General features: G+C 44.9%; 2 protein-coding genes and 1 pseudogene across 5 annotated transcripts; 1 reads left to right on the top strand and 2 right to left on the bottom strand.

Moving 5' to 3' along the window:
• Positions 1–43,595: 43,595 nt before the first annotated feature.
• MFSD6 (major facilitator superfamily domain containing 6) lies at positions 43,596–81,766 on the top strand. 2 transcript variants are annotated; one of them, XM_069983518.1, is made up of 7 exons: positions 43,596–43,825; positions 53,650–55,230; positions 60,675–60,772; positions 69,471–69,632; positions 70,864–70,962; positions 74,813–75,093; positions 79,219–81,766. In XM_069983518.1, exons 2-7 carry the CDS (start codon positions 53,696–53,698, stop codon positions 79,408–79,410), a joined length of 2,367 nt encoding a protein of 788 aa, XP_069839619.1. In that variant the 5' UTR covers positions 43,596–43,825; positions 53,650–53,695; the 3' UTR covers positions 79,411–81,766. The 2 variants fall into 2 exon arrangements, with proteins under 2 accessions (XP_069839619.1, XP_069839620.1); XM_069983519.1 differs by lacking the exon at positions 79,219–81,766 and adding an exon at positions 75,839–77,336.
• LOC138802249 (U2 spliceosomal RNA) lies at positions 72,889–73,055 on the bottom strand (annotated as a pseudogene).
• A 5,262-nt stretch (positions 81,767–87,028) lies between the features above and the next one.
• Positions 87,029–124,182, bottom strand: NEMP2 (nuclear envelope integral membrane protein 2). Of its 3 annotated transcripts, none has more exons than XM_069983517.1 (9): positions 124,090–124,182; positions 108,192–108,301; positions 104,615–104,834; positions 103,771–103,840; positions 100,052–100,145; positions 99,066–99,180; positions 96,508–96,733; positions 94,998–95,162; positions 87,029–87,672 (listed from the first exon to the last, which is right to left on the bottom strand). In XM_069983517.1, exons 1-9 carry the CDS (start codon positions 124,115–124,117, stop codon positions 87,474–87,476), a joined length of 1,227 nt encoding a protein of 408 aa, XP_069839618.1. In that variant the 5' UTR covers positions 124,118–124,182; the 3' UTR covers positions 87,029–87,473. The 3 variants fall into 3 exon arrangements, with proteins under 3 accessions (XP_069839618.1, XP_069839616.1, XP_069839617.1); XM_069983515.1 differs by lacking the exon at positions 124,090–124,182 and adding an exon at positions 110,098–110,399; XM_069983516.1 differs by lacking the exon at positions 124,090–124,182 and adding an exon at positions 110,116–110,398.
• Positions 124,183–133,294: the final 9,112 nt, after the last annotated feature.

The raw sequence follows: 133,294 nt of genomic DNA, 5'->3' as shown, positions 1-133,294 counted from the left end.
TTTCTGTTATAGGATAGCCGGGACAGCCACCACCTAGGTGAACTGTTAAGAATATATTTGTTACATAATACATGCACATACTACAAAACAACCCTATTTAGATGTATGAATATAGGACTATAATTAGAGAGAATAAAGATTTTCTTTTCATCTCTTTAGCTTTTGGACATCTTATAAGTTTTTAATTACATGTTCTGTTATTTTGGTTTGTAAACTGTAATACTTTATCTTACAATGCTTTAGTTTTATATTAGACTGTCAGGGAGTCACCCATAAATGACTTCACATTTCCATGTGTTTGTACTTTTTGTGGGCAGGCTATACCATCCTCTCATATTATGTCTACATCTCATTAACTGAAATTATTGTATTGTCTGTATTGTTTTACCTTATATTTTTCCTTCCGAACAATATATCATTGCCGTCAATGATATATGTATAGACGAAATAATGTTTGTTTAGATCTATAAATAAACTATAACATTTTTAAAATAATTCTTTTTATTTAAGTTTTCTTTTATATTGGGACTACTTAGGTATTTGAACATCGTCATTTTGGGAGTTATTTTGGCAAAGGTATTTAGAACAACATGCATAATATCATGTAATGTATAAGCTACATCCAACTTCTCAAATGGTGTGGGAAAAGTGGTACAGTCTGTCTCAAACTTCGAGTGCCCTATTTGGCTTATGCACCCAGAAAATGATAGATTATACGTATATAGTGGGCTCCACTTAGATACCACTTAGTGAATATAAATGTTTTATATACTCTTTTTTTTAACCAATCAGGCCAACATATTAAAAACGTTATCAAAATTTGAAATAGGGATAAAAACAAAGTAAAATATATAAACAAATGTATATAAAATGTAATATAGAGCCGATCTTAGCTATAGATGCAGATAATATTGGTTATGTATACACAGTAATACCTCAGTTTTCAAACTGCTTGGAACTCTAAACAGTATTTTCAAGGAAAGTTTGCTTTGGTTTTCAAACTCTTGCTCAGTTCTTAAACACTTTTCAGACACCCAGTCTTGAAGTACAGTAACCCCATGGTATTTGAACAAAAATTTACCTGGAATTAATGTTTAGAATTCAAACTTTGCTCGGTATCTGAACATTTTTGTGGAGTGTGGATGATGGGTTGTACCTGGTGAGTTTAGCACTGGTGAGGCTTCACATACAGTACAGTACTATATAAGACTGCTGGAGTGCATATACAGTACAGTAGTAGTACAGTCAGTGCACCACCATCTCCCATACTTTACAGTGCTGGGATGGGGCACACTATACAGTAAAAGATGAGTGAAGAGTTGGTGACTACTGTACTATTAACTGCTGGTTTTGTTGAATGTTTCTTGTTAAAAATGTATTGTACAGTATAGTACTGTTCTGTACTGTACTGAAATTGAGTTGTGCCAACCTTCTATCCAGTCAAACTGCTGGGAGAAAGGGTTGATGAAAAGAGATGTCAATGGCCCTGATCTATGGTAAAGGTCCGATGAGGGTAGTAGTAAATTCCAGAAAAATAGAAACTGTCGGGTTAAGAATGGGAGAATTTGGTTGTTTGTGGTGTGTTGCTTATCAGTCTTCAGCAGACAATAAAGCGTTGTCCCAGGTGGATATTTATATCATAGATGATTGTTATCCCCACTTATTATATAGAGGCAGAACAGTATTACATAGGAGTAGAATAAGTGGTGGACTCAACACTGGAAGTTGCAGTGTAACAAAGATATTTATTTGGTGAAGGGTAGTGTTTCATATATACAGTGAAATTTAGTATACAAATAAACACATGATTAGCAAGGTGGGTATAAGTCTAGATAGGCTATTTCACCCTACCTTACTCTTAGGGAACCGCTTGGATTGAGCGTCCGCGGTACCAAGCGGTGGACTTTCCCTACCACTTGATAGGAGAGACAGTCAAGTGAAGTAAGTATTGCTGTCACTCTGAAGATGTGGGGAATGTCACATAGTATATGCTTGGTTGTTAGTGAACAGGTGTCTGCAAGGTTATGCAGTGAGTACTCTTCTATTGACCGGTAGATAGGCTGTTGTTTAAAACAAAGTTATGGTGATTTGTCACGGCCGCGGCGGCGTCCCGTGCTCCGGGCCGCCGCCGCGACCTCCCTCCATCTCATGCAGCTGCCGGGGTCCCTTTGCAGGGACCCGGCGCTGCTACACGTTCGGCCCCGGGGGGCGCCTCACCTCTCCACGCTCCTGTCTCTCGCTGTGCCGGCCGGCGCGCGCGTCCCCGCCGCCTAGGGCGCGCGCGCGCCGGCTGTCTCAGATTTAAAGGGGCAGTGCGCTCCTAATTGGTAGTTGCACCAATCACTCCCCTATAAATCCCAGCATGCCCTGTCCCCTGTGTTGGAGCCTCTACATGCTTCCCATAGCGTTTGGCCCAGCTCCCTGTTGTTCCTGATTCCTGTCCGCTACCTGGTCCCCAGTCCTTGTTCCTGATTCCTGCCCGCTACCTGGTCCCTAGTCCTTGTCCCTGGTTCCTGCTCCCCGTTACTCTATTGCTCCTGTCTTCAGCCTGTCTCCTGCGGTCACGACTACAGACCTCTGCCACTACCATCTCCTGCCTACTGCTCCTGCCACGCCTCGCCTGCCATCACCAGCAACCAAGCCAGGGGTAGCGACCTGGGGGTCGCCTGCCGCAGCAAGTCCATCCCGCCTTGCGGCGGGCTCTGGTGAAAACCAGCGGCCCCTTAGACTCCGCTCCCTGGTGAGGTTAGTGCCATCGCTGGTGACGGTCCAGTGGATCCACTACTCCAGGCGTTACAGTAGGCTCCAACCATGGATCCCGGCGAGGTGCCTGATATCCGTGAGGTAGCCCGAGTGGTCGCCCTACAGGCTCAACAGATCCAGCAGCAGTCACAGCTGATCCAACAACTGACTGCAGCCGTACAGCAGCATACCACAGCTCAGCAGTCATCACCCCCGGCAACCTCTTCAAAACTACGACTGGCTCTCCCAAGTAAATATGGAGGTGACCCCAAGTTGTGCAGAGGATTCCTGACCCAGTGCACTATGTATATCGAACTTTTAAGCAGTCAGTTTGCCACCGAGCGCTCTAAAGTGGCTTTCATTATCAGCCTATTGGAAGGTCGAGCTCTGGCCTGGGCCACACCACTATGGGACCGTAATGATCCGGTTGCTGCCAATTTCCGAATCTTCTTGGACGAGTTCCGCTCTGTCTTTGAGGAACCTGCCCGTGCGTCTTCAGCTGAGACTGCTCTTCTCAATCTATCCCAAGGTACTTCCTCCGTTGGTGACTACGCCATCCAGTTCCGCACCCTGGCTGCGGAGCTAGACTGGAATGAGGCCGCTCTGATTGCCACCTTTAAAAAGGGCCTGTCCAGTCAAGTGAAGGATGTGCTCGCTGCCCGGGACCTGCCTACCTCCCTGAACGAACTTATCCTACTGGCTACCAGAGTCTACACCAGGTTCGCCGAGAGAGAGGAGGAGGTCCGGCAGGGACAGCGTCTGACTCTGCCCCGTCGCCATCCCCGGCTGGCACCGGTGTTCCAGAATCCCGTGGCTCCCATGTCCCAGTCGCCTCCAGAGGTTCCTATGCAGGTGGAACGTGCTCGCCTGACGACTGATGAGAGGAACCGTCGACTGGCCCAAAATCTCTGCCTCTATTGCGGTCGCGCGGATCACTATCGGCAGAGATGTCCCCAACGCCCTCAGCGTCCGGGAAACGCTCGCACCTAGGTCCGGTGGGAGAGGCCTCCCTAGGTGTGAATGCCACCTCTCCAAGGTTGACTATGCCCGTCTCCATCCAGACACCCTCAGGGCAAGTTTTTCAGTCTACTGCCCTCATCGACTCTGGCTCTGCTGGCAGTTTCATCTCTGCTTCGTTGGTCCAAAGATGGCGGCTACCCGTTATCCAGCTTGCCCAACCCCGGTCTATCTCTTCGGTTACGGGGGAGATTCTTTCCGAAGCTGTGTACAGCCAGACGGCACCCCTAGTCCTCCAGGTGGGCGCCTTACATCAGGAGAAGATCTCCTTCTATGTCTTGCGCCATTCCTCTTCCAACCTCCTGCTGGGTCTTCCTTGGCTGCAATTCCATACCCCTAAGCTGGACTGGAGAACTGGGGAGGTTCTCAGCTGGGGTCAGGACTGTCATAACCGGTGTCTGAGATCTCCTCAACCCAAGTGCTCTACAAGGTCACCTCCTTATGTCAAGCCTCTATCCGGGCTACCGGAGGACTACCAAGACTTTGTCGATGTTTTCTCGGCCAAGGAGGCGGACTCACTACCACCCCATCGGGCCTATGATTGCCCTATAGACCTCCTTCCAGGGGCTTCTCCTCCACGTGGTCGAGTATACCCTCTCTCTGTGCCCGAGACTGAAGCCATGTCCTCCTACATCCAGGAGAACTTACAAAAGGGCTTCATCCGTAAATCCACGTCTCCAGCTGGCGCCGGATTTTTCTTTGTTCAGAAGAAGGACGGTTCCCTCCGCCCATGCATAGACTATCGGGGCTTAAATAAGGTGACTGTTAAGAACCGCTATCCCCTTCCGCTTATTCCGGAACTATTCGACCGTCTTCGTGGAGCTAAGATCTTCTCCAAGCTGGATCTCAGGGGAGCGTATAACTTGGTCCGAATTCGTAAAGGAGACGAATGGAAGACCGCTTTCAACACCAGGGATGGGCACTACGAATATTTGGTCATGCCATTCGGCCTATGCAATGCCCCAGCGGTCTTCCAGGAATTCGTGAACGATATCTTCCGAGACCTCCTCTATGTCTGCGTCATTGTCTATTTGGATGACATTTTGGTCTTCTCCCCGGACCAGCAGACTCATGTGGCACAAGTGCGTCAGGTTCTACGAAGACTACGGGCCAATCATCTATACGCCAAGCTTGAGAAGTGTGTTTTCCATCAGCGCAGTCTTCCATTTCTTGGCTATATCGTCTCCGATCAGGGCCTACAAATGGATCCAGCCAAGCTCGCAGCTGTCCTTCAATGGCCACGCCCTGTGGGACTTAGAGCTATCCAACGTTTCCTGGGCTTCGCCAACTATTACCGGCAATTCATCCCTCACTTCTCTACCCTGGTCGCACCCATTGTGGCTCTCACTAAAAAGAAGGCGGACCCCAGACGTTGGCCTCCAGAGGCCGAACAAGCCTTCAATAGCCTCAAGTCTGCCTTTGCCTCTGCTCCTGCTCTAGTCCGCCCGGATGTCTCCAGGCCGTTTTCTCTCGAGGTCGATGCTTCTTCTGTGGGCGCAGGAGCCATTCTCTCGCAAAGGGACACATCAGGCAAGACCAGAACCTGCGGGTTCTTTTCCAAGACTTTCTCCCCTGCCGAGAGGAACTATACCATTGGGGACCGCGAACTCCTGGCCATTAAGTTGGCACTGGAGGAGTGGCGTCATCTACTAGAGGGGGCTAAACACCCTGTTAACATTTACACGGACCACAAGAACCTCCTCTACCTCCAATCGGCTCAACGCCTCAATCCCAGGCAGGCTCGGTGGTCCCTCTTCTTTTCTCGGTTCAACTATACCATCCACTTCCGTCCAGCCGAGAAGAACCTAAAGGCCGATGCATTATCCCGAGCATCCGATGTCATGGGGCAAGAGGAATCTCCTCGTCACATAATACCTCCCGACCGCCTAGTACCAGTTGCCACTTCTGCTCTGCAGAGACTGCCTCCCGGGAAGACTTATGTGCGCCCCGCACTCCGTAAACGCAACTTGAGGTGGGGGCATTCCTCCTTGGTAGCCGGGCATCCAGGAACCCAAAAGACCGGGCAATTGATCTCCCGTCACTACTGGTGGCCCAATCTCCTCCAGGATGTCAAGGATTTTGTGGCTTCCTGTGCAGTTTGTGCCAGGAATAAGTCTCCCCGTCAAAGACCTGCCGGCCTACTTTTGCCCTTGCCAGTCACGGACCATCCCTGGCACCACATTGGGATGGATTTTATCACAGACCTACCTCCATCTGCGGGCAATACAGTCATTTGGGTGGTGACGGACCGCTTCTCCAAAATGGCTCACTTCGTGGCCCTTCCTGGTCTGCCCTCTGCTCCTCGTCTGGCTCAGTTGTTCTTCCGACACATCTTCCGCCTGCATGGACTTCCTCTTCACATTGTGTCCGACCGAGGCTCTCAATTTGTCTCTAAGTTTTGGCGTGCCCTCTGCTCGCAACTCCAAGTGAAGCTGGACTTCTCATCGGCCTATCATCCTCAGACTAACGGGCAAGTGGAGAGAGTCAATCAGATTCTGGGTAACTACCTACGCCATTTTGTTTCCAGCCGCCAAGACAACTGGGCCGATCTACTCCCATGGGCAGAATTCTCATATAACCATCTGGACTCGACTTCCACAGGCAAGTCTCCTTTCTATGTGGTCTACGGGCATCATCCTCGTCCTCCTCTGCCTCTCTCTCCATCCTCCGAAGTCCCAGCCGTGGAGGAGTTGTTATCTGACCTGCAATCGATCTGGGAACAAACTCGACAGTCATTACTCAAAGCCTCTAAACGCATGAAGGATCAGGCTGATAAGAGGAGGAGACCTGCCACAAATTTTCTCCCAGGTGACAAAGTCTGGCTCTCGGCCAAATATGTCCGACTCAAGATTCCCAGCTACAAGTTGGGTCCTCGATTCCTCGGTCCTTTCTCGGTGCTAAGACGCATCAACCCTGTCACCTACAAGCTCCGCCTACCCCCCACTATGCGGATTCCGAACTCCTTCCATGTTTCCCTCTTAAAACCAGTGGTTCTGAACCGGTTCTCAGATAAGTCTTCGTTCTCTGCTCCTCAACCCGTCTCTGACGACGTCTACGCTGTTAAAGACATTCTGGCCATGAAGACTGTCAGAGGGAGAAGGTTCTTCCTGGTGGATTGGAAAGGATTTGGTCCTGAGGAGAGGTCCTGGGAACCCGAGGCTAACATCCTGGACCAAGATCTCATCAAGAGGTTCCTGCAGGTTAGAAAGAGGGGGAGGCCAAAGGGGGGGGGGTACTGTCACGGCCGCGGCGGCGTCCCGTGCTCCGGGCCGCCGCCGCGACCTCCCTCCATCTCATGCAGCTGCCGGGGTCCCTGTGCAGGGACCCGGCGCTGCTACACGTTCGGCCCCGGGGGGCGCCTCACCTCTCCACGCTCCTGTCTCTCGCTGTGCCGGCCGGCGCGCGCGTCCCCGCCTCCTAGGGCGCGCGCGCGCCGGCTGTCTCAGATTTAAAGGGGCAGTGCGCTCCTAATTGGTAGTTGCACCAATCACTCCCCTATAAATCCCAGCATGCCCTGTCCCCTGTGTTGGAGCCTCTACATGCTTCCCATAGCGTTTGGCCCAGCTCCCTGTTGTTCCTGATTCCTGTCCGCTACCTGGTCCCCAGTCCTTGTTCCTGATTCCTGCCCGCTACCTGGTCCCTAGTCCTTGTCCCTGGTTCCTGCTCCCCGTTACTCTATTGCTCCTGTCTTCAGCCTGTCTCCTGCGGTCACGACTACAGACCTCTGCCACTACCATCTCCTGCCTACTGCTCCTGCCACGCCTCGCCTGCCATCACCAGCAACCAAGCCAGGGGTAGCGACCTGGGGGTCGCCTGCCGCAGCAAGTCCATCCCGCCTTGCGGCGGGCTCTGGTGAAAACCAGCGGCCCCTTAGACTCCGCTCCCTGGTGAGGTTAGTGCCATCGCTGGTGACGGTCCAGTGGATCCACTACTCCAGGCGTTACATGATTCCACTAGTCATCCGGCACGTTTCTCCCTTCTTCCTGGTAAAGATATCTGGGTTCATCAGTGATGCGTGTGGTTTTTTAGCCAAGAAGTTATACGTCATAAGAGTCTCTCAGATAGATCTGGCTGGTGTGGTTAGAACTTCATGGAGTTAGATAGATGTGTTAACTGTAATACCGGTGTGCACTGATAGATAGTAGTCTCCGGAAGATGCCTGGGAGCATAGAGTCTCTAGCCTGGATTATGGTCCCTTATGAATCCCTGGTGGTGGAGATTTCAAAAAAAGGAAAGCAGGCTATTCATAATTGCAGGAAAAGTGATGCAGGCTAGATGTCAGACCCCTTACATGATGAAAGGGGATGGTGTCCGGTGGATCGGTCCAGACCGCGGATGTGCCTGAGTATAATTATGTCACCTGTGAAACACTAATGGTGCGTTTACACAGAAATATTTATCTGACAGATTTTTGAAGCCAAAGCCAGGAATGGATTTGAAAAGGAGAGATTTCAGTTTTCCTTTATGACCTTGTTCTGTGCTTATAGTCCATTCCTGTCTTTGGCTTTTAAGATCTGTCAGATAAATTTGTCTGTGTAAACGCACCATAAGGAAATCCTCAAAACATGACCTGTTGGTGAGGCCCGAGGGCTGGAACTGAGAAGCACTGCTTTAGACCATTAAAATGCATAGAGCAAGGTTGCCGAGTACTGAAGTTCATAGTCTACCCTTTGTTGCATCACTCAGTTCTGAATTTCAGAATGCCTTTGTAGGTAAGATCAGCACATGATGCACTGCTCCTCTTCCTTGTTTCTTTTCCTTTTTCCTCTTTCGTGTGGGCCTTGGCCTTTTCTGGTTTATTGCACATTATGACATTACCTGTTGCACCCATTATGGGTTGTTTTTGTTGTTGTTTGAAGAGTGAGTCATACCAAGCACTTCCCTATAAATGTCTGCCCCTATCCGGCCCCCTGTTGAAGTCTCTGCATGCTAACCCTTAGCTTGTGGTCCGATCCCTCCTACCTGTGATTCCTGCCCATGGTTCCTGCTCTCTGTGGTTCCAACCCGTGACTTCTGCCCGGGTTCCGGGCCCGGGTCCTACTGTGTTTCTGCCTACGTGTCTCGAGCTGCACCTCTCCCACATCCACTAGCAAGCAAAGCCAGAGGTAGTGACCTGAGGGTCACCTGCAGCAGCAAATCCAACCTACCTTGCTGCAGGCTTTGGTGAAGACCAGCGGCCCCTTAGACTCCGCTCCATGGTGCAGCTTACGCCATTATCACTAGCGGGGTTTAAGTGGATTCACCACTACATTTATTACAACTAATATACCATTACTGAAATCCAGTATACCAAGACCAATTTAACTTTTATATTAGAAACATATTATCACCACCCCTTCACCACCACCATTACCACCACAACACAAACAAATCACGGTAACCATTCAACCATTCAAGTTTTGGGTAAATTTCCACTGCAAGAAAGCAATAAATACTGCATGACACGCTACATTTTCAATAAAGTTTCCGCCCATCTGACTATTCAGTGGGAAATACAGATCATCAACCAAATAGTAAAATCCTATGTTTTGGAAATGAGGGTGCACAGAAAGAAAATAAAAAACACAGATGGAATTTTATTGGCTGATACTTGTTTGGTTTATATCTTTATGGTTAGGGCTGCCACCACTGGTATATTGCACACACATAATATGTCTTATCTGTATAAAAAATTCAGTTTGTGTCATATATTTACTTTTTTTTTTTTAAGGCTCTGTTCACACATGGTACGTATTTTACTCAGCATTATGCTCAGTAAAACCAGGAGTGTCAGTTCCAGGAGTGGAGCTGACAGGGCAAAAAAGTTCCAGGAGTGGAACTGCCAGGGCAAAATTATTATAGAAAGATTTGCACAGTTTCTGTGTTTTCAACACACTCCTGTTCTTTTAAATTTTTTATAGATTGACCTCAAGTAATACATTTCATTAATGCAAAACACCAAAATGTCTGTGAAACATCTAAAAGGTAAGATTACAAAATCCTTTTAGGAGTTCTCTTTCCTTTTTTTTTTATAAAATTTTATTTTAAATTTTCATAGAAAAGAACAAAAAAATTACATACAGTGATACCACAACTGCAGCAGTCAGTTACCACATAATGTTCCAAAGTGCCCTTTTTTGTACATACCAAATTAATATATACCTCCCCCTTCCCTGGATCGAGCAGGAGAGGGGAAAAAAAGCAGCGGAGAAGGGGAGACTATTCTTTAGTCCATTGAGTACAGATTCTATTATACTTTATCATACCACTCTTACTCTTTCCATAATAAATCTTCTCAATCCCCCACACTCCTGGTTTTGGCTGAAAAGAGGCATTTACAAACATTGCCAAAATAATAATTATAATAATAAGTAGTAGTAGTTGTTGTTGTAGTAGCAGCAGCATCAACAATTATCATTCTTCTTCCTCTTATATTCTTATAATAAAACCTGATGTAAATATTATATAGTTTTGTGTTGTTGCATTTCCTTTAACAGGAAAGAAATCGATTGCGCAAAATGTAAAAGTGCTAACATGACAAAGCAAACAGTATTCTTACATTCAATTCAGAACACAGCATAGGGTTAAAAGTCTGAGAGGTTGGGATGTAGACAGTACATTGTTATTGAGCTACAGAGATGACGCAGGATGGTAACAAAACCAGACATTCATTGTCTGTACTGAGCAGCCTATGAGGTCTGTCTAGGTTCTTTCTTTGCCATGGAGATTTAGAAGAACTTGGATTGTTTCCCAGATGAGCAGAACGTCAATGAAATATTAATAATTTAGGATAGCCATGATCTGTGGACTCTAAAAAAGGGTCAGTTTTCTAAGCACCTTAGGCTTACACCACATTAAAGCGACTCTGTACCCACAATCATTCCCCCTAAACCATGTACCGCCGGATAGCTGCTTTTCATCCAAGAACTGTCCTGGGGTCCTTTATGCAGGTGATGCAGGTATTGTCCTAAAAAAACAACTTTTAAACTTGCAGCCCTTTGTCAAATTGGCATGGCCTAGAGTGTCTGTGCCCCAGGCTTACGACGCCCCTCCGTCCCTCCTCTTTGCCCTCTTCATCATTAGGAATGCCCCAGGCAGGATTTCTGCTATTCATCACTTGTCTGAACACTGCACATGTGCTGGATCGATAAGGCTCATGTACAGTGTTCAGACAAGTGGGATTAGGAGAAGTCCTGCCTGGGGCATTCCTAATGATGAAGAGGCTGGCGTCGCAAGCCTAGAATACAGACACTATAGGCCACGCCAATTTGACATAGGGCTTGGCCTAGCATGGCATTGTTTTAAAATGAACATAATTATTTGCCATTAGGCTACGTTCACACGTAACAAAAGTGGTGGAATTCTTCAGCGGCATTCCGCCAGCCTCCCTGTCATAAAGACAGTCTATGGGAGGCTCGCGCGGCTCCTGTCTCCACATGAACAGGTTCATTCTTCAGTGCCGAGAGAGGAGGGGCGCGAGCCTCCCATAGGCTGTTATTATGACAGGGAGGCTGGTGGAATTCCGCCACTTTTGCTACGTGTGTAGCAAAAATAGTGTCCACAGAGAACCTGTCATTTCACACATTTCACACTTCATTGTGTGCAGCATCCGAATTCAGCAGAAGTGAAGATCATCCAGTTGGTACTGCAGTACCGGCCAGGATGATCTTCAGAAACACCGGCGGTTCTGTGACCTGGCCTGTAAACATGGCCTAAAGATGCACTGGATGTATTAGCCAGTGATAACGTGATAACGTTGGCAAATTCTTAGATTGTCTAGTCTAAGTTTACTTAAAGGGGTAGTGCGGCGGTAAACAATATTTCACAGAATAACACACATTACAAAGTTATACAACTTTGGGCTATGTTCACACTACGTATGTTTCAGTCAGTATATTTTAGTCAGTATTGCAACCAAAACCAGGAGTGGATTAAAAACACAGAAAGGATCTGTTCACACAATGTTGAAATTGAGTGGATGGCCGCCATATAACAGTAAATAACGACCATTATTTCAATATAACAGCCGTTGTTCTAAAATAACAGCAAATATTTGCCATTAAATGGCAGCCATCCACTCAATTTCAACATTGTGTGAACAGATCCTTTCTGTGTTTTTAATCCACTCCTGGTTTTGGTTGCAATACTGACTGAAATATACTGACTGAAATATACATATACTGACTGAAATATACGTAGTGTGAACCCAGCCTTGTAATGTATGTTATCTCTGTGAATTGCCCCCTTCCCCGTGTCCCCCCACCCCCACCCGTGTACCCGGAAGTGTGGTGCGCTATACATACCTGTCATGTGCCGACTTGTTTCCGATCTTCAGTCAGCGATGTCGTCTTCGGCCGAATCCCTCCGTCCGTCCTGAGTGCCGGCCGCCCTCTGCCGCGTCATCGGCTGCTCAGCCGCGATTGGCTGAGCCAAACTGTGCTCAGCCAATCGCGGCTGAGCATCTGATGACGCTGAAGAGGGCGGCCGGCACTCAGGACGCTCGGAGGGATTCGGCCCGGCCGTCCGAAGACGACATCGCTGACTGAAGATCGGAGACGAGTCGGCACGTGACAGGTATGTATAGCGCACCACACTTCCGGGTATACGGGTGGGGGGGGGGTGGGACATGTGGAAGGGGGCCATTCACAGACATAACATACATTACAAAGTTGTATAACTTTGTAATGTGTGTTATTCTGTGAATAATTGTTTACCGCCGCACTACCCCTTTAAGAATTTGATTTTAAGGTCAGCTTAAAAGATGCGATCAATGACACTCGAACGATTTTTTGATCGTTTCCTGCAATCACACAGAACAATTATCATTGAAATTCAAACAAAATAATTTTTCGTGTGATAATTCTCCTGTGTAATAAAAGGGTGCTTACTCTTGTCGACAACAAGCACAAAGCTCTCCATGGCCTTTTGGAGTAGGAACTAGGGATGGTCCGAACCTGCCGAGGTTCGGGTTCGTACGAACCTGAACTCTCGGCAATGATTCCCGCTGTCTTCCACCTCCGTGGAGAGGATGGATACAGCCTATGGCTATATCCCAGTTTTCCAGGCGGTCCTCTGGCTTTATCCACCCGCTGCACGGAGCGGGCAGACAGCGGGAATCATTGCCGAGAGTTCAGGTTCGTACGAACCCGAACCTCGGCAGGTTCGGACCATCCCTAGTAGGAACCCTTTCACACAGGCTGATTTGCAGCAAGAAAGGAATGCTCAATGGCAATAATTGTCCGGTTTAAGTCTGGGTTCACACTATGTTTTTGCAGTTCGTTTAACATATCCATAATCTAACATATCCATACTTTTAACATACACAAAAAGGTGGAAAACCATGTTTTTGCGTATGCTAAAACAAAGAAAAAAAAGGATAGGTTTTGATCTGTTTTTTTTTTTTTTTTGTAGAAGTTATCAGAAAAACAGATCCAAACTGATTGCACACAATTGCATCCATTTTTTTTATTTCATACAGTAAAGTGTATACATTAAACGGACTGCAAAAACACAGTGTGAACCGAGCCTAAAAAGGCCCAGCAATTAGCCAATGAATGAGAAATCTCTTATTTGCCAGCTCCGTTTGTGCGGGTGGTTAAATTAATTTTTAGAATCATCGGCCCCACACGTGTAAATGGAAATGTGCAGCTGACTATGATGAGGTTAATCGGCCACATGATTGATTAAGCCTAATAAAAGCTCTGCAAATTTTGCTGATTGGCACTTGTTTGTGGAGTTGCATCAAGCCATCTAAAAGGGCCCTAAGTGATGGGGAAACGGGCTGATGGTTCTTTGTGCCATGACTCACAGCTAGTAACTGTATGTTTATCTTAAAACCATGCATCAAAGTAAAAGCAACAGTAAAAAATGCAGGGCACCCAGGCCAACAGTCAACAGGGGACAATTGGCTTCTTTAAGGAAGTATATCCATTTTTAGGAGCAAACATATGTTTCGTATAAACTTGAAGAGACTCTAATATGGAGGTTAAAGAAGAAGTCCAGTGAAAATTTTTATGAACGTATTGTATTGCCCCCCAAAAATTATACAAATTAACAATATACACTTTTTACAGCAAAATACTTATAAAGTGCTTTTTTTCCCCTGCACTTACTACTGCATCAAGCCTTTACTTCCTGGATAACATGGTGATGTCACGACCTGACTCCCAGAGCTGTGCGGGCTGTGGCTGCTGGAGAGGATGATGGCAGGGGGACACTGAGGGACACAGGGCACTGGAGGGACACTGAGCATCCCTCTGCCATCATCCTCTCCAGCAGCCGCAGCCCGCTAATAGCCGCGGTCCCGGGCTACGAGCGGCACCCAGGACCGCGGCAGTTCAGAGCGCGGCCCCCGCTCTGGACACATAGAGGCGGCCCTGGTTGTACGGGTACGTCCAGTGTCGCCTAAGGGTTAAGGCTACAAACACACTCAGGTTATTTTGGGAAAACTGCCACTGCAGTTTTTGTACCAAAACCAGAAGTGGATTTAAATGGGATGGACAATATAAAGGGAGGACTTGTACTTTCTTTTTATGTTGGATCCTCTTCTGGTTTTGGCAAAAAAACTGCAGTGGTTGTTTTCCCAGAATAAGCTGTGTGTTTGCAGCCTAAAAAATGTTTGGCGTATTCAGCCCAAGATATATTGTTATGAGCATTTTTTTTAAATAACTTTTAGGTTTAATTATCACCAGGTGTTTTTGACCATTGTAGTGCAGATGTTTTGGTTCATCAGGTCTGTGTGTTTAGACCCCCATTAATCATTATATAACAATATAACAAAGTGTTTTAGTATAAGCATGTATATAAGTGCTTTAAAATCTTTTTCTTTCAAATCAACTGGTTTCAGAAAGTTATATTGATTTGTAATTTACTTCTATTTAAATATCTCAAGTTTTCCCATACTTATTAGCTGCTGTATGTCTTGCAGAAAATGTTGTTTTCTTTTCACTCTGGCTAATGCTCTCTGCCGACATCTCTGATCGAGACAGGAACTGTCCAGAGCAGCAGCAGCAAATCCCCATAGAAAACCTCTCCTGCTCTGGATAGTTCCTGTCTCGGAAAGAGATGTCAGCAGAGAGCAAATTGCCCTACTGAAACGAAAACATTTCCTGCTGGACATGCAGCAACTGATAAGTATGGGAAGACTTGATATTTTTAAATCGTATGCGCTCCGGCCGGGATCCCGTACGGCGCCGCAAATAACTGATAAGTCAGTTTTCTGCGTCCGCAATTCAATGAATTGCGGGCGTAGGAAACCCTGTCAGTGCACACTATGAAGCGAGCGGCTCCGACCGCTCGCTCCATAGTGTGCAGGGGGAAGCTCTATTTAGATGCCATTGGCAAATCTAATAGCAGCATTTAAATGGCCCAGCTGCACAACATTGGTGATGCATTGGTCTGGATCAGCTCCCCAAAGCAAAATTGCAGGGAGCCAATTGATTGTTAATACTGCCTAATGCCTCTGGAAAGCCGCCTGGGCTGCCTGACATTGCCAGTTGCTTCAACCTGTCTCCAAAAGGCTGAAGCAATCAAGTGCCAATATGATGGATCAATGCAGTACATTTGTACTTCATTGATCCCTAAAAGCTATCATGGTATTGACAGCATAGAATTCTCCAAGGAGGTGAGACAATTGAACAGAAAAACGACCGATCACAGTGCAAAAAAATGAACCATACAGCCCAGTAGACTGATAAAAAGGTTAAAAGAGTGAGAGCAGGCATGTCAAACTCTGACCATTGTTTTGAAACACTGGTTGTAATTTGCCATCAAATTACGGACATCCACTCAATTTCAACATTGTGTGAAGATAACCTTTCTGTGTTTTCAATCCACTCCTGGTTTTGGTTGCAAAATACTGACCAAAACACTGAGCAAAAATACTGAGTGGGAACAGGCAGCGACGTAGAAGTAGTCATCTGGGCGGCTCCCCGCCCGTATCTAGTCACCGTGCTCTGCCTCCCAGTGCGCTCAGAGGGATGATTGACAGGCAGAGAGGCCAGTAAAGGAGTGGAGAGTGGAGGAGAGGGTCTGAAAGTGTGTAAATGTTTAGGTGTTTAAAGGTTCCTGCAAGGGTGGTCTAAGTTCTGGACAGGTTGTACTTGAAGAGAAAAGAATGTCAGGAAGTTATGGTCTGATATGTGTAGAGGTGTGCTAGTGAGGTCAGATACAGAAAAGAGGTGAGTAAAAATGAGGTCCAGTGTGTGACCCTTATTGTGAGTAGACATGGAGACCCATAATAGGAGTGTAGAGGCAGCTGACCGAGATGCATCAATCGGGATGGTGAAGCTGCTCATAATGATGATGGGGATGTCAGTTGAAAGGTAGTGTAGTAGCCAGGAACTGATCAAAGAAGTTGGTTGCAAGGCCTTGTGGCCAGTAGATGATGACCACTTGGCAGTGGGAAGAAGATTAGATGCGGATGAAGTTTACTTCACAGGAAGTAAGGACAAAGGTAGGTAGTGATGGAATTGGGGGTGAAGGGACAGTAACCTGATAGAAGCAGACCAATGCCACTACTATATTTGTTGCCCTGGCAGGTTGAGGGAAATTGGAGGCCACGATAGGAAAGTGAAGCAGAGGAAACTGTCAAAAGGTGTCAGCCTTGTGTTAGTTAGGCCTAGACAAGTAGTCTGTGGGCAATAATGGTTTGATATACATGGTGACAGTAACTCTCCTGAAATAGTTGTGTTTTTATAGGGATGACTAAGGGACTATATGCTTTTAAATGCTTGTAGCCTAGCAGCCGAGTGAGGGTCTCCTGTCCCGAGACTGGAAGGGCTCAGCTGTCAGTATGATAAAAACCTCTGATGCAGTTTACTTAGCATGATTAAATCTTGAGCATGAAGTGTCACGGATATGTGGGTCTCTATTTTCTATCAGTAGTCTAGCAATGGGCGATTTATAATAATAAAAGTAAACTGCAAGAATGGTGCTATTTTGTTCAAATCTTTGAGAGGTCTTTGGCAGTCCTGGAATTTTCACATTTAGTAAAGCGTAGTCGGGTGACATCCGTACATTACATTGGGTCAATGAGTATAACATGTTAAAGATCCTACGCCAAAACCTTCTAACTTTCGAGCAGGTCCACCATATATGGTACATTGTTCCTTCTGCACCACAACGTCTGAAGCAATAAGAGGGGTAGTCCGACACCATCTTTTCTATACGTACAGGTACCATCTCAGGAGTATCCCATCATGTCTGGACAGCCAGAGCTTTAGCTGTCCAGGCCAGAGCGGAGTCCAGCTGGAGGACAGCAGCTGGATGCCTGTGGGCAGGGCTGCTTCTGCCATGGGGCTGGCGAATGAGGACTCCGCCTCAGGCAGCAGATTCTGTAGTCCCTGAGGGGGCAGCATAATCATGCCCTGTCATTTTAGTTAAGTAATTTCTGCCTTAACTAAAATGACAGCAGCCGCCTGTTACAGAACCCAGGTGGGTCCCGGCTGCCTTATCTGCAAAGCTAAATAAAGAGTGGAGGATGCACAATAGCACTACAATCCTCCGTGTTCCCTGCTCTGTCCTCCCTCCACTGTGTGCTGCCTTAGGGTCCTATTCCACGGGCCGATGGGGGCCCAAGCAGTAAACAAGCGCCGATCTGCTAGTTTCACAACAGATTAGAAAAGCGTGTAAGTGAAAACTTTCCAGACTGACAAGAACTTTCTGGATCAACTGGTCACTATAGATGAGACCTGGATTTATTTGTATGACCCTGAAACCAAGGAGGAGACAAGACTGGAGGCACAGTGGTTTTCCTGGTCCAAAGAAGTTCAGGGTGCAAAAACCAGCCACTAATGTGATGGCGTCTGTGTTCTGGGATAAGGAGGGTGTGCTGCTAGTGGACTACCTTCAAAATGGTTCCCCCTTTAATGCAAGGTATTACATTGAACTTTTAGACCAATTGAAGGCAGCTTTGAAGGCCAAGAGGTAGAGCAAGCCGTCCAAAGGAATTTTGTTACTGCAAGACAACGCCTCCGGTAACACTGCACAAGCGACCATGGCAGCAGCTTTGGTGCAGCTTGTCTGAGCTGACAGACCGCTCAGCCAATCACTGGCCGTGGCGGCCCAGGCCAGTGATTGGCTGAGCGGTCTGTCAGCTCAGACAGGCTGCACCGAAGCTGCTGCTGTGCGCGGAACTGAGCACAGGAGAAGACCTGCAACATGTTTAGGTAAAGCATGGTGCTTGTGAAATCGTCGGGTTGCCCACTGCGCATCGCTATTCCACGCAGCGATGCGCAGTCTGTGCCCAATGATTTTATGTTCTATCAAAATAAGCCCCTTATTCTCAACAACCAGAAAAACACTTTCTCCCATATATTTTGTTTCCTCCATATATCAGTTATAAAGCACTGGCCCTATTACTTGTAGGTGGTCAAGGAGAAGTGGTCATTCACTATTTGGCAGTTGGAAGAGTCCATTGTGTGTGTGTGTGTGGGGGGGGGGGGGGGGGGAGATCTGTGCTGTTCTGTTCCTGGATGCTGAAGGATTGTATATGAGCAGTAGTGTAATATGAAGATATCCTGTGTAATATAGGGAAGGAGGAGGAGAAGCTATAAGTAGTGTAGCAGTCACCTCTGTCCTCAATGTGGTGTTTCTTCTCTGGGAAAAGATTGTGTTTTTTTCTTCACTGTTCTATGGCTGCAGCAGGCTGTGTGTGTGTATGCTATGGTTCTATATCACATGTATCTGGCATTGTTAGCAGTTTTTCTTTGTGTATGGTCAATAGTTAGTTAGAATAGACCACCTGCTCCATCTAGTCTAGTTTTAAGATGTTCAGGACATGGTGGCTGGAGACTAGCTGCATCCACTGTGCGCACACACTGGAGAATCTGCATTATATCTTTGCCTTATTCACTCATAGGTCTCCTCAGGATCATGTAGGACATTACACTGAAGCTGCTGAGCCAGTGATAAACAACACCCCTGGTGCCATTTATGATGGAGCTGGAGTCGGAGTTGGTCCTATTACAGGGGTCACTCTGCAGGGTTACCACACTTGATCAAGGGAGGTGAACTATAAAGCATGGTGAGGGATGTCATGTGGGCCCCATGCTTTATAGTTCATCATCATCTCACCTTCTCTTCCTTTATAAGTCATCACTTTACTGGCCCTTGCCCCATAAGGCATGAGATGATGAACTAGAAGGCACAGAAAAGGAGGGAATGCGGGTCACTGGTCACAGCTGGTTCATGTGTTTGAGTGCGGTATACTCACTGCTGGAAAATGTATGTATGTTGTATGTACTCTGGTGCCATATTTGTATATGTGTGATACAGTGACTGCTGGTATATTTTTATATTTGTGGTATATTCATAGCTAATATACACTTATGTGTGCGGTATAATTGCTGCAGGTATATATGTATGTGTGAAGTTTATTACTAATTTGGGGGGGGGGGGGGGGTCTATTTAATTTTGGCCTCGAGCAGCAGAAAAAACAAAATGGCCCCGCCTGTGGGATAAACATTCTTAAATAACCTCTACAATAGCCTCAACATTATTCCATAGTGGTAATCTATGCTGAACTATACAGTGGTATCTCAAGTTACAATGTGTTCAACATACAATGGTCTTTTCTGGGCCACTGTAATGTGAATACATACTCAACATACAATATCACAGATAGTCTGGATCTGCAGGTGTGCAAATGGCTGAATGATCCAATCAGAATTTCATTGGTAAAGCACCTGTATTACTGAAGCACATGCACTGTCTACAATCTACTGTACAGGACCATGAAAAAACACCTGTCATTTGTGTTACAGCTTTCAGCAACTCTTTATGACACACACACGCACACACATATAGTGTAATCTGCATGAGTTATGTGGTTATTTTCATTAATTTTTTTGCTATTTTGGGTTGAGCTTTTCTTTCCAATTTTTCTATACAGTCCTGGTCTCAAGATCCAATGGTTTAAACTTACAATGGCCATCCTAGATCCAAATAATACTGTAACTTGAGGGACCACTGTATAAGAAAAAGTTTTTCTTTTTTTTTCCCTTGCACTGCTTCTTTCAGATACAAATAGTTTTTTGGTTTGAGGTGGATTCTGCACTGGGTAGATATACATTAACCTTTGCTAAATCCAAATGCAAATCCTTGGGATAGCAAACAGCAAATTTGTGACAGAAAGGACAGCCTGAGATTTTTGCCATTGTGTCTTTTGCAAATCCCTGTCTGATTGCTGCACATGAAAAATCAGTGTGAACAAAGCCATATGCTAAATGCATAGAAATGCAGAGAAGCTGGTGGCATGCCACAGGTAGATTAGCTCCTTAGGCCAGTTTCACGAGTGTACGAGAGGCTGCTGATAAGTCTTTGGCCTTGTGTTCTTTTATTGTTTCTATGCTAACGAATGTTACATCACATGAAAACCTTATGTGTCTAATATATGTTTTCAAAAATATGTGTATGTAGGCAGGAAAACAAAATGGTGGAGTCATAGGCGATATTCACAGCAAATGAGAGCAGAGGAATAATAAAATTCTGCAAGGAACGTCTGCGAAGGATATTCATGGTGATATGTCGCAGACATTGGGAAATCAATACCCTTCATATTCTACAGTTAAAGGAGAAGTCAGGTGAAAATTTTTAATAAAAATTATATTGCCCCCTAAAAGTTATACAAATCACCAATATACACTTATGACGGGAAATGCTTATAAAGTGCTTTGTTCCCTGCACTTAATACTGCATCAAGGCTTCACTTCCTGGATAAAATGGTGATGTCACAACCCGACTCCCAGAGCTGTGCGGGCTGTGGCTGCTGGAGAGGATGATGGCAGAGGGATACTGAGGGACCGAGGGCACTGGAGGGACACTGAGCATCCCTCTGCCATCATCTTCTCCAGCAGCCACAGCCTACACAGCTCTGGGAGTCGGATCGTGACATCACCATGTTATCCAGGAAGTGAAGCCTTGATGCAGTAGTAGAGTGCAGGGAAAAAGCACTTTATAAGCATTTCCCGTAATAAGTGTATATTGGTGATTTGTATAACTTTTGGGGGGGCAATACAATATTTTTTTTTCAAACTTGTTTTTTATTGATTTTAAAAAAGCATGTACATACAGTACCTGCAATCAGAAGGCCGTACGTAGACCTCCTTTTTGTGAATGCAATATTGGAAAATCCCTCCATAAGTGAACCAGCAGCACAGGTAAGTACAAACCAAAAAAACAAAAAATAAAATAACTCCCTCTGTCTTCCCCATCCCCCCCATCCCAGACTCGCGGTTATAGGATTCCTGCACTTATCTCACTAACAGAAAGGTTGTCTCAAGTACGGGTGTCAGGAACACGCAACACACCTAGCGTACCAGCAACATCCTTTCTTAAGTACCAGGTTGTGTCCTTGAAATGTCGCACGATCTCATGGATTTCTGGGGTTGATAGGAAAGTAGCAAGAAACCATTTCCACTTTTTAAAAAACTGTTTAACCCGTTTTTCCCTAGCAGGTTCTGCATTGAGTTGATCCATGAGTAAATATGTTTTAACTTGCTGGAGGACCTGCTCAACCGTAGGCATATCCGGTATCAACCAGCGAGACAAAAGGCAACGCTTTTTTACCAAAATAAAAATGTGCAATAAACGGGTAATTTGAAGGTCAGCTAGGGGGATATGGAGCACCATCAGATGTGGGTCCATTGGTATGTTGATCTGCAACTTATCATTCAGGAATGAAATTAAGCCCTGCCAGAAGCGAGTCACATGCGGACATGTATAGAGATGATACAGGTCTGTACCATATTCTGAACAATTCTATCCTGGTGTAACTCCGTACTGGGAAAGCGAAATCCATAAGTGGCATGGTGCATAATGCGAAAATGGGTCTCCCTCCATTGCTCATTAATATTTGCCTTCCTAACTGATCCCCACCCTTTCACAATTAGGTCACTCAAGTCAGGAAGAGGAAGTTTGTCCTCCCAGTACTTGAACATTGCCTGCGATACATTGCCATGCGGCAGGGGCGGGCTGGGCCGGGGGGCAGGGGGGCATGTGCCCCCCAGGCCGGTCTTACTCAATATCAATGGGCCGTGTGTTCCGGACACAGGTTAGGGGCTGCAGCGGCCGCCTACCCTGTGTGCGGAGGAGAATGAAGTCCGCCTCTGCTCCCCCACTCTCGCCCCCCCCCCCCCCCCGGACGCAGGTTAAAGGACCCAGGGCCGCAGCGGCCGTCCGTTCACCTAGCAACAGGCCCGAGGAGGATGTCTGTCTCTGTCCCCGCCCCCAACCTCCTTCCAGCGCCTGCAGCCGTCAGGCCGGAGGAGAAGGAGTGGGATGCCGTCAGACGGGAATCCCAGGCGCACTAATAGCAGACAGCCCATTGGCTGTCTGCCTTGTCAATCACCGCCACACTGTTTCCGGCCACCCGCGCGCTAGTGACGTCATGCGTCTGCAGCGGGGAGAAGAGGAGCTGTGCGCAAGCCTGCCAGATCTCTAGGTGAGTATAGGGGATCCTTTACCCCCAATACTGCTCTACTACTACCCCCAATACTGCTCCTAATACTGCTCTACTACTACCACCAATACTGCTCCACTACTACCTCCAGTACTGCTCTACTACTACCCCCAATACTGCTCTACTACTACCCCCAATACTGCTCTACTACTACCCCCAGTACTGCTCTACTACTACCCCCAATACTGCTCCTAATACTGCTCTACTACTACCACCAATACTGTTCTACTACTACCCCCAATACTGTTCTACTACTACCCCCAATACTGCTCTACTACTACCCCCAGTACTGCCCTACTACTACCCCCAATACTGCTCCTAATACTGCTCTACTACCACCAATACTGTTCTACTACTACCCCAAGACTGCTCTACTACTACCCCCAATACTGCTCTACTACTACCCCCAATACTGCTCTACTACTACCCCCAGTACTGCCCTACTACTACCCCCAATACTGCTCCTAATACTGCTCTACTACCACCAATACTGTTCTACTACTACCCCCAATACTGCTCTACTACTTCCCTCAATACTGCTCTACTACTACCCCCAATACTGCTCCTAATACTGCTCTACTACTACCCCCAATACTGCTCTACTACTACCCCCAATACTGCTCTACTACTACCCCCAGTACTGCTCTACTACTACCCCCAATACTGCTCCCACTACCATTCCTACTATTACCCCCACTCCTGATACTACTACTACTCCCAAAACTGCTACTCCCCTTATCTACTACTACACCCCTCACCTTCTATGCTTCAACTGTTACTACACCCCTTATCCACTATGCCTCTACTACTACACCCATCATAATTAGCAAAAAAAAATAAAAATCGAGATTTAAATCTAGAATTGAGAAAAAAAAATAAATCGAGATTTAATGTTTTGCCCATATTGCCTACCCCTAGTTCCAGCCATGAGGTAAGGATAGGCGTTGGAGTTCCAGCTGTCAGGACAGGAGTTGTAGTTCCAGATATGAGGTCAGGATGGGAGTTGTAGCTGCAGTTATGAGGTCAGGATAGGAGTTGTAGTTCCAGCTGTGAGGTCAGAGTGGGAGTTGTAGTTCCAGCTGTGAGAGTTTTGCTACAACTGAGGGCACACAGATTGGGGAACATATGACATAATGACACCATAAATGTTTATAACACAGAGCGATTCTCTGCCTAATCAGATATCGCCCCATGTTACATGACCAGCAATCAGCTCACTTGTGTGTGCACTTTAAGGCTGGGTTCACACACAGGGTAAGACACCGACCGTTCTGTGACCCAGCCATGTGCACCCCCATCCCAATTCAACATTGCACACAATGGAGAGTGCGGCCGGGGCCGCACTCTCCATTGTGTGAACTGTCAGTCTTGTTCGGCCGCTATTCAATGAATAGCCCCAAAACAAAACTGACGTGTCAGTTTTCGTTGCAGCCGCTTGCAATCCCGGATGGAGTGTATATGTGTATACACTCCGGCCAGGATTCCGTTGTCTGCAGCACAATGTAAATTATCAATTAATCATGGCCATTGTTGCAAATTGCAACAACAGCCTTAATTAATTGATAATACGTTGTGTGAACATAGACTAAACCTGTCCACCTGCATCCACCATTGGCTATGCATTTCTCTGTGTAATGGGGGCAAAGAGGGTTTAACTATTATATGGAGACACAGAGAGGGGTTTAATTACTATATCTGATTGGTTAGGCACAAAGAGGGTCTATCCTCTATGTATGGAGGCACAATGGGGGGCTTATCCGCTATATGAGGGTACAGATTGGGGGTGTCTTTCTATTATATGAGGACCAGGGGCGCATTAAGGGTACCACAGGACCTGGGCAGTTTAGAAATTGTGGGTTGTAGTATTGTACAGTGATATAGACACATATATACAGACATATATGACCCATATTGCCCCTGGCACCTGACAGTCTCACCATAAGAAGCAGCAGAGACAGACAGGTAGTCTGTCATCACCAGCAGCTGCAACATCTCTCCCGGTTGCCCCTTTTATCCTCCCAGGCATGTCCTCCTTGGTAGGCACACTTTGACACCGCCGCTCCTGACCCTCGGCGACAAGGGTGCACCACATGACCCGGACGTCCAACACGGACGCTACTCTGTTTGGGGGTAGCTGTGGAGATCGGGGGCTAGCAATCAAAAGGGAGACTAGACGGCATCAATCAGTGTGGTGCATTCCGCCATGAGCAGTGGTGTGCGTGGCTGTGTTATAATGGGGGCAATCTCCCTGGGTCCCCTGGAGCCCAGGGCCCTGGACGGTATCACAGATTGCCCTCATTATAATCCGCCTATGATGAGGACATAGAGTGAGCCTGCCAGCCTGGATCTAAATACTATGGGGGGCATAAAGTGGGCACTGTTATAGTGTGGAGCAATAGAGATGGGGAGTGTATAGAGGTAAGGGTGGTGCTGGAGCCAAGAGTCTAACATGTTTCTCTGGTTAATTCTGCATAGACTATTCATGGACTGGAGTAGTCTTTGTGATGGCCGGGCCAGATGGAGATGGAAAGCGAAACAACTTTGCTTAACAACACATCACCTGCAGCTCACACAGAGAAGACGCCTTGGATGTAACTGCACTAGTATATCCTGGTATGATTAGTAATATTTGTTTATATGGTGGATTCTATCAGTCGCCATACAGAACACAGGTGTCAGCTGTAGCCCTCCAGCCGTTACCATCATGATGTAGTTTTGCAGCAGCTGGAGGGTAGCGAGTTTGACCCTCCGGTATAGTGGTATCAGTTGCTATGTTGTGAGTAGAGATGAGCTAATCTACAGTAGGAATGGAGCGAAGCGCTTCCTATCTGCATTCAGTTTATCAGGCTGCAGGCTTTGCAGTCCGCTCTGCTCGCTGCCGCTTCTCCCCGGGTGCTGGGATCCAGTTTCCCAGGACTGGATCCATCTTTTCCCAGCACTCGGGGAGGAGTGACACAGAGTAGAATCGCCCACAGTCTGATAAGCTGAATGCAGATATAGGAATGAGGCGCTTCACTTCATTTGTACTGTAGATTCACTCATCTCTAATTGTAATGATGGCGGTGGTCATGGTGCTGAGGCATTATCTGTTATACTGGTATTATTGGTAGTAACAGTCTCTATATAAGTGTAATGATGGTGGTGGTCATGGTGCTGAGGGATTATCTGTTATACTGGTATTATTGGTAGTAACAGTCTCTATATAAGTGTAATGATGGTGGTGGTCATGGTGCTGAGGGATTAACTGTTATACTGGTATTATTGGTAGTAACAGTCTCTATATAAGTGTAATGATGGTGGTGGTCATGGTGCTGAGGGATTATCTGTTATACTGGTATTATTGGTAGTAACAATCTCTATATACTAGATTGGTCGGTAATATTATGGTGGTAACTTGTATCAGGGATGGTTTTCGGCCAGATGTGGCCCTGGGCAAAAATATAAAGTGGGGCCCTAGATGCTTGGATATTGTACGACAATATAGTGACAGTTGAATCAGAAAGTGGTGGGGCAATTGCTGGGGTTTTAAAAGATCAGGAACACAAGTCCCCTACACAAAATCTTTCTATGCATCGGGGCCAAACAACACTGCTTTAGTTGCGTAATTGCAAAATAATGCTAAACTCAGCAAGTGGTGTGTTTTTTTGGCTGCCATGTTTCTATGCCTTTTTTTACCCCAATTGTTCAGTACAAATTATGAAATCAAATGAAGAAACAGCAAATGAAACGGAAAAAAAATCTATGCTATTATACAACACCTAGTTATAACTCCTAGAAACACATCACACACTGTCAATTTTGGCCTTTTAATCGCCGTCTTTTAGGGCAGCCATCAAGGAAACGGACGTTGTTTTTTTTTTACTCAAAATAACTAGCTGCTAAAGGGCCAAAGATGATGGCGTGTGAACATAATATGACCAAATATTACCCCTATGTAGTAACTGAACATTACCTGTATACTGATCTGAACAAACTGCATGATACTAAGACCAATTGACCAGTTCTACTAAACTCTGAAATGCGGCCGATAATCACTTGACGTAATAGGGCCCTAAGTTTTTTGGGTTTTTTTCAGGTCGTCCCTAGCATCATTTTAAAAGTTCTGTATCTGGAATACCCCTTTAATAGAGATGTGCACAGTAACTGCTTAGCATCACATGTGCAGCAGCATAATCTCTTTAAGGGTGTGTTCACATGTACAGGATCTGCAGCAGATTTGATGGAACAGATTTGAAGTTGCAGATTGAAAGCAAATCTGCAGCTTCAACTCTGCTCCATCAAATCTCCTGCAGATCCTGTACATGTGTATGCATCCTAAGGTGGGTTCACACGTACCGACTCGCAGCGGAAATCTAGCTGCAAGATCCGCTACAAGTCAAGATCCTGGCAGGTCCCAGTACTACATACTCAAAGCGATCTGAAAGACGGCAGGACGCCGGGACCCCGTGCAGCAAGGAGAGAGGTAATTTATATACCGAGAGCGGAGCGGGAACCAAGCGGCAGCAGAAGGGGTTAAGGGGGCGTCTGCATTACATACTCGCAGCCGTAATAGGGGTGGTAGTGCTGTTTGCGAACATAAAAGTTTTCCCTTTGACTGTTACACAAGTCCCCCATAAATTTACTTTCTACATCTCCCGCACCGTATGTGAATCATACTTAAAGGGGTGATCCAGCGCTACAAAAACATGGCCACTTTCCTCCTACTGTTGTCTCCAGTTTGGGTGGGGTTTTGAAACTCAGTTCCATTGACGTAAATGGAGCTTAATTGCAAACCACACCTGAACCGGAGACAACAGTAGGGGGAAAAGTGGCCATGTTTTTGTACCACTGGATAACCCCTTTAACCAGGCTTGTTAGTGGTCCTCAGCAGGGGCTTAGATGGTGGAGATGCTGTACTACCAGCCCTAATATACTGTATGTATAGCTGCAGGGGTTAGATGGGAGGGGGATAGGTTCTCTTTAATACACATAAAATAAAATAAAAAAATAGAAATATATACATATACACAGCCACACACTTATATAGACACATATCACACATGTGTATAACACACAGTGCACACATACATAACACAATGTTCACATTACATAGATAGATAAGAGATAGATAGATAGATAGATAGATAGATAGATAGATAGATAGATAGATAGATAGATAGATAGATAGATAGATTGATAGAAGATAGATAGGAGATAGATAGATAGATAGATAGATAGATAGATAGATAGATAGATAGGAGATAGGGTGCATTTACACAGAAAGATTTATCTGACAGATTTTGGAAGCCAAAGCCAGGAATGGATTTGAAAAGAGGAGAAATCTCAGCCTTTCCTTTATGACCTGATCCCTGTTTATAGTCTGTTCCTTGTTTTGGCTTCAAAGATCTGTCAGATAAATCTGTCTGTGTAAATGCACCAATAGATAGATAGATAGATAGATAGATAGATAGATAGATAGGAGATAGATAGATGGATAGATAGATAGATAGATAGATAGATAGGAGATAGATAGATAGATAGATAGATAGAAGATAGATAGATAGATAGATAGATAATAGATAGATAGAGAGAGAGATAGATAGGAGATAGATAGATAGGAGATAGATAGATAGATAGATAGATAGATAGATAGATACATAGATACATAGATAGATAGGAGATATATAGATAGATAGACAGACACCTTATACATAACTAATCTCACCCTTCATGAAGGAGCAGAGTACAGGGGGGTTGACAGATCAGCCTCATACACGGGACAGGAAGTGGTCAGGGAGCCGCACAGCAGCTGCACACATCTCTTCCCTCCCTGCCGTCCCGACATGTGACAAGTGCAGGCTCGAGCTGCGGTGAAGGGGAGGGGGGATTTCTAAAGGAAGCGCAGGGCAGTGTAAACCTCTTCCAGCAGCAAGCTTGAGCGAGGTTTATGACGACAGACTGCCCTGAAGCTGCAGGGGGCCCCCTGGGGATGGGGGCCCTGGGCATTTGCCCTGTTTGCCCCCCCCCCCTAACGCCAGCCCTGACTTGTATAATAATAATATTTGCTTCTTGTATACCAGTGTTATTTGGTAACTGATGGCTATTTAGACATGTACAGTATTAGGCATAGAAAAATGTTTTATTTTAATTTTATATATGTGTTTTTGGTTTTTCTTTATAAATCCTAAAATTTGCTGTAGCCTGTAGCTGAAATATGTGCCCCATGCTGGGCCCATCAACTACAGCACAATCCTCATACTGCCTGATAGATATTAGACAGACATGTGATAGATAGATAGATAGATAGATAGATAATAGATAGATAGATAGAGAAAGAGAGAGAGAGAAAGATTATAGATAGATAGGAGAGAGATGATAGATACATAGATAGGAGAGAGATAGATAGAGGCGATAGATAGATTTAATAATAGGGAAGGGCCAGAGTTGTCCTTGAAGGATGGGCCGCTGGCCTGCTACTTATGGGACACTGCTATGTGGCTGCCCCCAGGCTAAAATTTGCCAGCCAGCCCCTGCCATGCGGTGATGTCATTTCTTACAGTAATAGAGATAAAAGATAAAGTGTGAATAGGGTTAGACATTATCACATACGTTGCTAATGGGTTAGAGGTAAATTCCCTATTAAGATCTCGAAGCCTAAAAGAAAAGAACCCATACATTTGGTGGTACGCCAGAAAGTGGCCTTGACCTAGACCGAATTTAGCTTGTACTTCCAAAAACGTCATGTACCTATGGGATAAAGGCTGCATCCGATCTGCAGCCGACTTGGCTCCCTTCTCTCTCCATTGGGAAAATAAAGCATTTTGCCAACCTTGCTGAAATTCAGGATGATGCTAAAGATCCATATGTTGGCTTACCAAACTATGCAATCCCATTAGTTTTCTGCTAAGTTGCCACGCCTTGATAGTGTCCCTAAATACAAGACTAGTTTTAATGTGTGTCGGGAGTGCTCCAAACTTGGTGTGCAATAAACTATTTAACGACCATTGGTGTGCTAGATGTGATTTTTAAAACAAAGTTCGAATAGTTACTCGAGCCCCTAAGCCAGTCGATTCCGTGACGTAAGAGGCATGCTAGATTATACCCTCGCACATCCGGGAGGGCAAGATCTCCCTTCTCTTTGGAAAGTACTAGTTTTTTACGCGCTATTCTGGGGAATTTGAGGCCCAAATTAATTTTAAAAAATTTAAGGTGAGTGAAGAGACATCACGGTGGCTAAGGAGGAGAGGGATTGTCTGGAATGGATATAGCAATCTAGCGAATCCAATCATTTTTAGCAAGGCCACCCTAGCCATTAAGGGTAGTGGCAAAGTGGCCCATTTGTGGAGTTCTGATTTTATTTTCTATATCAGTGGGGGGTAGTTTAATTTGTATATGGAATTTGGAAACCTCACAATTTTTATACCCAGGTAGATGATAAACTCGGAAGCACAGTGTTAGCAACCGGTGACACCAGACACACAGAGACAGTGAGCCCTAAGCTCAGCCCCGTCCACTGCACCTACCTACTTGCCACTATCCGCCCTAAGATGGCAGCGAGCAACTGGGCGGCAGTCCCTGCACTGGCTCGGTGGAACACAAATACAAAACAGACAGACAAACACAATGAAGAATAGTCCACAATCCGGGTCACAACAGTCGGGTAGCAAAAGTTCAAAATCAGGATCCAAAGGCGTAATCAGAAAACAGGCAATATGATCAGGGGCAGGCAGAAAGCAAGGGAGGTCAAAGATACAAAGCAGTAGTCAGGAGATGCAAAGAAACAGAATCCACAAGCAGGCAGAGACTAAGTCAATAACCAGCAATGATATCCCAGACTGAGGTAGTTATATAGGAGGCCATGGTTCTGATCCAGAACATAATTGGACCATCCCCCTGAACTCCAAGCACAGACACCTGAGAACAAAACACATCTACTGGCAGGAAGACCTGCCAGTCACAGCAGAACCAAAACACAGATAAACCAAGACATGGCCAGACAGAATTCAGCAGGTAAAGTCGGGTGTGTCTCTCAATGTAAGCAAATAACCAGTGTTCACACACTACAAAACAAAACACAGAAACAGAATGCAAGAAAATCAGCACCTTCTCGGCCACACAATGCTCCACAAAGATACAGTCCTGACACACAGCGTATTAGTAGATTCCATCTATAAGGGGCTGATGAAAGCCTAAGAAGATGACTTTTGTCTTTATTCATCCTGAAGCCCGAATGCTTACCGAACTCCTCCAGGTGATCAAGGACCATTGCTAAATCTCTATCAGGGTCATGCAGCAAAATGAGTAAATCATCTGCAAATAGGGTAGCCCGTAGTTCCTCCCCTCTCGCAATACAATACTTTAATAAAAAATTTTGCTGGACTTCTCTTTTAAGAAATGGGTTGCCAATTTAATACGGGCAACTTCAGCACAAATTATGAGGGACGTCTGTGATGACCGAGAGTGGTTGCTGTTTTGGAGATCATTAATAGTGTGCACAACCTTACACTGCAGAATTGGTGAATTTCAGCTAAAGGAATAACAGATATCATGGGAATTTCTTGTGAATGTGTTTGTGTTATTGTCCATGAACATTTGAACATGAAGAAGCTATCTCCAAAGTGGGTCCCCAAATGGTTGACAGATCAGAAAAGCATGTAAGTGAAAGCTTTTTAGACTGATAAGAACTTCCTGGGTCAACTAGTCGCTATGGATGAGACCTGGATTTATTTGTATGACCCTGAAACCAAGGAGCAATCAAAAGACTGGAGGCACGGTGGTTCTCCTGGTCCTAAGAAGTTCAGGGTGAAAAAAACGGCCACTAAGGTGATGGCTTCTGTGTTCTGGGATAAGGATGGTGTGCTGCTAGTGGACTACCTTCAAAATGGTTCCACCATCAATGCAAGGTATTACATTGAACTTTTAGACTTATTGAAAGCAGCTTTGAAGGCCAAGAGGCGGAGCAAGCCGTCCAAAGGAATCTTGTTCCTGCAAGACAACGCCTCCGCTAACACTGCACAAGCGACCATGGCAAAACTGGTGGAGCTAGGCTTCTAGCTGGTTAACCATCCACCTTATTCACCAGATCTCACTCCCTCCAACTAGCATCTGTTTCCAAACCTGAAGAAACACCTCAACGGTAATGAATTTCACACCATTTCTGATGCCATGGCTGCTATGGATGACTGGTTTGAGGCACAACCAAAATCCTTCTTTTTGCAAGGTTTACAGAACTTGGAATACTGATGTAAGAAGTGTGTTGACATCAGTGGAAAGTATGTGGCATAAATGTAAAGTTTCTTCTTCCTATCAAGTTTCTTTCTGGGTAAAGCCAAAGACTTAAAGGGGTAGTGCGGCGGTAAACAATTATTCACAGAATAACACACATTACAAAGTTATACAACTTTGTAATGTATGTTATGTCTGTGAATGGCCCCCTTCCCCGTGTCCCACCACCCCCACCCTTGTACCGGGAAGTGTGGTGCGCTATACATACCTGTCACGTTCCGACTCGTCTCCGATCTTCAGTCTGCAATGTCGTCTTCGGACGGCCCGGCCGAATCCCTCCGAGCGTCCTGAGTGCCGGCCGCCCTCTTCAGCGTCATCAGATGCTCAGCCTCGATTGGCTGAGCACAGTTTGGCTCAGCCAATCGCGGCTGAGCAGCCGATGACGCGGCCGCGTCATCGGCTGCTCAGCCGCGATTGGCTGAGCACAGTTATGCTCAGCCAATTGCGGCTGAGCAGCCGATGACGCGGCAGAGGGCGGCCGGCACTCAGGACGCTAGGAGGGCAGGGCCGTTTTAATACATTGGTGGGCCCAGTGCACAGCCCTCAAGAGTGGGCCCCCCCCCTCTTCCCTTTCGGCACATTGTATAATGTACTGAATTTGCCCCCACACTGTATCAAGAGCCCCAATACATACAGTAGTTACCGTATAACACTATTTCCACCATACAGTGATTACATATTACATAAAAACTGCACTGAACAAAACAAAAATATCGCCAATGATACCATTACATAATACTGTCACACCATGACCCCTTCACTACAGACCCTATAACAGAGTGCAGTTACATTCAGTGACTCACCGGGGGCGTCTTCTCCGATCAGAGTCTGTCACCTTTTCTTTTTCTCTCCATCCAGCCTGGGCCACCTTGAAGTCTTCTCCTGGCTGTGAATCTTCTCTCCAGAATCTGCCAGAGAAATATTTTAGGCTCCAACACATACAGTAGTTAAGTCCCCTGTACCCCTATATAGTAGTTACACCCCTCCGTACCCCTATATAGTTACACCCCTCTGGCCTCCATAGTTTTAAGGTGTCCCTGTTGTATATAGACCCTTGTGTGCTCCTCCAGTTATATACAGCCCTCCTGTGTGCCCCCCATTATTATATAGACCCCCGTGTGCTCCCCCAGTAGTATATAGCCCCCCCATGTGCTACCCGAGTAGATTATAGCCCCCCTGTGCGCTATTCCCAGTAGTATATAGCCCCCCCTGTGCATTCCCCAGTAGTATATAGCCCCCTGTGCGCTCCCCAGTAGTCTATAGCCCCTCTGTGTGCTCCCCCAGAAGTATACAGCCCCCTGTGTGCTCTCCCCAGTAGTATATAGCCCCCCTGTCCGCTCTCCCCAGTAGTATATAGCCCCCCTGTGCGCTCGTCCCAGTAGTATATAGCCCCCCTGTGTGCTATCCCCAGTAGTATATAGCCCCCCTGTGCGCTCCCCAGTAGTATAAAGCCCCCCTGTGCGCTTCCCAGTAGTAAATAGCCCCTCTGTGCGCTCCCCCAGAAGAATATAGCCCCCTGTGCTCTCCCCAACAGTATATAGCCCCCTTGTGCTCTCCCCAATAGTATATAGCCCCCCTGTGCTCTCCCCAACAGTATACAGCCCCCTGTGCTCACCTCAACAGTATATATAGCACCCCTGTGCTCTCCCCCAATAGTACATAGCCCCCCTGTGCTCTCCCCAACAGTATATAGCCCCCTGTGCTCTCCCCAACAGTATATAGCCCCCCTGTGCTCTCCCCAACAGTATATAGCCCCCCTGTGCTCTCCCCAACAGTATATAGCCCCCCTGTGCTCTCCACAGCCCCCCCTGTGCTCTCCCCAACAGTATATAGCCCCCCTGTGCTCTCCCCAACAGTATATAGCCCCCCTGTGCTCTCCCCAACAGTATATAGCCCCCCTGTGCTCTCCCCAACAGTATATAGCCCCCTGTGCTCTCCTCAACAGTATATAGCCCCCCCCCCTGTGCTCTCCCCAACAGAATATAGCCCCCTGTGCTTTCCCCAACAGTATATGGCCCCCATGTGTACTCCTCAACAGTATATAGCCCCCCTGTGCTCTCCCCAACAGTATATAGTCCCCCTATGCTCTCCCCAACAGTATATAGCCCCCCTGTACTCTCCACAGCCCCCCCTGTGCTCTCCCCAACAGTATATAGCCCCCCTGTGCTCTCCCCAACAGTATATAGCCCCCCTGTGCTCTCCCCAACAGTATATAGCCCCCTGTGCTCTCCTCAACAGTATATAGCCCCCCCCCCCTGTGCTCTCCCCAACAGAATATAGCCCCCTGTGCTTTCCCCAACAGTATATGGCCCCCATGTGTACTCCCCAACAGTATATAGCCCCCTCTGTGCTATCCCCAACAGTATATAGCCCCCATGTGCTCTCCCCAACAGTATATAGCCCCCCAGTGCTCTCCACAGCCCCCCCTGTGCTCTCCTCAACAGTATATAGCCCCCCTGTGCTCTCCCCAACAGTATATAGCCCGCTGTGCTCTCCCCAACGGTATATAGCCCCCCTGTGCCCTCCCCAAAAGTATATAGCCCCCTTGCTGTGCGCAAAGCCCCTCCCCCCCCCCGTTCGCTCCCGCTCCCCCTCCCCCCCCCCCCGTTCGCTCCCGCTCCCCCTCCCATATAACATAAAAAAAAAATACAGTTATACTCACCTAGGTCCACGCGTTCCTCTTCTCTTCCCTCTTGTGGCCGCACTGCAGCGGTCACAAGAGGCTGCACTCCCCTTACCCTCGCGCCGACGCTCCAGTGACGTCGGGCGCCAGAGGGAGAGTGCGGCCTCTTGTGACCGCAGGAAGTGCGGCCACAAGAGTGACTGACAGGGAGGGAGCCGATGGCTCTCTCTCTGTCAGTACCGCTGCTTCTGCTGAAGCGCAGCAGCGGGCGGGGGGGGGGGGGGAACGGCGGACGGGGGGGCCCTGCAGGGGGCGCCATGGATGGGCAAGTAGATTACCCATCCATGGCGCTTCACCCTGACAGGCTGGTGGACGGAGCCCTGTGCGTCCGCATTGGTCGCACATAGCAACGGCCGGCCTGCTCAGGGTGGGCCCCTTTAACCAGTGGGCCCGGTGCACGTGCACCATGTGCCCTCTGGTTAAAGCGGCCCTGTAGGAGGGATTCGGCCGAAGACGACATCACAGACTGAAGATCGGAGACGAGTCGGCACGTGACAGGTATGTATAGCGCACCACACTTCCGGGTACACCGGTGGGGGTGGTAGGACACGGGGAAGGGGGCCATTCACAGACATAACATACATTACAAAGTTGTATAACTTTGTAATGTGTGTTATTCTGTGAATAATTGTTTACCGCCGCACTACCCCTTTAACAGCAGCCCCTCGTATTACATGCCAATTTTTGCATTTGTATTATGGACCCAAAAATACACCTGTAATATGAAAGACTGAGATTTCTCATCTTTTCACATCCATTCCTGGCTGTTTTCACCAATTGCAACTGTAGTACACCAGAACACAATTCCTGCGGCTGGGCTTAGGATGGCGCCTGTCCATAAGTGGTATTTTGTATGTTCTATAAGGTAACATGTTCCTGTGTGAAACTGTCTTATGTATTTCTCTGTACGGGTGGGTTCACACAGAGGAATTCTCTCGGATAAATTCAGCGGAATTCCGCTGGCTGTACGCGCTCACGGCCGCGCGCCTCTCCGCCCGTGCTATAGACACCATTCTATGCACGGGAGGATTCCGCATTCCGCCGAAATGCGGAATCAGCCAGCCCATAGAATGGTGTCTATGGAGCCGGCGGAAAGGCGCGCGCCCGTGTGCGTGTACAGCCGACGGAATTCCGCGGAATTTATCCGCGAGAATTCCTCAGTGTGAACCCACCCTACCAGTTTAACTGGTAGGCAGAGAATAGGTTACATGGCTTACACACCACACAAACTGTTAGGAACCAGTGGCACCTACTGTTCTTAGTGGGAACTGGTTTAGGTAGTGTAGAAAGCCCCAGAACTTGCTAGAAAGTCGGTGGAGTATGCTAATATGTTCCCTATAAAAGGTTTGCAGATGCAGTGTGTAGCTGAGAAAAGTTGAGTAGCTGTTGATGAGACAAGATCACCACAGAGCAAGAAGAGGAAATCTGCTGAAAGAGGGGAATAAGGAGAAAGTGAGATTACAAGCTGAGCAGCAAGAAAACAGCTGGAGATGAGACTAAAGAGAGACATAAGAGAAGGTTTGTCAGGTGCAACTTCCATGGTCAGGAAAGGGCCTGCACATCTACAGTCAGTGGGAATCCCCAGATCAGGAACCAGGGCTGTGGAGTCCGAGTAGTGGAGTCAGAGCTAGTTTTGGCTGGAGTCGGAGCTAGTTTTGGCTGGAGTCGGAGTTGGAAAAAAATGTACCGACTCCGACTCCAGCTTTAAAAAAATCTTTAAAAAATGTAGAATTGAATTTTGTTATGAATTTTACAAGTTTTGCTCCTGAATATATATTATGAGCAACATTCTAATAGGACACTGGCCCTATTACATAAGGGTGGTCATGGAAAAGTTGTCGTCACTATTTGGCAGTTTGTTTCTAAACTGGAAGAGTCCATTGTGTGGGGGGAGATCTGTGCTGTTCTCTTCCTGGATGCTGGATGACTGTATATGAGCAGCAGTGTAATATGAAGATACCCTGTGTAATATAGAGGAGGAGGAGAAGACATAAGTAGTGTAGCAGTAACCTCTGTCCTCAGTGAGGTGTTTTCTCTCTGGGAGAAGAATGTGTGTTTTTCTTCAGTGTTCTATGGCTGCAGCTGTGTGTGTGTGTGTGTGTGCGCGCTATGGCTGCAGTATGCTGTGTTTGTGCAATGACTGCAGCAGGCTGTGTGTGTATGCTATGGCTGCAGCAGGATGTGTGTGTGTGCGCTATGGCTGCTGCAAGCTGTGTGTGTGTGTGCACTATGGCTGCAGCAGGCTGTGTGTATGTGTGCTATGGCTGCAGCAAGCCGTGTGTGTGTGTCTGTGGTGTGCGCTATGGCTGCAGCAAGCTGTGTGTGTGCTATTGCTGCAGCAGGCTGTGTGTGTGTGTGTGCTATGGCTGCAGCAGGCTGTGTGTGTGTGCTATAGCTGCAGCAGGCTGTGTGTATGTGTGCTATGGCCGCAGCAAGCCGACTGTGTGTGTGTGTGGTGTGCGCTATGGCTGCAGCAAGCTGTGTGTGTGTGTTTGCTATGGCTGCAGCAGGCTGTGTGGGTGTGTGGGTATGTTATGGCTGCAGCAGGCTGTGTGTGTGCTATTGCGTGTCCCCACAGTGACCTTCTATATCACTGTGTGACCTCTATATCACTATGTGTGACCCCTCTCTATATCACTATGTGTGACCCCTCTCTATATCACTATGTGTGACCCCCTGTATATCAGTATGGTGAATATTTAGTTAGAAACATAGAAGATTGTCAGCAGGAAAAGACCACCTGCTCCATCTAGTCTAGTTGTGAGTAGTTCAGGACATGGAGGCTGGAGACTGGCTGCATCCACTGCACACACAGGAGAATCTGCTTTATATACAGTATTCCTTTATTCACTCAGAAGTCACCCTAGGATCATGTAGGACATTAGGAAGAAGCTGCTGAGCCAGTGTGATAAATAACTCCCCTGGTATATGACTGGCCATTTATGAAGGAGCAGGAGTCGGTCCTGATAAAATTCAGGAGTCGGAGTTGGAGTCGTTACTGATAAAACTCAGGAGTCGGAAACGGAGCTGCGGCTTACCGACTCCACAGCCCTGTCAGGAACCCAAGTGATTGGACTTGAGTGTTTGGGGTAGTGGAGTTAACTTAGGCCACTGTACCGCCTCTTTCTGAAATGGGGTGGGCGTTATTAGGACCCCTGGATACTTTTAGGACCTGAAAGTTTGTCCTAAGGCCCAGCCTAGATACTTAAAGCGGAAAGCTCCCTAGCTGACAGGGAGGGGAAAACTCAAGCACCATTGGGGAAGATCACAGTGCTCACCAAGGTCTGAGGCAGACCATCTCTCCACACATCACCAGTCTCTCCACAAGCACAGTAACCCATTCAAGGCCGTCAGTCTTAACTGTAAGCAACTGGACTGTACAAGAGCCTGCAAATTTATCAGTAAGGGTGCCTTCACACCTACCGTATCGCAGTAGAAAATCCGCTGCGGATTCGCAGCAGATCCGCAGCAGATTTGACTAAATGAATGAACACAGCATTAAATATGCACTGTCAAATCCGCTGCGGATCTGCAGCAGATTTGTAATTGCGGTTTGATGCTGTGTTCATTCATTTAGTTAAATCTGCTGCGGATTTGCTGCGGATCCGCAGCGGATTTTCTACTGCGATACGGTAGGTGTGAAGGCACCCTAAAAGAGTTATTGTTACACTGCCTCCAGGGGCGTAGCTAGGATTCATGGGGCCCCATAGCAAAAAACTTTATGGGGCCCCCCTACACACTATAATATATTGGTGATGTGGCAAAAAAAAATAATAATTCTTGTGGCCAGAGGCAGAATCCTGCATGCAGTGAATGCAGCCACAACAGTGACTGGCAGAGGAGAAAGCCAATGTCTGTTTGTTCTGTCAATCCGCTGTATTTACCTATAACAGGGTATTAGGAGCCTCATGGTTATATACTGTACATAGGTGCAGGAGCAGACTACCGTTTGCTTAACCCTTTATTTACTGCAGTGTGTAAGTGACCCAGTGTTCTCTTACATGCTGCAACACAAATAAAGGGTTAATACAGAAGACAATTGGCTCTCTCTCCTTCACTACTCCTGCACTGATAACCCCTGACCTCTGCAGGAGCTCAGAGAACAGAGGTTATCAGGGTAGTGAGGCAGAGAGCTAATTGTTAACCCTTTTTTGTGTTGCAGCATTTAAGAGAACACTGGCTCACTTACACACTGCAGTAAATAAAGGTTTAAGCAAAAGGACACAGGAGGCTCTTATCTTCCTAGGGCCCCCTCCCTCCACGGGCCCCATAGCAACCGCCTTCCCTGCCTCTATGGTAGCTACGCCACTGACTGCCTCCCTGTTGTCTGGTCCACCTGCACCACACCACCATCAAGGGCCATATTACCGGACAGTAGTACCGGACATATTACACACAGGTGCAGCCCCCCTAAAACTTCTACAACAGCCCACAGAAGAGAGAGAGAACACAGGGAAGTGCCAGAGAGTAACTTGTTCCTGTGGAAGCCCTTGTGCCCACCTGAGACCGTGACAAGTCAGTGCCTAAGGCTGTGGCGCACCACAAGACCCAGCCATCCTGCAGGTACAGCACCCTCTCACTCTGCAGCTCTCAGTGTATCCCCTCACTCAGGAGCTCAGTGCTACACACAGGAGAGGCATAACCACCTACAAGCTTATAACTACAACCACGATCATCCTCTCCTCACCCTCTCACTCTCCTGCACACCCCCAGCACGCTGCACAACCAGAAATCTGTGCACATAAACCTACCACTAGGCAGGCCTGGGGGCCTTCACAAGGCCGCTTGTTTTTTATGGAGACCCATCAGTACCAGTGATCACGTCACAGAGAAGCAGAAGGCAGGTACTGTGCAGCATACTCTTTACTTGCTGAGGTCACAATCTGACAGCCATGTAAAACATTTGATATATAGCAGCAGGGTCGGCAATGTTCTCGAACTCTCTGTACTTGATTCCCCACGGCTGAAGAAGTTGGATAGAGCCCTAGGGCTGCCAGAAGAAAAATGGATACGAGGAAGGTCCCAGTACACGCTGCTAGCTCTTTAACGAAGAATTTACTCAGACATCAGCAATAAACATAATGCTGCACGCGTTCATACAGCCATGTTTTCCATGACTCCCCAGGGCAGCCTTCAGCTTCTGCAGCCGCAGGTAATCAAACCCCAAGTGTTGGGGTTAGGAGAACACTGCTAAACCTGAACAGTTTGACAGGTCCGCTCAACACTAATTGCGTCTCTTCTGTACAATGTAATAACCATGCTAATCATACCTCACCACACTTCCCCCATGTTCCCCTTCAGAGTCTTTGGGTCCCCCACCACTTCCGAGACAGACCAGCCTTGTCAATCACTGGCCCCGATGTTGTCCCATGTCAGTCAGTGATTGGCTGAGCGGGCTGTTATTACGGAGACCTTCTCAGAAGTAGCAGTGTAGCATGTTTATTAGGTTAAATTAAAAAATTTTCATCGCCGGAGTACCCCTTTAGGCTATGTTCACACACCGTGAAGAACCGGCCGTTCCGTGACCCCGGGCCAGGTCATGGAACGGCAGGTCTCTGCCCAGATCATTGCGGCCGGTACTGATGCGCGCCCGCATCAGAGCTTCCCCCTGCACACTGTGGAGCGAGCGGCCAGAGCCGCTCGCTTCATAGTGTGAACTGACAGGGTTTCCTATGGCCGCAAAAACTGACATGTCAGTTATTTGCGGGGGCCGCACGGGATCCCGGCCGGAGCGTATACAATGTGTATACGCTCCGGACGAGATCACATTGAAACTAAGGCATTGTTCTACCCCGCAAAAAAGACGGCCGTAGTTTTACGTAGTGTAAACATAGGCTTAGGGTGCGTTCACACATACAGAATCTGCAGCAGATTTAATGGCCCAGCTTTGCTTTGAATCTAATCTGGGCCATGAAATCTGCTGCGTATCTGCTGCAGATTGTAATCTGCGCCATAAATCTGCTGCAGATACTGTATGTGTGAACGCACCCTTAAACAGAGTCTCTCCTTTCCTGGTAGATGCAGTGGGGGGCCTAAAATGAGTACCCTTAATGACTGTCGTGAAATGACATTTCAGCAGTCATTAAAACGAATGTACCATCAGTACAAGGATAGAATGACGCTGGCGCGGAGAAGTCAGTGCTGCAGTGCTTTTTTTTAAACCACGGCCAGGTTCCTGCGTACTGCACCATTATATTCACAGACATCGGCACGGGCTGAAACACTGGAGGCAGGCCGACCCTCCCCCAATGGAAAGAAACCCCTGCCCCTCTATGACGGGCTCCATTAGAATCAATGGTGCCACATCATAGAGGGGCGGGTTTTTTTTCCCACTGGGGGCGGGCTCCAGTGCTTTACGCCGGCCAGTGCCCGGGAATAGAGCAGCGCTGTACGCGGGAACAGGGCCATTCTTTCCATGTGTAAAACTTAAAGCAAATGTACTGATGGTTAAATTGCATATGTTTAGTGTTTTTTTTTTCACAGAAACATTGCCCTTTTCCCCAATAGATGTCTAAAGAGGGATCATGTTTATACACATTTTGGCATTTTTGCATGGTTCTTAAACAGAAAACCTGGAACAAAAAACAGGAAAAACTGCTGGCATTTTTTTCCGATGCTGTGTAAGATTTGTGTGGACGCCGCTAACTCTTTTGTCACACATTTGCACTGGATTTTTACAGCATAAAAATCTGTTGCATGAACATAGTCCTAGACTGCTATGGCTGCCAGACAGACTATGTATGCTTTCTAAAGGACAGCCGGTCAGGGCTTCTATCAGTGACACTGACAGGCCATTGGCTCCCTCCCTGTCAGTCACTCTTGTATCGCAGGCAGTGCTTTTCCTGCGGTCACAAGAGGCGCTTGAGTGACACCGCAAGGGGGGAGAGCGGCCTCTTGTGACTGCAGGAAAAGCACTGCCTGCGGCACAAAAATGAAGTGAAGAGGAGACGCGCAGACCCAGGTGAGAGTATAAGTGTTTTTTTTTTTGTTATATGCTATATGGGAGGGGGAGCACAAAGGGGTTATATAACCGGGGGCAGCACACAGCGGGGGTCTATATACTACATGGGGTGCCACAGGGGGGTAAATATAACTGGGGGAGTGCACAGGGGGCTATATACTACTGGGGGGTGCACAGGGAATATATATATATTACTGGGGGGTGCACACAGGGGTCTATATACTACTGGCAGGCAGCACACAGGGGTCTATATACTACTTGGGGGCGCACAGGGGGGTCTATATATAACTGGGGGAGCACACCGGGGGGCTCAATACTACTGGGGGCAGCGGACAAGGGGTCTATATACCACTGAGGGCAGCACATAGTGGTCTATAGTACTGGGGGCAGCACACAGGGGTCTATTTACTACTGGGGGCAGCACAGGGGTCTATACTACATTGGGGCTGCACAGAGGTACCTATAATATATAGGGACCTTACTACTATATTGAGGCACAGAGCATACCTAATTATTAAGTGGGAGCACAGAGGGGTGTAACTACTATATAGGGGCACAGAGGGGGTAACTACTTTATAGGGGCACAGAGGGGGTAACTAACTACTGTTTGTGTTGGAGCCTAAAATGTTTCTCTGGCAGATTCTGGAGAGAGGAATCACAGCCGGGGGAGACTACAAGATGGCCCGGGCTGGATGGAGAGAAAGAAAAGGTGAAAGATGCTGATCAGAGAAGTCGCCCCCTGTGAGTAAATGGATGTAAGTGCACTCTGTTATAGGGTCTGTAGTGATAGTGGTCATGGTGTGGCGGTATTATGTAATGGTATCCAGTGGCGGTCTTTGGCACCAAGCACCCCAAGCGATCGCTTGGGGCCCCCAACATCCAGGGGGGCCCCCACGCCCCGCTCTTGTGCTCAAGACCGCTGGACAGGGTCGCTGCCCCGCTCGCTGCTGCCATCTGAACTGTAACTATGAGCACTCGTAATGAGCGCTCATAGTTACATGCAGCAGCACTGACAGGGTGGGAGACATTGGCCCCCTTCCTGTCAGTCATTCTTGTGGCAGCAGGAAGGGTTTTCCCTGCGGTCACAAGTGGCAGCTTTGTCCTTGTGGTGCCGGCGCTCCAGTGACATCACTGGAGCATCAGCGCCAGAACAAGGGGAGTGCGGTCTCTTGTGATCGCAGGGAAAACCCTTCCTGCGGCCACAAGAGTGAAGACATGAGGAGACGCCCGGACCCAGGTGAGTATAAGTGTTTGTTTTATTGTGTTATATACTATATGGGAGGGGGAGCACACAGGGGTCTGTTTAACTGGGGGAGCGCACATCGGGGGTCTATATAAATGGGGGGAGCACACAGGGGGGCTATATAACAGGGGGAGCACACAGGGGTGCTATAGACTACTGGGGCTTCACAGAGGGGTCTACATACTACTGGGGCAGCACACAGGGGGTCTATATACTACTTGGGGCAGCAGAATGGGGTCTATATACAACATAGAGAGCACACAGGAGGTCTATATCCAAGTGGGGGAGCACACAGGGGGGCTATATATACTGGGGGAGCACACAGGGGTCTATATACTACTGGTGGGGCACACAGGGGCTCTATATACTACTGGGGCAGCACACAAGGGGTCTATATAATACTGGTGGGGCACACAGGGGGTCTATATACTACTGGGGGAACCACACAGGGGGCCTATATGCTAGTGGGGGAGCACACAGGGGGTATATACAACTGGGGGAGCACACAGGAGGTCTATATCCAAGTGGGGGAGCACACAGGAGGTCTATTTACTTCTGGGGGAGCACATGGGGGGGGGCTATATATAACTGGGGGAACACACAGGGGTCTATATACTACTGGGGGAAGCAAACAAGGGGTATATACTACTGGGGGCAACACACAGCGGTCTATTGTTTTGGAACGCGTGTCGAGGGGGGGGGGGCCCAGACATAACTTTGCTTGGGGCCCCAGAAATGCCAAGACCGCCCCTGATGGTATCATTGGTGATGTCTTTATAAAGTTATAAGGTAACTACTGTATGTATTGGGGCTCTTAATACAGTGTGGGGCACTTTCAGGGCATTATACTGTGTGTGGATCACTGATTCTGATAACACTGGGTTGGGTTGGGTTGGACTGGGTTGGGTTGGGTTGGACTGGACTGGGTTGGGTTGGCCTGGACTGGGTTGGGTTGGACTGGACTGGACTGGGTTGGGTTGGGTTGGGGGGGGCACTCTTGAGGGCTGTGCACCGGGCTCACCAATGTATTAGAACGGCCCTGGGCAGATACGCTAATGTTGTATAAGGAGCAGTAGGGGCTGTATCTGCATTTAGCCTTCTTTCCCTCATCCTGCCGGTAAGTAGTACTACTGGTAATACTAAGTGATGTGCCGGGCCCTTCCTGTGCACTTCCATCCTGACAGCTTCCCGGCTGCTGGGCGTATTCAGTCCTGGCTCGGAGAGGCGGTGAGGGGGAGGAGGGAGAGGCCGGGCTACAGCACCAGGATGGGCAGCGGTTCACCTGCTGCTCTGTAATACTACAGGGTGGTGACTTCTGCTATGAAACAGGTCCAACCAGTAGCCTGGTGTATGGGATTACAGGTATGACCGGCCTGCCGCCGCCGAGCTCCACATCAGCGGCCGAGCGTCATCTGCGGTCATGAATCAGCGAGGAGCGCACTAGCGGCGGCTGTCAGTGCGGCGGCACATGTGAAGGTGAGTGCGGGCGGGTGTACCGGCTGAGGGCAGCGCTGTACTGAGGCAGCAGGTGCGGCAGCCGCTTCTCTCTCCTCCTCGTTAATAGTTGATGCTTCACCCTGATGCCGCCTAATGCGCCTCCCCAGCTGCGACTTCCGCAAACGTAAAGTCAACTCCGACACTGAGTCCCCGGGGCAGAGCATCGCCCGAGCTGGGGGGAAATACCCTGGTGTAGTCTGCCCATCACCGGGCCACAGTACTGCGGGTATCACAGGGAGACTATGACAACACTTCTGGTCCTCACTCACTCTAGTGCTCCCTTACTGGTCTTCTTGTAGTAACCTCTGTATTACAGCATTGTCCAACCTGTGGCTCTTCAGCTCTCACAAAACCCCAACTCCCTACATACACAGACTGCATGCTGGGAGTTGTAGTTTTGTAACAGCTGGAGGACTATAGTAGTAGCAGAGGATACACATGTAGACTTATGGATATTCATATCTGAGTCTGTGGTAGAGAGTGATAGCAGACTGGTGGTCCTGTAGGGGTCTGTTCTGCTCCCACAGATCCCCCAGCAAGCTCTTCTGTCTGCTGATCACATAACTTCAGTGTGAATAAAACCTTGTATAGATTGTGGGGACAGAGACCAGTTTGAGTGAAGACAAAATGTAAAGCAATGTGGAATAAGTTGGTGCTATATATACACCAATGTCAGCACTGATCTATGAGATCGGAGCAGGTTAGCGGCACCTGCTCGGCAGGTCTAATACTACCTTTACACATGTCCACTTCCAACGTGTCAACTTTAAGAGCGTTCACTTGTTTCCTAATCTGTCTCACATATTGACAGATGCCAGTGTGACTAGATAATCTTGTCAAGTGCTGTCCTCTTTTTTTGAGGTATTTTTTGTGTGTTATTGTCTTACATATTTTTAAAGACTTATGGGTGATGTTTTTTTTTTCTATTTTACCATCTATATTTTACAATAATCCTAAAAGATTGCAGTTTTCAATTTGGTCACTAGGCCTAAAACTAAGGGTCTATTCCACAGAGAGATAGTCGGCCGAATCGGTGGAATAGAAACAACGAACAGCCGATGATCGTGTCATCGGCTGATCGTTAATTTAGGGTCAAACCTAAAATCATCGGGCACCCACCGCGTGCGTGGAATAGAGATGCACGGCAAGTGACCGACAATTTTAGCAGCGCCATACATTACCTATCCATGCTGCAGGTCTTCTCCTGCACTCCTCTTCCTCCCAGTCCCACACGCAGCAGCAGCTTCGGCGCGGGCTGTTGGCTGACAGACCGCTCAGCCAATCACTGTCCAGGACCGCCGCTGCCAGTGATTGGCTGAGCGGCCTGTCAGCTCAGACAGGCTGCAGCGAAGCTGCTGCTGCACGCGGGATCGGGAGGAAGAGGAACGCAGGGGAAGACCTGCAGCATGGATAGGTAATGTATGGTGTTTAACAAGGGCTGCAAGGACATCGGTAACAATGTCCCTGCAGCCCTCGCTAAACGATTATCCGGCTGTGGAATAGGCCCAATAAACGAGCACCGATCTAGCAGATTATTGATCGGCACTGGTCAGCCCGTTCAATAGGACCCTAGGTTGAGACTCCCTGTTCTGTACTGGCCAGCAGTCCGCTTATCACAAGATTAGGCCAGGCCTAAACAACTGTGTCATGCTGCCATGATTGTGTGGCAGTGCCACTCATGTACGTGGATGGGGTTGCATTGCTTCTGTCCATGGGGCTGGCATAGCTTTAAATTCTGTTAAAAACAGCAGACAAGATGGGCACCCCCATAATATTGTACAAAAAAATGAAAATATATTTAATAATCAGGAAATAGACACATTTAAAACATATTTCAGTATATTCTCTAATCAATGAAAGATAAAATGTAGGCAATACATTCCCCATAAAGGGTTTTTCCAATGTATGGTTACCTGTCCCCTATCCACAGGATAGGGGAAAAGTATGACATCACTTGGGATCCGACCTCTGTGCCTCCCTAGATCGCCACTCAGCTACTTTGTTGTCAATGGAACTGAGGGTCGCCAGTTCAGAGGGCGCCGACCTGCAGCTCCATTCATAACAGAGGAGCCGGGCGCAAGTCCAGAGATCCCCGGCCTGTGTATGTTATGTATGTATGTATGTTGTGGATTCCCTGCGTCTACAGTGCTTTAGTTATGGTCTGCAGTGCTGGCTCTTTCCGTATATTGATATAGTAAAGTTAATAATTAGCTCTGGGGCAGAGTTCTGTATGACAGTCGAGGTGTGGTGAAAATCTAATCACTCCATGATGACCTCATAACTCCTTTTCAGATAGATTATCTAAAGTTATATGTTACAGTCTTTCCTGTCACAAACATAAGAGTTTAAAAATTAAAGGGTTTTCCTGACACTTTCATATTGCTGGTTTGTCCTTAGGATAAGCCATCAAAATCAGATTGGTGGAGGTCTAGCTCCCTGCACCCCCTAAGATCAGTTGATTGAGACTGATGTGGCTTTTTTATTTTCTGGACAGCACAATGTACATTTCTTAGTGACTGCTGTATCTGGGGACTACACAAAGTGGCGGATTTATGAAGATTTACCTACTTGTATGCGGGTCTTATATTAGGCCCTGCCCCCTTTTCCCTGGCAGGATACACTAAGAGGCGCACACCTCTTAGTGAATCTGGCCAGCCAGCCCATCGGGGCGAGCGGGAGCATAGAGGAAGCATACGCCATGGAGAAGGGGGGAATCTGCAGCTTCTCCCTGTCATACAGTATGCTCGTAAAAACCCCCCATTGTGTTCACCTGAATGAGTTGCAGTAATCTGCAGTATAGCAGCTACATAACTGACAGCGCTGTGCTTGGTGAACAATGAGAAGGCCTTGGTGCCCAGCCAAGCACTGCAAGGCCTTTATTGAGCTGAGGGTTAGGGATACTGAGAGTCAGACCTCCATTGACCAGATACAGATTTTCTGTCCTTAGGTTATGTTCACACTGAGTAAATTAGGCGGAGAGCAGAGGAGAGGGCGCTCTCCCATAAAGATCTATGGCGCACTGAGACAATTCCGCCTAAATTACTCAGTGTGAACATACCCTTTGGGCCCGTTCACCCTACGGAATCCTCGTGGACAACCTCCTGCAGATTCCGTGTGCCCCCCCCCGCGCTCCTGCTTGAAGACCCATATGCTCCATTCTATTCAGGCAGGCATTCTTTAGGCGAATGGCGGAATCTGCCTGAACATAGAATGAAGCCTATAGGATGACCAGATCTTCAAGCGGGAGTGTGCGCGGTATCTGCTGGAGGTTGTCCACTTGTGTGAACAGGCCTTTAGGGTAAGCCAACGATATTAAATCAAATCTATCAGCAGAATTGGTAAACAAGGTTTTTAACATTGATTTATTCGCACCGCTATGCTGATTCCAAAGGTGTCCTTCATTGTCAGAATGGGGTGGGCTTACCAGGCTGAGACCTGAAAGCTATGGATACATGAATACTAATAACGGGGAATCAGAGATGGGAGGAGAACTCTGTGCCCTCAGGCTGCACAAATCATCAATGTATCATTTTGCATAGTGATTAACTTGCATTGTTATAGGCCGCACATTTCCTGTTTAAACCGAGAGATATGTGACCAATAAAGTTGATTTTTTAGGTCTGCACAAAAGATCAAATCAGCCGGCAAACAGGTACTTGCTCACTTATTGGCTGATCGCTGGCCGCTCATTAACGATAATTGGTCAGTATTGGCCGATTTCTGGCACTTTTACACAGGCCAGTTATCACCTCATTGAGTGTCCCTAGAAACCCTAGTTAGCCATAATCAGCCCATCAAAAAGGGCCTTAAAGAGGTTGTCTGGGCACAATTAACTTGTCCCCGATCCACAGGGTAGGGGAAAAGTAAGATATCGTAAAGGTACGACTTCTTTCCCCCCTGCGATCTTTGTAACGGGCCCCCGTTTTCTTTGTTATGACTACAGCCGCTGGTACGGCGCATGACCCACTGCTCTATTTATTCCTATGGAACTGCCTGAAAGAGCTGAGCAGAGTAAGCACTTTCCGTTACCTCCATAGGAATGATTAGAGCCATGGGTCACGTGCCGTACTCGTGGCTGTATTCATAACAACCCGGAGGCCAATGCAATGATTGGCGGGGGGTACAGAGGTTTGAACCCCCTGCATAATCTCTTGCTTGTCCCATGGATAAGGGGACAAGTTAATTTTGCCCAGACAATCACTTTAAGTGTTAAAATCTTATTTTGTGAAAGGGGTTGTTGTTTCCAGGAAATAGGGCATACTTCTGTCTTTCTTTCACAGTTGTATTTAGATCATGTTTATGAGTTTTTTTGTTTTGTTGTGGTAAAAAAGGTAAAAAAAAACAAAACAAAAAACATTGCACAATATGTGAATGTTTTTTTTTTTTTTTATGTGTAGCAGAAAAACACTGCTAATTTAAAACTGCAAAGCACTGTATGCAGCAAATGACGATCTTGACTTTGGATTTGCTGCAAAATCCATGGGGAAAAGCTGTATGCCATGTGGCCTTACTGTTGTACATATTTTAGTGCAGTTTAAAGGGAAGCTATCAGCAGGTTTGAAGCATCTAACTATAGTTCAGCCACCCCTTCTAGTGAATATTTGTGTTCTGCAGTGACGTTATGCCGGGACCCAAAATTGCAGAGCATCAAATGATTATCCATTAAAAGGGGTGGGCCTCCTGTGAGCAGATTGGTGCACTGAGGGTGGTAGTCCTGTCCTCAATGCACCGGACTGCCTCATTTACATATTTAATAAACTACAAAGTTCCTGAAAACAGCGCCAAGGATCAAGGTGAGGAAATGACCTTCATCCTCATTGCCCTGTGCGCTATAGGGACATATCGGCAGATTTAGTCAGATGCTTCTATAAAAAGTGAAAGCCAAAAACTAATTGATTCTTAAAGTGACTGTACCACCAGGCCCAGGCTGAAGCACTGGAGGCGGCCGACCCACCCTTAGTGGGAAGAAACCCTAGCCCCTCCATGACGTAACTCCATTAGAATCCATGGAACCCTATCATAGAGGGGCTAGGGTTTCCTCCCACTAAGGGTGGGTCGGCCCACCTCCAGTGCTTCTGCCTGGGCCTGCTGGTACAGTCACTTTAGGGTCACAATGCTACACGCTTTATTAGTGTTATTACCTTTACAAGTCAGTGTGACCTTGGAATCTAGTGTAATGTGTAATGATTTTCCTAAATGTCTGCCAGCAGGCTTCAGAATGTGCTATTGTATTTTTACATATGAATGTTGATATTGGAAGGATTTTTCTGAGCAATGGCAGTGCCATTGTCCACATATCTAGAAAGTCTGTTTTCAGATAAATTATACTATGTTATACTGTAAAGGAAAAAAAGACTCTTTAGGGGTGAGTGGGGTTGATTTAGTAAATACCACGTAAGGTGTGATATTTACACTGAAGGAGTCACCTGGTGTCATTTATCTGTGTAGTGCATTAACGTTACTATAGGCACACATCCAAATGTTCTCAGATATGCAGAGTTCTGGTAGGTACATTTTGTTATCAACAGTACACAGATTTTTCTTTCTACCTTTTTTTTTTTGTAGTTGATACTTTTTTTTTTTTAAGGATCATAAAATATGTGTACATTTTGCTAGGGTATGCTATTATTTGTCAGTGAAGTTCCACCTGATGAGACCCAACAGAGCACCAGAATAAACAGGCATCTGCTGTTTAACAATATCCCAGAAGTGCACATATATGGAAGCTTGGTCCATTGCATAAGGCCAATTTCAATAAAGAGTAATATGTAAAGGGCACCCATGTTATGGCTGCAAATCTCAGCCCAATGGTGAGCCTTTTTACTTAAGCTAACAAGCATCATAAGGATGCATGGTTGAGCTGTTGAAGTGCTGCATCATTGTCACTTAGACCCACTCCTTTCATGTTTTAACTCCTTATTATATCATTTATGCAAAGGCCCTCAACTTTAGAAAGGGTACTGCATCATTTCATTGTGGTCTCGCCCACACAGAGCACACTGTATTCTCTACCTGTAACACCACACAGCACGCTGTATTCTCTACCTGTAACACCACACAGCACGCTGTATTCTCTACCTGTAACACCACACAGCACGCTGTATTCTCTACCTGTAACACCACACAGCACGCTGTATTCTCTACCTGTAACACCACACAGCACGCTGTATTCTCTACCTGTAACACCACACAGCACGCCGTATTCTCTACCTGTAACACCACACTGCACGCCGTATTCTCTCCCTGTAACACCACACTGCACGCCGTATTCTCTCCCTGTAACACCACACTGCACGCCGTATTCTCTCCCTGCAACACCACACTGCACGCCGTATTCTCTCCCTGTAACACCACACTGCACGCCGTATTCTCTCCCTGTAACACCACACAGCACCGCTGTATTCTCTACCTGTAACAGCACACAGCACGCTGTATTCTCTACCTGTAACACCACACAGCATGCTGTATTCTCTACCTGTAACAGCACACAGCACGCTGTATTCTCTACCTGTAACATTACACAGCAAGCTGTATTCTCTACCTGTAACATTACACAGCATGCTGTATTCTCTACCTGTAACACCACACAGCACGCTGTATTCTCTACCTGTAACACCACACAGCACCCTGTATTCTCTACCTGTAACACCACACAGCACGCCGTATTCTCTACCTGTAACACCACACAGCACGCCGTATTCTCTACCTGTAACACCACACAGCACGCCGTATTCTCTACCTGTAACACCACACAGCACGCCGTATTCTCTACCTGTAACACCACACAGAGCACAGCGTATTCTCTACCTGTAACACCACACAGAGCACAGCGTATTCTCTACCTGTAACACCACACAGCACGCCGTATTCTCTACCTGTAGCACAGATAGCGGAATAAAGTAAAGAATTTTTTAAATGTAATTTGGTCAGTGCATCTTTTTTTCTTCTCCTCTCCATGCACATTTTATGATCAAGCATCTTTTGTCTTTGAAGACAGATTTTAAAGAAGCAGTTCAGAATTTTTTTTTTTTTTTAGTGGCCCCCAAATAAAGGCGCTGGTGCGTATACTCACAGAAGGTGATCGGTGTCCCGCACCGCAGCTTCATTCCAGGCCCGCGGCGCCATTCAACTTCGGGGCACACTCGATTAAAACGCTGCTGTGACCCCTTTTGAATGCCGGAAGTCACATGCTCCCATAGAGAATGCATTGTAAAGCGTGATTTCCAACATTCAATTACAGGAGGCAGAAGAGGGGTCACTGCAGCGGATGCATCTTTAGTTCCTGACCTAAAATCATCTGCCTCTGACCACGCATCACTATGTGTAATAGTGATGCACAGATGACGTCTGATGAATCTTTTAAGAAAATAATAAAGTTCATACATAACCTCTCCCCGGTGACAGGCCTCCTGTCACTTCAGAGACCGGATTGTAAGTTCCACTGGAGGCTGCGGGGAGAGTGGAGAAAACAGGAAGACACTGGGGAGCGTGGAGAGGTCACATATATACTTTATTACACTTTTAAAGCACAGGCTGCACGGACATCGCTAATGATCTCTGTGCAGTCCTTGCTGCAGGATAATCAGGAGTATAATCAGTAAAAGAGCGTAAATCTAGCAGATCAGCACTAATTTACTTGTCTATGGGTCCTATTCCACGGGCCCAGCAGGGCCCGATCAGCGACGTAAACGATGTTTACTGGGCCTATTCCACCGCCCCGATGATCGTGAAATAAGGGCTGCAAGGACATCGTTACCGATGTCCTTGCAGCCCTTGCTTCATACATTACCTGTCTGGGCGCAGGTCTTCTCCTGATCCCGCGAGCCACAGCAGCTTCAGAGCAGGGCTGTCTGAACTGACAGACCGCTCAGCCAATCACTGGCTGTGGCGGTCCTGGCCACTGATTGGCTTAGCGGTCTGTCAGTTCAGACAGCCCCGCTATGAAGCCGATGCTGCCGTGCGGGACCGGGAGAAGAAGACCTGCGCCCGGACAGGTAATGTATGGTTCTGCTGAAATCGTCGGTCGATTTTAGATCTGAACCTAAATGAACAATCAGCCGATGACACGATCATCAGCTGACCGTTCTCTCTATTCCACGGAGCAATAATCGGCTGAATCGGCCCGATTCAGCTGATCATCGCTCCGTGGAATAGGCCCCTAATACGGCCCTAACAGTCATGTGAGTAGCCCTATAGATTAACATTGCTGAGGAGCTTGAAAGCCCCACCTGTCAGACTCCTGCACAGTCAATATTCGATTGCATATCATTACACTTAATGGGATTAGAAAAGCCTAGTGGGCATGACAAGACATGAAATTTACTCTAAGTATTATAGTAAGCCATAAACTAAGCAGAACCACTCAATATCTGTCAGCAGCTGCAAAATATTTATTATGTACACTCACCATTACAAGTTTAACAGAACCATCTGTTTAATTCCAGCACACCTGCAGTCATGTGTTTAATCACTGTTTCTGGATCATGTGATCACCAGTCTGACACACACAAAAATAAGTGTTCAGAATGCGTTCACACATACAGGATCTGCAGCAGACTTGATGGCGCAGATTTGAAGCTGCAGATTTGCCTTGAATCTGCAACTTCAAATCTGCGCCATTAAATCTGCTGCAGATCCTGTACGTGTGAACACACCCCTAATGTGTCAGAGCAATCAGTGTGTCATGGGTCTGCCGACTTTCTTTGAGAACCAATAGACAACATTATCACCTATTAGATCCTTCCTGACTGCTCACAGACCCCTCCTAGCTGTATATGTATACAGCGGAATAGAATTAGGATATACTGTACCTAAACACTTTCCAGGTGGCCATCTTTTTGCTTAGATATTTTTGTTTAATGCGATTGCAGAAATTGCTGTAAGCATTATCCTTTGGAAATGTTAAAACGCCACATGTAAACAGAGTGTAAAGACTTTAATCACAATTGAGGTGTTTTATGAAGATTCATAGGTCAAATCCCTTTCTTTAAAAAGCAGACCATGAATAAGAAAATGCATCTAAACTGCATGTAATGTGAACTGACACCATCCTGCCTTAGAATTAGCCAGGTGATCTTATATCTCACTGTGTGATAGGGCTAGCCATCAGCCCTCGAACAAGTTAAGTAATATTGAACATGCGGCCAATGACTAATTGCTAGAAAGGGCCGCATGACTGATCGAGTCTATGAAGGCTTTATAAATGATTGCAGATCGGCTGTCTTAGGGCCCTTTTACACAGAAAGATTATCTGACAGATTATCTGCCAAAGATTTGAAGCCAAAGCCAGGACTGGATTTGAAAAGAAGAGGACTCTCAGGCTTTCATGTATGACCTGATCTCTGTTTATAGTCTGTTCCTGGTTTTGGCTTCAAATCTTTGGCAGATAATCGGTCAGATAATCTTTCTGTGTAAAAGGGCCCTTATTCAGGCCTCATTCTGTCTAATAGCATCCCATATTGTCTAATAGCCTTTGCTGCACTATAGAAGCAAACAAAAACCTACTGAAAAAAAAACCTGCTGAATGTTTGTTTTGTTTCCCAGCATCTTTATTGACTCTGTACTCACACAATGGTGAGTTGTTTTTTTCTTAATTCAAGTGCTCTTCTAGTGAAGTTATTATAAATTCTGTTCAGTCTCATCTGGCTTGTTGGTCATCTACGTCAGCATCCTGAGTAATAGAATTGCACAGTTATGGCACACCCCTGAATACCTATCACTATGTAGCAGATTTGCTGTCTATTGTATTGTATGTCAGAGTTGTTTTTACATTTTACTTATTTTTTTTTTTTGGGGACTTTCAGGTCAGGTACAGAATTACATTTGGGACTTACTGAACTTAACTACTGAATGGCCATGGCTACCGGAGACAAAGTTGCCATATTGTCTGAGGATGAGGAGGAACAAAAGAGGAAATATGTTCTCGCTGATCCTTTCAATGGTGTCGCCCCAGAGCAAAATGTGCCTAGTGGAAATTCTGGAGGTGCTGATAATTTGTCTACAGAAGATCAGGACATGGACTGGCTGGAAAAACACTGCGTTAAGATTAACAATGACCTTCTGATATCTAAAGTGTTCTACTTCTTTTTTTACTCTGCGTATGGCTCACTATATCCCTTATTACCAGTGTACTATAAACAGTTAGGGATGTCTCCCACCCAGAGTGGGTTGTTGGTAGGCATTAGGTATTTTATTGAATTTTGTAGTGCCCCCTTCTGGGGAGTTATAGCTGACAGGTTCAGAAAAGGTAAGATGGTCTTACTGTTTTCAGTACTATGCTGGGTATTATTCAACCTAGGAATTGGTTTTGTAAAACCAGCAGCTTTAGTTTGTGTGCATAATATGCCTATTCCAGTCAAACCTACTAATTCCAGTCCATTAGCCACAACCCCTTTGACACTTATTTCTGTAGTAACCCAGTCTGCCAAAGAAAGTAGTACAACAGCCAAAATCAAACGGAAGAGGGATTTGCAGGATGATGATCTTGCATGGAAAGTCTCCAATCCTGAAAACTTGTATTCCAAAGAACCCTTCATCCCCTTACATCGAATAATAAGGGAAGCTGCAAATGACTCTGCTGCACCGACACAGCCTAGTCCTATTGGAAACTTAACAACCACCATCACTACTACTACCACCACCACCACCATAAAGAGACCTAATGCCATCTTACAGTATAACCAAGATGACGTAGAAACCATATTTCTGTTAATTCTATTAGTGGTTATTATTGGAGAGTTTTTTAGTGCTCCTGCTGTTACTATTGTAGATACAGTAACTTTGCAATATTTAGGCAAACACAGGGATCGCTATGGATTACAGAGGATGTGGGGATCACTTGGCTGGGGGTTAGCAATGTTGTCTATAGGAATAGGAATCGATCACACTCACATCAGTGTGGTCATTGAAGGAGAGGGCTGCATACAGCCTGATTATAAGAACTACCGTATTGCCTTCATTGTCTATGGCGTCCTGATGTCTGTGGCACTTATTGTCTCCACACAATTTCATTTTCATTATCACCATTTAAAACCAAGTGAAGAACGCAGAGAAGATGTGGAGATCTCTCCTGTGGAAACAAGTTCCCAGCCTGAATCTCCAGCACAAAACCAGAATGAAGGAAGAAGTGAACAAGAGGCAGCCCAGCAGTTCAGATTCTGGGATCTGGTTAAGATCATTTGCACAGTCCAGTATGGATCTGTTCTCTTTGTAGCCTGGTTCATGGGATTTGGCTATGGATATGTCTTCACCTTCCTCTTCTGGCATCTTGAAGATCTTAAAGGAACCACAACATTGTTTGGTGTCTGCTCTGTCCTGAGCCACATATCTGAGCTGACTGCTTATTTCTTCAGCCACAAGTTGATAGAATTAGTTGGTCACATCAGGTAAGTGCTTACACAATTCAGACTATTGCCAGTATTGTTTGTTTTTTTTGTTGGTATAAAACATTATGTAAATAATTTTACGATAAAATAATTTCAGAATTGGCAAATGATCATTTAACAAATTGAACGTTTTACTAAAAGTGATGCATAAAAAATTTACTTTGGTAATGTACAACAAATGATAAACCTTGGTATTTTGGCAGCTTGAAAACCATGCTGCCTGTTCTCGGATTCCAGCGGCTGGCCGCCTCTAATGACAGGGGCTGGAACCAAAATGTGTATTTGATCACATTCAGGAGCTTCTTTCTGTCAACAGCAGAATGTGACAGGTCTTGTGGAATTTGGAGATAGAGTAGTAACAGATAGGACAAGAGAATGTGTAGGGTATAGGTGACGTAAATCTCACAGGTTTGCTAGATGTTCTGTGCTGGCGCTTACCCTTTCTATCCCTGTGGCACTCATTCCTCCTTCTCTTTACCCTGCACTGGGCACTAAACCCTAGGTGCAAACAGGTTAGTTTAGGCTCCTTTCCTGTGCTCTGTATAAGACTGGTGGTACAACATTTATACTATATACAATACTTTTATACTTTATATTATTGGCCAATATATATTCCTAGCCATCTCTAGCCAAGAGATGATTGCTGAGTTATTTCAGCAGCTGGCCCCCTATATATATATATATTAGTGCCTAGGGTACCTTGACACAAAAAGATTCAACGCCCCTAGAGTGGTCTGTCACTTGTTAAAGATACATTGGATTTTCACTCCACTCCAGCTATACTACAGGAAAATCCTAACTTTTAAACCCTGCCATTCTTGTGGTCTTACGCATAAGGAGTGAAGCATGTTAAATGTGCTCTTTGTAATGGGTGTGTTGTGTTGACATGGTTATAATACACCATGTTTGCAGGAAACTCCTTGAGACACACCTAGTCTGTTGGAAAGTTTTGTTAACATTTCAAGTAAGACAGGATTTCTTTGACTTTTAAAGGGGTTATCACAAAGTATGTGTATCTACTATCCACATTATAGGCCTATCTGATCACTTGGGGTCCCAACAATCCCAAGACCCTTGTGTTTACACATGCGCCTTGCTGTTTCATTGAATGTCTATGGATACAGCACTTTATTTGTGTCTGCTCCATAGACTAGAGTATTTTACTGCAGATTGGAGCAGGATACAGTTATGTATGTCACCTCTAGATTCTCCTGACACAGGACCTTAGGGGACGGCCTTTATAGCTCTCTAACATTGATGGATGCTTCTGTATATTTTATTGATTTCCAGTCTGTTCTTGTACTTGCTTCCTTCCTGCTGGGACTCAGACTGAACACCTTCTGTAGGGGAGGCAGAAATAGTAGACTTAAACACAAGCTGCACTGTTGTCTATTGGAGTATTTTAAGTAATCTTCTTCTTAAAGGGGTACTGCAGTGTTTTTGTTTTTATTCTCTTTCAAATCAACTGGTTTCAGAAAGTTATATAGACTTGTACTTTACTTCTTTTTAAACATCTCCAGTCTTCCCATACTTATCAGCTGCTGTATGTCCCGCAGGAAGTAGTATATTCTTTCCAGTCTGACACAGTTCTCCCTGCTGCCACCTGTCTATGACAGGAACTGTCAGGAGCAGTAGGAAATCTGCATAGGAAACCTATCCTGCTCTGGTGGCAGCAGAGAGCACTGTATCGGACTGGAAAGAACACCATTTCCTGTTGGGCAAGTAACAGCTGATGTACTGGAAGACTTTTTAAATAGAAGTTAATTACTTCTATTATATAGAAGTAATGTAAAGTCTCTATACAGTGGTGCCTTGGATTACCAGCATAATTCATTCCGGGACTGTGCTTGTAATCCAAATCCACTCTTAACCCAAAGCAGATTTTCCCATAAAAAAACATTTGAAATGCAGACAATTGGTTCACCACCCCAAAAATAATGATTTTTTTTTATTCTGAATAACATGTAAAACAGATGAAACAAACAGCTGAATATGTCATATTATGTTACTGTACAGTTTAACAAACAGCATGTAGAGTATAATGTATAGTAAGTGCATTAACCTGAAAATCAGCCGCAGTCTGTAGATAGAGGATGGAGCTGCAGATCCCCATAATGCAGTAGTGTAGTACAACAGGCTAAAATAGAGAAGCAGGGCTGCTGTCAGAGGTCTGTGTGGTCACATGGCAGCAATGGGGAAGGCGTGTGTGTTCAGCATGGACCAATTATGTCTGACAAAGATTGCAGGGAGCATGAAGGAATGAGCAGGGTAGATGTGGGCATATATATGGAGCGCCCTCTGTCCAGGGATGGAGGGGTTACAGCTATGGAGAGATTACCTTCACAGTCCTGTCCCCTGATGCAAGCCCCAGCCTGAAGTGGATCTGATATGATTTGGAAGGTGAGGGAGACATCCTGGGTCAGGCCTCAGAGTACAGGGCTATAGACCACACTATGCAGACCATGTCCCTCCCCCGCTCTGCCTCCCACCAGTACATGGAGCTCTTAAACCAAAACAATGCTCTTAAACCAAATCACAATTTTGAAAAACTGTGAGCTCTTAAACCAAAACGCCCTTAAACAAAGTTACTCTTAAACCAGGGTACCACTGTATAACTTTCTCATGCCAGTTGTTTTAAAAGAATTTTTTTTGCTGGAGTTACTCCTGTAACTACAAACCAAAATGTGTTATATTGCCCCCTCATTTGTGTTTGGCAATGACAACTTCTCCCCTCAGCACAGCAGGCAGAACCATACCCACTCAGTGAATGTGACTTGGTACCCGCCCCATCTCATCTTGGAATTGAAGTGCCGTTAATGCATTTTCTGCTCTCCAGACAACATCTTTAAAGTGTCACTGTCGTTATAACTTTCAAAATCTAAATCAACAGTAGATGTGATACGGGCCAGTACAGAGTGTCACGGCTGAATGTGTCCATCAATCACATGACTGCCTTCCCTCTGTAAGCGCTCAGATGGCCTGGGATACACAGGACTTCCTGTTTTCTGACAGTTTCCGGTTATTGGAGAAAAAAAGAAGTCAGAAAAGAGGAAGTGCCGTGTCTTCCTTCATAACTAAAAAATAAAGACTGTAAATTGTAAACTTGCTTTATATCACATCTACTATTGATTTAGATTTTGAAAGTTATAACGACAGTGACACTTTAAGCTATATGTATGGAAAACAGTGTCTCACAAAAAAACACCTCACACAGCTACGTCAATGTGAAACAAAAAAAAAAGTAATAGGTATTATGGCTATAAAGGCAAAAACAAAATCTTCTCTCCCACAAACAGCACGTAAAGCACCCACATTAACATAAGTTAACTAAAGTTACAAACTTTGCAACATACAACTGTCTTTCACCTTTTTTTGTTGAGCTCACATATGATGGTTTTGTGAGGGCTTATTTGATAGAGATGATGGAAATATATCTGGCTGTGCTTCCCATTCCTGTCTCTTCTTGATTGACATTTGACTGGAAGCCAGGTCCCAAGCAGGGTCAGGTATGGAGGGGGAGTAAGGAGGCATTCCATCTAGCAGCACTTTAAGAGCCTGCACTTTTTGAAATCACAGACTAATATATAAAAAGGTAACATGTGGCTCTTTGCCTAAACAGCAAATTGCCTAATAGTGTCTACAGTTTGAAACATTAATTGCAGCCGACATGCACACTTTAAGTAAATGACTGCTAAACAGAGAGGCAACTGATACCTAAAGAAGTCCCACGAAATTCAAAAAAGAGAGGAAGGTGTGGGGGAGGGGAGAAAATAATAAACAAAGTAAACATATCCATCCCTGTTCCTCTGTAGTGCTGCTGACAGGCGCCGGATGTAATTTTCGTCTGGAATCCAACAACTTTCTGCAAAAGACACAAAAAACTGTGTCTGAGCTGTTCATTCTGTCTCTGAACCCCCTCCTCCCCCCTCCCTTCAGAGATGGCTGATGTAAACAAGTCCCTGCAACTATGTAATGCCGGGAGGATTCATCTTGACCTCCAGATTCTATTAGACAATGTGATTATTCGTTTTCTCCGATTAAGGATAAACTATTGCAAATGATCGCTTTTGTGAACAACCTAAAATCATTCACTGTATTATGTGGAACAATAGTTGTAAGTTACGATCGTTGGTATACTTTACTATACGAACGATCATGATAACGAACGAACAGTGTTTTCATTCAATAAAAGATTTGCAAATGATTATTAATGATTTTATGGTACACTCAAGATACGATCGAACAAATTAAATTGGTTAGTCGTTTGATCGTTGCGTTCGTACACATAGAAAGATTATCGCTTAAGTTGGAACGATACAATGATTTTTAGGGCCCTAAGTCACCCAGCATTAAAAGGAAGCTACAAGTTGCAGATAAAGCCTGCCGGGGCTTTTTTACATCTGTTGTTTTGGAAGGGAGGGGGAGACAGAGAGAAAAGCTGACACACAGTTTTTTGTGTTTTTAGCAGAAAGCATCAGCCCTGAAATGGGGGTAGAAGACTGAATACAGTATATAATAAGTATAGAATGAATTGTTAGTCTCATCATTGGCAGCAACATATCAAAAGTTATGTTTGAGTAGAATACCCACTCGCAACTTGAGTCCTCTCAGTACCCTGCTGCCTCCGGGTGATAACTAGAGATGAGCGAACCTGCCGAGGTTCGGGTACGTATGAACCCGAACTCTCAGCGTCTGAATCCCGCTGTCTGCAGCCTCTGTGGAGAGGGTGGATACAGCCGGAGGACCGCCTGGAAAACTGGGATACAGCCATAGCCATAGGCTGTATCTCAGTTTTCCAGGCGGTCCTCCGGCTGTATCCACCCTCTTCACGGAGGCTGCAGACAGCGGGATTCAGACACCACGAGTTCAGGTTCATACGAACTCGAACCTCGGCAGGTTCGCTCATCTCTAGTGATAACCGCAGCCAGGGACCAATAGAAGCATAATCAGGATGTTAATACAGCTATTTTAAACACATTTTAGTTTTTTTTTTTTTTTTTTTTTTATATTATAGCAGTCATATAAAATAAGTTCTATAAGTTGCCTATCGTTGTAATCATACTGACTTAAGAAACTAAGATGTCAGTTTTACCACAGGACGAACAGCGCAAACACTAAACCCCCTGAAATGGGGAAGAAAATTACGTCTGTCATTGCAAAGTACAATTGGTGTTGCAAAAAATAAGGGTTCATGTGGCGTAAAAAAATGCAAGTGCTGTGGCCTTTTAAACATGAGGAGGAAAAACCAAATGCAGAGTTCCTGAAGAGTGAAGGAGTTAATGTGTAATAAAATGTATACTTTTCTCTGTGAATAATTAGTAGTGTTTTCTGCATCTGCAGCTATCATGCTGGACATGGTACACCCCTTGTGGCCTCCGCATGGGTACCTGACTTCTACTAGTGGTGATAAATTTTAACCAGACATCTCCTCTGCTTTATTATAGGGTTCTGTACATTGGCCTGGCTTGTAATACTGCACGTTATCTGTATATTTCCTACATGGACAATGCTTGGACAGTGCTCCCCATGGAAGTATTACAGGGTAAGTAGGTTTTTGGAGTTTGTATTATACGTGACATGCTGTGCTTTGTGGCATTTTATTGTAGATTTTGCTCAGGTATTTCCAGCATTGTGTGTCACTGCGCTTTTATTTAGTAAAAAGTGAAATGTACACTTAGGGTACAAACACACACAGCATATATGCAGCAGATACGCAGCAGATTTGATGGTGCGGATTTGATGCTGTGTTCAGTTATTTAGATCTAATCTGCTGCGTATCTGCTGCGTATCGCAGCAGTAAATATGCAGCGTATATGCCGTGTGTGTTTGTACCCTTAGGGAAAAACATCCAGGGGGCTGAATAATGACATCAGGCTGTACATGTGTTTAATGGAGACATAAGTCTGTGGTACAATTGTAATATAATTATATAATATACATGTGCATATCCTATAGTCTGGATATTAAAGGCAATGTCATGGTGAACTCGATACAAGAGTTCAGGGAGGCCTGGATATGTATGTGAAGTGTAGTCATATTACAGATTATAATTATGAGAAGGTTCATTGATCTAGCGATTTATTCTGAAGATCGCATGATTTGCAAGTCATGAAGGAGGCAGTCGGTGGTAGCGCCCTCTGCTGTTCTCCCTTCTACTGATTTTTGAGTCCACTTTCTGCAGCCTCCAGTATTGGGGACACAAGTTCTGTCGCTGGCCTTCTCATCATACAATGCATGCAAAATGTACTTTGTGCACTTCTATAAGCATGTACAGTCACCCCTTAACTTTAAATGGCCTCAGGATACAATATTTTTAACGTACAAAGTTCTTTTTTGGACCATTGTAACTTGAGACCAGACTCAACATACAATACTACAGACAGTCAAGACCTGTGGCAAATGTGAATATGTAGATGACTGACCAATAAAAGTGGCTATTTTACTTGTAAAACCCCAGTATTAGTGATATGCATGCAGTGGTTGGCTGTCTGGTAGCACCTCTGTACAGTATAAGTGATACTACTTGTCCTGTACTGCTGTGTGTGCAGTACAGTGTGATACTTCGTGTTCTGTACGACTCTTTACCTGTGCCAGGTTAAGTTGCTCCTTTGGGCACCAAATGAGGGTGGCTTGATTTGATTTTTCTGGGACCCTGTGTGATCTATACAGGACCCTGAAAACACTCCAGTCTTCTACATAAGAAGTAGTTTACAGCTACCAGTAGCTCTTTCTGACTGTTGTATGTAAGGACTTGCTTTATCTATATGAGTAATTTGCTTATTTTTCTTTAAATCTTATTTTTTTTTTCTCATTTTGGGATATTTTAGCAGCATCAGAACCAATTACTAGTTTTCCATAGAGTTATGGACTCAACATACAATAGTCGTCCTGGAACCAATTAATATCGTATTGTTATCGGGACTAGCTAATACTTAACTTTTAATAGTTCATTAAAAACATGGTCCACACAAACAAACTTAAACACCCAATAGTGTACTCTATATACAGTATGGTTTCTGAAGGGCACTGAAAACTGGGGGAATTGATAGTCCCACACATTCAGGGTGTACTGATAGATTAGGACTGAAGGCAGGACACTTAGAAAAAGGAGAGAGAATTAGAGACGGAAAGGGGGAAGAAGAAGGGTCATGGTGCACCCTGCTCTAAACCCAGATAACCTCTTGCCCTGCCTTTTGGGGAACCCACCTCCTTAACAGGGTGGCCCCAACCACGATGACAGTCCCTCTCCTGTTACACGTGCCCAGGAGGAATCCAAGAGGAAAAAACAGAAGACAGAAAAGAGTGCAAAAAAACGTGCCAACTCAAACCACCTACAGAGTAAAAATAACAGCAAGAGATATATTTATATACAGATACAGTACATGTTTCAAAAACAGTACTTGTTCCGACGCGTTTCCACCATCCCAATTGTGGACGGATTCATCAGGGAACACACATAGCACTCCAAGGGATGTGCTTGAACAGATTCCTGCTGTAAAGATCTCCTCTCGTCAAAAAAATACAGTGGACCTCTTACAATATGGTATAACTCAATAATGTAATAAATAGCTCATAATAAATGTGGTGACAAAGATCAGGTAAACTAAACCCAGATATATTTAGATCATCATCCACAAAACATAAACCAATGTAACAGGGTAAATAACTAACCAACTCGATAAAGCAGACCGTCTGCCACCGGTTATACTTAGCTTAGCGGATGCTGGGTAGAGTAGTAGTGCCGATAAACATGTTGGTTATCACGAAGGTCCATGATCACCCCACAATAAGAGGGAGATACAATTAATATCGTATATGTTGAGATCATATAGAGCTACTTTTCACTTATTTACATGTCCGGTATATATGATACTGTACCGAATTGCTGTGTAATGTTAGTACTAAGAGGCCGCTTCTGTAGCATATAGTCTGTGCATTGACTTTATGAGTGAATCTGGCCTTATTCCAGCACTATGTCACTTAGCAATAGTCTCCAGTTTACAAACATAAAGTGCCCTCCATTGTATTAATATTGGTGTGTATACACAACAGTAGGGCTGCCTGGTCTGTGTCATCCAGTTCTTTGTCTCCTCTAATGTATCACATGCTTTTATGTAATGCCGTTGTCTATTGGTTTTATCTCTGTATTTCATATATCTGCTATTTTTAATGTTCAGCTCTTCTAACCATCTGATAATTATACGGTAGACATGCTTCATGTCATCTAGCATCTCTTGTGTGACTGCTACATCAACACGCTCCAGATGCTCTAATCTAATTCTCTATCTAGGCCACTCCTGGCACAGGCTGTACTGGGTTCAGGGTATTGATTTTTAGACACAGTTTTATGTTGCTTTGACTACTGTTTGGAGAAATAAAATTTTTCTGGTTTCATGCATATGCTTCTGATCAAAACTTTGCTTAATACTTTGTGTAATAAATATCAGCAGTGATAAAAAAAAATAAAAAAATTCAATCATAAAATAGAAATAAAAAATAGGAATAACGTTTCAGTATCTGGCTCCAAGTGGTAAAATGAATCTAAGCGATTCATGCTCTTTAATTTAACATTCTCATAAAAATTCTACCTTATCAATCTAAAACCTTTTATATATGTATTTATTTAAACTTAATTTTGAACTGAAATGCAAAGAAAATGAAACCTATGCCTGGTATGATCAGGCATAGGACAACAATGGACCGTAAGGAGAGAGCTGAAGATCGCGCTCTGTTTACCCGAAGCAAACGCTTTAATTAAACTCTGTTTGCTTTGTGTGAAGTGACAGCAGTAAAATTATTATGGGTACACTGGGTAGTTCAGGGAGGCTAAAGCACAACTTTTACATAGAGAAATATAAAGGTTTGCAATGCATTATTTAGTTACAAAAACACCCACTGTCACATACAGTAGTAAAGTGTTAGACCCATAATGTAAAGCATTGTAATTAAAGGAGGTTCCCACAATGCTCAGTCTCTTCTTAGGAAATATAACACTGCCAGGTTTGTGCACACACATCAGCTGAGTTCTACCACAGGAAGAAAAAAGGGGAACTTCAGCAATCCCATAAAAAAATAAAATGCAAAGCGCATATAGGTGCACTCGCAGATCCCCCAACGTACAGTTTGACATGTTTCCCACTTGTCTACTCTGCTTCTAGCCCCAAATTCAAACACTTACAAATGATCCCAGTTTTACATCATGGCACCCAGCTCGGAAACTACATCTCCCAGCATACTGGGAGCAACTGTCGGCTACCCACTCCTGTCTAGTGTGTCCTTTCCTCCATACTACTCAGGAGAGGCAGTAGTTTCTCTTCCCTTGGTCAGGTGACCTCTGTCTCAGAAGGGAGGGGGTAGGACAGAGGAGCTGAGATAGAGTGGACCAGGAAGTGAGGATATTCAGCAGCTTCAGAGTGAGAGTCAGGATGTTTTGCTCACAAATTGCCCAATTCATGTAATACAAACCTATTACAAACAAGCTAAGATTTGGTTGGGATTAAACAGGGTTGAATTTAATCTTTATTAAACAGAGTTCCCCTTTAAGCTTTGCACAAAACCCATACAAATTAATGGGTTGTCTGTGTAACACAGTGCAATACCTCCTGGAGAAGAGAGACTCTCTGTAGCTGTTCCTCATTCTGCCTGTGAAGTCTAATCACAAGCCTCCACCTGATTTTTTTTTTTTTTAGAAAAAATGGACATTGAAATGGCAATTTGCCTCACATTTTGAGGCTTTACATTTAGCAATTTTCTTTTGCACTTTTTATTAGTGTGTATCTTGGCCTTTGTGATTTTCTACTTAATATTCTATGTGAGTATGACTAAATGTGATTATGCATGGTAAAAAAGTATTTTAACCCTGTGACACACCTTGATACAATAATACAGTAAGGGCCTCATGTAGTTAAGACACCTTGACATAGTATTAGATCATGGTAACCATGTAATCACGTTGTCTATCTCTTGTAAAAATTCTGCAGGGTGTAATGGTGAGGTTTCTTTAGCCTTCAGTTGTATTCACACAGATATTGTTGATTCTGCTTTCTTCAGAGACTTGTGCTCTGACAATAGTGGAAAAGAACTGTACAAGTGCAAACCACCAACAGTCAGGAAGTTCAGAGGAGGAAGTAATAATGCCCATATCCTTCTTGATGTACGCAAATACTCTTTTATGTTCTTGGAGTGAAGAAGCCGACGTCGGATAAAAATGGTCTGAGTCCTTGTGTACTCTGGCAGACAGGTAGCTGTCAGAAGTCCTTTAATATGTGTGCACAAGGCAGTGGTTGCCCCAAAACTACTTAAAGCAGCTCAGGTGCACAACTTCCAGATAGGCTACATAGAAATGAGTTCAAAATGCATTTATACCCACAAAGTGGCTTCTAGATACAAATGTAATGTAGCATTACTATAGGAAGTAGAAATGTAACACATAATTAACCCTTAGGGGACACAGCCAGTTTTCATTTTTGCGTTTTCGTTTTTCCCTCCTCGTGTATATAAGGCCATAGCGCCTGCATTTTTCCACCTAGAGGCCCAAATGAGCCCTTATTTTTTGCGCAACTAATTGTACTTTGCTATGGCAGATGTCATTTTTGCCTAAAATGTGCCGGGAAACCAGAAAAAAATGTGTGGTGAAATTGAAAAAAAAAATAAAAATTTTTTTTTATTTGGGGGGGGGGGGGGGGTTGTTTTTACTCCGTTCGCCCTGGGGTAAAATTGACTCGTTATATATGTTCCTTAAGTTGTTACGATTACAACGATATGTAACATGTATAACTTTTATTTGATTTGATGGCTTGTAAAAAATTAAAACCTTTTAAAGAAAATATATGTTCCTTAAAATCGCTCCATTCCCAGGCTTATAGCGCTTTTATCCTTTGGTCTATGGGTCTGTGTGAGGTGTCATTTTTTGCGCCATGATGTGATCTTTCTATTGGTACCTTGATTGCGCATATATGACTTTTTGATCGCTTTTTATTACAATTATTCTGGATTTGATGCGACCAAAAATGCGCAATTTTGCACTTTGGGATTTTTTTGCGCTGACGCCGTTTACCGTGTGAGATCAGGAATGTGATTAATTAATAGTTCGGGCGATTACGCATGAGGCGATAGCAAACATGTTTGTTTATTTATGTGTTTATTTATTTTTATTTATAAAATGGGGAAAGGGGGGTGATTCAGACTTTTATTAGGGGAGGGGATTTTGTGTTATTAAAAATACATTTTTTTTTTTACTTTACACATATACTAGAAGCACTCTGATCTCTCATAGAGATCCATGCAGTATAGTTATACTGTATGAATCCATGAGATCGGTGTTCTATTGCTTTTGGCTGCTGCAGCCAAAAGCAATAGAATGCCGAGCCGGGATCGGCGGCATTACGGCACAGACCCCGGCCCGGGATGGATGCGGGGATGGCCCCCCTCCCCCGCCCCCCCGGAAATCGCACCGCAGGGGGGCGATCCCCCCACTAGACCACCAGGGATGGATATGAGCAAGTATTTAGAAGCAGCTGTCAACTTTGACAGCTGCTTCTAAGTACTTAATTAGCGGGCACGGCGATCGGACCGTGCCCGCTAATAGCCGCGATCCCGGGCTACATGCGGCACCCGGGATCGAACTCCCATAGCGGCACGAGGACGTTCAGTAATGTCCTGGTGCAGCTATGGGTTAATAAAAATGTACACAGAATTTATATAATATTATGCACTGTGTGTGTTTATAGGATTCACACTTTCTTTATACTTTCAAATTGTGAAAGTGATAATTAAAACATACTGCCCCATTATGGCATGCAAAGGTGCATTGCCCTTAATAGACAGTCCAGTCACTAATGATGGCAATGTTTACAGAATGCTGCAGCTAATCTCTGCCATCAGCAGTCCTGGTCTTACACATCACTACTGAGTTATCACTTTAACCCCTAGACGACCTTGGACGTACAGTTACGCCCTGGCCACCTGTCAACAGGTGACCCTGGGCGTAAATGTATGTCCTGGGTCTTTAAGGAGCTATGAAGAGTGCTCTGGAGCAGAGTGTGCTTCATAGCAGCCGGGCCCTCACCGTTAATGACAGGCTGCGTTTAACCCTTAGAGGATCGGGCCAATTTGCATTTTTGCACTTCCATTTTTTTCCTCCTTGTGCTTAAAAGGCCATAGCACTTGCATTTTTTAACCTAGAAACCCACATGAGCCCTTATTTTTGCACCACTAATTGTACTTTGCAATGACAGGCTGAATTTTTACACTGCATACACTGCAGTACACTGAATAACCAGGAAAAAATTCAATGGGTGGTGAAATTGAAAAAAAAAACAACACTTTTTTTTATTTTGAGGGTATTTGTTTTTACGCCATTCGCCCTGGGGTAAAACTGACTTGTTATATATGTTCCTCAAGTTGTTACGATTACAATGATATGTAACATGTATAACTTTTATTTTATGTGATGGCTTGTAAAAAATTCAAACCATTGTTAACAAATATATGTTCCTAAAAATCGCTCCATTCCCATGCTTATAGCTTTTATCCTTTGGTCTATGGGGCTGTGTAAGGTTTCATTTTTTGCGCAATTATGTGTACTTTCTATTGGTACCTTAATTGCGCATATGCGACTTTTTGATCTCTTTTTATTACAATTTTTTGGATTTAATGCGACCAAAAATGCGCAATTTTGTACTTTGGGATTTTTTTGCGCTTACGCCATTTACCGTGCGAGATCAGGAATTACATTTATATTTTGGGCGATTACACATGCAGCGATACCAAACATTTGGTTTGTTTATTTATTATTTTTTTTATTTATAATATGGGGAAAGGGGGGTGATTCAAACTTTTATTAGGGTAGGGGGCTTTTTATTAATAACATTTTTTTTTTCACACTTATACTAGAAGCTCCCCTGGGGGACTTCTAGTATATGCACACTGATCTTTTATTGAGCTCTATGCAGTATAGTAATACTGCATAGTTCCATGAGATAGGCATTCTATTGCTTTTGGCTGCTGCAGCCGAAAACAATAGAGTGCCAAGCCAGGATCAGTGCCATTACAGCGCAGACCCCGGCCCAGGTCAGAAGCCAGGATCGCCCCCCTGCATTGGCGTTGCGGGCGGGGGGGGGGGGCAATCCGTGCGGTCCGATCGGCGCTCTGCTGATTGAGCCTGCCACAGGCTCAATCAGCAGAGCGCCTGTAACACTGATCAATGCTATGCCTATGACCAGTGTATGCAATCTATTGATTGCAGGTTAAAGACTTGTGTAAAATATAAAATAAATAAAAATAAAGTACACAAGCCCCTATCCCATATTATAATTAAAACGTATAAACATAAATAAGCATATTATATACTGTAGCGTGCATAATTGTCCGATCTTTTAATATATAACAATCGTCATAGCGAAGGGTGTAAACCAAAAGAGGAAAAAAAGTGCCAGGATTGCTGTTTTTTGTTACATTAAATAATTTTTTTTTTTAATAAAAAGTGATTAAAAAGTCCGATCTACACAGATATGGTATTATTTAAAACTAAAGATCAGGCTGCAAAAAAATTACACCCCATACAGCCCCATAGGGGAAAAACTAAAACAGTTATAAGCGTCACAATAGGGCCATTTTATTAATAATTAATTGCAAAAAAAAGGATTTCATAAAAAATATATAACATAAGAGAATCTGTGTAAACCTGCATGTGGTTGTGTTCCGACTGACCTATAGAATAATGGTATCATGTCGCTTTTACCATATAGTGCATTACCTAGACAAAGGAACCCCCATACGTTACCACATTGCATTCTATTTTACGGTTTCACCAATTTATTTATTTTCAGAAATTATATTTTTGGGGTTCCATCATACATGTTATGGTAGAATGAAAGATGCCATTACATAGTACATCTGTTCCTTGAAAAAATAAGCCCTTACATGGCCCTGTAGATAGAAAAATGAAAGTGCTGGAACTCTTAGAAGGGGAGGAGGGAAAAACGAAAATTGGCTCAGTCCTTTTGGGTTATTTTGGGCTGGGTCCTTAAAGGGTTAATAGGCTGATATAACTAGGGTACTTCCGCTGTGGCCTCTGGGGGGGCGGCAGAGGCACTGACTGGGAGGCAAACAGAGGAGGAATATTTTGTATTTCTTTTCTCTTGTGTACCTTATGTCATGCTGTGCACAGTTCTCTTATCTCGAAACCCTGTTGTTTGAATAAGTACTCTATTTGATTATGTTGTCATCTCTCTCAACAGGAGTGACCCATGCAGCCGTATGGGCAGCTTGCATTTCATACCTGAGTGCTGCAGTTCCACCAGCATTAAGGACCTCTGCTCAGGGCATCCTTCAGGGCCTTCATCTTGGACTTGGTAGAGGATGTGGTGCCATGATTGGAGGTGTATTGGTCAATTTCTTTGGTAAGACTTAACATTCACAGTAAAGTCTCATTTAATTAATCACTATTAAAGGGGTTATCCAGCGCTACAAAAACATGGCCACTTTCTTCCAGAGACAGCCCCACTCTTGTCTCCAGCTTAGGCAGGGTTTTACTGCTCAGTTCCATTGAAGTGAATGGAGCTTAATTGCAAACCGCACCTGAACTGGAGACAAGAGTCGTGTTGTCTTTGAAAGAAAGTGGCCATGTTTTTGTAGCATCGGATAACCCCTTTAAAGCGAATCTGTTGCATGGTTTCCATACACTGATATAGCCAAGGCCAACATTTTAGCAATGGTTTGCTTTCTAGGGGCTGCAGCCCTCACACATTGTATAAAGCTGTGTGATTGGTGATGCATACATATTCCTCATTACTTACACGCAGATTTCTGTGACACCCTATACAAAGAATGTAGAGCACAATAGAGACTCTGTATATGGAACAGGGATGCTTTATCTATTGTTAAAAGACTTGCTAGGCCAGGCAAATCTTTTACCTATGTCCCTGTTACTGTGTTCATGGTGCCCGACATTAATAGTGTAGGGCACCTTGGAATGTGTGCAAAGCATAAGTATAACAGTTATGACATTGATGATATGGCCCTGGGCTTTCCTCAATTTAGAAAGGGTTCAGAATATGGCTTACATTCAAAATCATGAAAGGTATAATATATGTGAGAAGGAAGATAAGTTGAATAAACCAGTCTAATCTGTACTTTGCTGTCCAAATTTAACCAGGGAGCGAATTTGGTATGTCTTTTAAAAGAGTGAAGTGTAAAGGGTCATGATGTGACCTGTGAAGTCATATTCTGCAAAGACCAAGTAATGGTCAGACCGAACACACAGTGGATATGTTTGGTATAGAAGAGGTGGCATAGAGGGTTAGGACCCAACACTCTGCTGAATGCACTGTGAGAGTGAAATCATGGTGCCCCTTGAACCCCATTCATTTATAGTCCATTTGGTTGTGGTATCTGTCATAAAGTCTAAAGGAATGTGAGCAGAACTTTGGGCTAGGTTCACCTCCAAAACCATTGGGTTTCCTGCTGGTGTCCATCTTCACTGAATGCCGGACAAAAAAATATGTTCAGTTATTTCAACAGGATTTTTCAAATTTATAAAATGACCAAATTCAAAGTGGTCTGCAGAGAAATGTGTCTAGTACATAGATCTTACTACTGAGTGATCAGTAATCTATGTTTTTGCTGTTCCAGGTGCTGCAGAAACATTCAGGGGCATTGGAATGGCGTCTCTGGTCATTCTCCTACTCTTTGCTCTGATTCAGTGGGTGGCGGTTCCTCAAAAGGAAGAAGGTAGGCTATGAATCATATCTTATTTACATCTCGATCTAATTTTTTTATATGCTTTTTTTTTTTTTTTTTCTTGCTAGGACATTACACAATAAATGAAGTGAGCTATATTTCTTTTGTTTTTGTTATTTTTAATCCTTTATCTATTAAAGTGAATCTGTAACGCCCTGACCGTCTACCTAGTTGGTTGCATCACTGGATACATGTCATTGGAAACATTCAGAACATACCTTTGTCACTCATGTCCGTGTTTTTATATTAATTAAATTATTAATTGAACTGTGAATGGCATTAAAGAGGCAGAGCCTATTATTAGGCATACAGCACTGTGAGGTGTAGCGGAGCTAGGGCCCAGGGAATGATAGAGGCTCTGTCTCTTTTACACCATCACAGCCCAAATAAAGGTTTTTTTAAAAACACAGACTAAGGCAACAGTGGTATGTTCATTGATATCTGTCCGGTAATGCTGTCAGCTCAGTAGGCAGTCGGGAGGTCCAGTGTGTGCAATGTATAGCAGCTATGCCATTTAAGGTTAAAGGGAATCTGTCAGCTGTAATTCAGGTTCCAAGCTACTGACAATGTTAGCTGTTATGTCAAAGAGATATATGGTACCATGTATCTAGTTGTGCTTCCAGGATGTAGAAACATGCTTTTATTCTCTTGTACAAAGAGTCAAATAGGCTTTCCCAAGCTCCTGAATGGCTGCAAGCTGGAATGCCTCCTTTCTTCTCCCTTTCTGCTTGACTGACACCAGGAAGCGGAATCCGAAGCAGAGTCAGGTATGGGAGGGGGGAGCTCATGAAAGCCTCTTTGCGCTATAGAATAAAAGCATTTTTCTATGTTCTGTTCACAGACACATATGAAAGGTACCATGTGTCTCCTTGACCTAACAGCCATCAAACAGTGTCCGCAGTTTGGAATGTGAATTACAGCTGAGAGATTCCCTTTAAAGTATCACTGTCGTTAGAACTTTGAAAACCTAAAGCAATTTACAATAATATTTTTTTTTTATTGGTCATCATGGAAGACACAGCACTTTCTGTTTTTAGACTTTTTTTTTTCTCTCCCAAAGAGTCTAAACACAGGAAGACCTGTGTTTCCCAGGCCATCTATGCGCTCAGAGAGAAGGCAGTTATGTGACTGATGGACACATTGAGCTGTGACTCTTCTGTACTGGTCAGCCTACATGTGTTTAGTCTCTTTATTTCAAACAGCCCAAGACTGTGGTGCTCTAGGTTCTTTGTGTAGGGGTATCACAGAAACTTTTGGACCTGGATTTCTGGTAAGTATAGCTTTGTTTTAAAGCATGATAATGAAAAAAAAGAATGTAAATTGCAAACTTGCTTTATATGGCTATGTTCACACGTTGTATCACACCAGACGTTCCGTGACCCGGCCGGTGTCAGAGAAGATCATCCTGGCTGGTACTGCAGTACAGGCCGGAAGATCTTCACTGCATTTGAATTCGCCATTGCACTCAATGGGGCGTGCGGCATTGTGTGCACTGACAGGTTTTCATTGAATAGCGTTTTTTGTGGCTCTTCTAGAGATCCCGGACAGAGGTTATACTATGTGTATACACTCTGGCCAGGATTCCCTCAGCACAACATAAGTTCCGTAGTAATCACGGCCGCTGTTGCAACGGCCGTGATTAGTACAGAACTTACGTTGTGTGAACATAGCCTATCGCTGTATATCAATTATAGATATTGAAAGTTATAATGACAGGTACTGTACACTTTTTAAGAATACATTCACGTGTAAAGTGTTGCTGCGGGTTTTACGCTGCAAGTTTCTTGCAGTAAAATCAGCTGCAATACTTATAACCATTTAAGTCTATGGCACTCCATTCTCGCAGTGGAATGAAACCTAAGATACAGTGCTGCTGTATAGTAGAAAATAATATAGGAGCAATTCTTTTTTTTTTTTTTTTTTTGCATTGAACCTGGAGGCACTGCAATACCAGGTCAATGCCTGGAGAGGACAGAGCAAGCTCTTTTTCCATCTCCCTGTCCTAAAAAACTATTTAATATATGGTCCCCAGATAGGGGACGTATCAGATATTAAACTGATAAGAATGGATACTAAGGAGCTATTCTTATCTGTCCGCTCTCCCCGGTGCCATCTCCAGGAGCGGAGATGCTGCAGGAGGGCACAGGGGGAGCAGGGACCGGTAAGAACATCTGCTTCATTGTTTTTTACTATAACAGCAGCACTGCATCTTTTACACCGCTACGGCACTCCATTCTCGCAGTGGAATAAAAGAATGGAGTGCCATAGACTTTAATGATGATCAGTATCGCAGCGGATTTCACTGCAAGAAACTTGTTATAACTTACAAATTCCATCGCTTTCTGCCACCGCTGTCCTCTTCATAACTTCCGGTGTGAAAATGGGCACTCAACATGGTCATCGGCACTGAAAGCCATGAAGAAGCAGGCAGCCCGGGAATCGGAGTTTGTGGTGGAGCAGGGACAGCCCCCGCGGAAACGTTAGTCACTTAAGCCGGACAACTCCTTTAAGCCTGTGGAAACCATTTGCAAAGCTGCTATATATTCTAACACTGCATAGCTAGAGTGATGCAGATTTACTAGGACTGTACAAAAGGGTTATTGATTGAAAGATGTTGTTGAGAAATAATGTTCCACCCGATATGACACTGAGCATGGGGAGATGCAGCAGCACACAAGGCAACCGTCCAACACTAAGCAAGTTTGGTGGTGACTTTCTGCAGGCATCAGATGGTTGCCAAACCCAGCATACTTGTCTGTCCGATTCTTATCAATGCCAGTGCTGTATATCACTAGGATATGTTATATAACCACTTGTTGATCTATGCAACTGATTTGACCTTCAAAGATGCTCATGTTTTCCCCCTTCTGCACTAGTGCTTCTAGCCACCGCCTGTGCAGTATAGCTTTGATCACTGGAATAAAGCTGTGCAGCAATAAATCAGACTGTAGCAGAATGTAAAATATCCCATGGATGTATTCTAGATGACACATACTGCAGATAAGCTTTTAGCCCAATGTACCTGTGTATCTGCGTTTGTCATTATATTTGAAATGTACTGCTGTTTAATATCCTCATCTTGGGTTAAAGCTTTCAGTCATGAACATGCAGCATGACGCATGTTCTACTGATTGTGTTGCTGCTTAGTGAAAAGCTCTGTTAGTTTGGTCACTGCTAGTAGAGTGTTGTAGCTGACATGTGGATGTTACAGACTGTCTCTTATCATTCTCCGTACTGCAGTAGTTGTAAAAGGGAATCTGTCCGCTCTGTAACCTGCAGACATGGGCAGACGGTGAAAATGGGGATAAAAGAAATGATTCCTTTCTGTTATCTGATGGCTGTTTTGCAAAGTTATAAAATAAAGTTGTACTTTTAAGCTCAAGTTGTAGAGTTGAGCTGCAGCATGCACACCTCCTCCCTCTCTGCCCTGCACGGCACCCTAGGCCCCGCCTCAATTACACTATCCCGGGCTGATTTTAAAACCATTTTGTTGTTAATTAAAGATATTTTACCAGGTATGACCACAAATGTTTTATTAAATTGGATGCACACGAGTCTCTAGTTCATATGACATTTTTGTAATAATAGATTCCCTTTAAATTCGAATATGTCACCTAAAATAGTTGTCTTCATCATAGACCTTGAATTTCCATGTGCAGTCATAGCCCAGAATGCATGGGCAGCATTGCTCTGCAGCAGTTGTCTAGATGTCATTGCGTTTTACTGGCAGCAGATACCTGTATACTGCTAACTAGAATGAATGTAATAAAGTGTATGATATTGTACTGATGATATTCCAGAGGTGTTTTCTAAGGTTACTAACACAATGCTTTTACTGCAGATGCATCTATGCTGGCAGAAAGAATCCCTGTTCCCTCCAGCCCAGTTCCTATAGCAACTATTGATCTTGTACCTCAGCACTCGGAGAACATCATGCCTCCTATTCAAGTCAAGCTTCCACCTAAAAAGACGAGACACCAAGAGGAACAAGAGGATGTTAACAGACCAGCCTGGGGCATCAGCTCTTCTCCTTGGGTCACTCTTGCCTATGCCCTTTATCAGATAAAGGAAATGTTGGCACTTGCCAAAACTAGCCCTATATCAGAAACTCAGCCACTGCAGGTACTGTTCATATGTGACTGAAGTGCATGTGTTATGTCGTTTGTTTAGTGGGTTACTTTCAAGTATACTTTGTATTGTAGTATTATGTATTTGATCAGTGTCAACAAAACCTGTTTCTAACAGGGTAGAAGCAGAGAACTTTGGGAAAATTTGTAATATTGTGGTGTTTTACCCCTTGTGCCACCTATCAGCTGGCCCGCAGGAGTGGAGTTCTCTGGTATCTGGCATGTGTTAGGTCACCATGGAGCTATTCTTCCAGGATACTCTTTTAAAAACTGGAAGTTCATAGTCCACTACTAAGTGAGTCTACAGTCTACAGAACTGCTGGAAGCGGCATAAGCTTGCCTAGTAATACCCTTACAATGCAAGGCTATATTTTTTCTGGCAGTGGACTACACTCCTGCCGCACAAGCAGAATGATAGTTACCTTCACCTTTAATTGGTATGTGGAGTGCTTGGCCTGCAACACTGTTTAGGTAGGTGCATCACACTGCCTTTGTTGGCTTACCTACAGTAGGTTGCAATACATTAGAATATCAACAAAAAAAAATATTTTTTTCAGTAATTCAATTTAAAAAGTGACCTCATATATTCTATAGTCATTACATATAGAGTGAACTTTTTGAAGCGTTTATTTCTGTTAAAGTTAAGGATTATGGATTACAGCCAAGAAAAACCCAAAAGTCAGTATTTCAGAAAATTAGAAGATTATATAAAACCAACTGAATTTTTTTTTTTAACACAGAAATGTCAACCAAATGAAAAGTCTGTACAGTAAATGCCCTCAATACTTGGTCGGGGCACCTTTGGCATTAATGACGGCATCAGTGCGGCTTGGCATTGATGCGATCAGCTGATGGCACTGCAGAGGTGTTATTGAAGCCCAGGTTGCTTGGATAGCGGCCTTCAGCTCATCTGCATTATTGGGTCTGGTGTCTATCATCTTTCTCTTGGTACTTTTGGCAGTGTGGACAGATGCTGAATCCTGCTGGAAGATGAAAATTCCATCTTTAAAAATCTTTTCAGCACAGGGAAGCATGAAGTGCTCTAAAATTTCCTGGTAGATGGCAGCATTGACTTTGGTGTTGGATAAACACATTGAACCTACACCAGCAGATGACATGGCTTCCCAAACCATCACTGATTGTGGAAACTTCACACTAGACCTCAAGCCGCTTAGATTGTGTGCCTCTCCACTCTTCCTCCAGACTCTGGGGCCTTGATTTTCAAATAAAATGCAAAATTTACTTTCATCTGAAAACAGCACCTTGGACCACTGATCAAGAGTCCAGTTCTTCTTTTCCTTGGCCCAGATAAGACTCTTCTGGCATTGTTTATTGCTCAGGAGTGGCTTGACACATGGAATGCAACACTTGTAGCCCATGTCCTGCAGACGTCTGGATGTGGTGGCTTATGAAGCACTGACTCCAGCAGCACTCCACTCTTTGTGAATCTCTCCCAAATTTTTTAATGGCATTTTGGTTACAATCCTGTTAAGACTGCGGTTCTCCTGCACCTTTTTCTACCACACTTTTTTTTCCTTCCACTCAACTTTCCATTAATATGCTTTGATACAGCACTCTGAGAACAGCCAGCTTCTTTAGCAATGAACTGTTGTGGCTTACCCTACTTGTGGAGTGTGTGAATGACTGCCTTCTGTAAATCTGTCAAGTCAGCAGTCTTCCACATGATTATGTTGCATACTGAACCAGACTAAGGGCTCTATTCCACCGGACGATTATCGTTCGCATAATCGTTAACGATTAACAATCTCAAACGAACGCTATTGCGAAAGACCTGAAAACATTCATTCATTTCCATGGAACGATAATAGTTACTTATGATCGTATTTGCGATCGTTTTTTCTTCGCTATTGCGTTCGTATCTACTGTGAATGACAGAATGACGTCTTATTCAATGCGAACGATTTGCGAACGAGCAACAATAAATATAGGTCCAGGTCTTATAAAGCGATTAGCGATTTCTCGTTCGGTCTGTAATCATTAATCATTAACTGCATTTCAACCAAACGATTATCGTTTAGATTCAAACGATTTAACGATAATCTGAATGATAATCGTCTGGTGGAATAGGGCCCTAAGGGACCTTTTATAACACTTAGGAAGCCACTGCAGGTGTTTTGGGTTAAATATTCAAAATTTCTGAAATACTGACTTTTGGGTTTTTCTTGGCTGTAATCCATAATCATCAACTTTAACAGAAATAAAGCTTGAAAAAGTTCACTCTGTATGTAATGACTCTATAGAATATATGAGGTCACTTTTTGAATTGAAATACTGAAAAAAAATGTTGATATTCTATTTTATTGCAAACCACTGTACCTTCTCTAGTGGATCCTAATACTGTGTCTTCCCTAGAAAACATGCTTTATCACACCAGGTTATCCTAATTGATTGCTAAATGGTCCAGTCCCCATGTGTCTTTTGTTGGAGTTTTTGGCCATGAGCATGGACACATTGACTGGTGTGTGGCTACACAGCTCGGTACACTGCAAGCTATCATAGCCAGCATTATTTTTTTTTTTTATGATTTCTGCTATACTAGGAATGGGCTAGCTTTTGACCCCTCACTCATTGGTGGGCCTTGGGCACCCATCACCCATTCATCAATTGTCTTTTCTTGGGCCACTTATAGTAGGTACTAATTTTCTTAAAGGGAACAACCCACAACACCACCTGTTTTGGGGATGATTAATCATAGTCCTCTAAGGGCCCTATTACACTCAACAGATATCTGACAGATTTTAACCCAAAGCCAGGAACAGATTTGACTGTGTCACAGTTATTCAGAACTCTTATATTGGCCCATTTTTCCTGTCTTCAACATATTAACTTCAAGAACAGACTTTATCTGCCATAGAGGTGTTGTAATTTTTTTTTAATTGGAATTATGAGAATCCTTCCATTAATCTATAGTATTGTAATGTGTTTAACTTGGAGATCTGTATAAAATGTTGTTTTTCTATTGCTGCTTATGGGATAACAGTTAGGAACCAAGAACTGAAGGTAAGGTCTTCTCACTCTTCTGTGTTGTCATTATGACATCATTACAACTTTTATCCTTATGTTAGACTGGATTCACATAGTGGTTTTCTGTCTTTTTCACTACGTTTAGATTTAACCTATAGAAAAATGTTGACAACCACATTTTTGTGACCGTCAAAACCCGTTACTTTCAGAGTTCCCAGCGTCATAATTTATACTGTAGCATCTCATTGGTATATACGGACTGTGCACAGAATGTGGGAATGGAGCCAGAAGCCTCAGCTCTGTTTATTGTGTGATGGACATGCTAGGGCAGCCCTCCAAAATCCAATCCCCAAAAAATTACTATGATTAAATATGTTAGGGTGCCCAAGGTAACCTTTTTACAGTCTCTAGTCCTGCTTATATGTTAGGTTATACACAATAAGCGAAAAGTCTCAGGACACCCTTTTATTTCAGAAATAAAAAGGAAAATGACATATCTGAATACCCAGCAAGTAATTAGTGAGGGAGCCTATCGGGAATAAGGCTGCCATCTTGAAAGCCACCATATTTGATCAATAACAAGTTTTCCCAAGCCACATTTCTATTGGGGTTGTCTCTGATGATTGCCATAAGCAACACAGCCATGCATCATCCATTGCCCTATTGTTTATAGGACTACCACTTTATAATAAAATAGTTCAATGTACCGTATTAATAAACGCATGCATGGCACTTCACAGCTGTGCTCTCCTGGTCTGTATGCTGAATAGTGGTTTATGTCCATAAGACTGAGGAGCATGTGAGTAAATGAGAATAATAATAATGAGACTAATGAGACTGTACACCTTTACTATAAAGTGGCCAGCCCCTTTAACAGACTGTCCTAAGGCCTTGTCTGCTTGCTTTCTTTGTTTTTATTCTCCCTTTATGGTATCAGCTTTGCATTTCTTTATTTTCATTTTACGGTTTAGACTGTTAGGTCGCTTTCTAAGAAGCGTTACACTTGTCAAATTTGCACTGATGTGGAGCCACGTGTTTACATTTCATCAATATTCCAGTGATGTAAGTGAAAATGTAGCTAAAAGGCTGAAAAATTTGATCACTTCTACTATTTTTTTTTATATAATTCTTTTAGAGAAATAATGAAAGATCTCCACAACTTGGAAGGAGTGAAGGGGCTTCTGCTGAGGCACCTCTCGCCATTCAGGAGGACAGTTCTGCTGCTGCCAATCCAGAAGTGAGTGACCATGGACAAGGAACTGACCCTACCCTGTCACAGGAGAATTCTGAGAGTCCATCCTCTCTGCCGGAAGACATCCGGAATTAGTGCGGGGAGAGCTTCCTTGAAAAACTATTAGTCACACATTGGGCGGAAAGAGAGGATCATCACACAGCTTGTTTCATTGGAATAACTAGCAGGAGATGAATGACAGGACCCCACCTCCAATAAGAAGTGTCCAGTCACTGTGGCTGCAGTAGACCCCACAGTTGTATTGCTCTATGTGTACATGTGTCCACCCTGATGTGCTTAGTCAAACTCCATCAGCGTTTGTAATGGAGGGCCAAGGTTTTATTCATTTAGTACAATGGTTATCTATTAGCAATCATATGTACAATATAGGTACTGTGCACTATACTGTAGGTGTAACATTTTGCACAAGTGGTAAGAAACCCTACAAAAATCTTTTCTTACATTGCAGTGTCCATATTTTACATAGGCAACATGACTAAAAGAAGTCATGACTGCATTGTTTTGTTCATATTGATATACAGTATAGATACTGTATAGCGCCTTTGCTTTGCTTTGTTCTTTCAGGAGAATTTTTTATCTATTTTAAATGCATTGAGCATAATATTTTGTTAAATTAAATTTAGTTTTTCTCCAAATGTCTAGAAGTAATGTACTGTAATATTTATGTCACGCCACTGTTGCCTCTGTGGGAGCAGTTGTTGTTTTTGCCTTGAGCTATACAATATATTGACTCTAATGTAAGAGCCAAAAGAGACTTATTGATTGTAGTGAATACATATATTGTCCATCTGCATTGCATCTAGACCCCACTGGTGGATGGCCACTCTTATTGACATGAGGTCTGCTGTCACTGCCACAGATGTGAACAGGGCTATACCTAGTCTGTTTTATTCATCTTATGTTCAAAGATGCTGCTATGAAGCACATTCACAGCACTCATTTAGGCTATGTTCCCACTACAGGATTTTAGTGCTAAAAGACATCTATCAGTAAAGATAGCCACAAATAATGATCATGAACATACGATTATATTGTCCACACTGCAATAAGAATGCATATAAAAAGTTCTGATTTAAAAAAGAAAAATCATTAACATTATATGTTGCTGTCATTTCGCTATATAATCTTGTAATGGGAACATAGCCTTAAACTGCCTTTCAGGACTAGAAAAGTTACTTTGCTCTGGGAACAGCTGCAATACCACATACACAAATGGAGCTGCTTTGTGTGAGAATGGGCGAGATGCTGGCAGAAAGCAACTATGCTTTTAAGCTGCCCCCCACCATTAGACTGTTCTCTAGCAGCAGCTAATGGGCTCATAAGCATCAGTTCTTGAGGCAAAAATAGGAGGGTTGGGTTTACCCCCATGATCTGCGTTTAGCTTGTAAATTGTCTTTAATTTTAAAGATTAATATATCAATGTTGTGTTACATTTGATATTGCCCTTTATCTATACTGTTGCTGTTTACTTTCTGTTCCTGTAGTTAGTGTAAGGGTATTTTCACACAGTGTACCTGCTGCAGAATGGATGCTGTGTTCAGTTATTTATTTATTTATATTGATTTGTACAGCATTCAATCTGCAGCAGATCTGCTACATGTGAATATACCCTCAAGTTTGGGTATGTACACCTGGAAAGGTTACTTGACACTTATGTGGCACATATTGGCCTCCTTTACACTGTTTTAGGGATGCCTTGCGGTAGGGACCTTTTGATGTCCATATAAGAATATGTTGTGATAAACTTATTTGAATCCCACTGACTCACCGAGTGCCGTGTCTGACTGTCCCCCACCATATTGGGGGGGTTTGAGTTGTTGAACCTTTAATTCAGATTTTCTAATAATCTAAAGGAGAACTCCAGGCAAAAGTAAAAAAACAAAAAAAAAAAAAATCAGGGAGGGCAGGGGATGTTGAGAACATAATAAAGTAATACTTACCCCTCCTTGTACCCACACATTGCCATTTCTCAGGGTCACATGCTGATCATCTCCCAGTTCTGTGGCAGGACACCTCTGCAGTCACTGATTGACTGAGCGAGCGAGTAGTTCCTGTGGTGTTGTGACGACACAAGCTGGGAGATACAGGGGATCGGAGGGTGACAGTGAGCAGTGGCGCTACTGCAACACTTGGATGGGTGAGTATAACTTCATTATTATGTTCCCACCAGCTTCTGTATTATATTTTTAATTTAATAAAAAGACAACCTGAGTGCATCGTTTACAGATCCTTGATATGGCACTCTATGGGCCCCTAGTGTATTTCTTACATAGGCAAAGGGAGCTATATTTTTCACAGAAGTATACTGAATACACAAAATATTTAGGCAGTTTCAGAACTTCGGCTGCAAAAACTTTTGTTATGTTCTGGTCTTCCTGTTTTATCTTTTGTGTTATTTTGCTAAACTTTAATAAAATCTGATTAAACTATATTATTGGGCAGGTTACATCATATTCCACCATTTTGATTACAGCCCCTTCTTTGGCGTTCATGTCTATATGAGGTAAACAATGTAGGACATGGAAGCAATATCATGTTTTACTTAGTTGTGCAGTCCTGCTGCCCACCTGTGCCCTTCATTCACATAGGGACAGCACAATGTGCCTCCATTATGCAGACTTGCCAGACTGTATCAATGCCAGACCCCAATATATTGAATTCTTGTGACATAATATATGGTACATATACAGTAAGAAGCCCTTTTACTGTTGGTCCATTATCAGATTTTTATCAGACTTCAAAAATCAGGATCAGAGATGTCCTGGAGAAACCATCAGTGATGCATCACTTTTTGCAGATTCACAAAAATGCATAGGAGGGTAATAAATGGCCACAGGGCGCACAGTGAAGCCTGCCTGGGGCTTGCTAGGCAATGTGTCAGTACAATTCAGGCAGCACCCAGATGGTACACCTGTATGTCATCTGTTAAAAACTGACTCATTGACTTCTATTGGAATTTACTTTTCCTACTTTTTGCAGAACGGTGCTCAAAGATAAATAATTTTTTTAAACAGATGTGTGGGTAACTCCACTGAAATCGTGTCATTTCTATCTGTAAATCAGGATCTTGTACGCCAGTCTTAAATAAAGCCCTGGACGGAATTACTAAGAGGCACATGCGAGCGGGTGTGAATCCTTATAAACCTTAAGAGAAACAGATTGCTGAACTCAGGGAGACCAGCCAAACGACAACACTGCCGGCTGCTAATAAAAGCGCTCAATGCAGTGAAGTCCTAGGTGCATTGCCCCCTGGGAAACATGAATATGCAAAAGAGGAGCCCGTGGAGCCTCATTGAAGAGTCTCAAAACACAGGACTAGCCAGATATCCCTCCGGGAAGGACCCAGCCAAGGGGCAGCTCCTGTAAGGAAACCACCAAAACCACTATATTAAGTGGCCCTATAAGTCAATGTAATGACAAGGGATAAACCAAGGCTAGGTAACCATCCACATACAGCTGTTTCAGGGTGTTGCCCCTTATCAGGGTGGAGCAGGATTCCGGCTAGGTGGGAGCAATGCCTATTAGAGCCATAAGAGAAACAGATTGCTGAACTCAGGAAGAACAGCCAAATGACAACACTGCCGGCTGCTAATGAAAGCGCTCAATGCAGTGAAGTCCTAGGTGCATTGCCCCCTGGGAAACATGAATATGTAAAAGAGGAGCCCGTGGAGCCTCATTGAAGAGTCTCAAAACACAGGACTAGCCAGATAAACCTGGTGCGGGAAGAGGCCATGCGCATTGATAAATGTCCCCATAGCATTTTGTGAGCAATGCTGCGTTTTACACAGATTTATCTGACAGATTTTTGAAGCCAAAGCCAGGAACAGACTATAAACATAAACAGGTCATAAAAGAAAGACTGAGATTCCTTGTCTTTTCAAGTCCATTCCTGACTTTGGCTTCCAAAATTGGTCAGATAAATCTGCCTGTGTAAACGCACCATGAGGCTGGGCTCACACTACGTATATTTCAGTCAGTATTGTGGTCCTCATATTGCAACCAAAATCAGGAGTGGATTAAAAACACAAAGAATCTGTTCACACAATGTTGAAATTGAGTGGATGGCCGCCATTTAATGGCAAATATCTGCTGTTATTTTAAAACAACGGCTGTTATATTGAAATAATGGCCATTATTTACTGTTATATGGCGGCCATCCACTCAATTTCAACATTGTGAGAACAGATCCTTTCTGTGTTTTTAATCCACTCCTGTTTTTGGTTGCAATACTGACTGAAATATACGTAGTGTGAACCCAGCCTAAAGAAGGAAGCTTGTTTGCTTTCCCAGACTAGACTGATCAGAGCGGATCTCAGGAGTGAGAACAGAAACCTGCAGGTGACAGGGCTTACAGCACATACTCCCTCCAGCATACACATAATAAAAACCTGTTCTAAAGATAAAAATAAATAAATAAATATATATATATATATATAAAAAGGTTCTTTGCACATTGATCAAATAGTTTGCTGTCTCCCCACACCAAGGTGCCCTCAGAGAAATGGGCTCACATTAAAGTGTCAGTCGTTGTTCTGTGTTTTTATTTATTTATATTTTTGCAGTAATCAAGTCCAGGTGATTTTAAGAAACTTCGTAATTGGGTTTATTAAGCAAATATGCCATTATCTGCATTCAAAAAGACTTTCCCCAGCCCCTCCCCCTCATTCACTGCTCATTAATCAGGAAATCTCGACTTTTACATTGGTCGAGCTCTGTGTAACCTATGGAGGGGGGAGGAGCAGAGAACAAAGGATTACACAATGGGAGCTGTGTGAAAGCCGGAGGTCAGAGCTGACTTCAGGAGATAGCCCTGTGATGTTAACTGTTTGTTGTCCTGTTTTGGAGCCTCATCTCCCTCCGCCCCTCCTCTCTTTATAGAAAACCATGAGATGGGGGGAGAGCTTCAAACTGCTTTTTCATGATAAAAATGCATTTTTCAGCTAATAAACCCAATTACATTTTTTTTTTTTTTTTTTTAACATCGCCTGGACTATTGATTTCTGCAAAAAAAAAAAAAACATGACAAGTGACAGTGACACTTTAAAAGGAACCTGTCACCCCCCCCCCCGTGCCGGGGTGACAGGCTCCCAACCCCCCGCTACAGCCCCCTATACTTACCTGATCCCGCTTCTGGATCCGGTTGGGTCATGGAGATCTCAGCCGCTGCAGCCCGGCTCATAGAGAATGACTGAGAGTCCAGCACTCCGTCATTCTCTATAAGCGTTGGACTCATCTCTCAGCGCGCGCGCTAGGCTGCAGCGGCTGAGATCTCCGTGACCCGACCGGATCCAGAAGCGGGATCAGGTGAGTATAGGGGGCTGTGGCGGGGGGGGTCGGGAGCCTGTCACCCCGGCACGGGGGTGACAGGTTCCCTTTAAAGAGGATGTACCACCAGGTACATCCTCTTTAACCTGAAGCCACGGATCGAACGGCGCCGGCACAGGGAAGCCGGTGCCGCAGTCAGTTTTCCGGACAGAGGCCCAGTCCCATGCACGGCGCCGTTCTATGCACCGAAACCGGCCAGTGCTCAAGCACTGGAGGTAGGCCGGGCCGCCCCCAGTGGGAGGGAATTCCCTCCCCTGTATGACGTGGCTCCCTTAAAATGAATGGAGCCGCGTCATACAGGGGAGGGAATTCCCTCCCACTGGGGGCGGGCCGGCCTACCTCCAGTGCTTGAGCACCGGCCGGTTCCGGAGCATAGAACGGCGCCATGCACGGGAACCGGGCCTCGGTCCGGAAAACGGACCGCGGCACCGTTCGATCCGTGGCTTCAGGTTAAAGAGGATGTACCTGGTGGTACATCCTCTTTAAGCCTACGAGCTGGGCATGAAGGATCCAACTGATGTCTGTTTAAAACACCCACAGGAGATGGTTGGAGTGCAAGCGCAGAGGAGGTAGCCCCCCCACCGCCACATGTAAAACTAAATGCAGAACAAACCACATGTAAAACAAACTGCTGTGGCTAAAATATAGTAAAAAACAGCAATGTGCAGCAATGTTAATTTAAGTGACTGCCCATTTAAAGTGTAACTCATTTAAATGTCACTTTGCAGAAATAGTACAAGTGGTTTTAAGAAACTCTGTAATAGGTTTTATTCAGCAAAAAGAGTTTCCTTCTGTACTCAGACAGCTGCTTTCCTACCTCTCCAACACTTCAGAAGAAGCAGGTTTTCTGTGTCCATTATGGTCTATGGAGGGGGGAGGGGATGATGGGGGATGAGTGACCATGGAGAGGAGAAAAGGCAGCCCTGCACAGCACATCATCCTTCAAGTTCCCAGACCAGCACTGAGCAGTCTATCCTGTGAATCCAGCGTTTTGTGCATCCAGTCTCCAAACTCCTTTCCTGCTTTTAAAGTACAGAAGGAAACTCTTTTGCTTAGTTAAACCTAATAGTTTTTCTTAGAGGGAATCTGTCAGCCCCTGGGCCCTCCCTAAGGTGCTGTCAGTGTGCTGTAGCTGGCAGTCCCCTAGTGAACATGGTGCCTTTTGGTAATTTATCCATGGAGTGGATTATGCACAGCCTCAGGTCTCCTTCTGTAACAAAGTTGTTTGTGCCACACTCTGGCACACCTCACCACTCCTCCCTCATTTTCATGAATAATCAATGCTGCCCGGCCTCCTGCTCGCTCAGATTTCATTCTTTGGTTTAAATCCCTGTTGAAATTGAGTGGATGGCCGCCATTTAATGGCAATTTGAAACAAAAACAGCTGTTTTGGAATAATGGCTGTTAATTGCCATTAAATGATAGCCATCCACTCAATTTCAACAGTGCGTGGACTTAGCCTTTCTGTGTTTTCAATCCACTCCTTGTTTTGGTTGCAAAATACTGAGCAACAATACTGTGTGAACATAGCCTTAAAAATAATATGATAATGAGAAAAAAAGAAAGACTTATATTCAATTTCCATCAGAGGATTTGAACCAATGAACTGCTGGAAGGTCTCTAGACAGATGAGTTACTAGATTACAGCTTCAAGACATTTGGTCTCAGAGATTCAACTATATTTGAGTGTTTCTTTCAGAAATAACCTGCCTACAGAGGACTGATCTGCAATTAGAGACACTGACAGCTGAGTGAGCAGGAGGCCAGACAACATCGATTACTCATGAAGAGAAGGAAGGAGTGGTGTGGTGTGCCAGAGTGTGACACAAACAACTCCTCTTTGACACTTCATTTAAATTACCAAAAGTACCAGGCTCACTAGGGGACTGCCAGCTACAGAACATGGTCAGCACCTTAGGTAGGGTCCGGGTGCTGACAGATTCCATTTAAAATCGCTTGTACTGTTGATTTCTGCAAAAAATTAGTTAAATGACACACTTAAAATCGCTAGTTATACATTTTAATGCATATTTGCCCCTTCTCCGTGGTGTACACCAGCCGTATACCATGCTCGCCTGAAGAATACACCACTTCCTGTAGAACATACAGCAGCTGATAAGTACGGTAAGACTAGAAATTTTATTTTATAAAGTAAACAAAAAAAATCTGACACCAGTTAATTTAAAAGATGATGATGCAGATGTAGATTTTTGCACAATGGTCATGTCGGGTGCTGGGTTGGCCAGCTTTCCTAGATCTGGCCAGGAAAATGGGGTGGGGTTTTAAGACTGGGGTAAATTTAAGATTGCCATACTCGTACACCAAAGTATGAGAACCTTTCAGAATTCGATAATGAATTGGGATGTGCTTCTTCCCTATTCCTGCTTAAAGAGTTTACAGCAAATCAGGGGCTTGGGAACACTTTGCATAGAAGAGTAAAAGCATTTTTCTACAACATGGAAGCACTACTGTAATCTGATAAACTTTTATTTAAGATTAGTTATCTCTTCAATAATTGATACATTTATCACATTCCCCTTAAGTCACAATTACTTTGAATCAGTGGAAGAATGAACATTCCATAATGTTTTCAGATGGAGAAGTGTTTAGCATTTCTTTATAAAACCCTAAAACGTTATTAAAAGCTTTTCCCATATAATCAATATTTGGTGTTCATAAAGTGTCAAACAGTGATAAAAGAAATAAAAAAAATACAGTAATACTGAACAATGTTCGCTATAGTTCACAGTTCATTGATTTGGCTCAGGAAAGGCATATGCAGACTGCACCTCACCTCCTCCACCAAGGTTATACTATTCACACTGAGGATCCATATGATCATAGTCCTCTATACAGTCATTTTGATCTACAGTCACTTGTTGATTATCTTCACCTTCACTGTCCTGGACAATAAGTTCTTCTAGGAACAGACTGCCAAGCCCATATTGCTGCTCATGTGCAGTAACTTCTTCAGAAGACACATGGTTAGATCCCAAGACAAAGTCTGCAAACCTTTTAATGACAAAGACACATACTAATATTAACATATATGGAAATAGAACAGTGCTATCAGTTAATAGTAAGCTATAGTTTATATAGGCTTCGCATAGGACAGAAGAGTGAAGCCTGCCGCTCTGCAGCTGTTACATAGGCAGATGAAGCTTTAGCAGTCCAGGCAAGATGGAATTGTAGTTTTGTAACAGCTGGAGGTTAAACACATCATCTAGAGCTACACATTGAACCCAAGTTTACACAGCAAGTAATGACCGAGAATGCGGTTGTGTTACTAACATACTGTAAATGCTACACAATAGTCAAGAGTTTCATTGTGACAGCTGAGAAACCTGGGAATGCAGGAATCTGTGGCACTGGTGTGTTTTTTTTTAACCAATTTTTGTTTTTGCGTTTTCATTTTCCTCCTTGTGTTTAATAGGCCATAGCACTTGCATTTTTTCACACACACGAAACCCACACGAGCGCCACTAATTGTACTTTGCAATGACAGACTTAATTTTTGCATAAAATATGCTGCGAAACCAGAAAAAAAATTATATGCACGGTGAAATTGAAAAAAAAAACAAAACAAAATTCCTTCTTTGGGGGGTTTCGTTTTTACGCTGTTCATCCTATGGAAAAACTGACATGTTATATATGTTCCTCAAGTAAGTATTATTAAAATGATATGCAACTTGCATAACGTTTATATTTGATGGCTTTTTGTAAATAAAACTTTCTACAGAAAAAAAAAGTTCCTTAAAATTGCTCTATTCCCAGGCTTATAACGCTTTAATCCTTTGGTCTATGGGGCTGATTGAGGTGTAATTTTTTTGCGCCATGATCTGTACTTTCTATCGGTACCTTTATTGCGTATATGCGACTCTTTGATCGCTTTTTATTACAATTTTTCTGGATTTGATGCAACCAATTCTTGCACTTTGGTGGGTCTTTGCGCTTACGCAGTTTACTGTGCAAGATCAGGAATGTGATTAATAGTTCATACGATTACGCACAGGGCGAAACCAAACATGTTTATTTATTTTTAATTATAAAATGGGAAAAGGGGGGGTGATTCAGACTTATTAGGGGAGATTTTTTTTTTAAATTAATGAAAACTTTTTTTTTTTTTTTTTTTAAACACAGTAATTAGAAGTCCCATAGAGATCAGTGTACTTGTATTACACAGCACCGATTCATAAGATCGATGCTCTATTGCTTTGGTCTGCTGCAGATCATTGCAATAGAATACCGAGCCGGGATCAGCGTCATTCCGACGCTGAGGCCCGGCTTGGTGAGTTGAAGGGAACCCCCCTCCGCGATCGCATTGCGGGGGGTGGGGGCAGGGCCGGACTTAGGGGTGTGCCAGCAGGGCGCTGTGCACTCCCGGCAGGAAGGGGATGCCACCTGCATCCCCCTGAGGCCATATATCCGTCCCCTGCCTCAGCACAGCAGCCGAGGAAGCTCTTCTCCCCGGACATGTGACTGCAGCCTGGCCCCCATCCCCCGCCCCCCACAACATCTCCCAGCTCACAGAGGCCCATAACCCCGCCCCCTCCCCCGACGGAGACATCAGCAGTGTGATCCTCCGCCTGCTTCTCCTCATGGGCAGAGACATCCTTCACTACTACTGCACTGTGACTGTGAGTATATATATCTATCTCTGTCTGTGTGTGTTAGTGGAGTTTGTGTGTGCTCTGTGTGTGTTAGTGCTCTGTGTGGTAGGACAACAACTCCCAGCATGCTCCTTTTGTGGCTCTGTGTGGTAGGACAACAACTCCCAGCATACTCCTGTGTGGCTCTGTGTGGTAGGACAACAACTCCCAGCATACTCCTGTGTGGCTCTGTGTGGTAGGACAACTCCCAGCATGCTCCTTTGTGGCTGTGTGGTAGGACAACAACTCCCAGCATACTCCTGTGTGGCTCTGTGTGGTAGGACAACAACTCCCAGCATACTCCTGTGTGGCTCTGTGTGGTGGGACAACAACTCCCAGCATACTCCTGTGTGGCTCTGTGTGGTGGGACAGCAACTCCCAGCATACTCCTATGTGGCTCTGTGTGGTAGGACAACAACTCCCAGCATACTCCTGTGTGGTAGGACAACAACTCCCAGCATGATCCTGTGTGGCTCTGTGTGGTAGGACAACAACTCCCAGCATACTCCTGTGTGGCTCTGTGTGGTAGGACATCTCCCAGCATGCCCCTGTGTGGTAGGACAACAACTCCCAGCATGCTCCTGTGTGGCTCTGTGTGGTAGGACAACAACTCCCAGGATGATCCTGTGTGGCTCTGTGTGGTAGGACAACAACTCCCAGCATGCTCCTGTGTGGTAGGACAACAACTCCCAGAATGATCCTGTGTGGCTCTGTGTGGTAGGACAACAACTCCCAGCATGCTCCGGTGCGGCTCTGGTAGGACGACTACTCCCAGTGGTGGGTATGTGTGGTGTGTATGTGTATATGTGACTGTATGTGTGTCTGTGTTTGCAGGATATATATACTGTGCGTCTGTGTAAGCAGTATATACACTGTGGGAGAGATTCATCAAACATGGTGTAAAGTGAAACTGGCTCAGTTGCCCCTAGCAACCAAAGAGTCTGTGAGGAATGAAAGGTGAAATCTGATTGGTTGCTAGGGGGGACTGAGCCAGTTTCACTTTACACCATGTTTGATGAACCTCCCCCGTGTGTCTGTATGTGTATATGTGACTGTATCTGTCTGTGTAAGCAGTATATACAGTGTGTGTCTCCAAGAGATAGGCTTGGGATGGGCTACAATCAGCCGGGGGGGGGGGGGGGGGGGGCGCCGAGGCGCCGAAAGAATATTCTGCACAGGGCGCCATCTACCCTAAGGCCGGCCCTGGGTGGGGGGATCCCACCACTAGACACCAGGGATGGGCTGCATTTAAGACAGTTAGATGCAGCTAGTGAAGTCACGATACCAAAATTGAGTTTGAAACCAATACCAACTTTTTGTTTTTCAATGCTCGATACCAATTCGATACTGAATAAATTATATAAAAAAAAACCCACAAGAATAGAAATGCCCCCCCCCCCCCCACCCTGACTGTCAGGTCAGTACAAACCAATTTAAGTTCCTTTAATTTTATTACATTAAAAACAAAGTTTCCATTATTTAAAATGTGCTTAAAAATTGCCCTACTTGCACTCCTAACACTTAGTCATTTTTTGTGCCATGATCTCTAGTTTAATTTAGTACCACCTTTTTATGTGATACTGAACTTTGTGTTTTTTTGCGCTTGCTCTGTTTACCGTGCGTGATCAGGAAGGTGATAATTTTATAGTAAGGACAATAACACTCCAGCTATGTGGGGACAATGGGGGTTGTAGTCATGTAACACACACTTTAACTATCAGGGGGATAATGGAGATTGAAGTCATGTAACACACTTCAGCTATTTGGGGATGGTGGGGGTTGTAGTCATGTAACACACAACAGCTATCAGGGGGATGATGGGGACTGTAGTCATGTAACACTAGCTATCTGGGGATGATGGGGATTGTAGTTATGTAACACACACTTCAGCTAACGGGGATGGTGGGGGTGTAGTCATATAACACACACACACTTCAGTTATTGGGATGATGAGGGTTGTAGTTGCACTTTTCCTTCTTTCAGGACATGATGATCTGGGTTTGGGTGGCAGGGTAATCTGCAGGTTACAGCCCCCTCCCCCGTCAGAGCACGGGAAACCTCCTGTTCATCCCCCACTGATGTCTTCCCAGGGAGTTATCTGAGGGCCCCGGCCACTCCTTCTCACAGTCCTGCGGCCCCCACCTCACAGTGCAGCCAGATGGAATGGCCGCATTTCCTCCTCACCTCCAACCTTCTCCTCCGTCCTCCTCTCCCCAACCCCCGCTCTCCCTCTTCAGCCTCCTTACCTCCAGCCTTCTCACCGCCCTCCCGCTCCCCCTTTTCAGCCTCCTTACCTCCAGCCTTCTCCACTGTCCTCCCGCTCTCCCTCTTCAGCCTCCTCACCTCCAGCCTTTTCCTCAGTCCTCCCGCTCTCCTCCGTGCAGGTCCACATGCCACATAAATCATTTCCCTGATAACGGAGTCTGGCTGAGCCGGCACCGGCAGCAGGGGTCTGCTACACATAGTGGCCGACCCCTGCTGCATAGGAGCAGCTCAGGAGGGGTTAATGCCGCTGTCAGTGTGACAGCGGCATCAACACAGTAACAGAGCCGACACAAGCAATTGCTATGTGCCGGCTATTTAAATTGGCGCCGCCGGGAACGGAGGGAGAGAGAGCAGAGGAAGTGACAGGTGGGGGCAGGGGGCGGCACATAGAGAACACGGCCGGCGCTCAGCTAGCCGCCAACCGTGTTCTCTGCACTATACTTTGTTTTACCGGCACAATTAGGCAGCTTAACAAAGTATCAATACCAGGAAATCCTGGTACTGAACCGTTTTTTGCCCCGAATATCGATAGTAGTATCAATATTTTGGTGCATTTTGCATCCCTAGATGCAGCTGTCATATTTGACAGCTGCATCTAACGGTATTAATTAGCAGGAGCGGTGGTTGGCCAGCTCCCGCCAATGGCCGCAGTCCCATGCTGCAGATAGCAGTCGGGATCGAGGCAGTTCAGAGCGGGGTCGCGGCCCGGTCCCCCTCTGAACTCCTCTTGCGGACGTATGCCGTACGGGTATAGCATAAGTCCTTAAGAGGTTAAATCAAATAAAAGATTTTTGGTTGCACATTTTAGCAGGTTTAGGGAACTTTTAGCAGATTAGAGGAATCTAACCTGCTGATTACTCCCTACTGCACACAGGGTGAGGAAGATATGTCTCTTACCTTCATCCTCACCATTGTTCCTGAGCAGTTTTTATGTTGTCCTGTAAGGGTGTTTGGAGTACTGTGCCACCCCCAGAATTTGCCACTGGCCAGTCCGCCTCTTCAGTGGAGCGGGCCACCTCGGTGCTCTAGGGGCAGAGCAGTGCTTCAATTGGCCTTACTGGATACAGGGCTACATTAAAACTGCACAGGAATTGCACCAAAAGAAGAAGGTATGAGACATACCTTCATCCTCAGCGCCCTGGGCTTAATGGGGAGCTATCAGCAGGTTAACTTTTCCTTACCTGCTGATAGTACCCCTTTAAAGGGAACCTGTCACCCGGCATTACGGCGGAGAGCCCGTCCGACCCCCTGGTGGAGCCCGGATACTTACCCTTTCCTGCAAGTCCCGCTCCTGGACCCGGATGGAAATCTCGCCTTCGGAAGCCGTGCGCACGTGCTGCAGATATGAGTTCGACGTCCATAGAGAATGACCGCTCCAATCATTCTCTATGGGCATCGGACTCATATCTGCAGCACGTGCGCACTGCTTCCGAAGGCGGGATCTCCGTCCGGGTCCAGGAGCGGGACTTGCAGGAAAGGGTAAGTATCGGGGGCTCCACCGGGGGAATCGGGCGTGCTCTGCGCCGTAATGACAGGTTCCTTTTAAGGACTTGGCATGTGTGTGTGTATATATGTGTGTGTGTGTATATATGTGTGTGTGTGTGTATATATATATATATGTGTGTATATATGTGTGTGTGTGTGTATATATATATATATATGTGTGTATATATGTGTGTGTATATATGTGTGTATATATATGTGTGTGTGTATATATTATATTTTTTTTTTATACGTTATGTCTTCCAATTTGGATTACCAACTAGGTTGACGCTACAGAAGCAACCTGTTTTTGTTCTCTAAAAAAAGAGTGAAAAAGCAAAAGACACAATCACACATCTTATGAAAATGTGCAAGGGTGCTTAAGAGCACGTTGAAGTACTTAAAAAATTAAACATGCGCCCCCCCCCCCCAAAAAAAAAAAAAAAAAAAAAGTTAGATATAATACATACATACACGCATTATATATATATATATATATATATATATATATATATATATATATATATATATATATATATATATATATATATATACATACACACACACACACACTCACCGGCCACTTTATTAGGTACACCTGTCCAACTGCACGTTACCACTAAATTTCTAATCAGCCAATCACATGGCGGCAACTCAGTGCATTTAGGCATGTAGACATGGTCAAGACAATCTCCTGCAGTTCAAACTGAGCATCAGTATGGGGAAGAAAGGTGATTTGAGTGCCTTTGAACGTGGCATGGTTGTTGGTGCCAGAAGGGCTGGTCTGAGTATTTCAGAAACTGCTGATCTACTGGGATTTTCACGCACTACCATCTCTAGGGTTTACAGAGAATGGTCCGAAAAAGAAAAAACATCCAGTGAGCGGCCGTTCTGTGGGCAGAAATGCCTTGTTGATGCCAGAGGTCAGAGGAGAATGGGTAGACTGGTTCGAGCTGATAGAAAGGCAACAGTGACTCAAATAGCCAACCGTTACAACCAAGGTAGGCAGAAGAGCATCTCTGAACGCACAGTACGTCCAACTTTGAGGCAGATGGGCTACAGCAGCAGAAGACCACACCGGGTGCCACTCCTTTCAGCTAAGAACAGGAAACTGAGGCTACAATTTGCACAAGCTCATCGAAATTGGACAGTAGAAGATTGGAAAAACGTTGCCTGGTCTGATGAGTCTCAATTTCTGCTGCGACATTCGGATGGTAGGGTCAGAATTTGGCATCAACAACATGAAAGCATGGATCCATCCTGCCTTGTATCAACGGTTCAGGCTGGTGGTGGTGGTGTCATGGTGTGGGGAATATTTTCTTGGCACTCTTTGGGCCCCTTGGTACCAATTGAGCATCGTTGCAACACCACAGCCTACCTGAGTATTGTTGCTGACCATGTCCATCCCTTTATGACCACAATGTACCCAACATCTGATGGCTACTTTCAGCAGGATAATGTGCCATGTCATAAAGCTAGAATCATCTCAGACTGGTTTCTTGAACATGACAATGAGTTCACTGTACTCAAATGGCCTCCACAGTCACCAGATCTCAATCCAATAGAGCATCTTTGGGATGTGGTGGAACGGGAGATTCGCATCATGGATGTGCAGCCGACAAATCTGCGGCAACTGTGTGATGCCATCATGTCAATATGGATCAAAATCTCTGAGGAATGCTTCCAGCACCTTGTTGAATCTATGCCTTGAAGAATTGAGGCAGTTCTGAAGGCAAAAGGGTGTCCAACCCGTTACTAGCATGGTGTACCGAAAAAAAAGTGGCCGGTGAGTGTATATATCTATTTTGCCCTCTACACCTATCCTTACTATATCATTATATTCCTCCCCTGCTTCTTTAAGAATTCACACTGGTCTTGTTTGCATATAACTCGAAAAACTCCTTTAACCTTTAAGTTGTTTCTTTTGTAGAAACTGCATACCTCTTAGGAGAAGAAAGTCTTGACACTGTGAGCCATGAGTTGAAGTCAGGACTATTGCAAAAGTCACGCAGCTCTTTTATTGCCTTAAGTGTCTCCACTTCACACTGCTCACTGTATTCTTCTTCTGTAAGGAACTGAATGACTGGCTTCTTGTGTCTCACTTTCCTATCAGGACAGGTAAAATTATTAGTGATTTTCAGTTTAAATTCAGTGACTCAAACATTGATAAGTCAGTCTGAAAAAAGCATGGTTTTAGGGAACGTTGTCTATACATGTTGAGAGGATGTTACAGGCTCCCCTGTTGCTACCCGCATAAAACTAGCTGATCAAAATGCCATTGATGACTTCTAGGACTCATATGTACATCAAGAATAGGGTTCCTCTGACCCACTGACAAGGTGACAAACATCCAGGTGGGGAAGTGGCCTGCATGGTTGCTTCTGCAAAAAGAAAAGAGCTGTGAACATGTGTGACCTTCTCTCAATGATTTCTCCCCCTGGATGCAGCAGCCGCCTCATCAGATGGGGGAACAAGATTTGGCAATCTTTATTCTTAAATCCACTGTGCGACCCAGGAATGGGACCTTTATCAACTGAACCCCATGAAACAGACCAAGTGTTCATCAAACATAAACACTGGTAGGCTATGTCTGGTCTATCAAAGGTGTACACCGAAGAAGAAAAAAAAACAACTTTCCTAATCAACTGGTGTCAGAAAGTTTTACAGATTTGTAATTTCCAGTAACTATCAAGAACAGTAGCAAGTCCTCCCAAAAAACTCTCCTGGGCTATGTGCACACTGAGGAAAAGGCGAGGAATTCAGCTTGAAATTCAGCTTGAAATTCCTCCTGTAAAATATGTACAGAGCAAAGTCCCATTGTGTTCAATAGGTTTTCTGCTCTGTTGTTCACACTGCAGAATTTCCGAGCAGAATTTTCTGCTGTAGATCTGCTAGAGGAATCCTATAGAAGTCAATGGGGGTCTTAAATTCTGCTTGAATTCTGCCTGAAAACTTTCTGCTTCAATTCCTTGACAATTCCTCAGTGTGCACATAGCCCTGCTCTGGACAGTTCTGTTACAAAAACAGAGGTTGCAGCAGAGAGGACCATGTCAGACTAGAAAGGATATACAGCGGCTGATAAGTACTGGAAGGCTTGAGTGTTTTTTTGTTCTTTTAATGGAAGTCATTTACAGATTTGTATACCTTTTTGAAACCAGTTGATTTAAAAAATGTCAGTAAGGGCACTATGTGATGGGCAATATGGTCCAAAAATGTAATGAAAATGTGTATATGCTGTGATGGATGTATCTCACGAAGACTATATAGATTTGTCAATACAGTACAGTTGGGATTGCAACAGAAAATACAAATTTATCATATGCATTCAGATGCAGAGTTCTATTTGTACTAATGTATTGTATCTCAGAAAAGCAATCATTTAGAGAAACAAAAACATTTTAAAGGGATTATTTTTCCTGCCATTATTTAAAGTGAAAAAAAAAACAACAACCTGTAAATGTATGTTACTGCCCTGCAGAGAGAGGGCGTCCCCTTACATGACAGAAGAACAGCAATGACAGCAAGGCCAATTTCATAGACAGGATGGCCAAGGAAAATCAGAATGCAGCCAATGATGTGGAGCGTCCAAGAGAAGAGAATAAAGCTGAATTCACTCTGCAGTGGGCCATGACTATAGCAAGCTGCAAGGCTCAGCAATCCCAGGGTTACAAGGTAGCCTGTAAATCAAATAACATCATTGCTCATCATTCAGAAGCATTCTAAAACACACTTACACAATACAAAACACATGCACGTGTTTGATATTACTATTTAGAGAAAAAAAAAATGGCTCAACACCGCTGATAGATCAAGGGAAAAACTAATTTCAAAAAGTTTAGTTTTTTTTTATTAACCCCAAACTACCAAATAGTAACATCAGTCCTATACAGGGGGCAGGGAGAGTGGCATTCCATGTTGTCCAGGTCACTATGGCAAGAATAAACATATTAAAAGTATTAATTAAGGAAATCTCCTGATAAACATTTAGAATTAAGAAAGAAAGAAGAAAATGAAATTTTATGGTAAACACTGGGTTACAGCATGTCTAGGTATTGTAAATCTGCCCGATTATAAATGTCACATGGTGCTGGGGTGGGGGGGGGGGGGTATGGGCAAATGGGCTTTAAAACATACTGTAGTTTTTAAAAGATTTGAACAACCTGCATTGTTTTGGGATATTAACCATTTAAAATGTTGACATAGTGATTCTAGTGCTCTTGTTGCTGTTGAAATTCCCCTCCATAGTGCATAGCCATTTTGCATTCTCTCCAAGGTTGGGTCTAGAGCTGGACTGTTTGCTAGTAGTACACACAGACATTTCCTTTTTCTTACTTGTCTGGCCAATCACAGCACAGCTCACATTCTCCTCCCTGCTATGCCATGAGATAGTGTTGGCATGCAAGATGGCATGTGAGAGGAGAGGGATTACTAATGCACCATTTGTAAGGTACTATGAGCTGCTGGAAAGCTAAAAAGGAGAGGAGAGGGGAAAATTACACTGCAGCACTGTGGAGAACTCCAGCAAAATGTAAGAATCCAGAGCAGGAACAGAATATTAAAAGTTATACTTATCCGTCCCCGAGCCCACAGAGTGCCACCAACTCAGTGTCACCCGCCAGTCTCCTGTACCTCCCGGATTCATGTGTTGTCACGACCTAGCAGGTACTTCCTGCTCATGCAGTCACTGACTGGCTAGGTGTCCCGCCTCAGCCACTGACTGGATCAGTGAGCAATTCTGAGCTGGGTGGTGATGCCACAGGACCGGGAGCTACAGCAAACTGGTGGGTGAGTGTAAGCAGTGGTTCTGTGAAGTGGGTGCATAGGGAAGGGTAAGGAGATGGTGTGTTTTTCTTCAGTGTGCTATGGCTGCGGTAGGCTTGTGTGAGAGATACAGGTAGAAAATTACCCTTAGGCTACATTTACTCGTCCGTAGTGGAGCCCAAGATGGACGGCACTACAAATGTGCATTTGTAGAGCTCCATGCTTTACAGAGCACTACACTGTCACTTCATTACAATAGTGATCCATGCTGCCAATTATAGTCTGCGTTACAGCAGGTCCTATTTTTTTGTGGCACAGATCATGGCCCATACACACGTACAGACATGTAACCTAGGCCACTGAATAACAGTTGTTGTGCCCCCCCAATTGTGGACAGAACAACAGATGTATGAATGTGGCCTTACAAGCAGCAGATGTCCTTATCTAACAAAAAAAAAACACATTAGTCATCCCCCTCCACACTTGGTATGTCACAGAGCAGGAGAGTCTTAGCAGATTTTGACGTCTCTCTGCTAAAGGTAATGTAAACTCTCTCTCTACCTGTAATACTGAGGAAAATCCCTTTTTTTAACCTTTCAACAAACTTTGCAAAACTTCTTTATTTCCTGTATCTGGCATTGTTAGCAGTTTTCCTTTGTGTATGACGGATGTTTAGTTTGTACTGAGTTCTTCAGGACATGGGAAGAGAATAGCTGCATCTACTGCATTATATCTTTGACTTATTCACTCAGAAGTCACCCCAGGATCATGTAGGACGTTGCAGAGAGGTGCAGCTTTGTATGGCCCAGCTATAAATGGTTCCCAGGCTTTTCCTTTAAATACACTGTCATGTACAGGGAAGGGAATGCTGCCCTAAAGCTTTTTAAGGGGTCAGAGATAAGAGGAAAGCATTGCCCACATTTCTTGTAATTTGTCCTAATGTAGTCATTTTCTCTAAACAAGAAGACCTGGGGAGGTGGTCCTGAAGTCCCCACTGAATTCTATGAGAGTTTCAACGCTGAACCATGCAGAAAAGACATAAACAGGTATCTCTCACCATGTACAACTGAAGGGCTTGAGATGCCCTTTGGCAGCAAGAAAGAATTGACCTTATAGAAGAGGAGTCAGGCCTAGTGCACTGTCCTATAGGGGGGACATTTGCAGTACAAAGCAGAAAAAGAAAAGGAAAACATGCTAGACTTCATGGCAGAAAAATACATGTCTCTTTGTTGTCTTTTCAACCCTCACCTATGGCATAAGGCTTCTTCTCAGTCCATATCCAAGTTATGTTCTCGTTCAGAAACTGCACAACATACGCATTTAAAAAGCAACATGTGCTTAATAAAAGCCAAAATGTATTGGGCTGCAATTACAACATGTAAAGTAGTTAAAACATGTTACAATCGTTATCCAAACATTGTTTTAAAAGAAACCAGCCATAAATTTCATGCCTGAACCACCAGTCATCTGGGTGGTCCCTGACTGCTTCTCTCCAATTCACTGGCCTTGACAGATAGAGGTCTCACTATATCTAAACAGGTAGAGATCTATCAAACAAGGCTGGTGGGAACCACCCCAGTAACTTGTGGTTTAAGCAGCAAATGATGACCAACTGATGATGAGCAGCAGCACCATGACAAGTATCCTGTGTATAATGTGTTTGTACCAAAACAGGACCCATACAATTTACAAAACAAAAAACAAAGCTCATCCAACAAAACACACTGATTACAAATTAATTACAACAATGTGAAATGGGCTCAATTTTTTATTTTTACTGATGCTACTATAGCAATCACAATCTGTAAATAAACACAATCAGGAGATAAAAAATCAGGAGGCAAGAAAATTACATAATGGAGGTCTTGCCTCTAAAAAGGAAAAACAAATACTGACAACTAAAGTGAAAAAAACCTATGTGTAAATGGAGCCTAAAACTGTAGGTGCAGTAAGTATGTCAAATGTGGGGCCTTTATTAGGCCCCTGGCACCCATAATAACACATCAGCACCTTGTGATCACCTTTCCATGGGACTCAGGGTGATAGAGAGGCCCATCCCTCAGTCTGAGCAACTAGATACAGCAGTCAGTATTCGCTGCAGCAACTAAGGGGTTAAATGTATAATAGAGATGGTGCAACCACAGCTTTGGTTAAGACCATGGGAACATCTATTTTACCATAACACACATATACACTGTGGTACAGAAGGTAATAAGAATACAAACATACTGTACCTTTGAGATGAACCGTTTCAATACTATTAAAAGAATTAATACAGAAACTATCATTCCAAGCATTGTCCCAGTGGCATAGAAAACTAGAGAGGACCTAAGGAAAGAAAATAGCAGTTCATAAAAATCTAGACACAAACAAATCAAATGTGGCATTATTTCACACATAATCCATAAACATGTATTATTTATTTATAATTTATTTTATTTACTGCAGGTTAGGAGATTTCCATAAGGCAAGGTAAGCCACCTCTTCTCCTGAATATTCATCCGGCACTCTGCACGGGAATGAAGTGTCTCTATATCCATGAAAAGAGGTGGGACAGATCAGGGCACTGAGGGCGATAGTCCCTCCCCTAAAAATCCATATGGAACTTGCATCTGACGTGTGTGGGTTTTGATGCAGATCTTAAAGCTCTTATTCATCTTATTGGGAGAATCCATGCAGTATGCACAGATAAGTGACATGTCACTTTTTCCAGTGTTAAAAATCCAGGCAGTTTTGGAAACCTCTTTCCAAATTTTTACGGAAATCAATGGGGAATGGTTTAATGCAAAACCATTAGGATTTGGATGTAAAAATATTCACATATTCCATGAACAAATCAGCCCTGACTTTATGTGTGAACATAAATCCGTTTTCCTCTCAAGCAACAGCTAGCACATATCCACAGGATACAGTATAAGTGTCTGACCACTGGAGGGCCCACTGCTGTCACCCCCCCACTAATACCAAAAAGGTCTGTCCTCTTTTGACAATGCAGTGCTTGGGCACACACAATACTGCTTCATTTAACTGGAGACTGATGGAGATAGCCCAACACTCTACTCTGCCATCTCTGTCAGTCCCACAGAGTTGAATAGAGTGGCAGCGACGTATCTGAGACGTGTCATGAAACGTATCTGACAAAACACAGTAATCACTGAACTCAAGAAGATCAGTGAAAAAGTTCCAATGAAGTACTCAAGAGTCTCCACTGATGCCCCCAAAAATTTAAATATGCAAAACAAGAGTCCATGGAGCCTCGGTTCAGAGTCTTAAAAGACGGGAATAGCCAGATATCCCTAGCCTGTTGCCACAGGGTGCCTCCATGATGGGGAGAGAACCACACCACCCTGATAGATAGCCCCTTAAGTCCCACTCGGTTGCAAGTATTGGAACAAAAATAGAGAAACAACAGGGGGGCCCTGTTGTGAGACGCGCAACCGAGGCTCCATGGACTCGTTTTGCATTTGAGTTGTATCTGGTATAATAAAGACACCTGAATGATCCACTAATTTATAATCAGATTAATAAGGTTTATCAAATGGAAGCTCTAAATATTAACTCTATCCTTGCTATCCTTGAGTCGATGTAGATTTGGACTAAAATTTGTACCATTATTAGGCTCTTAACACCTTTGATTAGATTGAATACTTTTAGTGTTTTCATTTCTGTCGTTCTTTTTATATTTTAATAGTTTTGTTGAATTAAAGTTGGTGACCTTTCACTTGTTTGTCAAGAAGAATGATTAGAAAAATGGCAAGTAACCATTAGCAACTTTCTATTATCCCACTGCTGCTCGTGACTATTTGGTCTTGCATCACCAGTATTCCCTGCATTAGCAGCACCTGCGGGGTTTGGTCCTGTATCAGTGGGGTTGCAGGGCCATTCTGTGGCCCCCCTTTCCTGTTTGTGCTTTCTTTGCGGGGTTGGCATTCGCTGACCGTCACAGTGTTGTTTAGCGTAGGGACTCGTATATCAGAAGACCTGCACGTGGTACATTATATACCAACTTCTGATGTTGATTTTTAATGTAGCTGAACAAGCTTTCAGATCAACCATGGGTGCGATGTGCAGCCATTTCTTTTCTCTAGGCTTGTGCATTCCCTGCATTGTTATCCTGTGTTTCCTGTTCTTCTGACTACAACCCCGGACCCCAATTCTGTATTGTGCTAATGTATGACCCTGGCTTGTACTTTGGTTCTGATTTGGTTTGTAATGTCACTCTCTTGCCTAATTTTTTTTACTTGCCTGGCTTGTTAGGCTGCATTCCCACGTTCCGTGATCCTAACGGATCACGGACGTGGAATGCATGTACCGGAGTCCCCCCGCGCCTGGACAGCATCTGTAATTAGATGCTGGGAGCGGGGGAGACTGTATTCATAAGCGCCGCGCTGTAATGAATCAGCCGCGCGGTGCTGTTACTACAGCGCGGCGCTTATGAATAGTCTCCCCCGCTCCCAGCATCTAATTACAGATGCTGTCCGGGCGCGGGGGGACTCCGGTACATGCATTCCACGAACGTGGGAATGCAGCCTAACTTAGATTGCTAGGTTTGCGTTTTTGGTGTATTTATGCTTGGCGTTTTTTTTTAATTGGACTGTTGACCATTCCTTACCAGAGAGGCCTAGCACTAAGCAGGTGTAGGGAATGTCACCCCCGTTATAGACTGCCGCATAGGGTAGGTCATCCAAGTAGGTAGGTACAGTGGGACGAGTTCTTTTCAGGGCTCACTGTACCAAAGACGTACAGATGTGACAACTACACACAAAATGGATAAAAATAGCACTGCGCTGTATAGGTTCTGCTCTTCCGACGTATACCCTAAATGTACCTTGCCTAATAAATATAAACATAGTCTAACAATGACTTTGTAGATTAAAACCAGCGTTGTTAGTCGGCATACATGACTGACATGAAGATTCAACCAATCAGCAGCCACTGACAAACTCCTGTGAATCAGTGCATCACAATTACTGGCACAAAGTGTCAATCAATGGGTACTATTACTAAAGTTCTTGCACTGATCAGTCATCTAACAGTGTATCTTTGCAATACAGTACTTTAGGTAGCATTACAATCTTAGTATTACCTAAAAGGGGTTTTCCCATCTTAGAAAGTTATCCCATAGCCTATGGATTGGGATAAATTTGTACCTGTAAGCGGTGCGACTGCTAGGGCCGCCCTGCGATCTCCAGAATCGAGACCTGAGTCTAATGTTAGAATGGAGAGGTGGGTAGTGCATGCACACATCAACTCCATTTATTCTTTATAGGGACCATGAAAATAGCAGAGTATATTGCTTTGTTGCTCAGATTGAGAATAAATAGAGTGGCACATGTGCAATCCACTGCTCCATTCTAATGGGAGACTCAGGCTCCTGTTCTCAAGATTAAAGGAATTCAACAGTCAGACCTCCTGCATTCAGACAGTTATCCCCATCCTGAACTTTGTAAGATGGGAAAACCCCCTTTAGGGTGTAATCACACATGGATCAAATCTGCTGCAGATCCTGTACGTGTGAACGCACCCGTAACCACAAACATATGAAAAAAAGATATGGGAAAAGCGTAAAGATATTAAAGATATGGGAATAGCGTGAAAGAAAAAATGGTCTTTGTTGCCCACAGCGTTCAATCAAAGCACAATTTAAAAAACTTTAAGAACAGAAAAAGAAATGAAAGCTAGGCTATGATTGACTACTATGAGCAAAAAGGACTTTTCTTTTATGGTGCGTTTACACAGACAGATTTATCTGACAGATCTTTGAAGTCAAAACCAGGAACAGACTATAAACAGGGATCAGGTTATAAAGGAAAGACTGTGATCTATCCTCTTTTCAAATCCATTCCTGGCTTTGGCTTCCAAAATCTGTCAGATAAATCTTTCTGTGTAAACGCACCATTAGACAGTGTAATAAAACTTCCATTGTGTTAATTATCGTTAATTTGACACATACCTACTGAGCTTATCAGCTAAGCACAACAGCAGAATACCAGCTAGGACAGCCAAGATTCGAGGATTAAACCCTGGTGGGAAAATGTGCACCAAGAACCATGATAAAGAAGAAAGTATTAAGCACAAAGCAAGAACACTTTAAAGATAAAGACATTTAGAGTAACTATGCAATCAGACTGGCGTTCTGGGTATGACGTCCTTCTCCAATAGGCACACCAGCAAGATCATGGTTGGCAACATCTACCAAATGCCAATAAGAGGGAAGCCATTGTGCCAGACTGTACCGACACTGGTAAGGAGATGTCTAATGAATGTAGCAGGTGGCCAGAGTACGTGGCATCACACTATCATCATCTGTCTGTCTACTCCATTTTATAGCGGCAGGATGGAAGAAGAGCCATGGGATATAAAGGTGAAGTGTTCATGTTATACTGCCACATTACAGATTAAACTATATTGGTGCCTAGAATGACTGGCAAGAAATGTATGGCAATCTATTTAATTCTGTAGAGAAGTAGGTGGAAGAGATTGTTAAAGCGGTAACAATTTCAATTGTCCAATTGTGTCAATACGCTGGACATCTTCTGATATTTTGCAGATCAGTTCATCTAATCAGTCGTTCATAGATTCACCCTGGTGTCTGGGTTGGCCTTAAAGGCTTGAACAATATTAAAGTGATCGAAATAACACATTTTTGGAATGATTTATCTCACTGTGTAAAAGACAATCGTTTCAAACCACAAACAATCGCTAAGTGATCTGCTCATGTAAAAGGACCAATAGTTTTGGCAAATACATAAGAATGAAAAATTTATACTACTCATTCATTCCAATGTGATACTCACAAAACTTCCTGACTGTCACACTGTAAGTTGCTGATTTAGCGCTAAAGTGTATATGAAAGCAGAAGTCTTTGTCCAGTCGGTTGACATCAATGAGAACATCTTTGGAATCTCTTGGTTTCGTGACATTGTGTAGCCAGCAGGAAATATAATCGTAGGTATCCTGTGGTTGAGCGCAGTGCTGAGGTAATATTAAAACTCTTTCTGTACTCTGGACATGAATCTAGAAAATAAAGGGGTTCATGGCGTCATTTTTTTTATATGTAATGTCATTTTAGTAACATGAACATACCAGTTATTTCACAATATTATAAATGTTATGCCCATCAGTATTCATCAGTATTTGCCTGAAAAATCTTAAATCTTGGCGATATCTCTTGGCCAAAAATGAAAAGTGGTGCACCAAGAAGGCACAATCTCAAAGATGTAGACAGATTTAATAAGAGTGTTATTAATGGTTATATATAGTTAATTTGAGTTTAACAACTGAAAAAAATCCCAATTAATGGAAAAGTTCTTTTTCATATGAATACACATATCAACAGGATCCATTTCAGTGCTAATCACATAGCCATATATGGAAGAGAAAAACATAAGTAAAGTTTGCTAAAGGTGTCTGGGTACTTAAAGGAAATGTATTGTGTAGATTTGATTTTATGGATTAGAACTAAATGCTAGAATATGTTCTATTTTTCTTATCTGTCTCTTTTTTCTGTGATTTTTAAACAATTTATTACATTACTACGTTATTATGGGGGCTGCCAAATCTGCGAGATTTCAGGATTATTGAATATATATTTAAATTTAACCCCTTCACAACCAAAGTAACGGTACAGTAACAGTCAGTTAAATCACGTCAATAACGGACTTTTTTTTAATAGTAAAAGCGGGCACCTTTTCTCTATTTTTGACGTTGTGTGAACATAGCCAAGTCAAATTACATTGCAGCAATAACAGATGTCTATTTAAATAGAAAAGGCCTTTTCTTTTTTTTTTTTGGCACACATAGCCTCTAATAGCCATAACACTTATTTTTCCACCTACAGGGCCAGATGGGGCATCATTCATGTATAGTTTTTATTGGTATCATATAGGTGTAAAAGAAAAATTTTGATCGCTTTTTATATTTTGTTCAGGGATGTGATAAATTTATATTTTGGGCGACTAGGGAGGGGGCTTTTTATTAATAAAAACACTTTTTTTTTTACACATATACTAGAAGCCCCCCTGGGGGACTTCTAGTATAAGCACACTAATCTCTCTTTGAGATCTATGCTGTAAAGTTATACAGCGGCCATACTTGTTGTTCGCTATAGCCATGGAAATAATTGACGTCAATTTTTTCCGTCCTTTCTACACTGATTTCAATGCATCAACAACGGCCGTTGTACGTACCATGTGTGAACAAAACCCAGTACTATTGGCGTTCTGTACATAGAGTTTCCTGAGACCAGACTCTTTGAAAAGATTGTCGATCTGACAGGACGGTGGTAAGTGTTTTATGCCTGTTAGTGTAAGGATAGGGATGCCTTACATTTACCCTGCAGGGGGCCCAATCAGTCAGTGACACTCCTGTCACTGACTTCCTTAAAGTGACTCTGTACCCACAATCTGCCCCCCCAAACCGCTTGTACCTTCGGATAGCTGCTTTTAATCCAAGATCTGTCCTGGGGTCAGTTTGGCAGGTGATGGTGATGCAGTTATTGTTCTAAAAAACAACTTTTAAACCGGCAGCCCGTGCCCTACGGGAGTTGCCTAGATTGTGTATGCATTAGGCTGGCACAACCTCTCTGTCCCTCCTTCCGCCCTCCTCATCATTAGGAATGCTCCAGGCAGATTGGGCTGGATCGTTAAGACACCTGTGCAAATGTTCAGCATGGAGAAAATGTTCCAGTGTCATTCCTAATGATGAAGAGGGTGGGGAGGAGGGACAGAGGGGTGGTGCAAAGTTAGGGCACAGATACTCCCGTAGGGCACGGGGCTACCAGCTTAAAAGTTGCTTTTTAGCACAATAACTGCATCACCTGCCAGAGGAACTGCATGACAGATCTTGGATTAAAAGCAGCTATCCAAAGGTACAAGCGGTTTGGGGGGGGGGGGGGCTCAGATTGTGGGCACAGAGTCGCTTTAAAAGCCGCGATCGCTACACATCGTGCCATCTGAGGAGTTAATGACAGGCAGCTGCGTGATCGCAGTTGCCTGTCGATACCACCGCCTCCTGAGACACTAATGTGTAGCCGTATAGCTGATATTAAGGAGTTAAAAAACATCACCAAAGTGGGAGCTCATCTACTATAATAGTTTAAACTCTGGCAAAAACAAAACATCCTGTGCAGGCACGAGGTGGAGGTGGGGGAATATAATAAATGTAATACTTTTCCACCCCCGTGCCCCAATAGTGCTGCTTTACAGTCTCTTTGACAGCAGCTGGCACCCCTTTCTGACTTCCTGCTAAGTCACGACTCGGGGGAAAGTAACTAACTCGGCTGATGGTTTGCCTACTCTAGCTAGTAAGTAAGTGGCTAGTAAGGTGATGTGGTGCTGCGGGGGCACAGGACGCAGAAATATACATTCTTTATTATATTTCCCACCCCTTGCCTATACAGGATTTTTTATTTTCAATGGGCTTCTCCTTTAATATCCTGCGAATTAAACAAAAAATACATATCTTGTATCAAACTAAATGCAATTTTATAAATAAACTACCATAGGTTAAAAACATGACCATAAAGGAATGGACACCACATCACAATAAATAGCAAGCAATGCATCAGAAACACATATCATAAGCATGTATATAGCCCTCTATTGGCTACATATTTAATATGCATCAGATGTAAAGTGATAGGCTAGCTGGCTACGTCCATAATCACTTGAATCATATTCCACATAGCGCTCACCATCTGCGACTAGACTGGGATGGAAGAGATGGCGTCGTATATTGGTTTGTCTGGTTAACATCCACTGAAATGATGGACATCAACAGAAAACCAGATGGACCCCATTTAAGTAAATGGGCTCCATCAGGCTTTGTTGTGTTCTGTTGTACAGTACTGGCCAGCTCCATTTGCTGGCTGGCACTGGACGAATTTCCAATGCCTATTATTAACAGCGACCGTCAGCTGCAGATAGCAGCCAGCACCCACCATTCATGTACAGAGTAGGCATCGAAGGAACAGAACATGGCAGGCATATGGCAATATGGTTTCTGTAGTGAGCGGGACCTGATCGATATCCAGGAAATCCTGGTATATCATCTGTACAGTACAGCATCAATACCGTACCAAGGTTCCGATGCATCATGTAGCCCTAGTTTACATATTACCATCCCCACATTGTTTCAAATGATAGCACCACACATAGGAGCCTGTATGGCAACACACTAACCCACTAAAACTTACCTAACTTTTTTTATTTTATTTATAACCTTAAGGGATTACAGTAGGTTTGGCTTTCCTTTTGTGCCAAGATTCAATCCCTAATTTTGTTCAACAGAAAAAAAATCAGCTTTAAAAGTTGGGAAAAAAGACTAACTACATCTACATACAGTAGCTACAAAGTCTATTCATGCATGCTTTACCTGAGGAGCTGACCACAGTGTGTCCAGGCGCCATTGTGGTTTATAACAGAAGCAGTGAATCTCAGATGTATTAGCAGGACGACCTTCATGTAATAAAGTGCATGTATTACCTACAATGATAAAGAAGCAGCCATTTGTAAAATTTTCTATAATGTAATATACATATTATTCTTTTTTTTTTTGTTAGCTCATCTTATAGAAAGGGCCCCCACGCAATCTATTGTCATGTTACAGTATAACTTTTTTTTTAATAAACATTTATGTGGTTACCCTTTAAATTGTGGCATCGACCATGCTCTGTGATAATATGAGTTGGCTATGCAGCCAAAAGACAAGACTATCACCTATTCGTGCAGGAGGTCATGGAGAATCTGATTTGCAAGTGTATGTCACATTAGAGATGAGTGAATCTACATTACAAATGAAGCAAAACGCTTTGTTGCTGGCTGCCTTGCCACTCCACTCCGGGTGCCTGGAAAAGCTGGATCCAGTCTTGGGAAAATTCTCACTGTTTCCCAGGCACCTGAAGTGGAGCGGCACAGAGTTCTAAGGCAGCCAGCTGATAAGCTGACTGCCAAGCTAATGCTGCGTTTAAACGGAGCGATAATTCACCAAATCGATTGTTTAACGATTTTGAAGCAACATTTTGGTTTTTAGGACGATCAACTTTTTGACAAATAAATCGTTAGAAAAATCGTTGGAAAATTCAGAAGAACAATCGTTATTGCGATTGTTTTTAGGATCGCTTAAGCCCATCTTTAACATAGGATACATTACACAAAGCGATCTGCGAATTTTTAGCGAACATGTTGAAAGATCAAAATTAACGATTTCTCGATCGTCACTTGATCGTTCGCTTTGTTTATACGAAACGATTATTGCTCAAATGCAATCATTATTGCGAATATTCGAACGGTCATCCTTCCGTGTACAGGCAGCATTACAAAGTGCTTTGCATGTGCTGTAAATTCGCTCATCTCTAGTCACCATGAATTTCTGGTTTCAACAGAAGTAAACAAAGTAACCTTGGTGCCTTGTTCTATTGAATATCAATAGGTAGGAAACAATGTGCAAGACTTCTCCCCACCTGGCCCAACCTGACTGACGGGTCTCTTCTGACACACAGGGCAAATCACTGAAGTTTAACAAGACCTCATTCACACATCTGCAAAATTTGTCCGCAAATTTAAATCCCATTGGTTTCTATATTCCTCTTCCCACATCCGCAAAAAAAAAAAAAGTAGGGACATGTCCTAGTGTGGACCGTAATTTCATCACAGACACACCAATAGAAGTCTATCAGACTATCAGAATTTTATTTGCAGATGCTACAGACATTACCTCCATAACATCAGCAAAAAATACTGATCCACAAAAATATAATGACAGGTTAATGAGGCCTTAGGCTGTGTTCACAAGTGACATTTTTATTGAATTTTGTCACAAATTGTCACAGCGTAATTGCTGTAAAATAACGAATCATAGACACAGTAAAAACGCAGTGTGTGAACAGTCAGCTAGTAACTATAGTCTGGTCATTTCCTGCACAAGTCACTCAGCATCTTAAGTGCGGTTTACGTTTAACATACTTTTGAAAGGGTTAAATCCTGTAAGCATGCGGGAAATTACTCAAATATAGTCACCAGCTGATAGATGGCAGCCCTTGGCAGTGCACTGGGGTATATGTGCAATGTCTACCAGGCACATACAAGCAAATGTTCATGTGACTGCCCCCTGCCATAGGAGTCTATGCACCACAGACATATAGTGGGAGCCCCAGACCACCAGCCGGCCACATACATAGTGCGCTGCATCGGGGTGACGTCACCAGCCGCACAAGCTACACAACGGGACCCCCGCACAGCCCTCACCCGGCGGGGTCCTCACACGCCCGCACAGCCCTCACCCGGCGGGGTCAGCTCACCGGCGCTCATTACACTGCACACACTGATATACAGGCACAGCGCCGTCCTCAGATCACACCCGGACGCTTCCATTTTGCATTCAAACTGGCGCTTCGAAGGTCGGTGCAGGTCAGACCAGCTCAGCCGAGTGCCGATCCTTACATGCCAGTCCGGCAAAGCGATTGACTAGTCCGCCAGACCTCAAGGCACAGAGCAGCAGATCTGCTATGGCTCCGGACAGTATCGGGCTTCACATCACGGACATGTGCTCTGTGTAGCTGCAGGGCTCCGCTTCCTATCTGGGGCGTGCAGGCAGCGATTGGTTTGGGCTGGGGGACGCGGCTGTACATGGAAGTGTGAGGAAACGCACAGTGCAGTCTGTGGCTGGATGCCGCATGGCTTTGTTTACATGATATTTTGCGGTTTCTTGTTGGCATCTGTGGATAATGTATTATGCAGTAAGGTTGTTTTCAATGTCCATTGTTAGGGGGCGTTTACACAAACAGATTTTCCAAGGCAATTGAAGCCAAAGCCAGAAACGGACTATAATAATAATAATAATAATAAATTTATTTGTATAGCGCCAACAGATTCCGCAGCGTTTTTTTTTCTATCCATACAGTACAGAGGTACATAATACGCAGTTAAATTGGAAAAAATAAGTACATAGTTAATAAAAATAACAAAAATACAAAATACAGAGTATAGACGAGACCTGCTCGTTGGAGCTTACAGACTAATTTTCATAGACACCAGGCATAAGTGCTTTATTTGTCCATGGTCCAGCCATTGTACATAATTAGAATTACAGGATGAGCCAGTAACAACGCCAATGTCTGATGCAGGTAAACATATAAAGTGCAGGAACCGTCAGAGAAATAGAGCAAGGGAAACAGAAGGGGGAAACAGTTTAGGGAACGTTATAAGCAAGCCTGAAGAGATGAGTCTTCAGGGCACGCTTGAAACTGTGGGTATTGGGTATTAGTCTGATGTGTTTGGGTAGGGCATTCCAGAAAATTGGTGCAGCACGAGAGAAGTCTTGGAGGCGGGAATGAGAGGTTCTGATTATGGAGGATGTTAAGGTTAGATCATTTGCAGGGCGCAGAGCACGGGAAGGATGGTAGGTGGAGATGAGGGAGGAGATGTATGGAGGGGCAGAGTTGTGGAGAGCTTTATGGGTGAGGGTGAGGAGCTTGAAGTGGATTCTGGATTTGATGGGTAACCAGTGCAGTGACTGGCACAGAGGAGAGACATCGGTATAGCGGCTGGAGAGGAAGATGAGTCTGGCTGCTGCATTCAGGATAGACTGGTGAGGGGAGAGCTTAGACAGAGGAAGACCGATTAGTAGGGAGTTACAGTAGTCAAGACGGGAGTGGATCAGGGCGACAGTCAGAGTCTGAGCAGTGTCAGTGGTGAGGAATGGGCGGATTCTGGAGATGTTTTTGAGATGGAGATGACAGGAGCGTGTAAGAGCTTGGATATAGGGAGTAAAGGATAGATTGAGTCAACAAAACCCCCAGAAATCGAGCCTGATGCACAGGAGTGATGCTAGTACCACAGACTGAGAGGGAGATGTCGGGTTTAGGTTTGTTAGAGGGAGGAAATACAAGAAGTTCAGTTTTAGAGAGATTAAGTTTGAGAAACAGAGAGGTCATAGTGTTAGAGAGAGCGGATAGGCAGTCACTAGTATTTTGCAGGAAGGCAGGGGAGACGTCACGGGAAGAAGTGTATAACTGGGTGTCATCAGCATAAAGATGGTATTGGAAACCAAACCTGCTGATGGTCTGTCCGATGGGGGCTGAAGAGGAGGGGACCCAGGACTGACCCCTGGGGACTATAAACAGAGAACAGGTCATGAAGAAAAGACTTAAGGGGGACATGTATTAAGGTGCGTATTGGCAGAAAGTGCCGATTTGCGTATTATTTTATTCGCAAATGGCCGAATTGCGAATAAAATATTCGCATATCGGCACTTTCCGCCGGGGGGCGGAACGGGCAAAAGATACGCCGAAGACCTACTCCACCTTTCAGGTGGCGTAGGTTTTCTGCCGTGCGCACCGACGCGCACGGGATTTATGTAGAGGCAGTCCGCCTCTACATAAATCTCCGTAGCGCCGGAGATGCGGGGACGTTTTTAAGTCCGGCGTAAAAAATGTCAGACTTACCGTAATAAATGTCCCCCTAAGATTTCTCCTCTTTTCAAAACCGTACCTGGCTTTGTTTTTTAACAGTTGCAACAACAAATCTGCAGGCATGAACACACCGTTACCATACCTCCCAGTCCCTACTTTTGACCCATGTCCCTCTTTGCCCCTTACATGTCCCTCCTTTTGACCGAGGAATTAGATTTGCATTAATAAACCTTTTTATGTTGCTCTAGAACAGCGCTTCTCAAATTGTGAGGCACAGCTCCCAGTCTGGTGAGGCGCAAGGTCTCTGTCTGTTCCGGCACCAGGGGTGTTGCTAGGAAAAAAGGATAGCCCCGAACGATCTGGTGCGCAGGGCGGCACTGTTACAGCTGGAGCTGCTGCTGTGTGCTGCAGTGCCCAGGCTGGGGGGAAGGGTGCCGAGGAGACGCTGCTACTGTTACGTGCTGCGCTCCCAGATTTGAAGTCCTCTGCTTATCCAAAAGTTCGGGCCTTCATGGAAACGTATCCATGGAGACCCAAACTTGTGGATTAGTGGTGGATGCAGCGTGGCTGGTGACAGGAACATTGTTAGCTGCAGGCAGACATCGGGCTGCATCGGGACGTGGCAGGGCTGCTGAAGGCCAGGGAGCGCCAGAAGGCGCTGGGCAGGAGCAGGGGCACTCGGGGAAGGGAGGGGGTTGATATGGAGTCATTGCTCCATATTACGTCCCTGTCACACATGAGACAGGAGACTGTACAGTGCAGACCAGAAGCGCCCCTCCCCCGTCTCATGATCCTCCTCATACACAGACCCCTCCACTGTATCCCAGCTCTGTGTCGGGACACAGGAGGCAGGGCCGCCATCAGGAATTTCAGGGCCCCATACAACCAAAGTGTCTGGGCCCCCCACATTAATAAAAAAAAAAAATTGTGTGTTCGACCCACGCCTTGCTGGGAGGTATAATTTGGTTCAGATCAATTCTAGAGAACTGGCTCATATACCCCATTTTCCCCAGTGGCTTAAAATGTAACCTCTGTTATACAGTTATAAAATTGTAGAAACTAAATGTGAACAAGGTGCAATTTAAATGTCACCATACAGACACTTACTTGTATAGCTGTCTCTTGTGCTCTGTATGCAGTGCATTATATTCACCCCTGCAACGTACAATTTATAGCGTGTCTACAAGCCCAGCGGGGCTCATTATGATGGAGACTAAAACTTATACAAGAGTGGGGTAGGGGTTCCCCTGTATTCAGAATGCTGTTGAGTACTAGGCAATGCCCCGTTTGGGGTTATTGAATTTCGAGGGTCTGGGGGGCTGTTTGATTTGTATATGTTCACCAATATCCCCCCCCCCCCCCCCCCCCCCCCCCCCCCCCCCCCCCCGGTATGCTCACTAACATAGAATATGTTGATAAGGCTAATATAATGAGGCTGTTCCATGTTAGTGAGCATATACAAATCACACAGCCCCCCAGGCAGACTAGTTTAGCTCACCCAAGACAGTGATAGCGAATACATGGCGGTGAGAACGCTTTCTAGGAGATCCTGTTTGTGCAGCAGAGGTGTCTTTATCCTGCTCTGCATAGACCTTCGAAATTCAATAATCCTAGACGGGGCATTGCCTAGCACTCAACAGCATTCTGAATACAGGGGAACCCCTACCCCACTCTTGTATAAGTTTTAGTCTCCATCATAATGAGCCCCGCTGGGCTTGTAGACACGCTATAAATTGTACGTTGCAAGGGTGAATATAGACAGCTATACAAGTAAGTGTCTATTTGAATTGCACCTTGTTCACATTTAGGTTCTATAATTTTATAACTGTATAACAGAGGTTACATTTTAAGCCACTGGGGAAAATTGGGTATATGAGCCAATTCTCTAGAATTGATCTCACACACAGACACCAGCACACATGTATACAGACACCAGCACACATGTATACACACATACAGACACCAGCACACATGTATACAGACACCAGCACACCAGGGCACGATGAAGTTTGAACTTCTGCAACCTGGAGAAATCACCTGATATCACCTGCAGTCCTATGTAACACCACATAACACAGTGGTATCTCTGAGTACAGATAATGTAGTAGATTTCACCTGCAGTCCTATGTAACAGCACAGATAACACAGTGATATCTGAGTATAGATCATGTAGTAGATGTCACCTGCAGTCCTATGTAATAGCACAGATAACAGTGATATCCCTCTGAGTACAGATAATGTAGATGTCATCTGCAGTCCTATGTAACACCACAGATAACACAGTGATATCTCTGAGTACAGATAATGTAGTAGCTGTCACCTCGGGGCACCCCTACTAAATGATGTTCTGCAAAATAAGAAAAGTGTCATACAGGGACTCACAGGTGACGTCTTCTTTGATCTGAGGCGTCACTTTCCCTTTTCCTCTCCATCCGGCCCAGTCCGCCATAATGATTTCTTCCAGATATGTTTCATCTTTTCAGAACCTGCGAGACAAACAATTTAGGCTCCGCACATTTCTAGCAGCTTCCTTTCCTTTCTCCCCCCTGTAGGCTCCCATAGTAACTGCGCTGTTTGGTGTTATGTGCAGTAAAGCGAGTAGGAATGTGGGATGCCCCCTGTATGTAGGATCCCCTGCTGTGCCCCCTGTATGTAGGATCCCCTGCTGTGCCCCCTGTATGTAGGATTCCCTGCTGTGCCCCCATGAGCTAATAATGCCCCTAGAGGTGGCCCCCATGAACTAATAATGCCCCCAGAGGTACCCCCATGAGCTAATAATGCCCCCAGAGGTGCCCCCATGAACTAATAATGCCCCCAGAGGTGGCCCCCATGAACTAATAATTCCCCTAGAGGTACCCCCATACACTAATAATGCCCCCAGAGATGCCCCCATTAGTTAATAATGCCCTCAGAGGTGCCCCCATGAACTAATAATGCCCCCAGAGGTGCCCCCATATACTAATAATGCCCCCATGAGCTAATAATGCCCCCAGAGGTGCCCCCATATACTAATAATGCCCCCAGAGGTGCCCCCATGAGCTAATAATGCCCCCAGAGGTGCCCCCATGAACTAATAATGCCCCCAGAGGTGCCCCTAAAAAAACAAACATCCTACTCACCTAATCCGCGCTGTGCAGGCAGCAGCTCTTTCTCCTCTTCGGGCTCTGTCTTGCGAGCCGCAGGGACGGGACTTCCGGCAGGCGTGATGACGTCACATCATCACGCCTGCCGGAGAGGTCACGGCCGGCCTCCCATAGGCTGCTGGTATGAAGTGCCGGCAGCCTATGGGAGAGAATACAGGAGTAGGACGCTGACAGGTCCTGCTCCTGTATTCTGATCGCTTTAATGTTCCGCCCGCTCAATGTGCGGGCGGAACATCAAAGCGATCAGTGCATCTCGAGAAGCTGCGCGGCCACAGCTTCTCGGGATGCTCAAAAACAGGTGGCAAGGGGGGGCCATGCGGGCCCCCCTAGCGTAGCGGACGGGGGGCGGCGGCCGGCGGTCCCCCCCCCCCATGTCTCTTAGGGTCCGGGCCCCATACGGCAGTACCAGTTGTACTGCCCTATCGGCGGCCCTGACAGGAGGAGGGGAGAATGTCTGCAGCTGTGGGCTCTGGGTAGTTCCTGGAGCTGAAGACTTCATTATGTGGACATCAGAAAATGTATAAAAAGTGTGTATGGATGTATTGTCCATGTCTGTGTACTGTATGTATATGGATGTGCTCTATGTGTACTGTATGTATATATGGATGTGCTCTATGTGTACTGTATGTATATATGGATGTGCTCTGTGTGTACTGTATGTATATATGGATGTGCTCTGTGTGTACTATATGTATATGGATGTGCTCTGTGTGTACTGTATGTATATGGATGTGCTCTGTGTGTACTGTATGTATATATGGATGTGCTCTGTGTGTACTGTATGTATATGGGTGTGCTCTTTGTGTACTGTATGTATATGGATGTGCTCTGTGTGTACTGTATGTATATATGGATGTGCTGTGTGTACTGTATGTATATGGATGTGCTCTGTGTGTACTGTATGTATATGGGTGTGCTCTTTGTGTACTGTATGTATATGGATGTGCTCTGTGTGTCCTGTAGGGATGCACGATGCACCGAAAAATAGATACTACTAATGATTTTAGGGGCAAAAAACGGTTCGGTGCCAGGATTTCCTGGTATCGATACTTTGTTAAACTACAAAATAGCGTAGTTTAACAGAGTATAGTGCAGAGAACATGACAGGCGGCTACCTGAGCGCCTGTCATGTTCTCTCTGTGCCACCCCTGCGAACACAGACCTGGGACCCCGATCTTCCGCGCACCATGCAGCTGCCGCCGGCCACCCCTGCCTGTCACATCGCCGCGGGGGACACCGCCGACCCGGGGACACGTGTGTGCCACTGCGGGGCTTGGTAGCTGCGATAGTGCTGAGGTCTTATGGAATAAGATGAGGAGCGGCATGAGCTTCCCCCCTCCACAGGCACCAGGCATGAGACAGAGCTGGGCCCGGTGAGTATCTGACAAGAGCCGAGGTGTACGCGGGGTCCCGGGTCAGTATAGCATTACAGAGCAGCGTCGGCGGCAGGAGAGGAAAGAGAGAGGCTGAGAGCTGCACGGTCCGGGGGAGGCGAGGAGGAGATTTGACAGGAGGTGGATGGCTGTGAGGTGGGGGCCGTCAGGACAGTCTCGGGCCGGCATCAGCAATTTGGGGGGGTGAGCAAAAGGTCGTCCCGGCTGCAACTGGGGAGGGGGAGGGGGGCTGTAGCATGCACATTACTCTGCCGCCCGAATCCAGCTGGAATAGTGCAACTACAACCCTCATCATCCCTGATAGCTGGTGTGTGTTAAATGACTACAAGTTCCCATCATCCCTGATAGCTGAAGTGTGTTACATGATTACAGTCCCCATCATCCCTGATAGCTGAAGTGTTACATGATTACAGTCCCCATTATCCCTGATAGCTGAAGTGTGTTACATGACTACAGTCCCCATCATCCCTGATAGCTGAAGTGTGTTACATGACTACAGTCCCCATCATCCCTGATAGCTGAAGTGTGTTACATGATTACAGTTCCCATAATCCCTGATAGCTGAAGTTTGTGTTACATGACTACAACCCCCATCATCCCTGATAGCTGAAGTGTGTGTTACATGACTACAACCCCCATCATCCCTGATAGCTGAAGTGTGTGTTACATGACTACAACCCCCATCATCCCTGATAGCTGAAGTGTGTGTTACATGACTACAACCCCCATCATCCCTGATAGCGGAAGTGTGTGTTACATGACTACAACTCCCATCATCCCTGATAGCTGAAGTGTGTGTTACATGACTACAACCCCCATCATCCCTGATAGCTGAAGTGTGTGTTACATGACTACAACCCCCATCATCCCTGATAGCTGAAGTGTGTTAAATGACTACAACCCCCATCATCCCTGATAGCTGAAGTGTGTGTTACATGACTACAACCGCCACCATCGCCCTGATAGCTGAAGTGTGTGTTACATGACTACAACCGCCACCATCGCCCTGATAGCTGAAGTGTGTTACATGACTACAACCCCCTCGATCCCTGATAGCTGAAGTGTGTGTTACATGACTACAACCCCCACCATCGCCCTGATAGCTGAAGTGTGTTACATGACTACAACCCCCTCGATCCCTGATAGCTGAAGTGTGTGTTACATGACTACAACCCCCATCATCCCTGATAGCTGAAGTGTGTGTTACATGACTACAACCCCCATCATCCCTGATAGCTGAAGTGTGTGTTACATGACTACAGTCTCCACCATCACCCTGATAGCTGAAGTGTTATTGTGCATATTATAAGATTATCACCTTCCTGATCACGCACGGTAAATGGTGCAAGCGGAGAATCCACCAAATCACCCCACAGCCATGCAGGCTAAAAGATAAAAAAATGTGTTAGGAGTGAGAATAGGGCAATTTTTTTTAAGAACATTTATTTTAAATAATGCAAACTTTATTTTTAAAGTAATATGGTCCGTACGGGCACATCTCTATTCTTGTGTTTTGTTTTTAAATAAAATTTATTAAGTATCGAATAAGTATCGAGCATTGAAAAAAAAAAGTTGGTATTGGTATCGAACTCAAAATTCTGGTGTTGTGACATGACTAGTGTCCTGTATGTATATGGATGTGCTCTGTGTGTCCTGTATGTATATGGATGTGCTCTGTGTGTCCTGTATGTATATGGATGTGCTCTGTGTGTACTGTATGTATATGGATGTGCTCTGTGTGTACTGTATGTATATGGATGTGCTCTGTGTGTCCTGTATGTATATGGATGTGCTCTGTGTGTCCTGTATGTATATGGATGTGCTCTGTGTGTGTGCTCTGTGTGTAATGTATGTATATGGATGTGCTCTGTGTGTGTGCTCTGTGTGTACTGTATGTATATGGATGTGCTCTGTGTGTCCTGTATGTATATGGATGTGCTCTGTGTGTCCTGTATGTATATGGATGTGCTCTGTGTGTACTGTATGTATGAGGATGTGCTCTGTGTGTCCTGTATGTATATGGATGTGCTCTGTGTGTCCTGTATGTATATGGATGAGCTCTGTGTGTACTGTATGTATATGGATGTGCTCTGTGTGTATTGTATGTATGTGGATGTGCTCTGTGTGTCCTGTATGTATGTGGATGTGCTCTGTGTGTCCTGTATGTATGTGGATGTGCTCTGTGTGTCCTGTATGTATATGGATGTGCTCTGTGTGTCCTGTATGTATATGGATGTGCTCTGTGTGTCCTGTATGTATATGGATGAGCTCTGTGTGTACTGTATGTATATGGATGTGCTCTGTGTGTCCTGTATGTATATGGATGTGCTCTGTGTGTACTGTATGCATATGAATGTGCTCTGTGTGTTTGCTCTGTGTGTACTGTATGTATATGGATGTGCTCTGTGTGTACTGTATGTATATGGATGTGCTCTGTGTGTCCTGTATGTATATGGATGAGCTCTGTGTGTGTGCTCTGTGTGTACTGTATGTATATGGATGTGCTCTGTGTGTACTGTATGTATGTGGGTGTCCTCTGTGTGTCCTGTATGTATATGGATGTGCTCTGTGTGTCCTGTATGTATATGGATGTGCTCTGTGTGTACTGTATGTATATGGATGTGCTCTGTGTGTACTGTATGTATATGGATGTGCTCTGTGTTAATTGCTGGTGGTGGTGGGTCAGAGAGGTTTAATTGCAGGCATTGGGGGTGGAGGGGGTTAATTGCAGGCAGAGGGGTAACATTACTACTATGGGTGGCACAGCAGGGGCATTATTACTAAATAGGGTGGCACAGCAGGGGCACTATTTGGGTTATTAACTATTTGTGGGGCTCTGATGTGTTACTATTGGGGTTATTAACTAGTTGTGTAGCACTATTTGGGTTATTATTTGTGGGGCACTAGTGGGGTTATAAATTATTAGTGGGGCACTCTGACATGCACAGAAATGGGGTAAGGAGGAGAGAGGAAGCTGACACAGAAATAGGAGGTTAAGAATGGAACCATGCTGGTATGTGTGTAAATTGCCAGGTGAGTAGAGGGGTGGGTTATGGAGAAAGGAGTGCTGCACTGTGGTGCTAGTTTACAGGTGGAGCAGTATGTGGTGTTCGGTTTTTGCCGATGGAGCAGTATTTATTTCTGCACTTAGGTGCTTATTTGGCAGTGCTCTGGGATATATGCACTACATGGCAGTATTAGGCATTGCATAGTAGTATGTGTTTGTTGGTGAGGCCCGAGCATCAATATGGATCCCCAGGTGAGGCCCGAGAACAAAAAGTTTGAGAAGCACTGCTCTAGAAAGCGTCTGGTTTCTTACTGTATAATAGACCCTGCATATTATTCTATTATGTGGTGCAAGTTGGATCCTAAACATTGTTATATTCAGAAGAATCATGTGACATTATGGCCCCTGTCACACATCATGTCACACATGCAGACTCACTGATTTCTATGGCCCCGTACACACATCGGAACGGGTTACAGACCCCTTTTGGGGACATGATCCGTGCCGCAAAAAATGATTAATCCGTTGTGCACCGTGTCCCCTATTTGAATCAGTTGGTCCTCAATTTGTAACCCACCTTTGTAATCCTGTCCACAGTTGTGGGTCTGTAGTTACAGACAGGGTTACTGATGTGCGGATGAGACCTAAGGATGCAGTCACACATACAGGATCTGCTCCAATGTAACTTATTGTTTCAATTTGCAGCAGATCCTGTATGTGTGATGCATCAATTTGCAGCAGATCCTGTATGTGTGATGCATCAATTTGCAGCAGATCCTGTATGTGTGATGCATCAATCTGCAGCAGATCCTGTATGTGTGATGCATCAATTTGCAGCAGATCCTGTATGTGTGATGCATCAATTTGCAGCAGATCCTGTATGTGTGATGCATCAATCTGCAGCAGATCCTGTATGTGTGATGCATCAATTTGCAGCACATCCTGTATGTGTGATTGCATCCTTACATTAAAAAGTATAGAAATGTTTGTAAAAAATTTTTTTATGGACGCCTGATGGTAGACGGGTACAGAGGCCACAGTGGTCCTATCTGCTATTGGAATATTGTGATACCCATACTGCATTCTTTGTGACTACAGAAGGCCTAATACTATATGGGGCCATATACAACTACTACAGTGGTTCCTTGGATTACGAGCATAGTTCGTTCCTAGACAATGCTTGTAATTCAAATCCACTCTTAGGGCGGGTTCACACTACGGAATTCTCGCGGACAATGTCCGCGGAATTCCGTCAGCTGTCCGCCCGCACGGGCACGCGCTTTTCCGCCGGCTCCATAGACACCATTCCGGACAGGCGCCCAGATGTGCGGGCGGACAGCAGACGGAATTTCGCAGACATTGTCCGCGAGAATTCCGTAGTGTGAACCCGCCCTTTAGGGTATGTGCACACTGAATCCACCCGTGCATAGAATGGAGTCTATGACACGGGCGGAGACCCGTGCGCCTGGTGCAGTCCGCGAGCGGGCGCGAGCTGGGAATTCCGCGACGGAGGTTCCGTCTAAATTCCTCAGTGTGCACACACATACAGAATCTGCAGCAGATTTGAAACTGCAGATTCAAAGCAAATCAATTCTGGGCCATCAAATCTGCTGCAGATCCTCTACGTGTAAACGCACCTTTAGGGATGGCCCAGAATGATTTGCATTGAATCTGCAACTTCAAATCTGTGCCATCAAATCTGCTGCAGATCCTGTACGTGTGAACACACCCTTAAAGGGAATCTGTCAGCACCTGGGCTGGTCCTGAGGTGCTGACAGTGCAGTTAAGGTGTATGTCACTTTATGTATGTGGTACCTTTCTTTTAGCATTTGGTGCAGTAGTTTTATCTTATTTTTGCCCGTAACTTGTAGTGGTGAGGTGTTCATGCCGCACTTAGGCTTGCCTCACCACCACTTTCTCCTCCCTGTTTGCTGCCTGGCCCGGCATCCTGCTTCTTGATGATGTTGCTGGCAAGGGCCGTGCCGACTTTCCAGTATGCGCATGCGCCCTGGATCTGTTGGGTGTTGCGCGTTACTGCATCCCGAATTGCGCGTGCGCCATAGCGCAGATGAGCGGCGCAACTGTGGAAACTTGCTGTTGGGAGCACGCGTCCCCAACAGATCCAGGACGCATGCGCATACTAGCAAGTCGGCACGTGGCCCTTGCCAGCAACGTCATCAAGAAGCAGGAGGCTGGGCCGGGCAGCAAACAGGAGAAAATGGTGGTGAGGCGTGCCTAAGCGCGGCACAAACACCTCACCACTATAAGTAACGGGCAAGAATAAGATAAAACCACTGTACCGAATGCTAAAAGGTACCACATACATTAAGGGACATGCACCTTCACTGTACTGTCAGCACCTCGGGACAAGCCCAGGTGCTGACAGATTCCCTTTAACCCCTAGATGACCTAGGACGTACCGGTACATCCTGGAATCCTGTGCCCAGGCGATCAAGGACGTACCGGTACGTCCTAAGCTATGAAGCAGGTGGGGGCTGGCTGCAATCAGCAGCCGGTACCTCAGTGTTAATGACAGGCTGCAGCGATGCGGCCACAGCGTTTAAGTGTAAGTAACAGGGGGAGTCCCCTGTCACTTACCGATCGGGACCACCGCAGTCACGCGATTGTTAAAACGGACCGTTGGAGGTCTCTCACCTGCTTCTGTGTGGTCCGATCGGCGATCTGTTCACTGAGCCTGCACGGGCAGGCTCAATGAGCAGAGCGCCGATAACACTAATCAATGCTATGCCTATGGCATAGCAATGATCAGTGTATAAAAGGAAAGTTATGTATGTACAAGTCCCCCAAAGGGACTTAACATGTTTTAAAAAGTTTAAATCACCCCCCAATCCCATTATATAAATAAAACACATAAAAATAAATAAACATATAATATACCGTAGCGTGCGTAATTGTCCGATCTATTAAAATATAACAAGCGTTGTTGCGAATGGTGAACGGCATAGACGAAAAGAGGAAAAAAACTGCACGGATTACCGATTTTATGTTACATTATATATATAAAAAAAAAATCAATAAAAAGTGATCAAAACGTCCGATCTTCACAAATATGGTATTAATAAAAACTAGAGATTATGGCGGAAAAAATGACACCTCATACAGCCCTGTAGATAAAAAAAATAAAACCGTTATAAGCGTCACAATAGGCCAATTTTATTAATAATTAGTTGCCAAAAAAAGGATTTCATTTAAAAAAAATATATAACATTAGAGAATCTGTATAAACCTGCAAATGGTTGTGTTCGGACTGATCTATAGAATAACTGTGTTGTGTCGCTTTTACCATATAGTGCATTATGTAGACACAGAAACCCCCCAAAATATACCATATTTCTTATGATTTCACCTATTTATATCTTCATAAATAATAACTTTGGGATTCAGTCATACGTGTTATGGTAAAATGAAAGACTCCACTACAAAGTACAACTATTCCTGTAAAAAACAAGCCCTCACATGGCCTTGTAGATAGAAAACTGAAAGTACTAGAGCTCTTAGAAGGGGAGGAGGGAAAAACAAAAGCGCAAAGATCAAAATTTGCGAGGTCCACTGGGTCATTTTGGGCCTGGTCCTCAAAGGGTTAAACCAAAGCAAAGTTTGCCATAAGACATCACTGATATGCAGACAATTGGTGCCATTTCCCCAAAATAATGATTTTTTATTCTGAATAACATGTAGAACAGATAAAACAAACATTTAGAAACAGCTGTATATGTGATGTTATAAGTTACTGTACAGTATAACAATCAGCATGTGGTATATAATGTATAGTAAGTGCATAAACCTGAAAAAACAGCAGCAGTTTATAGATGCAGGATGGAACTGCAAATCCCCATAATGCAGTAGTGTAGTACAACAGGCTAGAATAGAGAAGCAGGGCTGCGGTCAGAGGTCTGTGTGGTCACATGACAGCAATGGGGAAGGGGTGTGTGTTTAGCATGAAACAATCAGGAAGTGAGAATCACAGCTGTGCAGGAGGACAGAAACTTTCTATACAGCAGTTTGAATGGCTGAGTGTAAGTGCAGGTACATTATAGCAGTAATGTGTATAGCTGAGCATAAGTGCAGGAACATTATAGCAGGAATGGAGATGAAACGTCAGTGGGGGTTAAAGGGGCCAGCTTACATATTCGCAGTGGAATGAAAATTCCACTGCGGATATGTAACCCCGGATTTTGCTGCAAACTCGCAGCATGAAATCCGGTACGTGTGAAGCTACCCTTAAAGAAGTCATAGGAGGCAAAAAAATTATTTCGGGATAGGGATGAGGTAACACAAAAAAAGAGGTCATAGTCACCTGTCCTGGTGTCCGCGCAACGCTGCATCCCTCTCCTGGACCTCAACCAGCTGTCTTCTTAGATTCCCTTCCGGCTACATCACGAACCGGCTAACAGATGCTCAGTCAATCAGTGATTGTAAAAGAGAAGAACAAAGAAGTACGTAAATAGAAACTTGCACACCAAAATTAGTAGCAAAAAATGTATATACAGTGGTACCTTGGTTTAAGAGTAACTGGTTTAAGAGTGTTTTGGTTTAAGAGCTCACAGTTTTTCAAAATTGTGACTTGTTTAAGGGTATATTCACACGAACGGGCTCGCAGCGAGATTCTCGCTGCGAGCCTGGCAGGTCCTGGCAGTTCCCATACACTACATACTTGCTGCGGTCTAAACGACCGCAGTGAGTATGTAATTATACCGCCCTTAACCCCTTCTGCTCCCTCCCGGCCCCCCCGCTGTAAGCATACTTAACCTGTCCTCGCTGCACGGGTCCGGCGTCCTGCTCTCCCGTCCGGCCAATCAGTGGCTGCAGCTGGGCAACACACTGATTGGCCGGACGGGAGAGCAGGACGCCGGACCCGTGCAGCAAGGACAGGTAAAGTATGCTTACAGCGGGGGAGCCGGGAGGGAGCAGAAGGGGTTAAGGGCGGCAGAATTACATACTCGCTGCGGTCGTTTTGACCGCAGCAAGTATGTAGTGTATGGGAACTGCCAGGACCTGCCAGGCTCGCAGCGAGAATCTCGCTGCGAGCCCGTTCGTGTGAATATACCCTTAAGAACATTGCTTTGGTTTAAAGGGGTTATCCAGCTCTACAAAAACATGGCCACTTTTCCCCCTACTGTTGTCTCCAGTTCAGGTGCGGTTTGCAATTAAGCTCCATTTACTTCAATGGAACTGAGTTTAAAACCACACCCAAACTGGAGACAACAGTAGGGGAAAGTGGCCATGTTTTTGTAGCACTGGATAACGCCTTTAAGAGCTCCCTGTACTGGGTAGGAGGGGGAGTTGGGGAGTGGCATGGTCTGCATAGCAGGGTCTACAGCACTGTACTCTGATCCAGGAAGTCTCCCTCACCTTCCAAATCATAGCATATCCATTTCAGGCTGGGGCTTACATCAGTGGACAGGACTGTGGAGGTAATCCATAGCTGTAACCCCTCTCTCCCCGGACAGAGAGGGCTGCATTTATGTCCCCACATCTGCCCTGCGCATTCCTTTATGCTCCCTGCAGTCCTGATTGGTCCATGCTGAACAGTGGCGTAGCTATAGCGATCACCATGGCGACTGGGCCCGCTATCTGGGGGGGCTCTAGCCAGGCCCCCCTCTGCCACCTCACTTTGTGGTGGGCACAGTTGACTGCATCCATGGGTCACACAGACCTATGGATGCAGCTGCTGCAAACATTAAGTGCTGGAGCCTAGTGCATGGCCCCGGGCCCCCTCCTCCTCACCTTGCCTATTCCCCATGTGCACGAAGGCCGGTTCTTACTTCTCCTGTGTGCAGGGCCGGCTTTAGGCATGTTGGGGCGGGGGTGAAAATCTCAGGGCATCTCTAAGGGGGTCCCCTGCAGCTGCAGACACTCTGTCAGTGTCCGCATACATCCCCTGCCCTTACTTCAGATCCGGACAATGTGCTAAACCCACCTGGAGCTTCTCTGAGGGGATGGGGGATTTCTTTTTAAGGTGAAACAGGCAAAACATGGTTAACATTTGCAACTGGACAAAGTTCAGACCGCCTGTTCTACCATAAAAATCCCCCCTCCCCTCAGCTGAGAGAAGTTCCACAGTTTGCTGCACATGGACATGACAAGCCTCCTCTGCAGCATCTGTCGGGACAGAGAGGATGGGGATGTGTGCAGACACAGTGCAGCTCCCTGCCTGCCACCACATCTACAGACCCCTCCCTGTGTGTATATATATATATATATATATACACATATATATATATACATACATACATACAGGGTTCAAATATATGCAAAAATAGTCCGCAGCACCCCCAAGTAGATAGAAAAAGTCTTTCTTATGCCGCACTAGTATGAATGTTGTTTGCTTGCCATATTTGAAGCAATAAATCAACAGTTCTTTTTCTAACTACTTGGGCGTGCTGCAGACTATTTGTGTATGGATAGATAGATATAGATATTAGGTACGAGCGAACCGGCCGAGGTTCGGGTTCGTATGAACCTGAACTCTTGGCTTCTGATTCCCACTGTCTGCCCGCTCCGTGGAGAGGGTGGATACAACCTTGAGGACCGCCTGGAAAACTGAGATACAGCCTGATAGGCTGTATCACAGTTTTCTAGGCAGTCCTCAGGCTGTATCCACCCTCTCCACGGAGCGGGCAGACAGTGGGAGACAGGGGCAGACAGTATTAGGCCCGAGAGGCCTAATACTATATGGAGGCACTGAGGGGGCTTGTCTACTATTTGGAAGCACACAAAATATTCACCATAATGGCTTATATGGGGGAACATAGGAGTTTCTGTTACTGTGTGAAGCAATACAAATGGGGATTTTGTATATAGATGAGGATGCTGCTTGAGCGAGGAGCCTGAAATGTTTGTCTGGCAGATCCTGCAGAGACGAGGCATCACCAGGAGAAATATTTATGATGGCCGGGCAAGATGGTGAAGAACCATCATCAAAGACGTGAGCAGTAATCCATGCAGAGAAGACACCTCCTGTGAGTTAATGGATATATCTGTGCTGTAATAACTTAAAGTTCTTGGTCAGTAGGTTTTGGCACCCTGGTCACATATTGATATCCTATACTAATGGTGCGTTTACACAGAGAGATTTATCTGACAGATTTTTGAAGCCAAAACCAGGAACAGACTATAAACAGAGAACAGGTCATAAAGGAAAGACTGAGATTTCTTCTCTTCTCAAATCCATTCCTGGCTTTGGCTTCCAAAATCTGTCAGATAAATCTGTCTGTGTAAACGCACCATGAGGATAGGCTATCAATATGCGAAATTGGAACTACTATAGGAGGGCAATGGGGATATCCGGATGCGGCAGCCCTGCAGAACCTTTATACCTAAATTGTGGCAGGCCTGGAAGCCTTTACTAGGCTTCTGGCTGCCATGACAAGCACGTTGTAATAGGAAAACAGAGGGGCAGAACACAGAGGGAGCCCTCTGTTACCTAATCACAATGTGTCTGTTATGGCAGCCAACTGGCTGTACGAACATACTTCTTGCACCAGGGCCCAAGAAACATTAGCTACGCCCCTGATGCTGGGCACACACTTTCTCTCCATTGCTGTCATGTGACCACACAGACCTCTGGCAGCAGTCCTGCTTCGCTATTCTAGCCTGTTGTACTACGCTTCTGCATTATGGGGATTTTACACCTCCATCCTGTATCTACAAACTGCCGCTGTTTTTCAGGTTTATGCACTTACTATACATTATACTCCACATGCTGATTGTTATAATGTACAGTAACTTATAATATGACATATTCAGCTGTTTCTGAATATTTGTTTCATTTGTTTTACATGTTATTCAGAATATAAAATCATTATTTTTGGGGTGTAGAGCCAATTGTTTGCATTTCAATGATTTCTTATGGGAAAATTTGCTTTGGTTTAAGAGTAGATTTGGATTACAAGCGCGGTCCCGGAACGATTTATGTTTGTAATCCAAGGCACCACTGTACTTTATTAGGGATACAGCTCAAAAATTCACAATAGTGAATATATAATCAAAATAAATGCATGAAGGACAATAAAATCCTGCCATTTTCCCCATCTATATGCTCCCAAACAGTGGTAATTCTGTTTGGTGTTGTGTGCAGTAAAGTCAGTAGGTATGTAGGTTGTCTACTCTATGTAGGATCCCCTGCTATGCCCTCCATATAGTAATAATGCCCCCTGCTGTGCCCCCATATAGTAATAATGCCCCATGCTGTGCCCTTCATATAGTAATAATGCCCCATGCTGTGCCCCCATATAGTAATAATGCCCCATGCTGTGCCACCATATAGTAATAATGCCCCATGCTGTGCCCTCCATATAGTAATAATGCCCCATGCTGTGCCCCCATATAGGAATAATGCCCTATGCTGTACCCTCCATATAGTAATAATGCCCCCTGCTGTGCCCCCATATAGTAATAATACCCCATGCTGTGCCCCCATATAGTAATAATGCCCCATACTGTGCCACCATATAGTAATAATGCCCCATGCTCTGCCCTCCATATAATAATAATGCCCCATGCTGTGCCCTCCATATAGTAATAATGCCCCATGCTCTGCCCTCCATATAATATTAATTCCCCATGCTGTGCCCTCCATATAGTAATAATGCCCATGCTGTGCACCCCCACATAGTAAAATGCTCCCTGCTGTGACCCCCATATAGTAATAATGTCCCCTACTGTGTCCTCCATATTAAAAATGGTCTCTGTTCAGCCCCTCCATATAGTAATAATGCCCCTGCTGTGCACCCCCCATGGTAAAATGTCTCCTGTTGTGCCTTTATAGTTAATTAACCACCTCCAATCACCTCCTGCAATCAACCCCATTTCCCCCTCACCACCTTCAATTAACCCTCTCCGCCCCCAGCACCTGCAATTTACCTCTTCCACCCCCCAGTGCCTGCATTTAACTCCCTCACCACCTGCATTTAACTCCCTCACCACCTGCAATTAACCCCCTCCGCCTCCCCCCACCTGCAATTAACCCCCTTCTTACCTTGATGAGTCGAGCTGGTCACAGAGGGCTCCTCTTTTGTGTCTGCTATGCCCTGGCCCCTAGGGGCCACTCCGCAGTATAGATGGTGCTAACAGGCAGGAACCGTGGCAGCTGTAGGATAATGTGGTCACAGTGTAGGCACGAGGGTGATACAGCTGGAAACCGGGCTCCTGACCCTGCGGGAATACTGGGCATGCGATTCCTCGTTGTCCTTAGTCAGGGCACCAATTATCACACCAATGCTAAGGTTCAGAAACAACGGTAGTTGTATATTTATTGTAACAGTGGTAACTAGTAGCAACAGTCTCTCCGGATGCAACCGGGAATAAGGCAATCTTGAATAAAGCAGAGTAATGGGTGATGCTGCAATAGGCTGTGAGAGTAGCATGCTGAATGATGGGAGTAGTAGTGATACTGAAGATAAGATGCTGGGTGGAATGAGACTTGAATGAAATACTTGCTGTTGATGATTTGAGAAGATGATGATGAGAGGAACTGAAGAATGACTGAAGAATCGACACCCAGATGAGAATCTTGAGACTTGAGACAGGAACCCAGCCAGCGGACTGGAGCAGCAGAGCACACGCAGGCCTCTCTCTCTTAGCAGGGAGAGAGAAGGGACTCAACTTGTCACCTGAAGGTGGAGGACAAGACAAAACTGCACAGGAACAGCAGAGCAACACACCCTATCCCCTCTGGGACAGGAGATAGACTGAGGTAGAACAGGAAGTCACATGGTAACCCCAGCCAAAAGCTCGATGACCATTGGTGTTACCATGGAAGCAGGGCACAGTCACGTGACATCCAGCCATTGCATCATCACACCATTAGGCATATACAGAGAAATATACATGAGAAGTACCATACTTGAACACTAGGAGGCGACATAATACCATTAGGCACTGATACCTGAATATACATGCAATAAATGAATGGAATAGCAGGCCTGAATACTGAGAAGGGTGACACAATATACGCAGTTTGCAGTGGACCATAGCTTTCCAGAACAGAACTGGTTACAATAAAAGTGTGAGCATAAGAAGGGCTGTTCTGGGACACTGCATACCTCCCTACTAAAAATGAGCCGACCTCGGCGAACCACAAGCTGAGGTAGATGTGGCCGAAAGAACATAGAGGACCAGGACAACAAGACAAGAGGAAGGAATGTTAGTGTGAGTGAGTATGTAGATGTGTGTTTCCCACGCTCAAGGCACAGGTGACAAGAGAGAGAATGAGAAAGAAAACCCTAGTGGCAGGACTTCACCTAGGGGTGCCTAACATACTCTGGTTACAGGTAGTTAGTGCATGGACCATCTGACATGGAAGCCAGGACAACTTAACTGCTGACCCTCAATATTCCAGTCAGTTTGACAGTAGGTTTCCAATGGAAATGAGTTACCCTACTGGAAAGAAAACTGTGAAGACCTGTGTACTGCCTTGGGTGTCTGTGTGAAGTGTCTTGGACACCTGAAAGAGAAAAGAACAAAATAATAAACGCAAACATACATGGGGCCCCTTACATACCGGTCAATTATACAACACAATTATCCAATAGGCCAAACACACGAAAAGGTATCCAAGGTGCAATATGTATGGACAAGTGTGAATGTTAGGTAAGACTATGTGTAGCAACTACTATGTTGGGACAAGACAGAGGTGAACAAATACTGGAAACAAAAGGAAGGGAAACACAAAAGACAACAAATACTGCGAGGTCTGAAGGAGGATTGGCTCACATAACTCTGAAGACATCTGAAGAAAACTGGCTCAAATAATCTTTGCAGCTGTAGATATAATAGATACAATAATATTATGCATGGAGAAAATAGAAGATCTTTCTGAAAAATACACTCTTTAGAAAATATACTCCTTTAGAAAATAGACTTTCTCTGAGGCTATAGATATATATATGTAGACTGACTTCTTTACTCAGAGGAGGAGGAAACTGTCTGAAAATATACACTGTGAGAAAAAATACTTTTTCAAAAGACACACTTACTCTGAGACTATCTAAACGACTTTTCTGCTTACTCAGAGGTAGGAAAATATATATATATGACTCTGACAAGAAAATAGACTTTTGACAACTGAAGGGCAATACTGAAGTGCAATCATGAAATACAATAATAAACCTCTGACAATCACATAATCATGAAAAGTGCTTTAGGAAGAACTGGATAAGTGTCTCTGTTTGGTAGAGTCTCTTTAGGCAATATACACCATCGTCCATGTAAAGGCTCTGGGACAGGCACTGAGAACAGTTTGGTCAATGAGTGTCCATCAGCACATAGCTGGGTGATAATAAGGAAACTTGGTAGGAGGACCAGGCACGAACCTTGAACGTTGCAAACTTCACACAGCAAACAAAACTAGACGAACAATCAGAATGGCCAGGTGGCCTTGCCTCCCCAAAGTCACTTCACAGAAATGTCCTGGAGGACCCCAGGTGGTCCCTCTCTTCTTTTCCCAGGGGTGATACCGGGAGGGAGCCGGAGCAGGAGCATCATCTGCCGCAGTGGTGACCACGAGACTAGGGGTCACAGTAGTAACAGGAGAGATGGTAGGGGCCACGTGGTAGGTTACGGTAGTGGAGGAGACAGCGGCTTTAGCCACAGCAGCGGTGCGGTTTCCGGGAGTAGTTGACCCCGAGGGCTGTGATGAGGCCCGGATAGAGCCCAGGGGCTAAAGATCTTCCCAATCCTCCTCCCAGTCTTCAGAGGGAGTAGGAAGAAAAGGCCGTTGCACAGGGTTAATAGGCCGGGTGATGGCAGCGGCCCAGGGACCCTACTTGTAGCCCACTAGGGTGTACTCCACGACTTCACCAGCCGAGAGTTTGTTCAACCATGCAGGGTTGTAGCCCCGACTGACGGCCCGTCGATTTACCAGGACCAGGAGGCCATTGAAGGCATCCATAATGAGACCGTATCTCCGCTTCTGATCGAACTTAGTGACTGTCCCCCTGCGCCGTTCCAGTGGTACCTCTCCAGGCCGGGGTCTTTCTAGCTTCCTAATGAAGACCCGCTCAGTCTCAGCACTGGACTCAGCATATGGGGTATAGGGATGGCCCCACAGGGAAGCATACTCGGGATACGGGACAGCAGGGGATCCCTCCGGCACTAGGCCAGACTTGGCAGGCATGCCCCCCTTAGTAGTGGGTGGCTGAGCCGTAGTGGAAGTGGAGGCGACGGTACTAGCCATAGCGGAGGCGGCCTTGGTCACCGGAGGCAGGAGGGAGAGGGCTTGCTGAATCTCGTCCGCTATTTTCTCTATAATGGGGTCATCACCAAACACCCACTGCGGCAGGGTCGGTGTCTCTGGCCCGGGGAGTCGCCAGGGGCTGGAGAAACAGGCGGCCCTCGGGGCGATCCCTTTGCTAGGGCCGGGTAACGGGGTGTCCGGAGGTCCGGTACTCACTATCTCGTTGCCTTCAGGCGAAGTCGATCCTCCGGTGGAGAATGCGAGACTGGAACCGCTGGAGCGATCCTGCTCCGGTGACAAGCTGCAGTCGGAGGATGCACCAGACGCCTGATGACCGGGCTCGGAACAGGCAGACCGGTCAGACTCCGATATCACGGAACTCCAGCTATCGTCGTCCGACGGTAGTGGCACTAGCAGACAGGCCGGGTCCAGCTCGGGCAAGCAGGACGGAAATTCCGGTAGCACCGCAGCGGCAGCTGTACACATGTCTTCCGTACTCGCCGCCATCTTGCTTTCCAGTGCCCGGATCTTGTAGCCGGAAGGGGAGGAGTAGAGTACTGGAGGATCAGGTTCCAGAGTCTGCCCGGTAACAGTGACGTCATCTGGCGCAGGCAGCCAATCAGGAGCAGTCAAGGCAAAGTCTATGGCGCCGGGCGATTCCCGCGCTTTGGCAGCATGGCAATTAACCCCCTCCTCTCCGGGGTATGGCGCAGCCAGAAATTGAAGAAGACGGCGGCCATCTTGTGTACAGTCTAGGGCCCTAAGCGCCTCGATTACCCCCATAGTGATATAGCAAAGTCTCTTTGGGGTTACGGCACAGTCTTGGGGGGGCATACAATATGATCGTTATCCTGTACGTGACGCCAAAAATGCTATGCCCTGGCCCCTAGGGGCCACTCCGCAGTATAGATGGTGCTAACAGGCAGGAACCGGGGCAGCTGTAGGATAATGTGGTCACAGTGTAGGCACGAGGGTGATACAGCTGGAAACCGGGCTCCTGACCCTGCGGGAATACTGGGCATGCGATTCCTCGTTGTCCTTAGTCAGGGCACCAATTATCACACCAATGCCAAGGTTCAGAAACAACGGTAGTTGTATATTTATTGTAACGGTGGTAACTAGTAGCAACAGTCTCTCCGGATGCAACCGGGAATAAGGCAATCTTGAATAAAGCAGAGTAATGGGTGATGCTGCAATAGGCTGTGAGAGTAGCGTGCTGAATGATGGGAGTAGTAGTGATACTGAAGATAAGATGCTGGGTGGAATGAGACTTGAATGAAATACTTGCTGTTGATGATTTGAGAAGATGATGATGAGAGGAACT

This window comes from Dendropsophus ebraccatus, chromosome 9 (assembly GCF_027789765.1).
Source record: "Dendropsophus ebraccatus isolate aDenEbr1 chromosome 9, aDenEbr1.pat, whole genome shotgun sequence".
In the NCBI taxonomy this organism is placed as follows: Eukaryota; Metazoa; Chordata; class Amphibia; order Anura; family Hylidae; genus Dendropsophus; species Dendropsophus ebraccatus.
Note: the sequence above shows the minus strand (reverse complement) of the source record. Positions and strands in the feature narration are given on the sequence as shown.

What these genes read in the sequence shown, in the direction of transcription:
- MFSD6 (XM_069983518.1), top strand. Translation starts at nt 53,696, where the DNA reads ATGGCCATGGCTACCGGAGACAAAGTTGCCATATTGTCTGAGGATGAG. An exon ending in GAATTAGTTGGTCACATCAG is followed by an intron (nt 55,231 to 60,674) that starts GTAAGTGCTTAC and finishes GCTTTATTATAG; the next exon opens with GGTTCTGTACATTGGCCTGG. An exon ending in TGTATTGGTCAATTTCTTTG is followed by an intron (nt 69,633 to 70,863) that starts GTAAGACTTAAC and finishes TTGCTGTTCCAG; the next exon opens with GTGCTGCAGAAACATTCAGG.
- NEMP2 (XM_069983515.1), bottom strand. Translation starts at nt 110,188, where the DNA reads ATGGAAGCGTCCGGGTGTGATCTGAGGACGGCGCTGTGCCTGTATATC. An exon ending in CGGTGAGCTGACCCCGCCGG is followed by an intron (nt 108,302 to 110,097) that starts GTGAGGGCTGTG and finishes TTATCATTGTAG; the next exon opens with GTAATACATGCACTTTATTA. An exon ending in AGACTTTCTTCTCCTAAGAG is followed by an intron (nt 87,673 to 94,997) that starts GTATGCAGTTTC and finishes TGTCATTAAAAG; the next exon opens with GTTTGCAGACTTTGTCTTGG.